Source organism: Eublepharis macularius, chromosome 15, assembly GCF_028583425.1.
Source record: "Eublepharis macularius isolate TG4126 chromosome 15, MPM_Emac_v1.0, whole genome shotgun sequence".
Lineage (NCBI taxonomy): Eukaryota > Metazoa > Chordata > Lepidosauria > Squamata > Eublepharidae > Eublepharis > Eublepharis macularius.
The window spans coordinates 53,044,258-53,155,527 of NC_072804.1; the positions used below are offsets into that span (position 1 = coordinate 53,044,258).

The window sequence follows — 111,270 nt, forward strand, 5'->3', positions numbered from 1 at the left end:
GCATAGGATCACTCACCTTTTCCTTTTCCTCATGCAAGATAAGCCAACACAGTTGTTTTTGTACTGTTGTTAAAGTTGCAGAATCCCTGATCTGCTTGGCAGCTTCCACATTGGTGCTCGTTCACTCATGCGTTTCTCAGGCTGCTTCCACTCAGCAATGATTCTCTGCATGGCTTTCATTGCCACAGTGAAAAGCCCCCAGCCACGGCCATATGGACCCTGCATTGCTTCTGAGAACGTCTCTGAAATATTACAGAGAAACTTCACCATGTGGAAGCAGCCCAGGTTGGGGAATGATTGGAGCCAAGTGGGGAAATCCTAGGTAGAGGACAATTAGCGGTCGACCGTGTGGATACTTTAAAAAAAGAAATTCCGACACAGATGCCAAAAACCAGAGCAGAGCCTCCACATGGAAGCCATCATACTTAATGTAAAACAATGGCATCCTATTTGCACTGTTGCCCATTGGGGGTAGAGTTGCCAGTTTCTGCTTGGGAAATTCCTGGAGATTTGGGTGCAATGTTTGGAATGGGGAATTTGATTCCATAGAGTCTGCCCTCTGCAGCGGCCATTTCCTCCAAGGGAGCTGATCTCTGAAATCTGGAGCTCAGAGCCAAGCTACAAGTGATGAATGACACTTGCCTGGCAAGTGAACAGACTCACGCGTATTCCTCCCTGTTCACTTGCCATTCACTTGATCAAGTGGAGCGCAAGTGAACGGCAAGTGAACAGGGAGGAATACACGTGAGTCTGTTCACTTGCCAGGCGAGTGTCATTCATCACTTGTAGCTTGGCTCTCAGCTACAATTTTGGGAGAACTCCAGACCCCACATGGAAGTCCATAACCTTAGTCGGGGGGAGGGGGGGAAGCGTAGCAAAGTCTGAATGAAGCACATTTTACTTTTATTGCAGACGTGTCCGGCTACCACATACAAAAAAGGGAAGCCCAGGAAAAAACTCCATTTGCCCAGCTTCAGGAAACGGCTCAAACATACTGGGAACAAGTCAGCAGCACAACGCAGGGCTGGTTAGAATCGTTCAAGGCCCTGGATTTTAATGTGAAAGCTCGGTGAGGTGATGTTGGGGCACGCGTGCCGAGGGCAGGGGAGGCGATGGGGGAGGTTTTCTCAAGACTCCTTCATATTTGAATTAATACATTTAAAATTTTACACTCTGTCTTTCTCGCTTGCTCAAGGCAGCTTCGAATGTCTCTTGTTAATCAATGGGTTGGATGGAAGCTGGGGCAAATCCACATTACTCATTCTAAGTCGCATGTTCCCCGCATTCCCCACGCAATCCCGAGTGCCGGTCACGTTACCTCATTAAACAGACGCATTTCATTCACATTTCTCCCGAATACGTGGTCACAGGTTTTCAACGGGAGTTTCACGGTGGCCGTGAACGGGCCAATGCGCAATTTACGCATTTTTTTTCAAAACCACCCCCCTTCCTGTCTCTCCGGCCGTTCCGAGAGTTCCTATTGGCTGATTCAACTTGCAAGTGCTCCGTAGTCTGCAAAAGACTGTTTTTGACTTCATAGCATTGGATTTATTGATTATGCTGTTTCTGAATCAAATCTGGTAGTTTGAAAAATCATTTTGGGGTGAATCCATCCTCAGAACGGACTCGCGAAACTTCCTTTTTAACTGTTTTTTATTTTTTTTATTTTATATTACTGTAATATCAAAATTACAAAATATCGAAATAATGACACTCCAAGGAAGTGAAACTTCAGTAAAATTCAGGCACTGAACTGTCCTGCATAGGAAATGCCCACGAAAGCTTCCCACATGCTTCCAAATTTCCAAAAAAGAAACAGGAGAGAGCCATCAGTGCTGTCATTGGGGGAAAGAGAGGCATCATTATCTTCAATGATGTTTCTTTATAAGGCAAGATCGAAATAATGGAAAAGTGCGCTCAAAAAAATAAAAAAAATGGGCGGGAAAAAAAGGTCCTGCCCAAAAAAGCGGTTTTCGAGCGGCCGTGTGACCGGAGGGATGCGCGAGAAAGACGGATTGGAAGCAGGAATGTGAACAAAGAGGAAAAAATCGCGGATTGGAGGCAAATGGAAGATATCCGATAAACATGCGGGTAATGGGTGAATGTGGATTTGACCCTGGAGCGAATGTTCCCTCTCTTTTTTCTTTTTTCCATTAACTTCTTCTTCACATTGCTTGTTGTTGCTGGTTTTGTAGACTGGTTTGTGCTGTGTAAGCATGTTGAATGCTTTTCTCAATTTGCATGGTATTTATATCATTTAGGTCAGTGTTTCCCAACCTTTTTTCCATAGAGGAAGCCCTAAATTAATTTTTCAAACCCCAAGAATCCCTATGAAAATGTTTACAGGCCAGAAAAAGTTGAAGATGGGGAGCACGATTCAGTTACGGCTAAATTACTGTGAAGAAAACTGATTTATAAAGAACTACTGTATATGGTTGTTGTGGGTTTTCCGGGCTGTATTGCCGTGGTCTTGGCATTGTAGTTCCTGACGTTTCGCCAGCAGCTGCTGGCGAAACGTCAGGAACTACAATGCCAAGACCACGGCAATACAGCCCGGAAAACCCACAACAACCATCGTTCTCTGGCCGTGAAAGCCTTCGACAATACATCGAACTACTGTATATGTTTGTCAGCATACATCATAAGAAAAAGAAAAGCATTTTCCCTGTCTTTTTTGTATTAGCTAATTTTTTTTTGCAAATGTCAAAATACCAAATCAAAATAAAGTATGCATAAACATCCGAATAAAGTCCGAAGACGATTTAAGATTTACTTTCAGTGTGATATTTGGCCTGGTTGATTTTTGCACAAATGTTGAATTCTTGGCCGATTTCTCACGAAACTTCTGACAATATCCCACTGCAGCCCAGGTTTCCATGGAAACCTGGTTGGGAAACACTGATTGAGACATACAGCGAATATACATTTATTTTATTTATTTTATCGTATTTGTATTCCGCCCTCCCCGCAAGCAGGCTCAGGGCGGATAACAGCATTAAAACATTTAATTGACAATGTGGTGCAAGAAAAAAGGATGCTTTGAAATACCAAGAATCTGGGTTCAATTTGCACAAGTGAAATCGAGTTGCGGGGTTTGGGGGTAGGAGTGAAAAATGGGAAACCATCTGTAGTCTTATGAGTTATGTTAGGCGGAGAATGGACATCCTGTGATCTGTGATGGCCTTAAGCAAATGAGATGCAGGACAGCTCTGACTGGCTCTCTCAACATCTTCAGTTTCCCCCCAAAGTAGGGCTTTTTTTGAGTCAAAATGCCCCGGAACGATGTTCCGGCACCTCTTTAAAATACCCACGTGACTGGTGTCACGTGGGTATTTTTAAAATGGCCTGTTTTGGCCATTTTCGGCTCGTTTGGGCCTGGACCATTCTAGGCCGGCTGAGGCCAGATCCGGGCTGTTTCGGGCCCACTTTGGGCCCATTTAGGGACGTGACATCATCATGCAGTCCTGGGAGCGTGTGCGCATGCTGTGCATGTGTGCATGTAGTGAGAGGTGCACCACTTCCTCCCGGGAGTTGCCCCAGGTGAGAGTTCCCCCACCTCTTTCCCCAGAAAAAAAGCCCTGCCCAAAAGCAAGTTCTGCAATATGCAGAAGTCCAGGACTGGGCTGCAAGGGAGGGCTTTAGCTCTTCCCCAGTGCTATTTTGCTGGAGAAATTGGCACACACACACACACACACACACACACCAGCCTCGATAAGGAAAAAAAGAACTGAACTCCTGCATCTGAACTCCTGCATCTTGCCAGCATTAAGTCCTTTTTAAAAGCCGGTACGACTATTACTGCTTTGAAATGGCAATGCCCGCCCCAGGTGAAGTTTACCATGGCTGGAACTTGCCGCTCTGCTCTGCCGGGTTTTACTTGATGAGCCACGAAGTCGTCGCTTTCCTAGTTTTATAGCCTTTCTGTTTGTTTCTCTGCAGTGAAACCAGCGAAAAAGTGGCAGAGGCTTTCAACACTTACGCAAACATAATATACGACCAAGCGTACCATTGGTGGTGGCACGATGACCAGTGATGGGCCTCGGCTTTCTCTCTCCGGGTCAGGGAGGCATAGCAAGCGGGTCCCCCCTCCTTATTTTTTCATACCCTTTGGATATATTGATGCTTTTCTGCTTAGCAGTTAAATAAAGCTTGTTTCCTGCTATGGCTTGCTGAGCCATCTCTCAGCTCTGTTGTGGTGTTGTTTCATTTAGAAAGAAAGTGGAAGAACTGACATGGCTGCTTGGAGCCCCTCTGCACAGGACATCTGATATGTGTTCTTCACATGTCGGGAGATGCAATGTTAGCTGGGAAGCGTAGTTTAAAAAGAGAGAGCCGGTGGAGATCGCTTCGGAAGGGACAGATTCTTTCGCAGCCCTCTGCTGCCTCTGGTGTCTCTGTTTCCGGAGCCTTTGCCCTGCCAGGGCTTGGTTAATTCAAAGTTTTAAGCAGTGAGGAAAGCAGGGTAGAAGCTCCAGAAGGAGAGACAGCCTGGCATGGCAGAGGACTGTGAGAGAATCCATCCCCTCTGGAGCAATCTCCACTGACTCTGTCTTTCAAAACTATGCTTCCCAAGTAATATTGCCTGACACTTGATGGGTACACACCCCAGTGTCTCATGCAGAGAAACGTTTAGACTTGGTGACTGAAGGGAGCCTCTATGTACAGAATAGTAAAGAGTCCAGTAGCACCTTTAAGACTAACGAACTTTATTGTAGCGTAAGCTTTTGAGAACCACAGCTCTCTTCATCAGATGCAACTGACAAAGAGAGCTGTGGCTCTCAAAAGCTTATGCTACAATAAAGTTGGTTAGTCTTAAAGGTGCTACTGGACTCTTTCCTATTTTGCAACTACAGACTAACACGGCTAACTCCTCTGGATCTATATACAGAGGCAACAAAGCTCTGAAGACCACTTCTGGGTGGCAGTATCAGGGTAAGACCTTACACATTACAAATTACCTAGGGTCTCTCAAATGCACCTCATTTCAAATGTTCCCCTCCAACTTCCCATGCCCTCACTTTCACAGTCACACTTCCATTTGCTTCTCGCAAGTACCTGCACTGATAAATAAATCGTTATGTAGGCCCCCAGAAACCTAATTAAGGGATCCCATGTTTGGGCTGTTAGCAGAGTCTGTCATTTGTCATAGGAAGCGTGATTATAGGCGGTTGTGAGCTCGTTCTGCTGGCTGGTGTGTGTGCAAGAGAGAAAATAATAAATCATAAGCTTGCCTTATATTTAGAAAAGAAATGAGAGTTCTTTATTGCAGGAACTCCATACTTGGATAGGAAAGGTGGAGAGACAGCTCCTAACTACCTATCTAGTCTAAGGATGAACCTGGATGGCAGGGCAAGGCCTGCATTCATGCTGCCAAGATGGAGGGAGGAGAAAGAAAAAGATGTTGCTTGGAACAATGCCAGGAAGAGAAGGAGGGAGGGGGAGGGAGTCAGGAGGAGGAAATCCTGAGAATAGCAATCTACATATCAAGGGACAGTCAGAGCAGTAAACAATAACCTCTCTATCCTCTCTATCTTTCTAACTCTTTGGTTTGTCCCGCTCTAAAACCTGTGGAAAGGGACAGCGCTGACTCCTCCTCTTCCAACATGCACAAGCTCAACATCAGTTCCTCCCTATCTGAAAACAGTATCCCAGGCTGCCTTCCATCTTCCTCCATGTGCCAACAGATATTTCATCTCTCAGTTGTCTGCATGATGGTTTTCATCAATGGTCATCACGAGCCGCTTCTCCCTCCCCTCTTCTGTTAAACGCAAAGCATTTCCTGTCGTCATCCCCCCCACACACACACACACTTGCTTAACTTCACTTGTGTGGTGTTTTTTCAGTGGCGCCCAAACCTTTTTCAGCATTACCTAGTTGAATTCCAAATATTAAACACTGCAATTTTTAAACTATTCTAAACAGTTTGATGTACTGATCATAAAGGTTTGCCTAACCAAAGTTCAATGAGTCATGTTTACTTGTTGCTCCTTCTTTGTTGAAATTGTTGTTGTTGTTGTTGTTGTTGAAATTGTTGTTGTTGAAGTTGTTGTTGACGTTGTTGTTGTTGTCGTTGTGAGGAGCCAGTGTTTTCCATTTTCCCTTCCAATAACAATATGGTTTGAAATTGATGCCAACAGTTGCATCACATTTCTATAAAGAAATAGCTCTGGCCAGGGCTTTTTTTCTGGGGAAAGAGGTGGTGGAACTCAGTGGGTTACCAGCACAGGGGGAAACTCTTGGCGGGAGGTGGTGCCCCTGGTACCACATGTGTGTGCATAAAGTGCGTGCACGCTCCCAGGACCACACAAGGACATCACTTTGGGTCAGCTGGAACAAGGGGGGCAGTTTTTTAAAGTTTAAATCGCGCTTGGCGAAAATGGCCACATGTCTGGTGGCCCCGCCCCCTGATCTCCAGACAGAGGGGAGTTTAGATTGCCCTCCGCGCCGCTCTGTCTGGAGATCAGGGGGCGGGGCCACCAGCCATGTGACCATTTTCAAGAGGTTCCACGTTCCAGCTGAAAAAAAAGCCCAGGCTCTGGCCATGCCTTTCTTTGCTACCACTGTAATTAATCTTTGACAAGGTAAATCTCTGTTTACAACTGCCAAATTCTCAGATTTCTCCACCTCCCCCATCCAATCCTTGAATTGCAGTTCTTGATACACCTTAAAGAAATGCAAATTAGCAAATCAGAGGAGTCGACAGTACTTGCTTTAAAACATCCATCCCTCTCGCTGAGAAAAGATGTGGGCTGGATATTCCCCATAAACACTTGTTTCTAAAATTTGCAAATTTTATTTGAGAGGGATAATGCGGAACAGCAGCCGTGGCATTACACAATGTGCTTGTGCCTGCTTCTGCTTGTATGCAAGGAGAAAACAAACACAGCCTCTTTTCTAAGATGAGAAAAACCACAAGAAACGTTCACTTTTTAAAAGAACGGTTTTATTTTTTCGCAGGAGAAAAAAGATGGTGTCATCTTTTTGCAATAACCGCAGAGCAGAAATTGTTTCCCGTTTTCCATTTCCTGATTCGCAGTTCCTAGTTCCGTATTTGTGAATCCAAACAAGAATTCTGAAGAAAATAAAATGCACCCCAAAAACAGGTTTGGAGCAGCGCATGATGCACACCTCCATGACCAGAGTACTTTGCCCTCCAGTAGAACCTATGCTGGGTCCTGTTCCAAGTCACGGTTCTTGTGTTAGGGACATCAAAATAAGGTAGACATAAACTAATGCACTGGCAGAGGCAGGGGAGGAGGGAGCTTCACCCCAAGGTCGAAATTCAAACTCTGCCTTCGAACACATCTGGTTGACCTTGGACCAGCCAGACAATGTCAGCCCAACCTACACTACAGGGTTGTTGTGATGACATGATGCGTTTCCAGGCCCATTCATCAATGTCCTCCTCTCTGCTCATTCTGCCAGATCTGCATTTGTTTGGCTCTCCAGTTTGGTTGCCAGCCTGCAAGTTGGGGCTGGAGATCTGGCCGGCTGCAGCAGCTACGGGCCAGGCACGCCAGCTCTGTGGCGCACCCCTCCGCCCCCAGCAGCCCCTCCGGCACCCCCTCTGGTGCCCCAGCGGCCGCAGCGCACACCTCACCGCCTCAGTGGTGGCTCTGGCCCTGACTAGGGGGTCCAGTGGTCTGACCCTCAAAGGCTCTACATTCTTATGAGCATGTCTTCACTATAGAGTTAAATTCGCTTATTCTCTCCTGTGAGGGAACTCTGGGAACTGTAGTACTGCGTGTTAGGGGTCTGAAGTCTAATAACACTAGCACCAGGTTATAAGCCCCAGATCTTTGAAAGGGGAACCTTGACTTTGTATTGTAGAAAGAGAACCTCTCTCTCTCTCTCTCTCTCACTCTCTCTCTCTCTCTCTCTCTCTCTCACACACACACACACACACACACACAATTTCTGGCACAAGCAGGCCAGAAACGTCTGCTCTAACTATTACACAGTATTGTCTCCCAAGTCTTTGGATCTGAACAGCTATATGATTCTTTTTATAACAAAGATTTTGTTTAGTGTCTGGTGCCACGTGTAGGCTTCAGTGAGAATTACACAACTCAAAAAGGGGAGTGTCACTCTTAGCCATGAATCTTTGGTAGATTTTACAAGAGACTTTAGATGAGAATTGTAGATTTCTTTAAAATATTCAGTTTTTGTACAGATGACAGTTCTATTAAATGGGGGGAGACACTTCTGCATACCTAGAGATCCAGTTTTTATAATGAGTGGGAAGTAATGTTCTCCCTAACAGAAACAAATAGGGCCCAACTTCAACATACTTCTGTACGCGTACATAGTTTGCTGTCCCACTGAAGAGTCCCAGACAAGAAAGCTCTCCTCTTAAATTTCAAAAATATAACAACAATTTACTCAAATGTAAATGTGCAAAGGTGCAATCAATCATATATATACAAAATATTTTTCCAATTACATATATCACAGTCAGTCCTTTCTAGAGTTAACACACAGATATTGTTACTAGTACCACTTTTTCAAAAATACAAGGCAACCAGAATCCACATTCTTAAATAAACAGTTACATAACCAGTAAATCTGGAAATGAATACAAGACCAAATGTCCAAGTACAACAGTCTATAGTGTAGTCGTTACCAAAGTACCAATGAGAGCTAAGCTACAAGTGACGCCTGACACAGGTTGGACACTTGTCAGCTTCCCTCAAGTTTTGATGGGAAATGTAGGCACCCTGGTCTTGCAGCTGTAATGGAGAGCCAAGCTGTAAAACCAGGACGCCTACATTTCCCATCAAAACTTGAGGGAAGCTGACAAGTGTCCAACCTGTGTAAGGCATCACTTGTAGCTTGGCTCTGAGTTTCTTACAGCAGTTCAGAAAAGGGGCTTCTTCTTATCACTAACTTGAAACAGAGTAGTAATAAATCCGCCCATTGGTAAATCCGCCCGACCAAAGGCTAGCTTCAAAGGTTTCACAGTAGCTGCTTCCTTGGGGGCGACTCTGCTTATTTACAAAGGTGAAAATTACACTCCAGAATTAATTCTCAACAAGAAATACATCCCGGTATTATCATAGATCCCATCTACTTACAATCTTCTTGAACCACTTCAAAGTTTCACAAAGCATTCCATTTCCATCTGGTAGCCACAAGAGCAACGCCCATGATTTACAAGTACAACCCACCTCAATTATCCACTACGTTCAGTTAAAGAGATAGTATCTAATGAGCCAATTATATGAGAATAATTTATAAGAAATATTTTATAAGAAACATGACGTGTCCAAGTCTACATTCATGCCTCTAGGGGCCAGAGCTCCCAAAAAATAAATCCAAAAACTCTCATGTTGTAAAAGTCTTTGAACAGGGATTTTGCCTTCTTTATCATGAACAACCAATCACGGTGAATCTCAAGTCTGTTTCCTTCTGTTTTGCTTGTTGCTCTTTAACTTGGTCGGGCGGATTTACTACCACTGGGCGGATTTATTACTACTCCGTTTCAAGTTAGCGATAAGAAGAAGCCCCTTTTCTGAACTGCTGTAAGAAACTCATTGGCACTTTGGTAACGACTACACCGTCGTATAGACTGTTGTACTTGGACATTTGGTCTTGTATTTGTTTCCAGATTCACTGGTTTTGTAACTGTTTATTTATGAGTGTGTATTCTGGTTGCCTTGTATTTTTGAAAAACTGGTACTAGTAACAATATCTGTGTGTTAACTCTAGAAAGGACTGACTGTGATATATGTAATTGGAAAAATATTTTGTATATATATATGACTGATTGCACCTTTGCACATTTACATTTGAGTAAATTGTTGTTATATTTTTTGAAATTTAAGAGGAGAGCTTTCTTGTCTGGGACCTTACGTTTTCTCCTTTAAGCGCCTCTAATTGCTCGCCTGTCCCAATGAAGAGAACAAAGCTGAAACGGCTGTTTAAAGGGGTTATACAAACTCAAAAGGGAATACGTCTATCAATAGGTTTTAGCTATGATAGCCAAACAGAACCTCTATGTACACTAGCAGTATATCTGTCAGCACCAGTTGCTAATGATAGAGTTCTAGAATCATTAAAGACTCTTCCTTTTGCACCTGTTACCTTTTTCTTTTTCTTCGTTGCTTTGGTGTGGGCCCCCTTCTTTCCTAATGATGACAGACCATGGAAGGGCTGTTGACTAAATGCTCTGATTGTGCACTGAGGGCCAAGCTACAAGTGATGAATGACACTTGAATGGCAAGTGGATTGAGTGGAGGGCAAGTGAACAGGGAGAAATACACTTGCCATTCAAGTGTCATTCGTCACTTGTAGCTTGGCCCTCAGACACTGCAGGACATGGACTGCTGGACCAGATGGACATTTGGTTTAAGTCCGCAGTGGCTCTTGCCATATTCTTAAACTCAAGATTCTATCCCACTCGCCTTTGCGTAGCAGCCTGCAAGGTTATGACGCTCTAGCAACAAATGCTCTGGTCTCTCTATTGCACAGAATGCGTTTTATTATCGTTCTACCTTACATCCACCAGCCCTGTCTCGCTGCTAATAATAGGACATCATTTGGTGTATCCAGGGTGTGTAGTTGCACACTTTGGTGTAGACGGTGGGATGGCCCTTCATGGCACACTCGTAACCCCAGGAAACGATCCCCTGCAGTTGTCCATTGCACTCCAAAGGGCCTCCGGAGTCTCCCTGTGAAGTAACACACGGGCATTAGCAGCAGTAGGAACTGGCAAGGACAGGCCCCTGTTGAGGCCCGCAGCTTGGCCGGAGGCCTGTTCCCCACAGGAGGTGCTGGGCCAGTCTCTCATTTCCCAGTGAAAAATGGCAAGCGTAGAAGGAGAGAGCGGCATTCTGCTGCTTTGTCCTGGTGGAACGTACTCCTAGTGGAGATCCGGGCCCCACGGTAGGTTGCCAGGTTCCCTGGAGCCCAAACCGGGGGTTTGCCAGGTCCCTTTACTCCCCCGGCGGGAGATTGGGAGCCTGGTACACGCTTTGCCGCTCATGAAGGTTTCCTTTTCATACACGTGGTCCCCGCTTGCGCAATGATGTCACTTCTGGAAGTGACAGAATCGCACGGGGGTCAAAGGCCGACTGGGAGTACTCCCACACTCACCAAGGGCCAGATGGAGCCCTGCAGGGCACAATTCCCCCCAAAACAGGCCCACTGTGGAGCACATGGCGCAGCTCGGGGGCACCTCCCCGCCAGCCAAGCAAGTGGGTGTAGGGGGAGGAAGGGTGGGAGCAGGGTATCTCTGCCCCCGGTGGGGGAATGGTAACCCTACCCCACGGGACATTTTACAGTTCTGCAGGGCCTGCAAGATGGAGATGTCCCACCAAGCCTTTGAGTAAGAGTCAGCAAATTGTCCCCTTTCCTGACTGCCACGCCCGCCTCTGCAACTGCCCTGGGCCTATGTCATGGCGGCACTCGTGGTTTTATAGCAGTTTCACAGTAACCTGGAATTTAGCTGTTAAAATTGGTTTTATGCTGTTACGATGTTTTAATTGTATATTTATTGTTGTGAGCCGTCCTGAGCCTGTTTGCGGGAAGGGCAGATTATAAGCAGGATAAAATAAAATAAAAATAAATAAAACACTTTCCAGAAGGGATGTAATCACACAAGCACCAACACAAACAAGGCACAAGGTATAGGGACCTGGCTACCCTACTCTATATAGGGTTCCCAGGTGCCCGCGGTGGCGAGCAAACTCCCAGGGATTTACCCCCTCATCCGCCAATCGTCCAGCAATTGGCAGGAGGTGGCAAACTCTCAGAGGCTGACCGCCACTGGCAGGCACTTCTGGAACGCATGCCATGCGCTTGCTCCCCATCAGCACAGCGACCTCACTTCCGGAAGTGAGGTCGTCACAGCAGCTGCGGGAGAATTCTGGTGCTTCGTTTGGGGCTGATTTGGGTGCCGAATGGGCCGAATCGGCCTCATGTGCAGCACAGGAGCACTCTCGTGGCCGGCGTGGTGACATCACTTCCGGAAGATCAACACACTGCTGACACGAAGGTAAGTCGCTGGGTCCTCCCCAACCCTCCGCGTGGGAGGGACCTGGAGACCTTAACTCCGTGAGGATGCCTCAAGGCAACACTTAGAGGCGGAAGCAGTTCGGCCCTGAGGGAGCCTTCCACTCACCTGGCAGGTACTCTCTCCACCCTGCATGAAACCTGCACACACCATGTTGCTGCTGTAGTAAGAGGGATAGGCCTGCTTGCACTGTGCATTGGGGATGATCGGCTCTTTGAGGCACTGCAGCTTCTCTGGGTAAGCAACTGTGAAGAGACATACCACACCATGAGGAGGGCTCCTCTGTCCCTGGGGTGCTTCAGACCTGGAAGCCCTGGCCGGCGACTCACTTGCCTGAGCGAGAGTGAAAAGGTCACCCGCGCTGAACAAGGAGTCAAGCGCATTATACGATGCAGGCAGAGCATGGAGTAGTGGATAAACAGAAGCTGGGATGCATCTGTTGCGTAATGGCACCACTATGGGATCACAGAATTACCCAGTGGGGGGATTGGAGTTGTGTCAGCCACCCTAATTTTGTGACACACACACACATCCCCAGTGCCATGTAATGTCTAAACCATAACGAAATGCTGAGGACTGTGATCTAGTAAAGTAATTCTAATATTAGGAGCGCTGTTCCTTGAGGAATCTGAAAGAGGGGCAAAGTAGCTTTTACACTTCTATGCCCCGGGCACTGTGACCAGCATCCTATGCGCCTTCGGCACACAGAGTGTTTCCTTACCCTCACTGTGCCTATGGGACTCACCTCCGTGGGTCAGGAGATTTCCCCAGCCAGAAACAAGGCACCAGGTCCCAGAAGCCGGGCAGCTAGAAGGCAGCTGGATAGGAGACACATATTGGTTGAATTTCGCTGGCTGAGCCAGTTTGACAAGCATGATATCGTTGTCTTGGGTCTTGTCATTGTAATTGGGGTGGCGAATGACCAGGGCGGCATTTATGTTCTGCTCCGTGCCCTCTGGCTGGATCGTGTCGTGCTCTCCGAGGTGGGCGACCAGAGTGTTGGCCCTGCAGACATCACAAAGGGAAAGGATCCATAGGCCTACAGACTGATATCAATATTTTCTGCCACCCATTTCTGCTTAAGGTGTGACTAGGCCCAAATCTAAGGACTCTTGGGGTACTTTCCCTCTAGCTTGGCTCCAGCCAGGGCTGTATTATTCATAAGGCTGACCAGGCCGGAGCCTAGGGGCCCCACAGGGACTAGGGGCCCATCAATTTTTTTTGCTGAGGCACACCACCACATAAGTTATAATTAATTGATTCTATATAACCTTTATTAATAAGATAATTAACTGCTTCCTTATTGAAATGAAACAAATTGTCTCTTATATTAAAACAATTATCCATAAAGTATTGTCGAAGGCTTTCATGGCCGGAGAACGATGGTTGTTGTGGGTTTTCCGGGCTGTATTGCCGTGGTCTTGGCATTGTAGTTCCTGACGTTTTGCCAGCAGCTGTGGCTGGCATCTTCAGAGGTGTAGCACCAAAAGACAGAGATCTCTCAGTGTCACTCAGGGCCAAGCTACACATGACGAATGACACTTGAACGGCAAGTGGATTGAGTGGAGGGCAAGTGAACAGGGAGAAATACACTTGCTGTTCAAGTGTCATTCGTCATGTGTAGCTTGGCCCTCAGTGTCCTGACACTGAGAGATCTCTGTCTTTTGGTGCTACACCTCTGAAGATGCCAGCCACAGCTGCTGGCGAAACGTCAGGAACTACAATGCCAAGACCACGGCAATACAGCACGGAAAATCCACAACAACCATCAATTATCCATAAATTATATATTTTAATAAATAATAAAAAATTTATTCACTTCAAAATATTAACGATATTGAACAATTATACTCCCAAAATTTGCTTTCCTGGAGAGTTCTACTAGTGCAATAAAAATATTTTTTAAAATGTGAATAGAATTTTTCAGGAGACCCTCAAAATGGATTTAGGACAATGTATTGCGGTCTAGTACCTACTGTACCGGGGTCGGGCTGTTAGCTGTTGTGGAGTGAAAGATTGAAGTGCCAGAAGGGGCCCGAAATACCTGAAAACCTAGGAGCCCCGCAATGGATTAATACAGCCCTGGTTCCAGCTGAGAATTTCTCTCATCTATCAAGTCCTATCTCTGAGGCCACTAGAGGGAGATGAGAGCCTTCAATCATTCCTGGACAGAGACTTCACAAAGATTGTATTTTTACTTGTTATTAGTGCAAGGTTCGGGCCCAGTAGCACCTTAAAGACCAACTAGATGTCCAGACTATGAGCTTTCGAGAGTCAGCGTCTGAATAAGGGGGCTTGAACGCTCACACCCTGGAAATCCAGTTGGTCTTTAAGGTTCTACTGGACCCCAGTCTTGCTCTTCTACAACAGACCAAAACAGATATCCCACCTGAAACTATTGAGACTTGTGTTTGCTTTTAACTGCAGTAACTCAGCGTGACAAGCATTTTGTTGTGAGGTAAAAAAAATGAAGAAACAATTTGTTTAAGTGAAGTCAGCGCCGGATAGCTCCTTTATTTAGCTAGACTTTTTATCAGCTAATTCTATGAGAGAAAGGAAAGAATGCCTCACACAGAGCTGCTAATTTTTTTCTCATTTTGAAATGCCTGGAAGTGTGGCCGTTTCCACACAGCTTACCTTCTTCTGGAAAACAGCGTCTTCACGTGCGAAATCACACGAGAAGACGCTGTTATCGCGCGAAATCACGCAAGAAGACGCTGTCTTCCACAATAACAACGTCTTCTTGCGTGATAACAGTGTCTTCTCGCATGATTTCACGTGTGAAGATGCTGTTTTCCAGAAGAAGGTAAGCCGTGTGGAAATGGCCTGTGCTGGGTTTTTTTTCCCCCTGAATCAATCTCTTTGTTAAACTGTCCTTTGTTTTCTTATCTTGGATTGCTTTATGATCCAGCAAACCGCAAAAGCCTGGAATAATTGCTAGGTTGCATATTAAATAAGAGCTCAAACGAACAAGACCGAGAAGATAATGCATCTCATTCCGTCCATTAAATGCAACTTCCAGTGTGGGAAGTTGCTTCAGTTTACTTCAGGCCAAACAGAGGAGGGAGAGGGGGAAATCCTTTAAACACCTTAAAACTGTACTCAGTTTCACTCGTTTTTCCTTTTGAAATGCTAGCAGCAGAGGAGGAGAGCCAGTTTCAAATAGAGAAACCTAGTGGAGATCAAAGGGTTAAAGCCCCTCTTCCGTTCCCTGCATGATCCTGAGGCAAATCGAGGTTACCTGAACTTGCAATTTGCTTCAAAAGAAAAAGATATGATCAGGGCTTTTTTTCAGCTGGAACGCCGTGGAACGGAGTTCCAGAACATCTTGAAAATGTTCACATGGCTGGTGGCCCTGCCCCCTGATATCCAGATAGAGGGGAGTTTAGATTGCCCTCCGTGCCGCCGAGCGGCACGGAGGGCAATCTAAACTCCCCTCTGTCTGGCGATCAGGGGGCGGGGCCATCAGCCATGTGACCATTTTCTCCGAGGGCAACCCACTGAGTTCCACCACCTCTTTTCCCAGAAAAAAAGCCCTGGATATGATTATGAAAAAGCAATCAAAATTACATAGGAAAAAAATGAACTGGGACATCTACAACTTCTATTATTTAAACATGATGTGAAACCATGTAAAAAAAAGAAGCCATTACCCACCGCCCAGCACTCACACACACTCTAGCATACCCTCCTTTCTAGCTTTCAAAAGGTACTCTGTTATCGTTGCTGCAGATATAAGAAGCTGAAGAAGCACGGGGAATTTTCAAAAAGCCATGGACGCTATTTGGTAGATACCAGAGTGAACTACTCACGGGACATAACAGTGGGCAGCCGACACGATCCACCACTCGTTGATCAGAGACCCTCCGCACCAGCGGCTCCCGCTGGTGGTGAAGTACACCTGCCAAGGTACTGAGTGAGCCGGGCACTCATAACCATTGATAATGTCCTCTAAGGGGAAAGCAGCTAGGAAAGAAAAAAGGTCACATGACAAAGTACCTACCTGGTCGACAGATCTAGAGGAAATTAGCGTGATGTTTAGTCCTATACTTCCAGAAAGCAGGAAAATCTGCCAGATTTGGGGCAGCTGAGCATCACGGTTAAAGGGAAGGAGAAGCTCTGCCCACCCAACTCCCCTGTATCTCTGTGGTGCCCCATCCTAATTCCCTTATCTTTTCCTATTAGGCATTCTACCTTAGCCATCCTGCTGTTGAAATTAGGATTTTAGTACTTCCCGCCTTGAGCCCGTCCCTGGGGAGGGCAGGCTAAAAACTGAATAAGATAAAATAATAATAATAATAATAATAATAATAATAATAATAATAATAATAAACAACGAAGTAGAATGCTTAAGCCTATCAGTTCTTGGCAAATTTCTCTGCTGTGTGTATTAACATTTTCCTCCTTATTTCCATAAAATGTTTGCTCCCAGATCCTTAATCCAATCCTATTTGTCCTTCTCTCTAATAGGGGGGAAATTTAAACAGCCTTCTGTGTAAAACCCATAATATTAAGAACAGATCCGTACCTGCTCCCCATAATGTTAGCACAAGGAGAAGAAGTTTCATCTTCAGCTAAACTTCTAAAGAGACCATGCAATTTCTTCTGGAGTCTTTTGGCCGGGGTTTTAAACCCACACATTATCGGGGAAACACACGTGACTCCAGATAAAACAGCGATATTAGGGAGGTACTGTAGGGATTTGGTTTTTCCGAGGGCATGAGCCGGTATAGGTCAGCAAGGAGACTGGATAACCCAATAACCTCTTTGCCTCGTGGAGGACATCACAAGGAGATTTTTTTGAGTTTGCCTTTTGGTCTGTACTATTGCTTGTCTTTAATCCACTCCTCCAGGAGAAAAATAAACTTATCTGGAAAAAAAGAACAGGCCTCGATTCTAAATCGAACTTTTGGCTACATTGTGGTTACATATGCATGGCTTGATTTCTCAGCAGGTGATGAATCCAGACTTTGTTGATTTGTAGCTGTGGTTGACTTGTGGCTGACTCCGTGGACAAACCTAACAAATGACAAGATTTGCAAGTTCCAGTTGTGACATTAAGTCTGGTCTGTCTATAGCACCCCTTCAGAATGAGAGACTCCATGGAAAAGCTCGGCATCTGAGGCAATCTCCAGAAATTCCATCTTGGTCAAAGGTGGGTAATTTATGGTCCAGACCATAAGAACTTTTCTTATGGCCCTCAAGCTGTTTACAACTGTGTTGGGACCTTCAGTCTGCCATACTGTGACATTGACTGACATTGGCTGAGATGTCTGAAAAAGTTTGAGTGCTGGTCATCTGGGTCTCTCTGGCCACTTGTGAGGGCTCTGAGTTGAACACCGGTTCACCCTGCTTTGGGGCATTCAGGGGACTTCCTTATTTTATTCTCAAAACTCTTTGAGATAGGTAACCCCTACCAGTCTCCATCCATCTCAAGTTCCTGTGGCAACTTGCTTTATTGGAGTTTTTTGTGGCAAGGCCTTTTCTCTTGCTGCTTCCAATGTGTGGAATTCCCTTTCCCAGGAGGATAAACTGCGCCATCTGCTAGTAGAGTTGACATTTTTAGTCCAGAAGGATTTTGAATGCATTTAGTCCAAGTAGCATCCATTATTATTTTTCTGAGGTAATTTGATTGTTGTTTTATGAAGCAATAGTTTTAGGATTTACAGGGTTTTTTATTGCAGAGTATCTTGAGGAGGCAGTATTATGGTGTACAAATTAACCAAATACGTATAATAAATAAATGGCAGAGTTGGCATTTGAATCTAGGACAACCCTAGGCCAGTTTTCTAGCTTCTACTCCACAGCAGCTCTGTGGTATGTTTTAAGGGATATGATTGTACCAAATGCTTTATTATATTTTGAGAGACAACGTGATATAGTGGTTAAAAGTGTCAGTCTAGGATCTGGGAGACCCATGTTAGAACCCCTAATCTGCTATAAAAGCTTGCTGGGTGACTTTGGACCATTCATATATTCTCAGCCTACCTTACCTCACAGGTGGTTTCAGGGGGATAGACATGTTGGTCCGTAGTAGAAGAAATGTTGGGTCTAGTAGCTACTGGACTGAATCTTGCTCTTCTACCTCATAGGACTATTGTGATAAAATTGAGAAGAGGAGAATGACGTAAGCTGATTTGGGAGAAAAGCAGAGTACAGATGATGATGATGATGATGATGATGATGATGATGATGATGATGATGATGATGATGATGAAAAGTATAATCTGCCAGTATCAAAGAATTCATGGGAACATTCAGTGGAAAAGGTGCTAGAAAATGATCAAGTCAAGATCTTGTGGAATTTTAGAATACAAACTGATCGACACCTTGAATACAATACACCAGACATAACAGTTGTGGAAAATCGAAAAGTTTGGATAATAGACATTGCAATTCTGGGGGATGCCAGAGTTGAAGGAAAAGAACAAGAAAAAAATGATTAAATATAGAGATATGGCAACAGAAACCACCTGATTATGGGTGAAGAATACAACAGAAGTCCCCATTGTCATCGGGTCACTGGGAATTATTTTGAAAAATTTTGCAACTTATATGGAAAAACTGCAGCTTTCTGACATAACACCTACAGAACTGCAAAAGACAGCATTACTTGGAACAGCGTACATATTACGCCGATATCTGGTTGATACTTAGGTCTCCGGCAGAAACTTGTATCAGCTCAGCCAGGCCAATCAATGATAACATGCGATCTTTATTTATTATTGATGGTGTTGCGCGTAACTCAAATAATAATAATAATAATAATAATAATAATAATAATAATAATAGCAACTGTGCTTATATCCCACTCTTCTAGACAGATTAGTGCCTCACCTAGAGTGGTGAACAAGTTAGTGTTATTATTATCCCCACAATACAGCTGTGAAGCTGGGGCTGAGAGGAGTGGCTGACCCAAGGCCACCTACAGAGCTCATGGCAGTCGTGGGTTTCAAACCGCCAGAGTGCTGATTCACAGCCAAACCACTTAACCACTTTGCTACAGCATATATCAATAAATTGCATATATATATAGATGACTTTCGCAGTTTTATGCTTTTGCTATTACAGATGACTCTGAGATCGTATATAGTTTTTACTTTCTTTGTTTTCATTTAATTGGTTTTCTTCTTGGTTTCATCCCTCCGGTCATTTGTACGTTTTGTTAGTTGCTGCGTGTCTTCCTGTTTTTGTATACCAATCCACCAAGTCCCAGAGTGTTACAGTGTACCATTTTGACAATAAAGAAATCATTTCAAACATCAACTTTTTCATGCATGGGATAATCTACTTGGGATATCTTCCATGCCGTAGCCAAACAACATTTGTTCTCTCACCCCTAGATTCATTCCTGTCCTCAGCCATTCCTTCCGCCGGATACTTTTGAAGTGCGCTTAGCTTGGCAAGATGCAGAAACTCTGTTTGCCAAGAACAGGCCGACTGTTCAGATTGTAATCTGATGGAAAACAAGCGTGTTCTTGATCTGTCCAAGGGTATCAGCCAACCTCTCTTTCCACTGAATTAACAACCCATTAAACATTATTAATTTATTGACTGGGGCTGACCTTCACCCATCCATTTCTCCAGGAACAGTAAATACAACGCTTACCCTATGCCCCAGGCCTGTGACGGTGATGAACGACCAGGAGGCAGGACTCAGGTAGCAGGTTTTGGGGAGCATTTGAGGGCAGCCAGCTATTCCATTTATAATTCCATTTCTGCCAGTTGGGAGGACAGCACTCAGTGGGCAAATGGTCTCACAAGACACGTTTCTGCACGCACAGGAGTTTAGAAGTTGGAAGTAAGTTCTGCAACTTACACAAGTCTCTGCCCAGTAAAGCCCTTCTTTTCCTTACTCCCATGTAACAGCTGCCAGGAACCTTGAAGAGTATCTCTTGCTAAAGTCTGTTTCTGGCTGTGGCCAGTTGCAGAAACAGAAGCAAAAGGGAGAGGTGGACTGCCTCTGAACTTGGAGGTTCCATTTTGCTGTCATGGCTACCAGCCACTGAGAGACCTAATCTTTGTAACCGAGAGCCAAGCTACAAGTGACGCCTTACACAGGTTGGACACTTGTCAGCTTCCCTCAAGTTTTGATGGGAAATTTAGGCGTCCTGGTTTTACAGCTTGGCTCTCCATTACAGCTGCAAGACCAGGATGCCTACATTTCCCATCAAAACTTGAGGGAAGCTGACAAGTGTCCAACCTGTGTCAGGCCTCACTTGTAGCTTGGCTCTGAGGTGTGTAGTCCAAAACTTCCAACACGCTCTTACTTCCCTCAAAACAGAACAGCGTGTGGCAAACCAGGTTATTTTTAGACTAGTATTTCCAGCAAACACCTTCTTTAGGGAACACGGCAGGTGGAAGCGACACTCATTTCCTTCAAACTTGAGATAGCAAAGTTGTTGTTTTTTCTATTTCGGGCCTGTCAACCACACAGCTGTAGGATAAGAGCGGGGTGATGGGTCTATATAAAGGAACCTGGAGGATCGTAGGGGTCTCTTGGTACAATGGCGATTTTCCTGTATGTGGTTCTCCTAGGTGTTGCAGGTAACCTCCTCTCCCCCTCCCCCAATTATTTCTAGACCAGCTAATTCCACAAACTATGGTGCGGTTATTTTATTATTATTTTACAATGGGGAAATTAGTTTCAGTCATAACAGGGCTTGGTAGACCGCAGCCTGCTTTGTAATGCCATAAATAATACAGAACACATGAGGTCAGACTGCCTCTGCTTATAGAGATAGTATTTTGCCAGAGATGAAAGAGTGTTCATAGCTGCTGACTGGCTTCTAAAACTCAGTTCATATGCCAACTTTTACCTTCCCAGCCTTATGGGAAACAGCCTAAAGGAACATCTTCTCCCATACTAGCTAGTTAAGTAAGATCTTTAGAACAGGTCTATCTCTGTAGACTTCTGCATTAAGATGGATGACTAGTGTAGCCTGGAGGTTCTCCTGGGACCTCCGGGCTACAGATATCAGTTCCCCAGGAGAAAATGGCTGCTTTAGAGGGTGGACTCTATGGCATTCTACCCCACTGAGACCCCTACCCTCCCCAAACCCTTCCCCAGCTCCACCCCCAAATCTCCAGGAATTTCCCAACCTGGAGTTAGCAAGCCACAGGAAGGGACTGTCTCCTTGATGGTGTCCCATTTATGGTACTCTCCGCCTGCAAGAGATCCATCACTCAGTGCTACATAGCCTCCTCACACATTATGGAGAGATTGTGTCGGAGGAGCCAAGCCTGAGTCAGATATAACAAAATAACACGCGAGTTGTGAATTCTAATTCGTGCATGTATGGTACCTGATTAGGATTGGGATCAGGGTGCTTATAGAGAAGGGCTTAAGCCCCCCCCTCTTTCCAACCTGAAATAGTACCGGGAGGGGGGGCAGATTGCTGTTTCAGGAATATACATGGGATATAGCCATCCCAGGGTGTTTCCAGGTTGGAAAATGGTGAAAATGTTTCTTTTTGCTCAGACCTTTGGTTGGGTTTTCACCCTTCTTTATGCTGGATTGTATTTAAAAGCTTACTTCAACATAGTTAATAACTGTGCCCATTATATGGCTTGTTGGATCTTAAGGCAGGTTCTGCGACTTTTTGACATTATCATTGATACGGTATATTATCGCATTGCATTGATTTTTATTACCAATCTTATTTATCCTATATTACTGTTTTTTTTCTCACTGATACTGATACACTCCATAAGTCAGTTGCCAATAAATAATCAAGTATACAGTGTCAGCTTGCAAAGACGCCCATGTTCCGATCCTTTTCTGGAAAAGAGGATAATTTATTTGTCTGGTGCGGTTGTTGGGGTGGAAATAAATGGCACGAAGAGTGTAAAGTGATCTTTGGCCAGCATCTTTGGGCAGGCACAAGATCAGCTGAATTCATTCCCTTTGCTGCAAAAAATTCTATATATCCAGCTGCTGAATTTTCACCTACAGCTGTACAAGTTGGAACTCCCAAAACTTTATGGTCTGTTAGGGGCTTAACCGTTTTGAGCCTCGTCCCTAGCTGATGAAAAAAGTAGAAGATTTCTTGATCCTTTGGTGAGCCACCGTACATTGCAGGTGGGGCTGCGTATGGTGTAAAAATCCGAGAATCCCAACCGGTGTACCTTAAAGGCGCAGGAGCCTTATTCCCCGGTCCCAAAAATTAGGCCCAGGTCCCAACTAAATCTTCTAGCCTGCTTTGTCTACCTGCAGTGGCCACACCTCTAAACGGCTACGGTGGTGGTGATGATGATGATAAGATCATCGGAGGTTACGAGTGCCTGGCTCACTCCCAGCCATGGCAAGTCTTTTTAACCTATGGGGCTGGTTACCGATGGTGTGGAGGCTCCCTAATTAATGACCGCTGGATCATCTCTGCAGCTCATTGCTACAAAAAGTAAGTTGGGTGGTAGACACGCGCACCTGTTCATTCTTACAGAAGCCTCGCTTTCTACTGCATGCTTCTTGGGTCAGGAATGGCTTGGCTGGGTAACCAAATGCAGACGGAAGAAAGGGCTCCTGTGTCTTTGGCTTATAGGGCAGACTATGAGGATTTGGGCAAAAGGAACTTGTCATGCAGAGGAGAGAAAAGCTGGGCCAACTTTTAAACTGTCCCTTTAATATCAGCGTATCTGGAGCAGTTATCAGGTGGTGCAATTTCACTTTTGCCAGGAGAAGCTTCAGCCATCCATTTCCACATACTAAACGGCTGCTAATAGAATCAAGACATTTTTTCCTGTCCAGTTTGCAGTTTTATCCCGGCATCAAAATAAAGACCTCTTCAATTATTTATTGAAGTCCCACTTAGAATAAGAACTCAGTGGGGTACAACAACGATAACAACAACAACAACAACAACATTCAATTTATATACCGCCGTTCAGGACAACTTAATGCCAACTCAGAGTGGTTTATAAAGTTTGTCATTATTATCCCCACAACAAAACACCCTGTGAGGTAGGTGGGGCTGAGAGGGCTCCAGAGAGCTGTGACTAGCCCAAGGTCACCCAGCTGGCTTCAAGTGGAGGAGAGGGGAATCAAACCCAGCTCTCCAGATTAGAGTCCCGTGCTCTTAACCACTACACCAAACTGTGCTTATATAATGCCCTTCTGTACAGATTAGTACGGTGAACAAAGTCAGTGTATTATTATCTCCACAGAACAGCTGGGGAGCTGGACTGAGAGGGGTGGCTTACCCAAGGCCACCTCCGAAACTCATGGCAGTAGTGGGAGTCAAACCAGCAGAGTGCTGATTCATAGCCCAACCACTTAGCCACTATGCTATAGCAGAATGACTCCCAGACAAACAACAATAGATGAACAGGCAAACAACAATAGATGAACAGACAAACAACAGATGAACAGACAATAGACTCCCAGACAAACAACAAAAGATTATGAATAAGATAGCTACCTCCAAATAAATATGGACAGGAAAATCTTGGTCTGGTCAGGTGACAAATCTGTAAAAAATATTTTTTAAAAAAGCCTGGCAGAATAATTAGGCTATTGTATATTTGTTTGAATAGATCTTCTGTTTTCTGGACAATATTGTAATATTGATCTTTTGCAGTCTATAATATAAATTTGCACTATAGGTAATTCTACAAAAAAACACCTGTATGTGATCATTTGTAAAGTGAAAATCAATTTAAATTTTAAAAAAAATTAAATAGCTGTCTACCTCAAATGCTGCAATGTTTTAAAAAATAAACAGATTGTCTAGAGAAGGTTTACAAATATTGCTGTACTTCTTTGGCTTCAAACTCCTCTTCACATAACGTCTCGTAAATCTGAGGCACTCCCATTGCTATAAGATTCAGTTCCTTAGATGACATCAAAGGGGGGCACGGATAAAATAACAGAAAGTGAAGCCCATCATTGGCTACTGTGCCATGCGTCGGCTGAATGGGACCTCCATGTTCAGAGGCAGTTTACCTCTGAATACCAGTTGCTGGTTCATAACTAGAGATGGGCACGAATAGAAAAAAACCAAACATGATGTTCGTTGTTCGTTGCCATCTACGAACAGGGACTCACGAACAACCACGAACATGCCCCTGTTCATGAACATGTTCGTGGTTGGCTGTTCGAGGGGGCCAGCAGGCTCTCCTCCAGCCATCATCCAAGTTTGGTCAAGATCCCTACTGCACCACTCCCAGAAACCTGACCTGAGCAGGCAGCAGGAAAGGTAACAACAGGGCTCATTTCGAGGGGGAACATGCAGGAACACGGTTCCAGCAGTTCCCCAAAGAGGTCACATGTCAGTTGGCCCTTCCACCTGACTCTCGGCCATTTGGGGCCTGTTTCAGCCTGGATTGGGGCCGAAATGGTCCGGATTGGACCTCTGACGGGTGGTGAATCACTCTCCCACTCAGCAGCGGCCCATTCTTGACCATTTTGGGCCCCTTTTCGGCCATTTTCAGCCCCTTTTGCCATTTTGGGCCTAATTTTGGCCCTGGATGGCCAGGATTGGGTCCAAAACATCCAGGATAGGTGATGTCAGGGGGTGTGGCATATGCAAATCAGTTATGCTAATGACACATTTCTGGTGATGTCAAGGGGCGTGGCATATACTAATGAGTTCCAACAGCTCTTTTTCTACAAAATGACCCCTGGGTACCAATAATTATTATTATTAAACAGCCCCAGAGCCTGGCAGCAGCCCTGAAACTTGAAGGGGTAGACCCATATCCCACCACACACAAAGAAAATTCAAGCTCCAATGCACTCTATCAAAGTGCCAACAGCAACTGTCTCTCCCTCTCCACTGTTTGCAAACCCAGAGCTGGGAGCCCCCCTCCCCCCTGATCTTTGCTCCCTTGTTGTAACAAATGTGGAGCTCCACACTTGAAAGGAAGACCAGCCTATCAAGCTAAATTGGGCTAAGATTGGGGTTTCCAGGGCAACAGCAGGAGTTCAGACAGAGTTCAGACAACCCCTGCCTAAGTTGCCAAGAGACGTGATTGCAGGTGCCAGACTGTCCGGCTTGATGAATAGCAACAAACGAGGCTTGCAATGACCACCTGTTCGTTTAGAATGGGGCCTCATGAACAGCTTGTTCGCAAACAGCAGATTAGGCTGTTCGTGGGGTTTTTTTGTTCGTATTGCTGTTCGTGCCCATCTCTATTCATAACCACACAGGCCTTTGTGCCCTGCTTATGGGCCTTCCCGGGGCACCTGGTTGGCCACTGAAGGCAGCAGACTACTGGATCACCTGGATCATTCGTCTGATTTTGTAGGATCTTTGATGATGAATTATTTTTACAGTCCCCGCACTCTTGTTGCGCACCTTGGTGAACATGACACGACTGTCGAGGAAGGTACGGAGCAGCACATCCAGGTGGAAAAAGCCATCCGCTACCCTCAGTACAACGAACGCACCACTGACCACGATTTCATGTTGATCAAACTCTCCCAGCCGGCCCGTTTCAACGCCTTTGTGCAACCCATTGACGTTTCTGAAAGTTGCCCGGTGGCTGGGGACATCTGCCTCGTCTCAGGCTGGGGAAACACTCGGACAACAGGCGGTGAGTAATTGTAGCTGCCTCGCTCAGTCCCATACTGCTGTGAGCTGTATGGAAATGAGCCCTCCCTTTGGTTTCTGCGTGGCTTGGACATGGATGGAGGGAACATACAAGAGAGGAAAGGGACCTGTAATGATCCCATGACAAACCTATTCAGAAGAAAAAGTGGGGTGGAGAATTGATGACAGTGTGCGGCTATCATTGTGGCTGGTCCCCTCCTCCCAAATTTCCTCCCATCCTTTCTAGCCAAATTGCAAAACATGTGTCTGTGAAAACTGACTATAGAATGAGTGTGAGTTCTGTTTGAGAGAAGGTCTAAGAGATGCTTTGGTGAAGAGAATTTAGTACGAGTGGCTAAAGCTTTGAAGAAAGAGGTTCTGAAACGAGTCATTTCAGCCGGCTCCCCGTCGCCACAACAGTGAAGCCGCACAAATTTTTGTTTGAGCATCTGAAGGCTTATCTTGAAGTTACTATGGTGAAGTTGTTTGAGCATCTTCACAGAGACTTTTTTCCCCTTTGAAGGTTCGTCCTGAGCTCAGGACTGCAGTTCTTTTGAATAGGATTGGAGATACATGTACGAGAATGGTTTTTTCCTTGGAACTGGGGACTATGCAATTCACAGAACGTTTCTGAATGGGATTTCTTCCCTTTTTCAGATTTTTTTTTCTGTGAAATTAGTCTTGAGCTGATCTTGAGATGCTCTGGTGCCGACTAAAGGGTTATGCCCTGTGCCTGTGTATAGTGTATTTCCACTGTGTGATGTTTTTAATTTATGGTTTTAAATGGTATCTGATGTAATTTTAACTTTGCGTGCAAATTGTGATCCGCCCTGAGCCTGCTGGCATGGGGAGGGCAGAATACAAATCTAATTATTAAATTAAATTAAATTAAATTAAATTAAATTAAATTAAATTAAATTAAATTAAATCTTTGTATAGTTTGTTTACAATGATACTGTATATTTGCATTTATGGTATTATTAAATATGAATGAATTCTGTACAGTGGAATTTTTTTGAAATCTTTATTTAGTCAGTTTTCACAGACACATTTTGTAATTAAGCTTCATTTCCATGATTCTCTCTTTGACCAGTATCATTTCTAGCCATGCTGGGGCGGTGTGTGTGTGTGTGTGTTGCAATGCCTGCAGACCCTGTTTGGCCAGAGAGAGAGAGTGAAACAGAAGAAACAAGTGTCCACAAAATTGCTTAAAGGCAGCTGATTGAACAATGGAAATACTGGGCTTTATTTATTTGTTTGTTTATTTATTTGTTTAAATTTATATTCCGCCCTCCCCGCAGCGGCAGGCTCAGGGCAGATCACATTAATATACATTAAAATTACTATTCACAATTTAAAACACAATAAATACAGTATGAATATTTAAAAAACAAATACAACCAGCACAAAACAGTTCATTTGATCCATTTCCAACAGTCACTGAAAAATAGTTTAAAAAGGAAGAAAAAAACTTCTTTTTAGAGGTGGATGTTCTGATAGGGAAGGCCCCGTTCTACCCTATTCAGCCGGCAGGGGCCCTACCCAGCATCAACCAAATGCCTGGTGGAACATCTCTGTCTTACAGGCCCAGCGGAACGATAACAAATCCTACCAGGCCCTGGTCTCCTTTAGGCAGAGCGTTCCACCAGGTTGGAGCTAGGACCGAAAAGGCCCTGGCTCTGGTTGACGCTAGGTGGGCCTCCCTGGGGCCAGGGACCATTTGCCGTAAGATTGCCAACTGTTTTTCCAGCTCTTTCTCTTGTACCTTTAACAACAGCTTGACCTTAGAAACGCTTTATCTTCTGGTTTGCTGGCGTTAAAGGCACAAGAGCAGATTCTTGCTCAGCAGGCAACTGTGCCTGAAAATCTGCTATCCACCTCTGCCAAGATGGAGATACGCTTGAATGAATCCGGTGGATTCAATCCCAGTTGCTGGATCGCCAATCGGTAGGTCAGCAGGGTCCTGAGATTAGTTGGAATCGGATTAGCTTTTGTGCCAATGGATTTTTCTCTGTTCCAGTTATCTACCCAGACAACCTACAGTGCCTGAACGTGCCCATTCTGTCTGCATCTACCTGCCAAGCCTCGTATCCTGGCCGTATCACCTCTAATATGTTCTGTGCTGGCTATACAGAGGGAGGCAAAGATTCTTGCCAGGTAAGAAAGAGACTGGGTGCATTGAAATGGGTGGGCCTGGGAGGGATATTTGGATGGAGAGAGACACACACGTACACCCAGAGCCAATCTCTGGCCATATTTCTGAATGCTTGCATGTAGTCTAATAACCTCTGCATCACAAAAGCTAGCAGAGGAGGGTAAATAATTTGCTGTAGCCCTTTCCCTGAGACGCTAAATGAAAAATATGACCTATGCTTCCCAATTTCGGGATGGCACAGTACAGAATCATGCCACTTCATTCTGAATCATCATGATACAATGAACAATGGCCCTAGAGTGCCAATCAAAAATTCTGCACACCTGGGCCAGGTACAAACGGGGGAGGTTTCTACCCACTTAGGTGGAATCTCCGGGTTTGCAGAAAATCACAAAACTAAACATGTGGGTTTAACCCCCTTCCAACTGAGAATGCTGACTGAAAATCTGTCTACTTGAGATATCTGACACATAGAGAACACGTGTTGGGAGATGCAATGTTAGCCGGGAAGGGTAGTTTAAAAATACAGAACCCGCAGCAGGGCAAAGGCTTTGCTATACACTGGAACTGTGTGAAGGGGCTGTGAAATGCCAGAAGGGAAACTTCAGCCTATTATAACCTCTCCAGGTCCAAGCCCAGCTCTGGAAGGCAGCTCCAGCCCATTTCCATTCCTCGCAGCCCTATAGTTGTGATCCCACACAGTTTTAGAAATTGACAGAGCCTTTGAGAAGACGAAGATGAAATTAACAAATGCTCTGAGGAGCGATCTCTGCCAGCTCTGTCTTTTTAAACTATGCTTTCCGGCAAACATTGCATCTCCCTACACTTGACGAACACACGCCGAGGCATCTCGTGTAGAAGGACTCTAAGAGCTTGCAAGATCGTAGCTGGCATTCTGAGGTTGTCTAGTAACCAAGGCAATGTCGCCTTGGCTTAAGCAACACCTGCATGATTGCAGGTTTGGGGGAAAGCAACAGCAGCTGCAGTGGAAGAGAAAGTGAAGAAAGGGCTGGGAAGAAACTGGGGGGCCAGTGGGAGGGATGGGATTTCCCTCGTCTGCAAGTCATACAGGTCCCCGGCTTGCCAGCTGCTGAAGCACAGTGGTTAAGTGGTTGGGTTGCGAATCAGCACTCTACTGGTTCGAATCCCACTGCTGCCATGAGCTCAGCAGGTGGCCTTGGGTCAGCCCCTCCTCTCAGCCCCAACTCCTCAGCTGAATTGTGGGGATAATAATAACACTGACTTGTTCACCGCTCTGGGCGAGGCACTAATCTGTCTAGAAGAACGGTATATAAGCACAGTTGTTGTTATTACTATTATCATCATCATCATCATCATTTGTATTCATTTTTATGCCATATCTATATTCATTTTTATGCCATGCTTTGTCCAAGAAGTACACATTGTTTTGCCCCTCTTCAATTTAATGTATAAATTGGTTCAGACCTGCTGTCTAACGGAAAAGAAAAGCACGCTCTTGATTTTAACTTGATAGGGCAATTAATTTTTTGCCGGCTGTTTTTGCCTGCAGGGAGACTCTGGTGGACCAGTGGTGTGCAACGGGAAGCTGTCTGGTGTGGTATCCTGGGGTATTGGATGCGCCCAGAAGAACTACCCTGGCGTTTATGCAACCGTGTGTAACTACAGGGCCTGGATAGATGAAGTGATGGCAAACAACTGAGAGACCCTTTATATTTATGCCTCAGAAAATGAGCTGCCTTCCTCGAAACGGTCTAACCTTCTGTTGAAAACAAAAGAGGGAGCAGCGAACGCCAAAATGCACGGCGACATCTACAGCAAAAACTGAATTTAATGTCCTTCCCTCTCTTCAGAGAAACCTGGGAGAGAGGGTAAGGATTTTCATCACAAAACTACAAGCCCAGGATTCTTTGGAGGAAGCCATAATGCTTAAACCAGTGTAATGTTGAAATATATAGATATTCCCCAAGGAGCTCAATAAAGAACAGAAATTTATGCCCCATCATATGTAGAAATAAAACTCAATACCATTTTACCTTGTGGTTTATGTATTATTGGTGTGTGAGGGTGCAGTGGTGTGTGCTTGTTTGACTACATAGGAGTTAAGGGGCAGCCAATGCCAGAGAAGTCAACATTTTAATTGTCTCCAACTCTCTGTGTTTTACTTCAAAAGGAACAATCAGAAGGGGGGGTGCACCCCTCTTTGGGGGCAGGGGGGTGCTTAATTTTGTGTGCCAAGCTGCTGTTAAGGGCACAGCAGCAGGGAGAGTTTTTTAAAAGGTGGCAAACTGAAGGGGTACCCCCCACATCTCTTTTTACAATGAGGCTGGCCGCATTCATTCTCTACAGAGGTTCTGTGCCTTTCTACTGGCTGGTAAGCAGAAACTCAACAGGTTGGAGAAGTCGCAACTGGCAAGATGGTGCCTTCTGAATGTCAGGCATTCTTGAATCGGTTAGAAACACAGGAGGCCTGCCGGGGGTGAGGGGAGTGGCAACATGGTTTGGTGAATAAGGGCTGATTCTGTGTCGTCTGGCTACGGTTGCCATTTCTTTTTTTTTCCTCGAGGCTTGCTCCTGCACAGTTGAAATTTTGCATGATTGGAAACATAGACATGAAGCACGTCTAAGCACTGTTTATGGCACAGAAACAACACAGTGCATTTCCTATCGGTAAGATCCTCACACCTTTATGAGTGATGGAGAAAGTGGTTTCTTGTGTTAAAGGATGTGTGTGAAATAGACTTCCTCTAACCATGACGGGAAATATCTGTCAGGTAGTTCCTGTAAATATGACGCGAGTGGTGTTTTCTCACTTTTGTAACTTAACTTCAAAGGTGTTGCAAGGCAGCGCGCTTTTTCTTTTTGGGAAGGTGTCTGTGTTTCCTCTTCCCTCCCTCCCCGGAGAAAGAGTGGGGCAGAAGCACTGCCGTGAGCTAAGGCCACGCTGGGGGCTGATTCCTCCCCCAACCTAACACAGATGGTTCTTCTTACCTTGGGACGCTTTCCATGCATGCCCAGTCATCTTTAAATGTTCTTGCTGCAAGTGCAGGCCAGTTTACAGGTTCATGTAGAACACCAGCAACCAAAGGCCTGGGGGAGTATGCTGCTGCCATGCCCAAGGGAGGAATCAAGCACAGAAATAGCTATCCAAGATGTGGATTCAGAAACAAACACTGTTTTCCCTGGTTGTTGTGGATTTTCCGGGCTGTATAGCCGTGGTCTTGGCATTGTAGTTCCTGACGTTTCGCCAGCAGCTGTGACTGGCATCTTCAGAGGTGTAGCACCAAAAGACAGAGATCTCTTCCTGACAGCTGCCTGAGATGTCATACTGTGACACTGAGAGATCTCTGTCTTTTGGTGCTACACCTCTGAAGATGCCAGTCACAGCTGCTGGTGAAACGTCAGGAACTACAATGCCAAGACCACGGCAATACAGCCCGGAAAACCCACAACAACCTTCATTAGTTTGTTTGGTTGTTTGCTTGCTTGCTTGCTTGTGTGTGTGTGTGTGTGTGTGTTTGGTTGGTTGGTTGGTTGGTTGGTTGGTTGGTTGGTTGGTTGGTTGGTTGGTTGGTTGGTTCTTTCATTTATTTATTTATAGTCCGCCTTTCTCACTGAGATCCAAGGCAGATTACAACAGGGCGAGTAAAAATACAATATAATTGACAGCTAGGACAATAATGAACAACAGTTAGGACATTCAGGAAAATAGATACAAAAGTGAATGTTAGCAGAAAAATTTTAAACAAGCATAAAGCTAAACACAGAGGTGAAAGCTATCTGAAACAAAGCATAACTATTTCATAGTAGTTCTGTCCCTGTATTACCTTGCCAGAGAATGCTGGAATGTTTTAAGGTAAAATGTACATGTCTTGTATTCATGTATCCATAAACTGTACCTATGTTTGCACGTACATGTCATCAAGTCACAACTGACTTATGGCAACCCAACAAGGGGCTTGGGAGGCAAGAGAGAAGCAGAGGTGGCTTGCCATTGCCTTCCTCTGCAGAGTCTTATTTGGTGGTCCCCCATCCAAGTATGACCCTGCTTAGCTTCCAAGATCTGAAGAGATCCGGCTATTCCATGCTACCTTCCCTCCCCTGCAATGGTGTATTAGAGTCCAAATAGAAGGATTAGATAGGCATTGAAACGACACACAATATTTATTGTGACCATTTGCAACTATTTTCTTGCATCCCTTTGCAAAAACATTTACATATTCACGTACTTCCAGTTGCCTTCACTTGCCTCCATTAATGTCATCACAGAGTCAAATCTGACAGCCGCAAAGCATCATGCCCCTGTCTTGTTCGTTATGTGGTCCCTGGTTGACGGGAATAGTCCATGTGCTTATTCCAAGGTGAAGAAAAAAGCCGGGAGAAAGATGGTATCCAAGGAGCTGCAACAGGGCGGAATGGAAAACAAGTTGACTATTTGGGGGGGGGGGCGGGGGTGCTCTGTTCTGCTGAAATGGCTGTTTTTATCCAAAAAATGAAATTGGAGAATGTGGGCATTTCCCCTCGGGATTCCAGTTTATTGGGAAAGACATTGAGTGATCTTCTTAAGACCTGGTTCCCATAGTAAGTCTCACATCATGATGGAATAATCATAGTCTATACCTTGGACCGTGATGTGCTCCGTGGCTTGGCTGTACTCGCAGCTGAAAATGCTTGCCCTGTGTCCCTCACTCGTGTCCTGTCTATGCCACAGCCTAGAAAGCTCCCTTCGGAACTTGACGCCCATAAAAGCATACACCAAAGGGTTGAGACAGCAATGGACCAGGCCTAGACTTTGTGTGAACAACAATCCGTAATCCAGTGCCTTCCCCCAGGCACAGTCTCGCCCAAAGTGGCCTTGACGTCGCAGGCTATCCATGAGGCGGAAGACGTGGAAAGGAGCCCAGGAGACAACGAAAAGGACCAAGATCACCAGCAACAAGCGTAAGGCCGGCAACTTGCCGAACACGCGGGCACGCTGCAGCCTGACGAAAATTCGGCCGTAGCAGAACGACATCACCAGGACCGGCAACAAGAAGCCAAGGAGGAAAGAAGTGAGGCGCAATCCCAGGCGCCAAGACTCAGCCTCCTGGGCCTCGAATCCCAGATGGCAGATAAACCGCTCTGCCTGGGAGATGAAGGACACGGTGTAGAAGTGCAACTCCACCGCAGAGAGGCCACAGCAGATTACCCAGAGAACAGCAGAGGACAAGCAAGTGTGGAAAAGCTTCCAGCGGTGCTGCAGCAGTACGGCGTGGACAATTGCCAGGTAACGTTCCACGCTAATGCAGGCCAGGAGAAAGACGGTGCTGTAGCTGTTCATGGACGAGAGCGCCCCTAAGAATTTGCAGAAGCCCTTTTCAAAGACCCAACCCTGGGTGAACTCTACAGCCCAGAAGGGGAGAGCCAGCACAAGAAGGATATCGGCCAAAGCCAACTGGAAGAGGTAACAGTCAGCCAAGAGCCAAGGGCAACGACGTCTGCCCAGGACGGCCAGCACCAACCCGTTCCCGACCAGGCCCACCACAAAGACCACAGACAACACCACAGGGCTGAAGTAGCGTGTGAAGGTGCCCATCTCACTTTGAGGGCATGGGGCCGTCTTTGGGTCAATTTCATCGTAAGTGTAGGAATACTGGGGAGGAGAGAGAAATGAGTTAGTTGATGGGGAATCTCTGCAAGAAGCCAACCACTGACAAATGTGATGCAACTCCCCCCCCCCCACATGAGAGTCTGATTATTGCAATTTAGTTAGAGTTTCTTACTAGAATTTGGGAACCTAGGGTTCAAATCCCCATAAAGTTTACTGGGTAACCATGAGCCAGTCGCCGTCTTCTTCAACCTAACTGACCTCACAGGGCTGTTGTGAAGATTAAACTGGCAAGAGAGAATGAGGCATGCTGCCTTGAGGCAGGAATGGGTACAAGTGCATGAAATAGGCAGAAAAACTATTATTATTATTATTAATAATAATAATAATAATAAACAATAACAACATTTGATTTATATACCGCCCTTCAGGACGACTTAATGCCCATTCAGAGCAGTTTACAAAGTATGTCATTATTATCTCCACAACAAACAACAAACACCCTGTGAGGTGGGTGGGGCTGAGAGAGCTCCGAGAAGCTGTGGCTGACCCAAGATCACCCAGCTAGCTTCAAGGGGAGGAGTGGGGAATCAATCCCAGTTCTCCAGATTAGAGTCCTGTTGTTCTTAACCACTACATCAAACTGTCTCTACAATAGTTTAGCAATGTTTCAGTTCAAAATTCGTGAATGTAGTACTCTTAGAGTTTTTTTTTTTTAGAGCTCCCTCTATATATAAAAGGCAAGCTGTATTGGCAATGATGCACTTTTTATCCAGGTGCACGTGTGCAGGAGCACGAGGATAAAAAGTGCATTATGGCCAATGTGGCCTCCAGAGTGCGCCACTGTGGCGGGACGGCTAGGCAAGCCCACCTGCTCCTCTGCAGGAAGCTGCGGCAGCAAGAAGCCCAGCATTCCTGGGTTCACTTGTTCATAATAATCTTCACCTTCCTCCTAAGGGGCCCTGATCTGAATAGCCCAGGTGAGCCCAATCTCATCAGATCTCAGAAGCTAAGCAGAATCGGCCTTGATTAGTAATTAGATGGGAGACCTCCAACAAAGACCAGTGTTGCAGAGGCAGGTAATGGCAAACCACCTTTGGTAGTCTCTTGCCATGAAAACCCCGCCAGGGGTCGCCATAAGTCAGCTATGACTTGAGGGCACTCTCCACCCTGCCTCCTAAGGGCAAATAATCTTGCACAGACTTGGCATGTCTTTCTTTAGACCTTAAATTTCAGGTACAAAGAAAGGTTTGCTCTCAGGCGGGGGTTGCCAATGGGTCAAACTGGCTTTGCCCCTGCCAGCAAGTCTGGCACATGTGAATTTAGCAAAGAACACTGCACGGCATTTCCATGATAGGAAAAGCATTGCTTCCTTAATTGCAGGGGCAGATGCCGGTAAAAAGATGCCAGCTCTGGTCGCCAGCTATCAAACCTGAGATTTGGGTTCCCTGCCCCTTCCTTTTGTCGCCCTGCAGGCTGGAATTATGTCCCTGACTCCACACCTCCCAAAACAGAGGTTGCTGGAGGAAGACAATCTCTGCATGATGGCCGCTTTGGATTCAATGGATCGTCTTTCGTTTCTGATCGGCAGTGGATCAGCATGCAGAAACTGAGTGGGAGAAGTCTTTCCGGGTATGAGGGATAAAGAGAGCGAGGGGTGGGTGGGATTCACTAGCTTAGTATTTTCACAGTAGCCTGATCTTTAAAGGCGGGGGGAAAGTGACCACCCTGAAGTCTAGCGGGCAGCGAGATCCTTGTGGCTGGACAAGCACAGAATGACATACCTCAACAGAGATGTCATCTCCGGAATAGTTGAGCATGTTCCCTTCTGCTGCCACGAGCGAGCCACTTCTCCGGACGCAGGCCAAGAGGCGGTTGTCCCAGGCCTTTCCCCCTTCTCCCCACCACCACCACCAAGTAGGGAAGTCAAACCAAGCACTTACTCCAGAACTAAAAAACACATATTTACAGTGATGAAAGAAATGGGGGAAATCCAAACCCACAAGGTTAGGAAACCCTCCAAGATGGGGAAGCAGGGCCTCAGGTCACCAACATGTTCGGTTTACTTTTTAAAATAATGGGTCCTGCTCCCGTATCTTGAACTGCGATGTTGCATTCAGAAATTAAATGAAACCCATAATGCCACAAAGTTTGCAACAGGAGCTGTTGATAGCTCCAAAACAAAGGAGGGGGTGAGGCTTGTGTTTTTAAAACGGATCTAGAAACGCAACTGTGCCCTGCATGAAGAACCTGCACTGTGGAAGGCTTCACCTGTGGAATATCTGCAGTCTGTACAGCTGTTCCAAGGCTCAAGGACCCTGCCAGGACATTTTTAAAAAGGGAGCAGCTTTTAGGAGCATGAAGCACTCTCTAAAACTGGATGGGTTCCACTATGTCCCCTGCAGGGTGTTACGCTCTGCAGACAAGCAACTCCTGGTGGTCCCTAGCCTGAAGGACATCCGTCTGGCCTCAACCAGGGCCAGGGCTTTTTCTGCCCTGGCCTTAGCCTGGTGGAACGCTCTCCCGCTGGAGATCCGGGCCCTGCGGAACCTGTTACAGTTCCACAGGGCCTGTAAAATGGAGATGTTCCGCCGGGCCTTCGGCTGGGTGCCAGCAGGTGTCCCCCTTCTTCCATCTAAGACCACCACTTCTTCTGGGGCTGCCCTCAGCCATCTGCTATGCCCACATACGGACTTCCACATGTTTATTTAAATAGCCTGCTCCTGGACTATCTCAATGACTTTTTACAATGATTGATTTTATGGTTTTGTGCTTAATTCACTGTGTTTTATGAATGTTGTTAGCTGCCCTGAGCCCATTTGTGGGGAGGGCGAGGTATAAATCAAATCAAACAAATAAATAAATAAAATGGTGTAGGTAGCCCAATTTGTTATAGTTTTATCCTCCAAGGAACTCAAGGTGGTTCTCCTTGCCTGCATTATATTCTCACAACATCTCTATGAAGTAGGCTAGACACTGAGAGCTGTGGGCCTAAAGCCCTCTAAACTGAATGGAGTTTTGAACCTGATTCCTCTGTGTTCGAGTCCACTCATTCCAAATGCGATGCCGCAGTTTAACCTCAAGTGGAAGGTTATCATCCTGTTCTAAGCTATGTAATATATTTGTTGATTATATGTATCACCTGCCTTTCTTCCATGGATTCAACCCCCATGGGATTCCCAGGTGTTTCCCCCGTATGAGTACAGACCAGACCCCTCCCCTCTAGTTTCAGCAAGATTCTTGCTTTGTAGTCTTGCCCTGGAGTGACTGCCAGGTGTTCATAGCTGCCTTTTGGCTCTTTCTTGGGGGAGCAGTAGTCATAGCGGCCATTGTCCACGAGATGGCACAAAGACTCCTTTTCTTCCTTTGCAATTCCTGCCTCTGAACTGTCAGAAAATTAAAGCCAGAGGTGGGTGATAAAACGGCCCTGGAGGAAGCTGTGAAGGTGCTCCTCTGCGCGAGACATCTGACGCATGAAGAACACATGTCGGGAGATGCAATGTTAGCCGGGAAGGGTAGTTTAGAAAGACAGAGCTGGCTGCAGGGCAAAGGCTTTGCTATACATTGAAGCTGTGTGAAGGGGCTGTGAGAAGCCAAAAGGGAAACTTCAGTCTATTAGAACGTCTCCAGGTCCAAGCCTGGCTTTGGAAGGCAGCGCCAGCCCATTTCCTTTCCTCACTGCCTTCTGGTTGCAAATCCCACAGAGTTTCAGACTGGACAGGTGAAATTGACAGAGCCTTCCAGGAGACAAAGATGAAATTGACAAACATTGTTGACGGCCCTCCCCTCGCCGCCCTGCCCTTTCCAAGCTCCACCCCCCCCCCCAAATCACCAGGAATTTCCCAACTGGCAAGCCTAACAATGGCTGAAGGGTTGTCCATCACTTCCCTCCCATGTCACTGCCCACTGGGTCTGAGCTGAGAACTAGGGCCTCTACACTCAGTGCCAGGCTACAAGTGACGAATTACACTTGTCTGGCAAGTGGATTGAGTGGAGGGCAAGTGAACAGGGAGGAATACACTTGCCATTCAAATGTCATTCGTCACTTGTAGTTTGGCCGTCACGTGTGTTCCTCCCTGTTCACTTGCCATTCACTTGCTCTCCACTTGATCAAGTGGAGAGCAAGTGAATAGCAAGTGAACAGGGAGGAATATACGTGAGTCTGTTCACTTGCCAGGCAAGTGTAACTCGTCACTTGTCGCTTGGCTTTCAGAAGAGGTGAAAGGTGACTCTTGGTTTCGGTTCTTCCTAGCCAGCAGTGGCCCTCCACTTTGCCAGTACATTAAATGGCCAATCTTCCCTGTAAAAGAGCCACCTGGCACACCTGCCTAGTAAAAACCTGCCATATCCAGCTAAACAAAAAATATTCCTTCCCTACCCTGAAATATAAGCATACTTTATTGCAAGCACAGGCAGGTGTCTGCCTGGGGGTTTTGTGAAGTGAAATCCAGACTGAAAGAAACAAAGGTATAATCCAGTTTTATTAGTTAGAGACTTTTTGTCTAAAATAAAAAAGAGGTACCAATACTCATTTTTTATTATTATTTAATACAAGAAATGATAAAACCGTACAGTACAAACAAGAAAGGGATTAAAACTAAGCCATAAAAGACATTATCAAAACCACTCTTGGCAAATTGTTAAAAACCCAAGAATTACAATAAACGAGCATTTAAGCTTTGTTGCATTGGGGGAATTACTTCTTGGGCATTTAAGACATCTAAAATTGGTTTCCGTATTTCATCGTATTCAAATAAAGGGACTGCCATATGCAAGTTCCCAAAAAACGGATTATGCATAATCCTACCCATCAAATATTGCTCCCAGATTTTCTGATACCATTTTTTTAGCAATGGGCCTTTGAGGGATTTCCAATACTCATGATGTTGTCCCCACTCAACCCAAGTCCTCCTGAATGCCCAAGAGGCGTCAGTACTCTGTAAAGAGGTGTCACCTCTATTCTCCCTGGGAAAAAAGCCCTGGTTACAGAAGTATAACAAAATGATAGATAGTTATCAGCGAAGTGCGTGAGTACAAAGAATAAGATGGTTTGCCTTTCTCCTCTTCAGGAAGAAGCGAGACCTAGACCTTTTCTTGGCAAAGTTTTCCAGGTAGATGCTGGGAAGCTTGTAGACACAGTTCGGTTGCATCCGCATGGAGGTTTTTCTCCATCTTGCCTGTAGCAGGGTTTGGATTGCTGGAAGAGGTGTTTGAGCAGTTACACAATGGCCATTTTCACACGTCTTACCGGCTCTGGTATGTCACGCAAAGATCCTGCAAGGACAGTGTCTTCTTGGTGCAATTTCGTGCGAGAACCGGGAAATCGAGCCTGGAAGATGTTGTCCTTGCGGGAGCTTTGCGCGACGTACCGAAGCCGGTAAGATGTGTGAAAACGGCCAACATCATCCTCTGATTGTCCACTTTCTAGGCTTTCCCCAACGTCAGTATGTTCTTTTCCCAACCTGGCTTTGCCTCTGCTCAGTTCTGTAGCCAAACCTTCCATAGAAGCACTCTAGTTGAATGTTCAGGCTTTCAACTTGCAAACGTATTACAAAGATTTTTGCACACGTTTTGGCGTTAGGATATCAGACATGCACAAGAATATACAAATGTTCTCCCAAGGCAGCAAGCAAGAGAGTGCTCGATTAAAATGCTATTTGCTGTAGCCAAAATGGCAGTATCAGGTTTAAAGAGAACTGAAGTACACTTTATGACTTTTGCTTGACGTGTGGTTAAAAAACGGCTCTTTTCATTCGTTCATGTGAGTTAATCGTTATTTTTCACGTTAGGAGTGGGCTTTGCATTGTTCAAAGAACTAAGGCATCTAGAGAATCAAACAGGTTAGGATGCGAGAAGACCCCAGCTAAATTCGACTGTGGTCTATGAAGTCTGACACTGGTCATTTCCACACACGTTGAATAATGCACTTTCAATGCACTTTCATTATCCTTTAGAAGTGGATTTTTTGTTCCACACATGGAAAAGCAGTTATAAATGTTCACTAAAGCGTATTGAAAGTGGATTATCCAATGTGTGCGGAAGCAGCCACTATGTCGCTAAGTTAGGTGGGTAGCCATGTTGGTCTGCAGTAGAACAGCAGGATTTTTGTCCAACAAGATTTTTAGAAATAGTGATCTTATGAGGCTCAGGGATCTCCATTCCTATTTGTGTCTGAAGAAGGGAGCTCTGACGCTTGAAAGCTTACACTCTGAAAATCATGTTGGTGTCTAAGGTGTCCCAGATGAAAATCCCGTTATGTTGCTAAGTGTGGTCCGCCAATATCCACAAGAAGCCCATAAACCGGGCAATTTATCTGAATCTATCTTGGCTCCACTTTGTTTATGGCATGGAAATGAATTCTCAGGTATGAAATTCCCAAATACTTGCACTTCAGATGTCTTTGTACAAATTTTAAAACTCAACTTCCGTACTTGAGAGTTAAGGATGAAGAAACTGCAACCCAAACACATGCAACAAATTAGGATTTGAAAGGACAACATTTAGCAAACAATCTTTTCCCAAACCGGAATGTTAACAAGTGAAATTTCAGAATTCAGAGCTATGGTGACTTCTGAAATTCAAGTGTAGGTGATCTTCAGTATCCCGGACGGGTGTTTTAAAAAGACCTCAGTTTTAAAAAGACCTCAGACTAAATGAAGCCATGTGTGGCTTCATTTAGTATTGTCCAGAGTGCAGAAAACAAATTAAAGTTTTTTCAGTATTAACGTCCCACATGTGGACTATTCAACACACAAACATATTTACTAAGAAAATATTGAAATTTTGGGGGTAATAATAATAACATTTGATTTATATACCACCCTTCAGGACAACTTAATGCCCTCTCAGAGTGGTTTACAAAGTGTGTTATTATTACTCTCACAATAACCCTGTGAGGCGGGTGGGGTTGAGAGAGCGCCGAGAAGCTGAGATTGACCCAAGGCCACCCAGCTGGCTTCAAGCAGAGGAGAGGGGAATCAAACCTGATTCTCCAGATTAGAGTCCTGCCGCTCTTAACCACTACACCAAACTGTTTTTCAATTATTTGTATCGTTCTGCAATGCTTGGCTGACCAGTGTGGGACACAATGAACACACAGGTCACTTTCAGACCCACAGCAAAATGCTCGAACCGTAGAGTCTCGTACAATGCAGGCAGCTTATTAGAGACCTGTGTAGGAAGCCTCCGTGCTCTCTGACCACGTTGAATCTTTCCGGCGGCTCGACAAGTGGGTGTGTTTCTTCAGGAACCTGTGGTTCACGCAGCCAAGCTTCTCAAGCAGTTCAAGGAATCTGTTCCGGAACTTGATACCGACAAAGGCGTAGAGTAACGGGTTGAGGCAACAATGGAAAAACCCCAAGCTGGTCGTGACGGTCTCTGCAATGTCCACCTTTGACTCCCACTCACAATTTCGCTCCAGAATTTCGAAGTAAATCAGGGTGTCAATAAGCATAACCAAGTGGTAGGGGGTCCAGCAGAGAAAGAAAACAGCCACCACGGCGAGGATGACCCGAAGGGCTTTCTGCTTCTGGAAACCTTTGGAGCGCCGCAGCGTGCAGATGATGTGGGTGTAGCAATACGCCATGGCTAACAGCGGGAGGAAGAAAGCGACCACTTGGTTGAAAATGCGTAGATTGTTCTTCCAACTGGAGGCAAGGTTAAGGGAGCAGGAGCTGGTGTTCTGGCGGGAATCGTACTCCTTTTTCAGGTAGACGAAATCTGGCACGGTGAGAAGAACGCAGAGGACCCAAATGGCCAAGGAGATGCAGAGGATCCAACAAGAGTTGGACCTGTTGTACATGCGGATGACGTAAACGATGGAGAGGTACCGATCAAAGCTGATGCAAACCAGGAAGAAGATGCTGGAGTAGAAATTGATCTTGAAAATACCACCTATCACCTTACACAGGAAATCTCCAAAGACCCAGCTGTGCACAGCTTGGACTGCCCAGAAAGGGAGCGTCGCCACCAGTAGAGAATCTGCAAAGGCCAGGTTGAAGATGAACACGTCCGTCCCAGGCAAGGTCTCCTTGGCACGCAGCAAGACTGCAATCACCATGCCGTTCCCACACAACCCCACAACGAAAATCAGGGCATAGAAAAAAGGAAGGAAGGTCTTCTCAAAGGCTTGGATGGTATAGAACTTGCAGGGGGGGACAGGGCAACACATTTCACTCTCATTGTAGTCGTTGAGATCGCTGTAGTTGAAGTAACCGGAGGAGATGTTTCCAAAGAAGTCGGAAATTTCTTTTGAGTCCAGATTCTGTTTGTAGTAGTCATGGTCCTGAAAAAAAAGAGAGTATTTATTATTAGTGTTTAGAAAATGTGTATAGCCTGCACTGTGCTGTTAGCTGCAGCTTTGAAAGCTTTGTATTAGCTCTATCAGAAATACGTGCTGCCGCTTTAAGAATTAGGGTTACCAGGCCCCCTCAGTCTTCCAATGGGGGATTGGGGGCCTGGCTCTTACCTGTGCGCCGAGGGGGGTGCGCACACGCTCCCGCAAAGCGCAATGACGTCACTTCCAGGAAACAGGAGCGCTCCTGCGTGCCACAGCGCCCCAAAATGGGGCCGATCCGCGGGAGCGCACAGCTCCACAGGGGAGCACGCACAGAGGGTGCACGCCCCCCTGCTGGCCAGGTAAGTGGGGGGCGGGGTGTGGGGGGCAAGGGCGGGGGATCCCCTGCCCCCACTGAGGGTCTGGCACCCCTATTAAGAATATGCCTTCATGGGAATTGTAATTTCACCAAAGGAGAGAGGGACATTTGAGATCTTTCCCACTTATCTTCCTGTTTTTAGTGTGATTTTACAATTTTTTCCCCTGCCTTTGTACCGGGCATCTCCCACGAGGATGGGGAAAGTGACTTGTTTTTTATCGCCTCTCTAAATAAACTTCTGCTATGGATACACAGGAAGCATTCGTCTCTTTGGCTCTCTGTGGTTTTTACATGGTGGGAGCAACAATCTGATTCGTTTTGTCCTCTGGGCCAGTTATTTGTAAAGGGGAAAAAAATGTTGCGCTAGAATTTTGTGAATAAAGTTGCACCTTTTTTGTTTTCTAGTGTAGGGCAGCAACGTAATTGCCCCTTCCTGCGCATGCTTGTATGGGCAGGCCACGCATCATACGCTAAGGAGCAGAGCTCAGCTCCAGAGCGCCATAAGAAAGGCTGCAGCATGGAACTGGTGCACTGAGGTACAGTGGTACAGCACATATTTAAGGCTGCCAGCCAGGTGTCTGGTATTCACCCAGACAGTCCGGTATTAGAGGGGACTGTCACAGGAAAATGGTCCCCAAATACCGGACCCACACACCCCTACTCCACTGCACAGGTGAGGGCCTCATGTGGCATCGGCAGGAGAGGCCAGCCCAGGTGCCCTCTGTGGCACTCCTGCCATCCTCCTGTGGCTGTGCAGCCCCAGCAGGAGCAACCAGCCGGCCTGGGTGCCGGCTCAAGCGATGACGTCACTTGCCTCGGTCTAGCTGTCTCCTTCGGCCTAGTCTATCTCACAAGATTGTAGCAAGAATACAATGGATGCAGATAGGCACAAATACCCTTGGAAGAAGGGAAGGAGATAAAAATGCACTAACTCAACAATAAATAAAGCACAGAACACCTTTTATGCTTCCTCTACTCCCCTGGTCCTGGCAACCATGCATAATGGCTATGCTGGCAGTTGGTAGGGTTGCCAGATCCAGGCTGGGAAATTCCTGGAGATTTGGGTGGGTGGAGCATGGAGAAGGTGGGGTTTGGGGAAGGGAAGGACCTCAGTGGGGTATAATGCCCTATATTTCACCCTCTAAACCAGCCATTGTCTCCTGGGAAACTAATTTCTATTGCCTAGAGATCAGTTGTAATTCCTTCCTGTTTCGTGTTAAATGGAATTTAATATTATTTTGCATTATTATTGCTCAACGAGAAAACCGCTTTAAGAACCCTCTCGACAAAGGGCACGAAACAGGAGGGTGCTGGTGTCCTGTCGAGGGTTCCTGGACGGCTGTATTCTCCTTCGCCTTGGAGACTGGGAGCTGTGGCGGATCCCCTGCCCGGGAGGCGGCATCCATGTGAGCTACTTCTGTGTAAAAGTTGGAAGTCGCGACAAAAAGACTGAATGCTCCCAGCCTCTGACAACAAAAGAAAAGGACGTTGTGTGTCAAGTATTCTTACTGAGACTTTACCTGTCATCGGACTTCGAGTGAGATTGTACACAATTTTGGAATGGTTGGCACATGAATTGTTCAATTCGAGTATTGTTTTGCTAATTGCACTGTGCACTTTAAGGAAAGGTGTTGAAGGTGAGCCTACGGCTGTTTAATTAAAGCAGGATATTTTTGTATAGACAATCAGCACCTGGGGACTGGCAACCCTAGCAGTTGGAGGGGGTGACAGAACGTGCAGTAACTGAGCCGCCAAAATCTGGAGGGAGGCACCCACTCTGGACTCTACTAGGTCCTGCTCTTCTCTGGCTCCACTTCACCTTCTTCTCCCCAGCCCACAAATCAAAAGCTGACAAGCCTCTCTCCCTACCCCACCCTGCCAAGAGAGTCTACGAGAGAGGTGTCGGTTCCTGTGGTGTTCACCCTCATTTCTCTTCTCGCCACTCCCATCTTTGGTCAAGGTGGTTTGGCAGTTTCCACAGTGACTAAACGGAGGCCAGAGACAAACTCACAACCAGAGGCTGACATCAACAACTCCCCACCCAATTCTGGTGTGCAAAAGTACATTACTCCTGGAGTTGGACGCTCCTGTGAGCTATCCTAGCAAATGGCCATTGATAGAATTCACTCCTTTCATCTCTTTTGTTTAAGCTTTATTTAATCTAAGTTGCACTTCGATTAGAGATCAGTGAGGAAGTCCACTAACCACCTCTGTTCATCTCTTGCCTTGAAAACCTTACAGGGTTGCTATAAGTCGCCTGCTACTTGATGGCACTTTACAGACACAATTGTATTGCAGATTCCATATATCAACAAGCAGTCAACAATTTGGGTTTGTTGATTCCAGAGGTCCCTAATGTGGCATCTGTGGGTGGCACCCACCAGAACCTTTCCTGGCGCCTGCCTGCCGACAGTAGGCACCCTGGTTTTACAGCTTGGCTCTCCATTACAGCTGCAAGACCAGGATGCCTACACTTCCCATCAAAACTTGAGGGAAGCCGACTAGTGTCCAACCTGTGTAAGACGTCACTTGTAGTTTGGCTCCAAACTATAAAGATCGGGTTCCCCTGGGGGAAAAAACAGCTGATTTGGGGGGACCCTATAGTATTATACCCCAACGAGGTCCCTCCCCTCTCTAAACTCTGCATTCCCAGGCTCCACCCTCAAACGTCCAGGAATTTTCCAACCTGGAGTTGACAACCCCTTCTGCAAGCAATTATCAGGTGATGTTATTTAGCTCCATGCCCTTGCCCATTTCCACTAATTAAACTTCTGTTAAACAGATGAGACATCCCCCTCCCCTCCCTACCCCACCCCCTTATGCACACTTGTAGATTGGGAGTGAGGCCAGAATCTGTTTTCAGCCGTCTCACACTTGTGCCCATCATTTTGCAATTTTCTACGGTTTCACAACCTCTGTCTAGCAGGGAGTACTAGTTTATACCTTTTAGCATCAGCCACAAGTTCTGTGTTCATTAGACCCTTCCCACGTGGGCTTCCAAGTGCTTCTCATTTACTATCCTGTGCAGAAACCCAAGCAAGGTAGGAACGGGGCTTTTGAAAAGCGTGATAATCGGTTACAAACCAAATATTGTTACTCCTTGTTTTCGAGCATGTCTATATCTCAGTCCCAAGCAAGCGTGTTTATTTCTTTATTTGATTTTATCCTGGCCTTCCTCCAAAGAGCTGGGGGTGGTGTTCCATTGAAATCTTTGGGACACACTTAATTATAAGTCAATTAGTAATAACAATAATAATAATAATAGTAACAGTGGGCTTATATAGACCAAGATGGGTAGCTATATTTGTCTGTGTCAGTGGAAAAAAACAAGAGTCCAGTAGCACATTTAAGACTATGAACACCTATAAGTGAGCTTATGTACAGCTTTGAGCCTCACTGACTTCAGCCAGAGTATATATTCTGGAGTAGATCCCACTGAGCAAAAAGGAATTTTCTCCCCAGTAAATGTGATGGGGAACTTTCTCTCTAGTATCCAGTAGCAGCCTTAACACCCCCAAACTTTTCGTGGCAACCTTATTGGCGCTCTTTATTTCATTGGTTTGGAAGGAAATCTCTCTTTCAGCAGAACATTTTACACGTGTATTTTAAAAGATACATGTTAAACTACAGCAGCAAAATCCAGGTAATAATACATGGGGAATGGTGGCTCAATAACAGAAAAATAACCAGAAAAGGTATCTATTCTAACAACTAATTTCTAATATTAAATTTCAAAATAAACCTTCGTCTATTCCATAAACATAAGCAACCCCTGTGATTTAAGACAACCCCTGCCTGACATAAATAATTCACTCCATCAGCATTTTATTTTACTCATTTTATTCCCTGCTTTTCTCCCCAAAGGGGATCCATAGCAGCTTACGTTGTTCTCTTCTCCTCTCCTCCTGCCTGTCTCCGGAGTCCATAGGATTGACCTTCTTCCAAACAAAACATCACAGCGCTTTCACGAAAAAAGCCTTAATTTACTTCTGTTGACACTAAGAAATGACCAGCCTTAGACACTCCGGTCTGATGCATTTTCGCCTGGGAGTAAGCTCCGTTCAGTTCAATGAGTCTTGCTCCCAAGGAAATGCACAGGCGTGCCGGCTGCAAAGAATTTTAACCCACCAGATGGATCAACTCTGGCTAGCCAAAAAGGATCTCTTCTTCTAAAATGCTTGCTCTTGCCGTTGGTTAGAATCCACTTTTCAACCTAGCAAGAATGACTCCAGTTCAAAGCACCTTTCCAATGCCACCAGTGTCTGCAAAGGAAAGGAAGACCTATCCGGGCTTCAGTCCCCTTGGGGCAAAGAAATGCACTGATATCAGTCCAGACATCTGTTTTTTCTTTTCCTCGCTTTCTTCCCACACTCTTCCCCATTAAGCCAGATTCTCAGCCCTTTGGTCTTAAAATGTGTGTTTTGCCACAACTGACCCAGCCCCATTGACACTTCTACGCCTTCCCCAGCCCAGCAAACTGGGCGGAATGGGATTTCTCACCGTTGCTTGCTTTTCTCCTCATCCCCAATCCAGGCCCAGTTTTACCAACAGTGATCAATATGACCCATCTAGATGGAACTTACCATGTTATTCCCCATGGCTCCTGTGCAGCGCAGAAGAGAAGCTGTGAAGAGGTTCTGGGGAAACCGAAGCCTTTGAATTGGGGTAAACCAGGGGAGTGATCTTCATCGAGCAGTATGCAGGAAGTGTAATGAAATTTTTTACGCACACGGGTACACAGAAAAGACCTGAATTACTACACCCTGCAGGTGCGATACTAGAGCATCCCCTTCAGCCAAAATCATCAAAGCCAGTGCTAGAACATGCGGAGAAGTAAGACTCTGAGCATATGCAGAGTGTCCAGCCCCCCTTTTCCATGGCAGTAGCTACAGCTCCCAGCTCATGCATCTCTGAGACAGTGAGTTTAGGCCTGCATGCTTTTTAGGGAGGCTGGAGGACTAGCTCCATATGGAAAATGAAACCTACCTTCCACAACTGGAACTAACTATTCATATGTAGAAAAAGAGGGGTGGGGGGAAACCTGTCTGACAACGCTCATTTTGCATACACGAGACCAGGAGCTGGCAGTTTTAGCAGAATGACAGTCCTTAACTTTAGGGTTGCCAACTGTCGGTGCTGACCTTGCTCCACTGCCTTGAATGCACATAGCTGCCAGCATTTCAGAGTCTTTCTACACGAGATGCCTCGGCATATGTTTGTCAAGTGTTGGGGGAGGCAATGTTCACTGGGAGGTTTTAAAAGACAGAGCCGGTGGAGATCGCTCCTCAAAGGATTTGTTAATTTCATCTTCGCATCCCCAAAGGCTCTGTTAATTTCACCTCTCCAGTCTAAAACTGTGGGTTCGCAACCAGAGGGCAGTGAGTAATGAAATGGGCTGGAGCTGCCTTCCAGAGCTGGGCTTGGACCTGGAGAGGTTATAATGGGCTGAAGTTTCCCTTCTGGCATTTCACAGCCCTTTCACACAGCTCCAGTGTATAGCAAAGCATTCGCCCTGCCATTGGCTCTCTTTTTAAACTATCCTTCCCAGCTAATTTTGCATCTACTGACATGTGTTCTTCATGTGTCAAACGTCTTGTGTAGAGAGACTCAGAGTCATAAGGGGGCACTTGCAATACATCAAAGATTGCTGCCCATGACCTAGCACGGACAGGTCATGCACTCTACTACATTTTGCTAAGGTCATCTCTACAAACAGGTTGTTTGTCTTCGGCTTCCAAAACAGAGTGTCTCACTTCCGGTTATGAGATGGTGGCAGAATGGAAGTAATGAGGCAGGGGGTTTTGCCCTGGAGTCAAGATGCTTTCACAACACTTGCCCTCTGCAGATTTAACTCGGAGCCAAGCTACAAATTACACTTGCCTGGCAAGTGAACAGACTCGCTGTATTCCTCCCTGTTCACTTGCCATTCACTTGCTCTCCACTTGATCAAGTGGAGCGCAAGTGAATGGCAAGTGAACAGGGAGGAATACACATGATGTGAGTCTGTTCACTCGCCAGGCAAGTGTCATTCCTCACTTGTAGCTTGGCTCACAGAGTGCCCTGCGGAGGAGCTGTGTGTTAATTAAAAATGTCTTTTTTTTAAAAAAAAAAGGCATCTCCAAAAGGCAAAATAGGGACAAAAGAAGAGATTTTGCCCATAACAAAAAAGCAAAAAGGACAGTTGGAGGATATGTTTCGAGAGGGTAGTCATGTTGTTCTGTAGTAGAAGAGCAAGATTTGGGTCCAGCGGTGCCTTAAGGACTAACTACATTTTCAGGGTATGAGCTTTTGAGAGTCAGAACTCCCTCTGTCAGTTATGAGAAGTGGAAAAAGGAAGGGGTCCTCATAATCCAGGCAGAGGGTGGGAGGATATTGCAAATTAGAGTATCAGGGAGCTGGCTATATACATGTTGTAGTTAGCTTGGCAGAGCCTGGGTGCAAAGTGCAGAAACTTGTACTGTGAGAAAAATCCTGTGTCCCAATTCAATCCTGGGGGATCCGTTGTTCCAAATTTGCAAATAAACTCAAATTTCAACCATCTTGCATTGCAATTTTCCTTTGAAGTTTCTCGGCTTAAGAATGGCTACTCTTAGCTCAGCAATGGATACGAATATTGGCGAGATCAGTTGCGGAGAAGCTGTAAAAGTTGCACAGAAGAGGGAATTCGTGTGGATGCCGCTTTTCTCAAAAAAGAATGTCAGGTCCAAGAAAAAGCAAAACCAAAGTGAAAAGAGAGCGTGCAACTCTTTATTCTTTGTTCAATTTCTGCTTACCTTCGTAGTTCAAAATTTCAGGAATTTTCCAATCCAGAATTGGCAACCCTAGGAAGTGATGTAGTCACACCCTGCCAGGAGAGCACCCACCGAGTGCTTGCCCGTGTTGCCGGGTGATGGCCAGGCGGTTTGTCACCTCCTGCCTATCAACAGTGATGGGCGGGCAACGGAGTAAACTGCTGGGAGATTGTCTGCCACCGGTGGGCAACTGGGAACCCTGCACAGCCTTTATGTTCAGTTCAGAACGTACAATTTAGCAACGGTTGTAGAGAGAGACATTACTGTCCTCAGCTGCAAGTCAAGCCACTTAAAAAGTGCTGCAGCAGGCACCAGCTGGCCATCCTGTTCCACACGTGTGTGAATGACTGCCTTGAACTAGAACGGTCCCAGAATATCTTAGAGCCAAGCTAGAAGTGGCGAATGACACACAGAGCCAAGCTACAAGTGGCGAATTTCACTTGCCTGGCAAGTGAACAGACTCACGTGTATTCCTCCCTGTTCACTTGCCATTCACTTGCTCTCCACGAGAGCAAGTGAACAGGGAGGAATACACGTGAGTCTGTTCACTTGCCAGGCAAGTGTAATTCGCCACTTGTAGCTGAACCTCAAACCAGACAGAAGTGTGACATTTAAGGTTTGAGGCCTCTTGTGTTTTCTGCCTGGTTAATGCGGCTTTTAATTAACTGTTGATGTCTCTCCAACAGGGTTGCCAGCTCGGGGTTGGGAAATTCCTGGAAATTTGGGGATGGGGCCAACTGAGCATATGGTTTGGGGTAAGAGGAACCTCGGCAAGGCATAATACCATAGAGTCCAACCTTCCAAAGCAGCTACTTTCTCCAAGGGAACTGATCTCTAATCTGGAGATCCATTGTCATGCCAACAGATCTCCAGGCCTTACCTGGAGGCTGGCAAATCTATCCTCCAGATGTCATTATAGGCTCCAGACCTTGCAAGATTTCTGGCTACAGGCCTGTTTCCTTCCCTATTAGGAAGCACTTAAGAGCGGCTGGACAGAGTTGAAAGCAAGCTGCTGACCGCTGATTGATACTAGAAACAAGGCAGCTCAGACTAAAGAGAAACGAAACCACTGTTTTCAAGAAGTGCAAGTTTCTTCTCCTCAAGTCAAATGATGGAGACAGGTAACGGGTGACTCATTTGGCACGTAAATGATCTGAGAGCTCAGTGTGAATTTGGCCCCTGGGGCTTTTGCAGAACACGAATGAAAGCAAAAGAAACCATTAATGCATAGAGGTGCCAAAGACATTGAACTGGAGCCATCCGTAGATCCAAAACAATTCTCAATGTGTGCAAAAGTCCCACCTGCTGGCCAGCTTTGATCTGTTCTGAGATTTGTCCCGCTTTTCCCTCTACTCCCCATCTTGTCTGAAGTGCTGATTCACAGGTGCATACATATACATGACTCCATGATTTGTGTTGACCCAAACAGCCTCCATGAAAGCAGTTGTGCGGGGGGGGGGGGGGCGCACGTGCACGAGATGCCTCATGTCCCATAAAAACCTTTCCTTTTAAACTGCTAATTAGAGGGCATGTGGGTGGGCTGTGTCCGGGGTCTGCATCCCAGCCCCCAGACTTGCCAGGAGGGAGCAGTGGGAGGCAACCGGGAGGCAGTGGCCCTACCACCCCAGCCAGCAACCAGGTCCAGAACCTGCCCACTCCAGGGGGAAGGGGCGAAAGGCCAAAGCCTCAGAGGGCTGGAGAGAGCAGGGGGAGACCAGCCAGTCCCACCCTCCAGGGGGAAGAGAGGGGGCTAAGCAGGACAGAGGAAAAGGGCCAAGGCAGGGGGAATAGGGGCCCAGCAGCAGCCCAAACAGAGCCCTTACCAGCCAAGGAGGAGAAGCAGCCACTACAGCCCAGAGCCACACCCCGGCTAGAGGACAGCAGCCTGGCTCAGGAGTTGCTAGGAGCCAAGCCCCTCCAGGTGGAGCTGCCACAGGCATTCTGGGGGAGGAGATGGGCAGCCCCGCCCAGCATCAATGAGCAGGCAGCCCAGAAGCTGGCCAGGGAAGCTCCTCGTGAGCAAGGCCAGGCATGCTCAGCAGCACAGAAGCCAGCTGGGGCAGCTCCTCGTGAGCAAGACCAGGCAAGCTCAGCAGTTCAAAGGCCTACTGGGGCAGCTCCTCATGAGCAAGGCCAAGGAGACCTCAGCTGGGGATGGCTCACATTCAACCCCTCCCTGCCAGCAAGGCAAGGAAGCCAAGAAGGGATTAGTGGTAGGAGGGAAACACCTGAGGGAAGGCACAGCTGGGCCAAGTCAGGAGAGGGAACAAGCCTAGAAGGAGGGCGGGGCGGGGAAAGGAAGCCCTATATAAGGTGGCTGGGAAGAGCTCTGAGGTGGTGGGTGTGAGTAAGGAGTGATGGTGTGGAGTGGGAGTGGAGCAGTGCGAGAGCAAAGGCTAGGAGGAGAGTGGATGAAGGAGGTGGAGATGGAGATGGCAGAGGACAAAGAGGGCGAGTGGCACAGGTTGAGCGGGCCAGCGAGTGGAGTGAGAGGGAGTCTGGGTGATGTATACTGCCCCTCCTTCCACAGAGCAGGGTCCTGCAGAATCCCTGGCCCCCCTTTGACGTCAGGAGCAGACCGCCCAGTGCCCTGCCCAGTGGTGGCCGCTGCCAGCCCTGACAGGCTGACTTGGTTTAGCAAAACCAAGCAGGGCTTGAAGGGTTAAATCCCCTCTTGCATTTCTACATGGCAGCCGTGTGCGTAATTTTAGCTTCAGCCAATGGCTGGAGACCCGAGATCTTTATCCTGTCGGGTTTGGCTTTTGGTGAGGTTTGGAACTCTGGTCTCGGTCACCCAACCCTTTAACCACCGAATCACGTTGGCACTTTTGACCTGTTCAGTATCACTGCTGTGAAACTTTTGCTGCTGGCTGTTGCGTTGGTGATCTGTCTCTTCAGACCTCCTCAACTAATCAGGGTCAGAGACTCGCTATACTACACATGAACACATAAGCAAGGGATCCGTCCCTTCCGTCTGCTGAGGACAGTCTTGTCTGCTTAGACTGGCAGTAGCTTTCCAAGTCTCAAGTCAAGGTCTTTTACATCACCGACTCCTTGATCCTTTAGCTGAAGATGCTGAGGATCGAACCCAGGGCCAGGACCTTTAGCATGCTGAGCAGATTCTGTCCCGCTGAAGCACAGTCCCCTTCCTTAAATTGCATCTCATTGAAGAAATAGTAGAGTCCAGTAGCACCTTTAAGATTAACCTCTTAAAGACTAAGTCTTAAGACTAAGCTCTAAGAAGGGCTCTTCATCAGATGCCTCTGACGAAGAGAGCTGTGGTTCTTGAAAGCTTATCTTCTATCTATATAATTGAGAAAGCGTATTCTAGACGAAGCACTTTTATCCTGGTACGTCTACATGGGAGCACTAGGATAAAATGTGCATCAGGGCCAATGAGGCCTCCGGAAGGTGCTGCTGCCACCACAAAATGGCCGGGCAAGCCCGCCTGCCGCCCCTCCGGAGGGAGCCGTGGTGGCAGGGAGGCCAGGCGAGCCCACCCTTTGGAGGGAGCTAGGGCAGCAGGATGGCTGCTACGGCTCCCTCTGAAGGGGCGGGTGAGTTCACCTGAACAGGGCTTCACTGGGCACATGGGCAGGAGCAACAGCACCCAGTTGCCTCCTCCCCTTCTCCCGCCGGGCAAAATGCGCCTCCAGCCTGCCCAAACGGGGCCGCACCGGGCGAGTTGGCAGGCACAGCAGTGCCCAGCTGTCCCCTCCCCTCCCCCGCTGCGCAACACATGCCCCCAGCCCCCCTTGTACGGCCCCAAACGAGGCTGCACCAGGCGAGTTGGCAGGCGCAGCAACACCCGGCAGCTGTCTCCTCCCTCCCCCCGCCCCCTGCCAGGCAAAACATGTCTCCATCCCGCCTGGGGCGGCACCAATGGGGCTGCACCTGGCGAGTTGGCAGGCTCAGCAGCACCCGGAGCCGCCACACCTCCCCAGCGACGCTTCCTGCCTGCAGCGGCCTGATCTAGTGCCAATGGGGTTGGAATGGGCTGCTGCTGGTTGCAGGAGCCCGCCATGGTGCCTGCCACCCCCATTGCAGCCCTGGGGAGGGGGCAATGCCAGGGCAAGGTGGCTTGCCCTCCCCCCCCCCCGACCAAATCAGGGTGCAACAGAGGCAGCAACGCCTGGCCCGCCTGCCCTGCCCTTTCTAGAGCCCGTTGTATTTCCACCCCCCCACAATGGGCTTTGTTACTAGTGCTACAATAAAGTTGGTTAGTCTTAAAGGTGCTACTGGACTCTTTATTATTTTGCAACTACAAACTCCGCTAACTCCTCTGGATCATTGAAGAAATACAGTGCAAGTCACAGATGTGTTTGCCCCATGAACTCTGGATGCTCCGCTGTCTCCCTCATCTTTATCTTCCTCCTCATCTTCACACCTGTGGAGACCCCTCCTGCCGGGGCTCTGCCTGGCAGGGCTTCAGCGCTCGACAGGAAGGCAGAAGAAGCGCCACATGGAGGTTTCATTTTCACACCTTCTCCACCACTGAGAAGACTGACAGCTTTGGCTTGTCTTGTTTATTTCCCCTCCTCCTTGCGGCTTCACACTTTGCTTACTTAGCAAACAGGTGAAAACGCATCGGAACCGATTTGGAAGAAAAAAAGAAAAATGAGGCCAGGCAGGCAAGCATGGCATTTGTTCAGAGTTCCTCTTCCTATTACCAGAAACGTGGACCTTGGTAAAAGCAAGTGCGTGCAGCTGGTGAAAGAAGCATCAGCAATCACAGACTGCAAAATGTCCACTTCCCCAGCGCCTGGATTTGGGTGCTTTACCCTGTGCCCTCTCTGCCGCTAAACACTCTGCCGTTAGTATCGAAGTAAAACAGAAATCAAGCAGCGACTTCAAGTCATAAGCGTAAGATTTTGTGAGTCACAGCTCACTTCTTCAGATGCTGACGAAGTCGGGTCTGACTCGTGAAAGCTTATGTTGAATTAAACGTGGTTACCTTTAAAAGTTCCACTTGATTTCTGCTTTCCTTTGCTATAACAGACTAACAAGGCTACTCCTTGGAAAGTATAGAGTCAGCCCAGTGGCACCTGGCGTGGGCTTCTGGGGACCACAGCTCTCTTTGTCAGATGCATCTGACAGGGAGAACTGTGGTTATCAAAGGCTTATACTACATTGGAATTGGATGGTCTGGTTGTTTTGCTGCTACAAAGCAACACGGGAAACTCCTTTGAAGCCTCACACAAGCCAATTAATCTCCACACCAAAAGGAGATGTTTACATTTACTATCAAAGGAATGTTTTGGTTCCATCCCTCCCTCTCCCCCCCTAATTGCCTCTACTCTCTCCTCCCCTCCTCCCCTTCTATATTTGACCAGTTTCTGTACCATGCATCTGACGAAGAGAACTTGATTCTCGAAAACTTATGCTACAATAAAATTGGTTAGTCTTAAAGGTGCTACTGGACTCTTTTTGATTTTGCTACCACAGACTAACACGGCTAACTCCTCTGCATCTATAGAATCATAGAATCACAGGGTTGGAAGGGACCTCTAGGGTTATCGAATTCAACTCCCTGTGCAATGCAGGACATTCACAACTACCTCCCCTCCCCACACCCCCAGTGACCCCTGCTCCAGGTCCAGAAGATGGCAAAACACTGTCAGGATCCCTAGCCAAACCTGGGGGAAATTGCTACTTACCCCAAGGTGGAGATCAGCATTACCTTGGGCATGTAAGAAGGGGCCACGAGAACTAAGCGCTGATGCAACCCTTCCTGCCCTCCCTTTCACGATCTGCCCAGGTTCACAGAATCAGCATTGCTGTCAGGTGGCCATCTAGCCTCTGCTTAAAAACTCCCAAAGAAGGAGAGCCTACCACCTCCCGAGGAAGCTTGTTCCACTAAGAGACCGCTCTGTCGGGAAGTTCTTCCTAATGTTTAGCCAAAAATTCTTTTGATTTAATTTCAACCAGGGTCGAATCCACATTCATCCATTACCCGCATGTTTATCGGATATCTTCCGTTTCCCTCCAATCCGCAATTTTTTCCTCTTCGTTCACATTCCTGCTTCCAATCCGTCTTTCTCACGCATCCCTCCGGTCACACGGCCGCTCGAAAACCGCTTTTTTGGGCGGGACCATTTTTCCCGCCCATTTTTTTTTTGAGCACACTTTTCCGTTATTTCGATCTTGCCTTATAAAGAAACATCATTGAAGATAATGATGCCTCTCTTTCCCCCACTGACAGCACTGATGGCTCTCTCCCGTTTCTTTTTTGGAAATTTGGAAGCATTTGAGAAGCTTTTGTGGGCATTTCCTATGCAGGACAGTTCAGTGCCTGAATTTTACTGAAGTTTCACTTCCCTGGAGTGTCATTATTTTGATTATAATTTCGATATTACAGTAATATAAAATAAAAAAATAAAAAACAGTTAAAAAGGAAGTTTCGTGAGTCCGTTCTGAGGATGGATTCACCCCAAAATGATTTTTCAAACTACCAGATTTGATTCAGAAACAGCATAATCAATAAATCCAATGCTATGAAGTCAAAAATAGTCTTTTGCAGACTACGGAGCACTTGCAAGTTGAATCAGCCAATAGGAACTCTCGGAACGGCCGGAGAGACAGGAAGGGGGGTGGTTTTTAAAAAAACCGCGTAAATTGTGCATTGGCCTGTTAACAGCCACCGTGAAACTCCCGTTGAAAACCTGTGACCACCTATTCGGGAGAAATGCGAATGAAATGCGTCTGTTTAATGAGGTAATTTGACCAGCACTTGGGATTGCGTGGGGAATGCGGGGAACATGCGACTTAGAATGAGTAATGTGGATTCGACCCAGGTGGTTCTGGTCCAACCTTCTGGGGCAACGGAAAACAACTCCGTGCCATCCTCTATGCTCAGTATCCGAAGAGCTAAAGGGGGTGGTTGTGGAGTAAAGATGGCAGTTCTTTGGGTTAGGGAAAACCGGCTATGTTGAGTGGGTGGAATTTAGAGAACTATCTGTTTTCATTTCCAAGCTTGCCCTGGAGCTCCGTCCCTATCTTTTAGGCTGCTAAGTCAGTTGGTAACAGAACAAGATCCCCCTTAGCTAGGTGCACCCACATTAGCATATTCACATTAGTATTTCCCTTTAAGGCACTGTGCCAGCATTCTGCCAGGGAGAGAACTATACCCACATCAGTATTTCCCACACACAGATGAGATGGTGCCAATAATGTAACTTGGACTGTTTGGAACGTCACCTCCTCTCTTTTGGAAACCTCCCATCTCTCTCCAACTGGGAAATGTTCCCAGGAAACCCCAGTCACCGGAAGCATTACCACTGAGATACCAGTTCACCAGTTCAGTGAGGATTAGACCAGACAGGGCACAGAAGAGGCATAATCAAGATGTCACGCTTGAAAAAAAAAACTGAGTTAGGAGCATAAGGTTGCTTTGATGCCAAAAGCCACAATTCAAAATTTTGTTTTTGAAAATTGAACAGCGAAAAACTGGGCATTTTCGACACACTCTAAATGTTCGACATTGGATTAGGCTCTTCGACATACACATTTCCTCAAAGCACGCAGAATTTCAAGTAATGGTTGTCGGGGGGAGAAATCTGTGCAGCCTACAAAAAAAATGCCTTTCTTATCATTATTTATACCACACCTACCAAACAAAAATTAAAAACACATGGTCCTGCCCACAGACTTACAATCAGGGCTTTTTTTCAGCAGGAACGCAGCGGAACGGAGTTCCGGAACCTCTTGAAAATAGTCACATGGCTGGTGGCCCTGCCCCCTGATCTCCAGACAGAGGGGAGTTTAGATTGCCCTCCGCGCCACTCCAGTGGCTTGGAGGGCAATCTAAACTCCCCTCTGTCTGGAGATCAGGGGGCGGGGCCACCGGCCATGTGACCATTTTCTCCAAGTACAACCCACTGAGTTCCACCACCTCTTTTCCCAGAAAAAAAGCCATGCTTACAATCTAATAGAACACATTACACCAGGAAAGGGATAACGTAACAAAGAGCACGCCAAGTACTTTCCTTTCTTCATCAGCAGGAATCAGTCTACAGGAAGAATCAAACCTCTGCTCTTGCCTTCAGATAAAACTCCTGATGTGAAAAGCAGTCTGGGGGAGAACGAAAGGGCCTCTTGGACTGCAGACACCCCAAGCACACTGCTTGAAATGGAGGCCCACGGGGGAATACTTGCATATCATGTGCTCCGAGATCAGGTTGTTAGAAAGTTGTCCAACCAACCTCTGCGTTTCCAGCCACCTTGAGCTTCACCTTCGCCTCTGGAAATTCCAAGAACACCAGCTATTTGTACATCAGCTGTTTCCAAAAGAATGTGACAAACGTCGTTCCTGGCGATGATAAATGCAACCAGTCTGGGAAAAACTCCTTTACAAAGAAGTACTGAAACAGGGGAGAGAGAGAGAAATCTTTTATAAAGGTAAAAGTGAGATCTAGAATCATATCTACGTCACAGAGATAATCTGGTTTCATAATCACTGTACCCCTAAAACTTGCATTTCCCGTAATTTGGGTGGAGGCATGATAATCCACGCAACGGTCACCTCCAGAATAGACTACTGTAACTCACTCAACCCAGGGCTTCCCTTGAGCTTGACCCAGAAACGACAGCGGGTCCGAAACACTGATGGGTTCACTATACAGGGCACATATTACTCCCATCCTGCAGCAGCTGCACAGGCTCCCCGTCGAATTCCAGATTAGGTTCAAGGTTTTGGTCTTAACCTTTAACGCCCTAAATGGACTGGGACCAGCATACCTGCGGGACGGTCCCTCCCCGTATATACCCTGGAGAGCATTAAGATCGGCAAATAGGAACTTACTGCTGGTCCCCGGCCCCAGGGAGGCCCGGCTGGCCTCGACCAGGGATTTTTCAGTCTGGGCCCCAACCAGGGCCGTTTCCACACGGCTTACCTCTCTTCGTAATGTCCCGGTAGATCGCGAAAAAAACGCGGAAGATCGCGTTTCCTCGTGCGAGATTTGCACGACGTCACGTGACATCGTGCAAATCTCGCGCGAGGAAACGCGATCTTCTGCGTTTTTTGCGCGATCTACCGGGACATTACGAAGAGAGATAAGCCGTGTGGAAACGGCCCTGGTCAAACTCTCTGTCGGAGGACACCCGGGCCCGCCAAGACCTTGTATCTTTTCTGCGGGCCTGTGAGACGGAGCTGTTCCACCAGGCATACGGTTGAGGCCAGTCTTTGATCCTCTTAGGAGCCTCCTTACCGGTCTCCCACGGGGGGGGGGCAACGAAATAATTGGCCGCTCCTATGAACCCACCCCCTTGTGTTTACATTATGATTGGGGAAATTGGAGGGGGCTGTCCTTTTGAGATTCTGTTCTATGTTCTATGTATTCATGTCTTTGGATTTTTAAATGTATTTATATGTTTTTAAATACTACTGAGCATTTTATTTTACCCCGCCCTGAGCCTGTCTGCAGGGAGAGCAGCTAAAAAGCGAATCAATCAATCAATCAATCAATAATAACTAAAGGTAAACTGAACTACTTTTAAAACAAATGTAGATGGGCTTGCTAATAAGCTCTTTAGTTTCATGGTTCTGCAAACTTTCTCCACACCTTGGCAGTGGAAGTCCCCCCCACCCCCATCTTAAGAACTTGACACCTACATGAAAAGAGAATAAATTTTTACTTCAGTTTCTAGAGAGTTAAAAAGAGAGAGAGGATGCTTTAGCTTGAACTGAGTAAAAGGCAACCCATTGGCCTACACTGGGTACCTTGTTGAATATACACAATAGGGGAACTGTTTCAGGTGGGTAGCCGTGTTGGTCTGTAGTAGAACAGCAAGATTTGGGTCCAGTAGCACCTTAAAGACAAACTGGTCTTTAGAGTGCTACATTGAACCTGGAACAGGAGAACGGTTTCTTTACCCTGTCCAGTAGCCTATTAAATTCCTGAAAGGGCTATGTGAGGTTGCAGATAGATTTATGAACACGCGGCAGAAATCAAGCAAGCTTTTCCTCATGTTGTATTAGATATTATGCAGTAATGTATCTGACAGCCCTACTTAGCAAAACTAGTCTAATAACCTGGAGTTTTTTCCTCCTTTGCTCTAACCTAAAGGGGGTTGGATTAGATAACTCTAGAGGTCCCTTCCAACCCTATGATTCTACTTTCCAAGGAGTAGCCTTGTTAGTCTGTTATAGCAAAGGAAAGCAGAAATCAAGTGGAACCTTTAAAGGTAACTACGTTTAATTCAACATAAGCTTTCATGAGTCAGACCCGACTTCGTCAGCGTCTGAAGAAGTGAGCTGTGACTCACAAAATCTTACACTTATGACTTTAAAATGTTGCTTGATTTCTGTTTTACTTCGATACTAACGGCAGAGTGTTTAGCGGCAGAGAGGGCACAGGGTAAAGTACCCAAATCCAGGCGCTGGGGAAGTGGACATTTTGCAGTCTGTGATTGTTGAGACTTCTTTCAACAGCTGCACACACTTGCTTTTACCATGTTTTTGGTGATAGGAAGAGGAACTCTGAGCAAATGCTGTGCTTGCCTGCCCGGCCTCGATCTGAGGAGGGGGGCAGAGCTCTGGTCTGGTTTTCTCCCCGGCCCCCAGCCATTTCAACCGGGTTTGTTATTGTTGTTGTTTTAGGCTCACAGCAAAGTCTTGGAGTCTCTTTAGCTGTAAAAGAGGGAAGGTCGCCTGCCCACCAAGGGGAGGCACGTGATTGTCATCGCCAGGGCTTTTTTTTTGTGGAAAAAGAGGTGGTGGAACTCAGTGGGTTGCCCTCAGCGAAAATGGTCACATGGCTGGTGGCCCCGCCCCCTGATCTCCAGACAGAGGGGTGTTTAGATTGCCCTCCATCTAAACTCCCCTCTGTCTGGAGATCAGGGGGCGGGGCCACCGGCCATGTGACCATTTTCAAGAGGTTCCGGAACTCCGTTCCACCGCGTTCCAGCTCAAAAAAAGCCCTGGTCATCACAAAGGGAAAGGGAGTGTGTGGATGGTATGGCCCAGCGATCAAAGCCGTACAGTGAGCAAAGCACAGATATGCTGAGGAAATGCACCCCCCACCCACTTACTACTGCTTGGGGGTGGGGCGTGCCATTTTGCACCTCCACGTGGAATGCCCCATAGGTGTACCAGGATATAAGCACAATAAAATCTCTCTGCTACGGATGCCCGGTTAGTTGAATGGAGGAAGACTATAACAGCGCTTTGCATTTGGTAACGATACTTAAAAAAAAATGCAGCTCTTTCCACTGGATTTACCTGGAAACTGTGGCTGAGACAACCTGAGGTTCTGCGGGCGATACCCACAGTGTTCAGGGCCTTGCGCACAAAGGTCTCTGCGGCTGCCATGTACCATTTGCTGCACTGGCTGGTCATATTGGTATCAACAAAGAAGGGCAGGACACTCTGTGCAGGGGGTGGGGAGGGAGAGGGAGGGAGGGAGAGAATGTGTCATGGCTGCCAACTTCCAGGTGGTGCTAACAAACACCAAACCGGGGCTACAATATACAACAATAGCTGTATGTTAGTATATAAACTATTTATATAGTGCAAAGTGCAATGTGCAATACAACAATTAATAAATACAATTCATGAATAAATACAATCAGTGTATGGTAGTAATTCCAAAGTCTTTCTGTCTGTTTTCCATGCGTTAAGAGCTACAATGAGCCAATCAATAACCAAGGAGCTGAGTACTGGAGGTGCGTATATAGGCGGGTGGTCAATAGTCCAAGATGGAAATAAAGAGGCCTAGGGGCATGTAGCCGACGGGCTTGTGCTTGCAAATTTCCAGTTCCCGTTTCGTGATAATACTGCTTCCTGGGCAAATTTATGAGGGACCTAACACTCCTCCACAGAATGCTTCCGCTGGGGCAGAGGAGAGGACACTCGGTGCAGGAGGTGGGGAGGGAGAGGGAGGGAGGGAGGGAGGGAGAGAATGTGTCATGGTTGCCAACTTCCAGGTGGTGCCTGGAGATCCCCTGCAATTGCAATTGATTTTCAGCCTCTTGAGATCCCTCCACCCAGCTGCCGTCCACCAGGTTCCTTGGCTCAAGCACCCCAATTCTTGACAGGCAGAAAGACATCCTTGTCTCATAGGCAATCCCAGGTGGGCAGGAGCATTGTTTGCCAAGTTCTGCAGAGTACCAACCACAAATCATATCGCCTCTGCACCCCCTCAAGGGCAGATTAAAGCATGATACCTGCACAATGATGCCTTGGGAGCGGTATTCCATGTCCAAACCTTGTGCAAAGAAATCATCGAAGGCCTGAAAGAGAGGACAGGAAAGATAGGTCAGGGATCGTACCCAAGCGACAAAGTGGCTTTGCTTCATCTAAACGGACCGCTGGGCAACTGTTTTGCATGTTTCAGGTGGGTAGCCCTGCTGGCCTGCAGTAGAACAGCAGGATTTTAGTCCAGTGGCACCTTAGACCAACAAGATTTTTTCAGAGTGTAAGCTTTCAAGAGTCACAACTCCCTTCTTCAGACATGTTTGCATGCAAAGTTGGTTTAGGTCTCACAGCCATGCTACAAAAAGCATCCAGGCTCTACCTATTCAAACTTTCACAGCTTCTAACTCACTGGCCAAAAACCTGGATGAGATTGAAACACAATGACAGAGGTTGTATACATCTGACGAAGAGAGCTGTGGTTCCCGAAAGCTTATGCTACAATAAAGTCAGTTAGTCTTAAAGGTGCTACTGGACTCTTTACTATTTTGCAACTACAGACTAACACGGCTAACTCCTCTGGATCTATGACCTATCCCCAAGGATCACATTTTGTAACCATCAGTGGGCTGTGGTGGGGAGGGGGAGGCAGGAAAGCTATGGTTCTGCTGATGGAAAATTTATTGTGGATCCAACCTGGTAGGTGTGCCATATAGCTCGACTCTTCTGCATGAGACCAGCCAGACATCAAGTTTCTCCTATTTCTCAATGACATTCCAACCCTAATGTTCTCTGGTGTTTTGTAGCCCAAACGGATGCTTTCAGATGAAGTTCACAGAGCTGAGCATATCCCTCACCTTGGTGGCACTGTACACAGTTAGCATTGGAAAGGGGCGCCGGCCTGCTACAGATGACATGTTTATGATTATTCCTTTCTTCCTACAGGAAAAGTCACGACAGCAAGTTAGGACAATGTCAGTCATTCACTCTCAAATACAATCAAAGTGGAGTTCTCCAAAATATGCGGCGGGAACAAACAAGGGGGTTGTGCGAGAGTGTCTGTGGAATCATAGCCTCGGATGTGCATGCATCAGGGAGGTTAATCTCAGATTCTGGTTCTTCTCGTACTGGTGGAAGCCTGACATAAGCTAAATAAATGAAATCAACTGACGTAGTACAGACATGGAAGGCTGGCGACCAGAGAGGGACCAGTCTGGCTAATGCCCACATTTTGGAAGGGCTGAAATCTTTGAAAACACACTTTGGACAATTTAATATAAACCTTCCCTCCTCCTCCCTACTGACTCAGACATGTATGAACGCACATATGAACACTTGAAGATGCCTCATAGAGAATTAGATCACTGGTCTATCTGTCAGCATTGTCTACTCAGACTAGCAGCGGCTCTCCAACATCTCAGGCAGAGGCCTTTCACATAATCTGTTATCTAATCTTTTTCACTGGAGATAATAATAACAACAACAACAACAACAACAACAACAACAACATTTGATTTATATACTGCCCTTCTGGACAACTTAATGCCCACTCAGAGCAGTTTACAAAGTATGCCATTATTATCCCCACAGCAAAACACCCTGTGAGGTGGGTGGGGCTGAGAGAGCTCTGAGAGAGCTGTGACTAGCCCAAGGTCACCCAGCTGGCTTCAAGCGGAGGAGTGGGGAATCAAACCCGGCTGTCCAGATTAGAGTCCCGCGCTCTTAACCACTACACCAAACTGGCTCTCTGGTCCCTCGCTGGTCGCCAGATGCCGGGGATTGAACATGGGACCTTCTGCATGCCAAGCAGATGCCCCATCACTGAGCCGCAGCCCCTCCCCATGTTTTTTTTTGCACATGAGGCAATGCATGTCTGATCAAAATCCTCATGGGTAAGGATGCCAGGTCCAGGTTGGAAAATTCCTGGAGATTTGGGGGGGTGGAGCCTGGAGAGGGCAGGGTTTGGGGAGGAGAGGGGCCTCGGTGGGCTATAATGCCACAGAGTTCACCCTTCAGAGCAGCCCTTTTCTCTACGGGAACTGGTCTATGTCGCCTGGAGATCATTTGTAATTCTGGGAGATCTCCAGCCACCACCTGGAGGCTCACAACTGGACATTGTACATGAGGTTATTCTTGCAAAATTGCGTAGCGCTTTGCACTTTAAGAACCATTTCTCAATACACTTTTTGTAAGATATTTGTAGAGTTTCTTAATTGCAGGTTCCCTCTGTTCTTTTGCTTTTGGGTTTTGACCGCCTGGAGGCTGGCAACCCTACTCATGGGGGACCAGAGGAGAACATGAGAAAACTGTCATATTGTTTGGCCCCAAAACACAAAAATGCGGGGAGCTGATTGCAGCAATTGGCAGAAAGCAAGAATCTTGCTAGGGTTTTGTGCATATCTGTGTGTGCATGCACGCACATGTATCCAGCTGATGACCTTAGTTATAACGTGAAAAGATACTTGAGGCAGGAAAACCCATCACAGCTTTAGAGGAGCTCTGCAGACAAGCCCTCAGAGAAGCAGGGGCCCTTCTTGTCTTCTACCTGGCAACCATCTGAGGAAGGAGGATCTGTGTCATCTATGGAGAGAAGAACAAGTCTATCAGGAATAGGCCCCGATCCCATCCCTCTTCTTGGCCTGCGCTGCTGCCACCACCAGGCCAGCTCTTTGCCAAATCCAGAGGGCCAAGAAGAAAGATAAGCACACCCTGACCCCACAAAACCAGCCATGTAGGAAAGACCCAGAAGGGCATCCAGAGGTTACGGGGCACCTGTGTCTTGCCTCTCCTCCTTGAGCATTTCTATCACACTACCATAGACAGGGTTGCCGGATGTCTGGTTTTCCCAGACAATCTTTTTATGGGACTGTTGGAGGAAATGCTGTAAAAATAACAGACAGAGAAATATCTGGTATTTTTGAGCATGCGGAATGTCTGGTATTTGTCTGGTATTTTTGAGCATCCTCCCTCAAAGGTCTAAAAAAAAATGGCTGATTGTACTCTCACACCTGCATCTCCCAGTCTCGACAAGAGATGGACAGTTCTGATACCCAGTAGGGATTGAAGACTTCATTTCACTCACCTTTACAGTTGAAAGCATGTTGCAATGCACCATGTCGCATACATTCTAAAGAGAGGGTAAGAGAATATGGCGTTAGCAGTTGGGCTGCCTGGAGGGGCTTCCAGATGGTGATAATTCCCTGTAGTGGAGTCACTGCTGCTGCGAATGCAGCAGCATCTACAGCGACAACTGATCATCCATACGGGAGGATTCTACATACTTTCCTCGTTGGGTTGACATCTCTGGGTTTGTGAAGTTCCTGATGATTTGAGGGTGGAGTCTGAAGAGGCCGGGGTATAATGCCACAGAATCCACCCTCCAAAGCAGCCATTTTCTTCAGGGGAACTGATCTTTGTAGTATGGAGATCAGTTATAATTCCGGGAGATCTCCAGGCCCCACTAGGTGGTTGGCAACCTTATCTGAATCTTAGATTATAGTGCTTCAAAAAGTCATGAAGGATCCACTTTTCCTCAAAAGATCTTTGTTTACCAGTGTTGTGTAGTTTCACATCGAGATGAGAGAGACAAGATGAGAGAGATGAGACGAGAGGGACGAGACCAGACAAGAAGAGACGAGAACTCCACAATGTGTTACAGCGTAAGAATGTGCACTCACCGTGTCTACTGAAAGAAAATTCTTGGGATGATCAAAGCCTATACCGACATTGTTCACTGCAAAAAGACCAAAGGGCACCATTATTACTTAGAGGCAAAGGGCTCTGGCAACCCATCCTCCAGGTGAGGGGGAATTTTTTTTTTAAATCTGTTTTATCTAGAAAGAATGTCACGCATTTACCATTTACTATTATGAAAACAAGCAAGGCATTTGTACGTCGTAACTTCAAGTTGCAGAATATGATCTGCTAGCATAAAGCAGTGCAGGGTTCAAAACCTGGGACCGTTTGGTGCAAGGGACAGTGCCTTCTCAATGACAAAGCAAATGCTAAGGATTTACCCAGAATGCCAATCTCCAGACCCTGCAAAGAGGCTCGGATTGGCTCATAGAATTCTGAGCTGTGAGTGAAATCTGCTTGGATCACCTTGGTTCTTCGGCCATGCTGCTCTTCTAGGAAGCAAAAGCAGAGAGAGAATTGCAAGTTACATTACGGAGCCAAGTAGAGAGAGGAGAGACAGGACCCTGCACCTAATCAGACTTTAAAACCGGTGTAAAATCAATTACGTTACTAAAACACAGCATTTGGGCTTGCATGACGAATTTCACTGTTTTGAAAATCTTATTTCCAAACCAAAGGGGAAAGGAGGCAGCGCCCGTTCGTTTCAGACAGTAAAATGAACATGGAAAGGAGAGCTGTGCCTGGCACGTCCAAACAGCAGACAGAATTGCCCATCGTTCTCTGTGTCAAGTCACAACCAAAAATTAATTTTCTTCTCCAGCGCCTGCTGCGTTGTGTTCCCCTTCCCAACCTGTGTCCAGCTGCACCTGTTGTCCTACAACCTGGTCAAAAAGATAGAGAAGGGTGGTTCAGCCTGGGGAGAAAATCCAGGTGTATGTTGGTTCTCACAAAACGGGGACTGAAGCACAAACAGGAAGGACCAGGGGCAGCTTCTGTGAGCAACACCAGAGTAGAAATTCCGTTGGCAGCACGGGAGGTTCACAGCACAAGGACAGTTCCGGCTTGCTTCTGCAGGAAGATTCTTATCCACAGCAAGCCACTCCAGGAAAAAAAGGCCAGCTGAACTGGTTTACCGGCATCTCCTTGAGAAACATCTAGTTGTCATTCCGGGCCCATTTTGACACCTCTATTTAAGTTCTTTCCTGAGAGACAGCAAGATATTCAGGGTCCTTATTCTTTATGCCTTTATTCCGGGTTGCTCATTGACTGTGTGCCTGTGATGTTCTTGATTTGCATCACAAAACTCATCTTTGGGACCACATGGTCCTTTTTCCAACCGTCTCCGGCTCTCTTCCTAGTCCTCAGCCACCTTACAGGAATACAAGCTCAGACCGGTGCCGCAGGGGGAGGAAAAGCTTCTGCCCTTCCCCCAGTGCTGTCTTCTTGCAGGAATATTGCATGCAGGGGGAATTATTTCATTGATTTTGCTGCTTCACATGGAGAATCTATGTGCAGATCCTCCATGTAGAGCAGCAAAGTTAGCAACATCACTCTCCCTGACATGTGCTGTTTTTTGCACAGGAAAAAGGCTTGGGGGAAGGCAGGAATGCTTCCCCCCACTTGGGGTGCCGTTCTGAGCTCATCTGAGCTCTCTTTTTTTTTAAAGGAAGCAGTTCCCTTCAGCTGACATTTGTCTGCAGGGCTCAAGTTAAAACCAGTGCATGCCTGTGCAGGGATCGTGTTGCAAGACCCTCAAAGCCAAGCTACAAGTGACGAATGACACTTGCCTGGCAAGCGAACAGACTCACATGTATTCCTCCCTGTTCACTTGCTCTCCACTTGATCGAGAGCCAAGCTACAAGTGACGCCTCACACAGGTTGGACACTTGTCAGCTTCCCTCAAGTTTTGATGGGAAATGTAGGCATCCTGGTTTTACAGCTTGGCTCTCCATTACAGCTGCAAGACCAGGATGCCTACATTTCCCATCAAAACTTGAGGGAAGCTGACAAGTGTCCAACCTGTGTCAGCCGTCACTTGTAGCTTCAGCCAAAGTGGAGCGCAAGTGAATGGCAAGTGAACAGGGAGGAATACATGTCTGTTCACTTGCCAGGCAAGTGTCATTCGTCACTAGTAGCTTGGCTCTTAATGGTAGATCTTGGCCTGCAGAAAGCCCCAGGTTCAATGTGAATGCTCACCTTGATGCCTTCACACTCACTGGAAATATTTACAGCCTCACAGAGAACAAGCCTCACTTAGCCTATTCTCAGATCATTATTAAGGGCTTCTTGGTAATTAATTGAGTTACATTATAGCCTCTATACATGAGACATCTTACACGAGGAGGCTCAAGCGTAGGGAGACGCAATGTTAGCCGGGAAGCGTAGTTTAAAAACACAGAGCAGAAAGCTCTGTCAATTTCACCTCTCTACACAGAGCCTGCAGAGATCTCGCCTCAGAGGGTCTGTTAATTTCATCTTGACTGAGCCTTCCTAGGCAAAGATGAAATTAACAAGCTCTCTGAGGAGGAATCTCCCTCGGCTATGTCTTTTTAAACTACGCGTCTTGGCTAACATTGTGTCTCCCTACACTTGAGTGTCCTTGTGTAAGATGTCTTGTGTAGAGAGACTCTTAAGACACAGGGGATCTGACGGCATTGTCTTATTGACAAAGGCCTAGGCTCACATTAGTATCCTCAGTTAATAAGCTCTCCAATCACATTGACCCAACACTGGCCAGTTACAATTTTCCTCCAAAATTTCACATTGATAACTAAGATTCCCCTTATATGGGGGTTAAACCTCCCACGATTTTTTTTTAAATATTTCAGACTTTTCTGCAAACCCAGGACTTCTTGCAGGTTTGTAGAAAAGTATCCCCCCAGTCCATCCCTGGCCCCACTGAGTACATGTTTTGATCCACGCTCTACAGCCCAGTTCAGAATTAGATACACCGATATATGAATCAGACCTAAGAAGTCGGGGCCGCCTTCTGTTCCCCTTATTTGGAAATGTTCCCAGAACTGGGGAACTTCCTCCTTTGTGCAGTCAATTGAGGAGCATTCTTGTTTTAATGTAATATTAAACATAACTATTATCACCAGGATGCACCCATGAGGGGGAGGAGTCTTGTTTTCATTCAAACCCCACACCATAGAACCAGAGGCCACAATCAGTCTCCACGCTGTATTCCACGTGCTGAGCTTCTGCCTGGCATCTTGCCACCTTCCCCAAAATGGGGTGTTTAACTATGTTCCATCCTGCTTCATTTTCACTCCGCTCACAAGAATTTTTTTACCTGCCTAAGGCCCAAAGTGACCTGGAGAGCCCAGGTGAGCCTGATCTCATCAGATCTCAGAAGCTAAGCAGGGTCGGCCTTGGTTAGTAATTGGATGGGAGACCTCCAACAAAGACCAGGGTTGCAGAGGCCGGTAACGGAAAGCCACCTCTGTTAGTCTCTTGCCATGAAAACCCCACCGGGGGTCGCCGTAAGTCAACTATGACTTGATGGCATTCTCCACCAAGGCCCGAAATAAACTTGAGTTGGACATCACATCCAGTTTAGACCTATGACTACCAAAAGACTACTTTTGTCTTGAAAGCAAAATCACTCCCAATCCTGGGAGATGCTGGCCGTTTCCACACGACTTACAGGCCTCCGGAACGTTGTGCAAAACAAGCGGAAGATAGCGTCCTCTTGCGTGAAATCGCGCCAGGAAGACGCTATCATCCAGGAGTTTTGCCCGACATTGCATCTTCCTGGCACGATTTCACACAAGAAGACGCTATCTTCCGCATGTTTTGTACAACGTTCCGGTGGCTGGTAAGTCGCGTGGAAACGGCCACTATTTGGCTCTGCCTCTTTGCCGCCCTTCCCCTTGGATTTGTTGTTGGAATTATCAGCTGTCCAGCTGCTTGGAACTCCTGCCCAAAGAGCTAGATTGCTGCCTGCAATCTGCTTCCCTTCACCCTCTGAGGCTTCCTGCCTCCCACCCTCTTGAGTGACACACATTGCACAATGGAATATTTGCATCTAACGTGGGTATTCCAGGACTAGATGTTCCTGATATGTCCCTGATATTATCACGACTGCCTGAGCATACCAATTATCCCTTTTTATAAACTACCTCTGATTTCGTCATATTCGTCATTTTATTCGTTGTTCTTCCCAACTTGTTCTAGAACATCACTTTCTCAGATGAACCCCCGGTTGTCGCTTGCACCTGTCACTACCCAGATTGGAAACACAACTGGGAGAAGAGCTCGAGCCAGCAGCTATTTGAAGCAAAAGGCAACAGAAGGAAGGCTTTCTTCCTTACTTGCATGCTGCTGCAGTGTGAGAACATAACATAATCTCTTGGGCCTCTGATGAATGGTGGTTCTGAGCACATGCGGTAAGCTAAACTCCGTAGCATTCTTCCAACAACTTCCTTTTCCATAACGTATCAAGATTTCACAGCTCTAATACCTTATTTTGACAGAAGGGCACATCAGAGCCCAGTCACGTAAATGCACCTTTGTATTTACCAATTTCAGCGGCCACCTGCTTCAGTTTTTCCAGGGAGCGGCTAATGAGAACTATATTAAGGCCCCTCCTAGCAAGCTGGAAGATAAAGAAGGTCAGGGATACGAAACATTAAACACAACCAAGAACTAAATGTGAAATATTTTACACACGATTGTAACAACACATTATGGTTTCTCAATGCAACCATTAGTGGAAGTAGCCTATAGATGAATGAAGAAATTGCTAAAGATGGCGTAGATTTCCAAGCCACTTTTCATTTCTCCATAAAGACAAAATAATAATAATAACAACATTTGATTTATATACCGCCCTTCAGGACAACTTAATGCCCACTCAGAGCGGTTTACAAGTATGTCATTATTATCCCCACAACAAAACACCCTGTGAGGTGGGAGGGGCTGAGAGAGCTTCAGAGAGCCGTGACTAGCCCAAGGTCACCCAGCTGGCTTCAAGTGGAGGAGTGGGGAATCAAACCTGGCTGTCCAGATTAGAGTCCTGCCACTCTTAACCCCTACACCAAACTGGCACAAAACTGATCACTTTACACCTTCCAACAATCTAAAAATTACCATGCTGAAACTCACAAATAGGGCAACAGTAAACCGGGCAAGGGAGAAGGGTCAGTCTTTCCCCCACTAAGGATGGGAATTCCCTGAAGATTTGGGTGGGGCCTGGAGAGGAGAGTCTGGGGGGCCTCAGCAGGTTATAACAGCTTAGACTCCACCCTCCAAAGCAGCCATTTTCTCCAGGAGAACTGATTTCTGTTGTCTGGACATCAGTTGTAATTCTGGGCGATCTCCAGGCCCCACTTGGAGGTTGGCCAGCGTACTCCCCCATTGTTTTTCCTCACTTCAGACAGTCTCCTGGAACATATACGTATGCTGCTTGTGTCCTCCAAAGGCACAAATATTATGTCTGTGGAGCCTTCTGAGCTCAGGAGAATAGCAAAGAAGAAATCCCTCTCCCCTACGGTCATGCCATCCTAGTCACAGTACTTCCTCCTCCCCAGCGATTATTTTCGGATATTAAAAGTCGTGAAGGTATCTCCCGGAGTCAATCATACGTGAACGAGTTATCATGATGCATCTTCTAGCGCTAGCGAAGGAGTCCGAATTGGCATACCATCCTGTTTTTTCCAACCCAAGGCAAAGAAGGGCCCGTTCCCAACTCGGTCCCCACCCCCCGCCCCCGCCGCCAGTATTCAGTTTACTTACTTCGTGAGCATAGGCTTTTCCTATTCCGGCCGTGGCTCCGGTTACCACTGCGAAGAAAATAAAGCTGAGGGTAATGAAAAAAAGGGATTCTTCACAGTTGGATGTTATTACTCAAAAACATGGGCTACATTCTGTCAGAAATCCTCAGAAGGTGGGGAAAGGCATCATAGAGTTAACAGTCGCAGAGCAGGGGATCCCCCACCCTCTGCCCCCCGCCACCACTCACCTGGCTGGCAGGGGGGAAAGGCGCAGGAATGGGACTCCCGGGTGAGGTTCCAGGCAGCATGACATCACTTCCCAAGAGTGACATCATTACACCGCCCCGAGAGCGCTCCTGGGCTTTGCAGCAGACTGATTTGGGGCATAAATGGGCCGAATTGGGCCCATTTGGGGCCCAAATTGGTCCACTGCAAAGCACATACGCACTCCTGCGCCTGAATGATGACGTCGCCCAGAAGTGCCATCACCGGAAGTGACATCATCATGCAGGCAAGCAACATCGAGAAGGTGAGTGCTGGGTACCCGCCCTCCCACTGGGGGAGGGTAAGAGGACCTGGTGACCCTATGGCATCACATGAGGATTCTTCAGGCATGAAGATAACTAAGTTTCCCAACTCTGTGTTGAGAAATTCCTGGGGGATTTGAGGGTGGAGGCCTCTGATTTACACTTCCCTAAAATCCCGCATTGGCACATCTCCATCCTCATTTATGCGGATTATGCAGTCAACGGCTGAATCCACACGCCCTTGGAGTGTCCCGGCGTTGCGCTAAATGTTCGCTAAACACCCGGATGTATAGCGTCTTTCTAGCGTGATTCAGAAATCGTGCTAGAAAGATGCTATACTTCCAGGTGTTTAGCGAACATTTAGCACAACACCGGGACACTCCGAGGGCGTGTGGATTCAGCCTTATTAGCCGGAACTGTGATAAGCCTCAGGGGAGCTCTCTCAAAGTTCGCAGAATTTTGTAACACGAACCAGCTAGAGATAAACTATCCCAAGTCCAAGGTCGTGGCTTTTGGGAAACACCAGAAGAAGAGATCCTGTGGTCACTCTCTTGAGCAGGTAGCTAGCTTGAGATACCTGGGCATGGTTCTACAAGCCTCTGGGGCAAGGAATGCCCATAAGAAATTCGTGGCGGCACAAGGAAAAAGAACTGCAAACGCTATATTTAAGTTCTTATGTACAAAAGGGGCTCACTTTGTCCCGGCAGCTCAAAAATTGTTCCAGGCGAAAGTAATACTGCAAATGCGACATGGCGCCTTCCTGCCCCCCATCAGGTTTTTCCCGATCGGAGAGGGTTCTACATTTTTAAGAGCTGCCCTCTGAGTTCCGGGGGGGGGGGGTCCCCGAATGCTCTGATTTGCTTAGAAACTGGCTCAATAACGATCGAAGCCAGAATCGCCTTTGCCTCACTCAGATATTGGCTCAGTATTAATTTCAACGTTCAAGGTCTTTCAGGAATTTTGGAGAGTGGTTCACAAAGAGATATTCAACATGATGGGTCTTTCGTTGCCACACTCCCCAGAATTTCTTCTATTGGATTTTTGGCCCAACTCTGTGTTAGATAGGAATACCAGAACTCTTGTCTCAATATTAGTTGCCTCTGCTCGTCTGGTCATTGCTGGGAATTGGAAATCCCTCAGAGGCCCATTGCTAAAAAAATGGTATCAGAAAATTTGGGAGCAATATCTGATGGGTAGGATTATGCATAATCCGTTTTTTTGGGAACTTGCATATGGCAGTCCCTTTATTTGAATACGATGAGATCTGGAAACCAATTTTAGATGTTTTAAATGCCAAAGAAGTAATTCCCCCCACGCAACAAAGTTAAAATGTTCATTTATTGTAATTCTTGGGTTTTTAAAAATTTGCCAAGAGTGGTTTTGATAATGTCTTTTATGGCTTAGTTTTAATCCCTTTCTTGTTTGTACAGTATCATTTCTTGTATTAAATTTGGATAAATTAAAAAAAAAAGCGCTCAAGGTCTGATCTACTTGATTCTACTGGACAGTTTGCAATCCAAACGGCTGAGAGCACTCCATAACAAATTACACCTTCTTGGTTTCTCCCCCCAAGCTATTTTGGCTATGAACTGGGACCAGGCCAAGTCTGTCCTGAAACTGAGAGCCAAACTACAAGTGACATCTTACACAGGTTGGACACTAGTCGGCTTCCCTCAAGTTTTGATGGGAAATGTAGGCATCCTGGTTTTACAGCTTGGCTCTCCATTACAGCTGCAAGACCAGGATGCCTACATTTCCCATCAAAACTTGAGGGAAGCCGACTAGTGTCCAACCTGTGTAAGACGTCACTTTTAGTTTGGCTCTAAGACTATTCGATAGAGAGAGAGCGGCTGATCTGGCTAGATACCGGGCCTTGGTAGCTCCTGAGCAAACTAGATTTTGCCTGCCCCCCCTTGCTTATTTAACCCATATTTGAGGACCATAAGCTCAGGAAAGCTTTCACACTAGCTAGGCGCTCAGCACTTCCCTCAGCAGTGCTAGAGGGTCAGTATAAGGGGATCCCATTGGCACGGAGGACGTGCCAGCGTGACGCAGGGGAAGTCGAAACCATAGAGCACATGTTTTTTAGGTGCCCCTGGCACCAGTTTGCTCGTCTCAAATATAATTCACCGCTAACAAAGGCGCCACTAACTATCGGACAATTGCGTTAATTTCCCATGCAAGCAAAGTGATGCTCAAAATTATACAGCAAAGACTTTTACCATATATGGAACGAGAAATGTCAAATGTTCAAGCTGGATTCAGAAAAGGAAGAGGCACCAGAGATCACATTGCAAATTTACGATGGCTAATGGAACATACCAGGGAATTTCAAAAGAAAATCAGCCTGTGTTTTATAGATTACAGCAAAGTTTTTGACTGTGTAGATCATGAAAAGCTATGGAGAGTCTTAAAAGAAATGGGGGTGCCACAACATCTGATTGTTTTGATGCACAACCTGTACTCTGGACAAGAGGCTACTGTCAGGACAGAATATGGGGAAACAGAATGGTTTCCAATTGGCAAGGGTGTCAGACAAGGATGCATATTATCTCCCTGTCTGTTCAACCTCTATGCAGAGTATATCATAAGGAAAGCTGGATTAGATCTAGAAGAAGGTGGAGTGAAAATTGGTGGGAGGAACATTAACAATTTGAGATATGCAGATAACACCACATTACTAGTAGAAAATAGTGAAGACTTGAAACGACTACTGATGAAGGTTAAAGGGGAAAGCGCCAAAGCAGGATTACAACTGAACATCAAGAAGACAAAATGACTACCTACACAATTTTGAAGTTGGCAATGAGGAAATTGAAGTTGTTCAAGATTTTCTATTCCTTGGCTCAATCATCAACCAACAGGGAGACTGCAATGAAGAAATCAGAAGAAGATTGAGACTTGGAAGAGCAGCTGTGAGGGAGCTAGAGAAGATCCTTAGAGATAAAGATGTCTCTCTGGGGACCAAGATCAAGATAACCCAAACTATGGTATTCCCCATTGCCCTGTATGGATGTGAAAGTTGGATGGTGAAGAAAGCTGACTAGAAAAAAATTGATTCATTTGAAATGTGGTGCTGGAGGAGAGTTTTGCAGATACCATGGACAGCCAAAAAGACAAATAAGTGGGTACTAGATCAAATCAAGCCGAAATTCTCCTTAGAAGCTAAAATGACAATCAAATTTTTCCAGAGTATGTAACAGCCTTATTCCACCATTGTCTGACTACCAAGCATATCAAGCACCAATCCATATGCAAAAGAACCTCCTCAGGATACAGTGAAGCCTCCTTCCATTAGCATTCCACACCCTGGGAAACTCTTACAGGATGACTCAGCCCAACCCCACCGTCCTGAGTAGATATAAATTACCTGCCAGCATCTTTTCCACACTGTGACACTGAGAGATCTCTGTCTTTTGGTGCTACATCTCTGAAGATGCCAGTCACAGCTGCTGGAGAAATATCAGGAACTACAATGCCAAGCCCACGGCTATACAGCCCGGAAAATCCACAACAACCATTGTTCTCTGGCCATGAAAGCCTTCGACAACCCTCTTCCCACCTGTGTGTTTTTGTGTGTTTACATTTTGGGGTGTTTATATTATGTTTTACTTAATCCTTTTAAATATTCTACATACATACATACTTGCATACATACGCATGTGGATGCACACGCAGAAAGTGCAGTCAAGTTGCAGTCAACTTATGGTGACCCCTGCTGGGCTTTTCAAGGCAAGAGACATTCAGAGGTGACTGACCATTGCCTGCCTCTACCAAGCAAACCTCGTCTTCCTTGGAAGTCTTTCATCCAAGTACTAATCAACTGCGAGACATCTTATACAAGGATGTTCGGATGAAGACAGACCCAATGTTAGCCAGGAAAGGTAGGTGACAGAGCAGAAGGCTTCATCACCTTCACCTCTCTACAAAAAGCCAGGAGATTGCTCCACGGAGGGCTTGTTAATTTCCCCTTCCCTCTTTTCCTCCCTGAAGGCTATGTTAATTTTGCCTCCAGGTTGGGGAGGCAAAGAGGGCTAAAGAGGGCAAAGAGGGAGGGATATCAGAGGGCTATAATGCCATAGAATTCAACTTCCAAAGCAACCATTTTCCTCAGGGGAATTGATCGTTGTAACCTGGAGATCAGTTGTAATTCCAGATCTCCAGGTCCCACCTGAGGAAGTCAGGAGAGCCCCCCCTCTCCTGGCTTTCTGTAAACGATGCAAAACTGAACTATTCAAAAAGGCTTTTTACTCAAATGGGAGGGCTGCACTGTAGGGATGGGGTCTCAAGTGCTTCACTGGCAGGTTGGGGATCATAGACTTCACCATTATTTTTGCCTCATATATTATCTGCTCCTTTAAATATGTACTCCCATGTACAACCAGCGCTCCATGTTGTCTAATGTTAGTCCTAGAACATTATGTTTTGCTCCAGTATTTTTTCTACTCTGTCTTGGATCCTTGCTAACGCTATGACTTTTAAACTTGTATCTGTTTACCTTATGGTATTGTATTGAAAAGTACTTAATACTGATTGTATTAACCTCATACTCTGTAATCCGTCTTGCATCTCAGTGAGAAAGGTGGACTATAAATGATGTAAATAAATAAACCCTGGCTGTATGTTTGGATTATGAACATGATCCAGAAATACTCATTAAATCATACCACAAAAAATCACTGCTATTTCTCAAGGGTCATCAAAATATGATACAAATTATGTGTTTCCAGAAAATCTTCAGTATTTAAGAGGAAGATAATCTAATACCAGGGTTTCAAAATTTTGTTTCTGCCTGGTACTCGAGCACTGTCACTCCGGTTGAAACATTTACACAAAGAAGAAGTGAAACTCCACAACAAAAAGGCACGTGACCTGAAACTAAGATTGTTTTCTATTAACCTAAATACATTTCTGTGAGAGAAGTGCTTTGAGCGTTTGTCAGAAAAGCAGTGTACAAATATTTTAAATAAATAATCAAACAACACAATGGATGTGGAAAGAGAGCCGCTACACAGAACTCACCTGCCCAAGGTCCATAGGAGGCCAGATGTACCCCTCTCCACACCTCAGATAGCAGGTACGTCCTTACCTTCCATCCAAAATTTAAAGCAGCCTTGAGAAGGAACCAGAGAAGACTCAGAACTCCCACAAACGCCAGTAACTGATCCAGGGAGAAAAGGCTGTTGGAAGCCATTCCTTCTCCAGCTAATTACAGAACAAAGCGAAGTCAACTCCAGTGATAAATTTTCTCTCTCAAATGTCACACATTGACGTAAAACTTATTAAGTACAAGGATACACCCAAAGTCTTTAATTGCACAGTACATGTGTACGCTTAGTTGATAAGCCGCCAGAAATGTTCCTATCTCTCATTGCATGAATAAAAATTAATCAGCTAATCTGAGTTTCATAAACTGCTCTGTTTTCATAAGATGCCAGACTTACACACACAAATAACATTTATTGTTTTAACATGTCTTATGCTGAGACACTGCAAAATACTGTCATTTATAGATAAAATTCTTTGGAGGATAAGATTGCTGTTCCCACAAATATTTATAGGATTTTCTCCCCATTATCATAATAAATCAAGATGGCTAGCTGTCTGTCTGTAGCAGTAGAAAAGAGTAAGAGTCCAGTAGCACCTATAAGAGTAACAAAATTTGTGGCAGGGTATGGGTTTTTGTGAGTCACCGCTCACTTCTTGAGATACCTGAAGTGAACTGTGATTTCAGATACCTGAAGAAGTGAGTTGTGACTCATGAAAGCTCATATCCTACCACCAATTTTGTTAGTCTTACAGGTGCTACTGTTGCTCTTTTCCACATAATAAGCCAGACATTGTTTAACTAAACTTCAATTTGAGGTAAGGTTTCCAGCGTCCAGTTTCGTGCTATCATTACTTTTGCTGTTTGCAAGTAGACCTTTTTTACGTTGATTTCCGTTTAGCATTTCCTTTGACGAAACTACTGACCGGAGTTATCCTGGGTTCACAGTTGTCACAAGCAGCTGGACACACCTGGATTCTTTAATGGTACAGGGCACAAGTGTATGCTCAGAAGCCAGCCTGCCACTCATGGCTTCCATCTTGAACCACCATGACCCCAGGTTAGCCAACAGGACCCCTGGAAGAGGCATACAGAGAGAAGCCAACACTTCAAGGTGACCATCTTTGCTAACACCAGCACAGCCCAATTAGTTGCTGAGAGGATGATGGGGAGACTGTTTCCCCCATTGGGTAGGAAAAAGTGGGAGATAAACAAAGCAAACAAATGGGAGATTCTTTACCCAGAGAAGAGGAATGCACACCACACAGCAACATGGAAGCTTCAAACTTTGATCCCACTCCTGCCATGAGCTTAGTAGGTGGCCTTGGGTAAGCCCCTCCTCTCAGCCCCAACTCCTCAGCTGAATTGTGGGGATAATAATAACACTAACTTGTTCACCGCTTTAGGTGAGGCACTAATCTGTCTAGAAGAGTGGTATACAAGCACAGTTATTATTATTTATTTATTTACTTCCTTTGCAGCCTGACTTTTTTTCTGATACTCGAAGCAGGCTACAGAATATAAAACAACAAAGACAACAGAGAATTCCAATTAACAGCGTAGTACAGGTAAGGTTGCCAACTCCAGGTTGGAAAATTTCTGGAGATTTGGGGGTAGAGCCTGGAGAGGGGAGAAACTTCAGCAAGGTAGACTCCACCTTCCAAAGCAACAACTTTCTTCAGGGGAGCTGCTCTCTGTCCTCTGGAGATCAGCTTTTCATTCCAGGTGCCACCTGGAGGTTGGTAAACTGAAGTACAGGGGTGTGGCGGATCAAAATTCAAAAGCAGTTGAGCCAGCTCCTGACCTGAGGCCCTCAAAAGTGACAGCCAAGGGAAGATTATCATGGAGGAGAGAGAAAACCCTTGTCCCCTCCTAAATGAAACTGGAAAGCGTGCCAGGTGCATATATTACATCCAAGTTTATAACCATATATACAATAGTCTATAATCCACAAATCCAAAGATGCATACATTCCATCGACTCTGTTTACAAATGTTTATATCGCTGAGAATGATGTGCATATGTGTATACTTGTATATCTTCTTTGTATTTAGTGAATTATTTTGTCCCTGAAGAAGCACAGGGTGAGAGTACAACGTGTGAAACGGAAGCGGCCGATTGTCCGTAGGGCAGAGACGTCCCGAGACAGACGTCGACTGGAGGATTGAATACCGTAACGGACAAGAGCTTGCCTTTTGCACAGCACTATTTGCACTTTATTTCCCATGTGTTTACAGTTCATCAGTTTGCTTTAAGGAGCAGTCAGTTTCAGCGATATAAACATTTGTAAACAGAATTGATGGAATGTATGCATCTTTGAATTTGTGGATTATAAACTATTGTATATATGGTTATAAACTTGTATGTAATGTATGCACCTAATGCACTTTGAATTTAAAAAATAATTTTTGGAGTTGATTGATGGTCTACTGTATTTAGGGGGCTCTCGCTTTTTCTCAGTTGTGTATAGCCCCTAGCTTTTGGCCTTCTTCAGTTAAGGAAGATTCAAATCTGTCAAGGGTTCTCTCTGCAGTTCCCAGACAGGGAAGATGTAAGGTTGCCAATTCTGGGTTGGGAAATTCCTGGAGATTTGAGGATGGAGCCTGGGGAAGGAACTCAGCGGGTTATAACATCACAGAGTCCCCACTCCAAAGCCCCTATTTTCTCCAGGGGAGCTAATCTGTCACCTGGAAACCAACTGTGATTACCCCCAAAATATCTCCAGGCCCTGCCTGGAGATTGGCAACCAGGGGGATACACTCTGCACACACCCCAGGAGCATTCTTCTTTCTTGTCATCGTTGAAATTCTTTTTCGCAGAGCAGAGCAAAGCCCCAACACGTCAAAGCCATGCATGGCTGGGCCAGGGGGAGCAACAATACGACTCCCCCCCCCCCCACACACACACACTGCAACCCTGAGGAGCCAGAATACGACCGTCTTGCTCAGCCAACAGTGCGCATGCGCCCCCTACCGTCCTTTCTCACGCTAAAACGCCAGGGACCGTCCTACGGCCACGTGACCGGCAGGCCTCACATAACGGGCCCTAACAGAGGCGAGGTTGCTTCCTTTACGCGCATGCGCCTCCTTGACAGTCTTTTCTCGCGCTCACCCCAGTTTGGAGCGCCTGCCGCCAAGACGGCGGCGCGTCGTGATTTGCGCATGCGCTCCCGCTACGCCTTCCTCGCGCTCATCCCGGGTGTCCTGCGGCCACGTGACCGTTGGGCGTCATGTGAGCGTCCAAGATGGCGGCGCTGTTGCTCTGCTTGGTGGCTGCGGCGTGAGAACAGGCGGGTGATTTGGTAGGCCCGAGGGGAGAGAGGGAGAGCGCAGAACGGGAGGGTGGCGGATGCAGGGGCGGTTTGCAATCCTGTGCCCGTTGGACTGAGAGCGGACAGGCCTATTAGAATCAGCAGGGCTGACTTCCCAGCGGGCATGCACAGGCTGTGAGGAGAAGGGAAAGGGAAGGGGGTTGCTTTCCTCAGGGAGTAGTAGGAGAGTGTTTTGTATACGGAGGAGCAAGGGCAGGCGGGGAAACAGGCAGTGGGGTAGGAGGCCTGGCCTGCGCCCCCTTTAAAATCTCTGTCCTCCCGCAGAGAGTACTCAGCAACTGAAAAACATGAGATCTGCCTTCCTGGTACTGAGTGAAAAAATACTTTGGGACAAGGGCTTTTTTCCCAGCAGCAGAACGGAGTTCTGGAACCTTTCTATGGACTTGCGCTAAGGGGGGAGGACATGAGTACTGGAACCTTTTTTAAGAGGGGGGAAAGGCTCTGCTTTGGGGGAAATCGTGGGAGGCTGATGGAGAGAACCGCCCTCCCCCGTGCACACTGTACCCTTGTTATCTGGTGTCCAGACCTATGCTGTCTCTATGGAGGTTTTGAGGAGCTGCTGGGGCACTTCTCTTGGATTCTGTAAAACCTTTCATCTTGGCTGGGATTCTTCTATTTCTTAACATTAAAAAGTTGTTGACAGAAAGTTTGTTGATCTAAAGGATACTGCCCTTGGAGATTGTTCACAGGGTCAAAAACTCTCCTGCACAAATGCAGCCCCACACCAGTCTGTATATTGGTCCACCACACTTGTGCATGTGTGGTGGTATCTTTTAAAGCTGCTATGCTCATGACAGTAGTTACAGGAAAATTGTAGCTACAGCCAAGACACATTCTGGGAGATTCATTATGCCATCCATGCAGTTGTTTCTTTAGGGTCTGTTATATGAAAATGCTTCAGTCTGTGTGATCCAGACAGTGTCAACTGACACCAAGCAAACAAAGAAAATGATTTGCATGTCAAATACGAAAGCAAAATGTCATCTGCTAAAACAGACAGACAAGAAGTTAAAGAGCAGCTAAATGGAGAATTCCATTTCATAATGCACAGGGAACCAATGGAACTCATGCAGCAATTGAGTTAAGTGCATAAAGGAATGCAGATGATAGAACTACAACCTTCTCCAACAGACAGTGGTGACTATTTTCCCCTGCTTTGTGAGTTTTCTTGAGGATATGTGCCCACTGGGGGTGCACACTGAGTAAAATGATGTGGCCCCACTGTTGGGACATACTTTTTCCACCCCCAAAGCATTATCCCCATGTCTTCTCAAATATACTCTAAAATATAAGGATTTCTCATTTGACAGAATCCTGACATCTCCTCCTCACACCCATGTTTTCAGGTTCAATCTTTCTTTTCCTCTGTAGGTGATGTAAGGATGGCTGCCCCACGGTGCAATGCTGTGGTTGAGGGAGAAGCATCAGAGACTGATTCAGAGGAAGAGGTTTATTTGTCCTCTGTGCCTCCAGCCTCGCTTCCCAACCTTTCTGGTGTGAAAGTCCTGGGGGAGGCCTCTGAATCGGATGAGGAAGACAATGCACCTGGTGGACCAAAAACGGAGCCTCAGTTAATCAGTTCAGACTTGCCTCCCCTGATCGTCTACAGAAACGAAGAGCCAGGGTCTCCCCTGGCAGTAGAAGAGAAGCCTGCCCTCCATATCAGACACCGTGGCCGCTACAGCACATTACTGCAGCAGAAGCTGATTGAGAGTAATACCCGCTTGTACTACGATGTCAGCAGTACCGTCAAGAATGTGTACCAGACTGCCATCAAAGAGATTGGAGCCATCACGGGGCAACTCAGCGACTCCCAAAATGGTATCATCAATGCCTCGCACAGCATCCGGCTTGTCCTGGATGATTTACAAGGTGTTGCAGACAAGATAGATATCATCACTAGCTGCAACCTGCTGCCTGATATCCAAATAGCACTGCCTCCCTCGCCCCCCTAAGCAGGCCCAGAATGACAGAAAATTGGTTTATTTCTTCTGAAAATCAATCATTCAAGCAGCAGGACTGCTTAGACTTTGGCCAGAGGGTGCGATGAGAACATGAAAGAGAACTGGCTGTTGCCTCAGAGGTAGTCTTAAGTGGGCAGCCGTGTTGTGTTTGTCACGATTTATTTTTGCTTGATATTTCAGTGACTGCACCTCGTATAATAACTTGGCCTGTTTTGTTCCAGTAAGACAGAATCAAACAATACAAAACTGCTTTTGCCATATTTCTTGTCTTGTTTCAAATGTTATCAAGGTGGGGAAACTGCCAGAGCCTGTGGCAGGGCATGTCTGCTGACCTTGCATGCCCTTCCCTCACTTGCTTGCAACCGCTCTGCCACCCATTCTCCTGGATGCATGGGCTGTCCGGTGCTACCAGAGGTGGTGCAGATGCATGGTGGCAGCGGTGCTCCTGGAGATTATGAAAGCAACACTGCCACCTGCAGGCTCGACTGTCGGTGAAAGGGTGTGTCGCAGCTGTGAGTGTGATGAGAAAAAAGGTGCATAGGGAGGTTGTGGGGGGCAGCGGATAATGCAGGTGGGTGGGAAGTGAGGCCTGAGTGGGGAGCCCTCCAAAACCAAGTGATGGCATCGTGTTAGCCATCCCCAGTGGATAATCTGCCTGTGCATTCACTCCTCTACAGGCTCATATTTCTTTACATCGTTTACAGTCTTTCGGCCCACTGGTGACCCAAAACGGCATACGTTCTCCTTGCCTCTATTTTAGCTACACAACCACCTTGTGACTGGCCAAAGGTCACCCAGCAAGCTTCCATGACAGACTGGGGATTTGAACCTGGCTCTCCCAGATCCTGGTTTGGTTCTGTAACCACTACACTACACTGCTTTATGGTAGAATGTATATAATAGATTGCAAGGAAAAGCAGGTACAAAGGAAGAAGCAATTATATGCAATGTGCTTTTCGTTCTCGGTCAGCAAAATAAGGAAAAAACTGTATCTTACAGAACAGTCCTAAGAAGTGTAACTTCAGTCTATGCCCATTGATTTCAATGGGCTTAGACTGGAGTAACTCTCTTTAGGATTGTGCAGTTAATGTCTTAAATGTTGCTCTGAAAAGTAGCTTAGGAGAGAATTAGAACTCTCGGCCCAATTGCATCCCAGTCCTAGCTACATAAGATTTGAAAACAAATCTTGTTCATTTAAAAATTAGTTATTCTCCAAACATTTAGAATCAGCTTTTAGCCCCTGGTCTCTATGCGTCAGCCCTCTTCTGTGCTTCAGTCATTCTGGTTCCCTTTCAGGTTGAGCTATCTCTTTGGAATCTCAGGTTTGCAAACTTCCACATAAACAGGAAAATGGCAGTTCCAAAAGATGAAAAGAACAATCAGTCTGGCATCAGTATGTTGGTAACATTGAACTGAAATGAAAACAAAGACCAAAAACAAACACCACCTAAACTATATCCTAGGGTATTAGCTTTTGTATATGTGTAAACCTTTACTCGCACCCACTGGACTTACCTGGATACTATGGACGAGATAGCCAGAGGTTCTGTTGGAGATGCCCACAGTGTTCAAGGCCTTCTGTACAAAGGTCTCTGCTGGTGTCTTGTAGCACTTTTTGACCCCTACTCTTTTGTTGTTTTTCACAAACATGGGCAAGATGCTTTGCATAGGGAGACCACGTCAGGATGGGACTAGGGTAAACTAACTGAAATCGGGGCCTGCAGCACTAGGTTAAAGGAGTACAACAGACCAGAGCAGTGCCTCAGTGGAACCGTCTTCCTCACGAGGTGGTAGGCTCTCCTTTTGAGGTTTTTTTAAGCTGAGGCTAGATGTTGAGTTCAGTTAAGGATGGCTGGGCCAGTCAGACATCCTTTCTTTATTAACAGAGTGCTCATCCAGAGCTTCAGCGCAGCAGCGTGGCCTAAAGTAATATTTACCACACTATCTTGCAGATTCTACACAGACAGCCTCCTTTGAGTTAAAGAACCACCAATACTCTATTTACAGAAGTACATTAACTGAAGTATACTGGAGAGAGAGTGACTAACTAGGTAACTAGGATAGCTTCAGCTTGATAACAGGCCATCTGCTTCATTTGTCCCAGGAGGAGATACCATGCAGCTCCTCCTGGTGTATGCAGGAAAAGGGATGAAGTAAGAAAAAGGAAGGCCGTTCCCTAGGACTACATTCTATCAATCGGAGAAAGTGAGTGATAGTAGAGTAGGCAGGAAGGAGACTGTTACTAGCCTATTTGTCTAACTCTGTGGTTCTTGTCCCTCTTTTTTTGCTTGTAATCTTGAAGGTCTGAGGCAGAGACATTGCCAGTCCCTTTTTCTAACAGATGTCCATCTGTCAGCAATGTTGATTCTATGAACTTAGGCAGATCATGACCGGGAAGGCTGGAAGGGAGGAGCCAGGGCTTGGCTTTCGTGGCCGGCCCTTAAGTGCCCAGGGTAATGCTGATCGCCACTTTGGAATCAGGAGGGAATTGTCCTGCAGGCCAGAGATCCTGGAGGTTTTTTGCACTCCTGTGGGCATTGGGAAGGGGTCACTGGGGGGGGGGTAGCTCCGATGACAGACTGAGGGTTTGAACCTGGGTCTCCCAGATCCAGGTCTGATTCCATAATCACTACACCACACTGGTTTATGATGAAATGTATATAATAGAATGCAAAGAAAAGCAGGTACAAGGAGAGAAGGAATAATATGCAATGTACTTTCCGCAAAATCAGTCATAAGGAAAAAACAGTGTATCTTGTCTTAAATATTGCTCTGAAAAGCGGCTTGTAAGAGAATGAGAACTCTTGGCCCAATTGCATCCCAGTCCCAGCTACATAAAGTTTGAAAGCGAGTCTCGGTCATTAAAGTGTTAGTTATTTTCCAAACATTTAGAATCAGCTTTTAGCCTCTGGTCTCTATGTGTCAGTCCTCCTCTGTGCTTCAGTCTTTCTGGTTTCCTTTCCTTTCTGGTCGAGCCGTCTCTCTGGAATCTTGAGTTTGCGACGTTAACTTGCACATAAACAGGAAAATGGCAGTTCCAAAAGATGAATAGGCTAACCAGTCTGGGAACAGTATGTTGGTAAGACTGAACTGAAATGAAAGCGAAAACCAAAAACAAACACACAAAACCTTTTAAAATATATCCTTGTGTATTAGCTTTTCTCCTACTCACAGGTAGCATTCCCAATGGTCTCCTTTCCAAACCTTTATGCAAAACCCTGCTCTTTTAACTTAAAAGGCAGATCACTTTCTTGCGCCCCCCCCCCTTTGTCTCCCCCTCCCCACAGGTGGCTTGAACCTGATTTTTTTTCTAAGTATTTGATTCCATTTTTGAGCTAGAGATCTGACTTCATTTTCTTCCCATTTGCCACTCAAACAATAGCAGACTTCTTTTTTTATATAAGCATGTTGTCCCCCAATTGCCCGGTTTTCAGCTTTTCCCCCGCTCTGTTCTGATTTTTCAGAACCTGGTTTGGTACCGTCTTTTGGGAGAGATCATAGTAAAAACAGAAGTCCACATCATGTGGACAGGACGGAGCGCATGTTTGAAGGGTCTGTGCCTACTGGTGCCATTTCCTTGCCTCAGATCCTGGGACTGCCATTTCTACCGTCTACCACCAGATGTTTTTTTAGGGTTAAAAAAAATCAACAGTTACTGCTCTTGTGCTATAGTTCAAAAATAGGAAAGTGTGTATGAAACTCCCATGAAGTTTCTCCTTTGCCAGTACGAATGCCCCTGCGTTCCCAGTGGCAGTGACGGCGAAACAATCTTTGGTGCTCCATGAGCTATGTAAAGAACTTGGGGACAGTAGGATTTGGGGGCTGCGTGGACTACCATTTCCCCCTTCTGATAGAGATTTAAGAAGTCACTGGTCATGAATGTTCAATATCATTTTTTGCAACACTAGAATGTTTCCCAAAGCTGACTTTGGGTCTTTTTACTGCTTTTCATGATCTGAGCAGGGGCCAGTGCCATCACAATCAGATATAATAAATAGGCAGGCCGTGAAGATTCATGATAGGGGAGGCAATACACAATTAAGAAACCGCTCTCATCCTCCAACTCTTGTCCCAGTCTTAATGAAATTATTGGGGGCTCTTATTTGTTCTGACATAATACCTCCCCACCATTCTACCTCCCCCCAAATATATTCAGTCCGTATTAGTTTTATTAGTCCTTTTGTTTTCCTTTTCGTTTCTTATTTATTTATTTTATGTCATTTGTAGCCCACCTTTCTCAAGTCTCACTGAGAGTTGAGCTACAAGTGACGAATGACACTTGCCTGGCAAGTGAACAGACTCACGTGTATTCCTCCCTGTTCACTTGCCCTCCACTTGCGCTCCACTTGATCAAGTGGCGAGCAAGTGAATGGCAAGTGAACAGGGAGGAATACACGTGAGTCTGTTCACTTGCCAGGCAAGTGTCATTCGTCACTTGACTCAAGGCGGATTACACAGTATGAGATGAGTACAATCAGTATCAAGTACATTTCAATACAGTGTCAAGGACATTTCCATAAACAATGCCATAGGGTAAAAAGATACAAGTTTAAAAGACATAGTATTAGCAAGAATCCAATACAGAGCAGAAAAAATACTGAAGCAGAACATAATCAATTCTAGGACTAACATTAGACAACATGGAGCACTGGTGGTACATAGGAGTACATATTTAAAGCAGCAGATAATATGTAAGGCAATATAGTGATGAAGTCAATGGTCTTAATGTCTTAAGACATTTGTGGGTCATTTTAGAAGAAATGGCCATCTCTTCAGATAGGCTTTGCTAAAAAAAAAAATGATACTGTTAAATGTTTATTTGGAGAAGTGATCCATATTCTGGAGAAGTTGGAAAGTCATAAGACCATGAATTTTAGTGTCTGCCTTTCCATGCTCTGGTCACAGGCAATATACTTTCCTATGACAGCTATGTGAACAGCACATTCATGTGCCAGGGTGAGCCACAAGGCCCTTCCACATATATAAGCCTTCTCACTAAGTGGACTTACCTGGATAGCATGGTTGAGATAGCCAGAGGTCCTGTTGGAGATCCCCACAGTGTTCAAGGCCTTCCGTACAAAGGTCTCTGCTGATACCTTGTAGCACTTTTTGTCCCCTGTTGTTTTGTTGTTTTCCACAAACATAGGCAAGATGCTCTGCATAGGGAGACCACGTCAGGGTCAGGATGGAACCAGAGTGGACTAACTGAAATCTGGGCCTGCAGCACTAGGTTAAAGGAATGCAACAGGCAAGAGCAGTGCCTCAGTGGGCTTCCTCAGGAGGTGGTAGGCTCTCCTTTTCTGGAGGATTTTTAAGCTGAGGCTAGATGTACATCTGTCAGCAATGTTGATTTTGTGACACACTATGAACTTAGGCACATCATGAGAGGCTGGAAGGGAGGAGCAAGCGCTCGGCTTTCATGGCCCTTTCTTAAGTGCCCAGGGTAATGCGGATCGCCACTTTGGAATCAGGAAGGAATTTTCCTGCAGGCCGAATCGGCCAGAGATCCTGGAGTTTTTTTGCACTCCCGTGGGCATTGGGAAGCGGTCACTGGGGGAGTAGGGGGGATAGCTGTGAATATCCTGCATTGTGTCGGGGGTAGGACCCTTGGGATCCCTTCCAGTTCTATCTTTCTATGATTTCTAAGAGGCACCTTTCTGTTGACCGGGCAAGGACCGGTTCCTAATATTTATATCAGGCCCATCCAGTACTGCCTTCCACTTGTTGGGGGTTAATGTTTCACATCCCAATTCCCTTCACTGCTAAAGAGGACTCTGATATTTGAACCCACAGTTCCTGGAATATTGCTAGAACAGACCACAGGGTCAAAAGGATGAGATCCTCCAGTTGAGCCCCATCGCTAACCTGTGTGTAATTCTAAACTGACAGGGAGAATTTCTTCAAATCCTGTGGAGTATCAGCCACAAACAGTACTGCCTTCAGGGGTCTTTGGGTAGAAAAAACCTGCAGGAACTCATTAGTATAACTCATTAGCACAAATCATTTGCATATGCCACGGCCCTTGACATCACCAGAAGTGTGTCATTAGCATAGATGATTTGCATATGCCCACCCCCTGACATCACCTATCCTGGCTGTTTTGGACCCAATCCTGGCCATTCAGGGCCAAAATTGGGCCCAAAATGGCAAAAAGGGGCTGAAAATGGTCAGGATTGGGTCGCTGCTGAGCGGAAGAGTGATCCACCACCTGTCAGAGGCCCGATCCTGGCCATTTCAGGACCAATCCCGGCTGCTTTGGGCCTCATCCTGGCCATTTTGGGCCTGAATTGGGCCATTTTGGCCCCGATCCAGGCCGAAATGGGCCCCAAATGGCCAAAAATCAGGTGGGCGGGGCCATCTGACATGTCACCTTTTTGGAGAACTACCAGAACTGCGTTCCTGCACATTCCGTCTCAAAATGAGCCCTGGCTGCCTTTATCAGATTTCTGCGTGCTTATGGTTTTTATCCCTTGGAAGAGGATATTAATGCACAATACCTGCACTATTATGCCTTTGGATCTGTATTCTATGTCCAGACCTTGAGAGAAGAAATCCTGAGATGCCTGAAATGAAGGCAAGAAAGGGGTCAGGTCCATAAGTGCCAGGAATTAGGAAGAGAATAAGCAAGGAAGACTGAAAAGGGTAATTGGAGCCATGCAGCAAAAGAGAAAAGCTGACTAGCGGCTGTTTTTCCCTTGTCGGAATGGCTTCAAACCCCTCCACTTTTCTTCGCCTGTAGGGTTGGTCCCTTGAAAGTTCAGAACAAGAACAGCTGGTTGTTGTGGATTTTCCAGGCTGTATACCCGTGGTCTTGGCGCTGTAGTTCCTGACGTTTCGCCAGCAGCTGTGACTGGCATCTTCAGAGGTGTAGCACCAAAAGACAGAGATCTCTCAGTGTCACAGTGTGGAAAAGAAGTTGGCAGGTAATTTACATCTACTCAGGAAGGTGGGTTTGGGCTGAGTCACCCTGTAAGAGTTTCCCAGGGTGTGGAATGCTAATGGAGGGAACTACAATGTCAAGACCATGGCTATACAGCCCGGAAAATCCACAACAACCATCATTCTCCGGCCGTGAAAGCCTTCGAGAATACAAAGAACAGCTGGGTTGCTTTTCCTGTTTTCACAACTTAAAAAAAACCTCTCTGGGTTCTTAATTTACTTAGATGCAAGTTTTCCTTACTTTGGTAGCGCTGTACAGAAACGTGAACGGAGTGGGTCTGTTGCCAAGAGAAGAAGACACGTTTATGATAATTCCTTTCTTCCTAAAGAGAAAGTTATCATGGTAAGTTAGGACTGTGGTGAAATGACCCCTCTTCCCACAGGTAACGTGTTAAATCAAAAAATTTAGAAGATAAATGTTTAATTTGCAGCCTGTTAATGCTCAGACGAATTTCTCTGGTTACTTTCAAACCTGTTTGGCCAGAAGAATGGTAGCTGATGCGTAAAAGAGCAAGTTATGTTCTCTGCAGAGGTGGAAGGGGAATTTCTGGCACCCTTTTTTCTTCCCTTTTTTCATCTGTAGAAGATGGGCAGGTGGACTGGCTGAATAAAAAGCCTGCCACAAAATATATATTGCAGTACCACTGCGTAATCTGTACTACAATAATTCCATTCAATTCAATGTATCTATAGTGAATACAGTTCAATACATATACAATAATTCCAAGGTGCATGCAATGAGAGAGAATAAAGTCCCAGTATGGTAGAAAACTCGCAGACTTGGTTCACGACGTCAAAATGCAACGGTGCCAGTAGAAGTCAGAGATTAACTGGTGAATGGCATCCAAAAATGCAGATTAAGGGGTGGCAACGAGCTGTACCGGTCTAATTCCTTTTGGCTCGTTTCAGAAGCGGTCCTTCATCAGGCCACCAGTATCCAGAAAAACACCACCATGAGACTCTTTGGTGGGAAGGTCAGCACCTCAATAGGTACAGCCGCTTCTGAAACGAGCCAAAAGGAATTAGACCGGTACAGCTCGTTGCCACCCCTTAATCTGCATTTTTGGATGCCATTCACCAGTTAATCTCTGACTTGAGACATTGAATTGAATGGAATTATTGTAGTACAGATTACGCAGTGGTACTGCAATATATATTTTGTGGCATACTTCCTTTCTCCTGTTGTATATCTTGTCTTGAGGAAGTATATTTTCTCCCCCTCCCCCTGAGTCTGAATAAAAAGCCTGGCTTAATGAGGTGATCTGGCTGCCTCTAAGCGGTGACCATTCTCGTTTCTTTCTGACTGTGAGTTTTAGACCTGGACTTTGACTGTAGAAAAGAAAGAAATCAACAGTGTCCATATAGGAATTTTCTTTTTCCTTTTTTGCCACAGCCCCCCATGGCTGCCATTCCCTGCACCATGAAGTGCTTTGGGGGGATTTTTTTAAAAAATCAGCAGTTAACATACTGCTATAACATACAACAATCTCCTCTGAATTCCTAGCTTTCACTTAAAAAAAATGTTGCAGAAATATAAGGGAAAGGCATTTGTGCACAGGTCATTTGCCCTAGGTTCAATGCGGTTGGAAAGTGCGGGTTTCCTCCATGCTTTCTCCCAGCAGTGTGGTATATTTCTGCATTTCCCAGGGTATCTCCAGTTTTTCTCTAATCTTTCCTAAACTTGGTTTGCTGCAGTTTTTGGAAACATTACTGTAGAGTCTGGCAATGAACTCTGAGAATTCAGAGAAACTGTTACACATATTGTTACAACAGTGTATTGCTATAACCAGGGCTTTTTTTCTGGGAAAAGAGGTGGTGGAACTCAGTGGGTTGCCCTCAGAGAAAATGGTCACATGGCTGGTGGTCCCGCCCCCTGATCTCCAGACAGAGGGGAGTTTAGATTGCCCTCGCAGAGGGCAATCTCAACTCCCCTCTGTCTGGAGATCAGGGGGCGGGGCCACCAGCCATGTGACCATTTTCAAGAGGTTCCGGAACTCCATTCCCCCACGTTCCCCCTGAAAAAAAGCCCTGGCTATAACAATACTTTAGTGCCAATTTTTAAAAATAAATAAATAAAACCTCCTGGTGGTGATGCGAGGAAATGGCAGCCATCCAGTCTTTACTGTAATCTTTCCCAAAATTTCAGAGCAAATAATAACATAACAAGATTCGATTTATAAAACTCCCTTTAGGACAACCTAACACCCACGTAGAGTAGTTTACAAAGTGTGTTATTATTATCCCCACAACAATCACCCTGTGAGGTGAGTGGGGCTGAGAGAGCTCTGAGAAAGTTGTAACTGACTCAACATCACCCAGCAGGCTTCAAGCGGAGGAATGAGGAATCAAACCCGGCTCTCCAGATTGGAGTCCTGCCGCTCTTAACCACTACACCAAACTGGTTCTCTAATTCAAAGCAGGTTTGAGAAAAATCAGAGAAAAGCTGGGAGGTGCATGGATGTATCTTAATGTTGTGGTGAAGCAGGGGGAGGGGGAAACACTTTCCTACAGCATTGACTCCAAAGCAGATAATGTACAAATGGTCCCAGAGAGGAAGGCAGGTGGCCTCGGTAGAATTTGGCTGAGAATTTGGCTTGGTACTTCCATACGTTGGCTAGAAGTGGGCTCTGATCTCGGAGGACCATCTTGGAAAAATACCCCTGCCCGCCCAGAGTTGATAAACATGTATGTAGCACCAGACATTCAGGGTCCTCCCTATGTTTTACCTGGCAACCATCTGAGGAAGGACGATCTGCGTCATCTGTGAAGACAAGAGCAGATTAAACTATCAGGAAACTAGACGCCAAACCCTTCCCACTCCACACAATTCCACTGCCACTGCCATCCAAATTATCTATATGTCAGACCCCAAAGATGCTAAACATGCAGCTAATATATTTACAGTCTGAACTTCTCTATGTAGCGGTGATCTTGTGTGTAGCATTTTTAACAGTCATTTCTCCACCTCCCACAAAGGTCTGGAAAAAACGGCTGGTTGTGCGCACTCACACACACTTCCCAAGACCTGACTCTTTGGACAAGAGATACCCAGCAGGGATAGGGGACTCCATTTCACTCACCTTTATGGTTGAAAGCATGTTGCAATGCACAATGTTGCATATATTCTAAAGAGAGGGAAAGAAAACATGCTATCGTGATGGTGTAACCCTTGCCCACTAGAGGGAGATAGACAGTTGGGGGTATTCCTTATAAGGAAAAAAGGCGCAATTTTCCCTGAGAGACTGGAGGGCCTGAAACTGCAGGGAGAAGCACTCTCTCCTCAGAAACACTCCTTTCTATTAATGTTATAGGTATGAGAATTTCTTATACTTATTATTGGAAGGGAGCAGGGCTTTTTTTCAGCTGGAACGTGGTGGAACGGAGTTCCAGAACCTCTTGAAAATGGTCACATGGCTGGTGGCCCCGCCCCCTGATCTCCAGACAAATGGGAGTTTAGATTGCCCTCCGCACCGCTGAGCGGCACAGAGGGCAATCTAAACTCCCCTCTGTCTGGAGATCAGGGGGTGAGGCCACCAGCCATGTGACCATTTTCTCTGAGGGCAACCCAACCATGAAGGCCTTTCTCCGAGGGCAACCCACTGAACTCCCCTCTGTCTGGAGATCAGGGGGTGAGGCCACCAGCCGTGTGACCATTTTCTCCGAGGGCAACCCACTGAGTTCCACCACCTCTTTTCCCTCAAAAAAAGCCCTGGAAGGGAGGATTGTGTTTATATTAATTGACTGTTAGTTTGTAATTTGATTATTGTTGGGACTATTTGAAATGGATATTATATGTATAATTTTCCCTGAGAGCCTGGAGGGCCTGAAACTGCAGGGAGAAGCACTCTCTCCTCAGAAACACTCCTTTCTATGAACTCTCTATTAATGTTATAGGACTCCTGTGAAGAACAGAAGGCATCTCAACATACAGCACAGCTACCTTGCTGCAATTCAACGGACTGACCACCATACAGAAGTCAGAAGTCACCTGGGTCTGGTTAAGTAAAACAGGCCTGTTTTGTTGTTATATATGCTTTATTATTGTATTGTTCCAAATAAGATGTTTTTTTCCACAAGTTTGTTCATTATAATCTTTTATAAATGCAAGTGTCATAGGGTGGGATCGCACTGTCATAGACACGAACTCTCCCAGTTCTCAAATTAGATAAATTTATTTATTTGATATTGCCCTTGAACAAAACAGGTTACACTTGGTTGCCTTGATGAGCATGAGTGAGTGCATGGTAAAATATGCAAAACTTGAGAGCCTTTTCCTTAGAAGGGGTGGAAAACTCTCTTCAGTTTTTGGCAGGCCCGACCCAAGGGTTTTTGGCACCCTCAGAAAACTTTGACCCCGGCAGTCCCCAACCTGCCCCCCACCCTTCAATAGAGAGAAATGTGAGAATTCTACAATTAATGTTTTACTTACTGGACATTCCAAATAGACAATGTGAAAATAAAAATAGATCATAAGCTCTTCTAAAGCCCTCTCTTTTCCATCATGGCAGCCACAGATGACCAGAGTCAACACAGATATGGAAATTCTGCAAGCCCGTTAAGGTCACACTTCCCTTCAAGCCTGTAGAGGAAATACCTCAAAATCTGGCACCCTAGTCAATCACCTAGGATTGCCTAGTGGTTGGGGCAGTGCTGGCTTTTGGAGTGTCTCAACCAGTTTCTGCTACTGGGAGGATCTTCCCCTATTGAATGTGGAAAAAGCTGCTTTGGATGCCTGCTTTAGACGTGTAATGTTTTAAAGGAGACATCTTAATGTGAGTGGATGACACATCTGTGGATAACCTTTGGGACCACCTCTCCCCGTACATTCCCCGGAGGTCGCTTCGGTCAGCCAATAAGCACTTGCTGCTGGTCCCTGGCCCCAGGGAGGTCCACCTGGCCTCTACCAGAGCCTTTTTTGGTCCTGGCTCCGACCTGGTGGAATTCTCAGTCTGAGGAAACTAGGGCCCAGCAGGACTGGTTATCTTGCCTCTGGGCCTGCAAGACGGAGATCTTCCACCGGGCATTTGGTGGGGGCTAGGCTGTCCTCTCACTGGCCATACCACTGAAGACCGTCCACCACCCATGCAGGAGCTCATAAGTGTGACGCAGGGCATGATGCAAGAGCCAAGCCCTGCACCTAAAATGCTGTATTTTAATATTTATATCCGCCAATTGAGAATTTTTTATTGTATATGGAATAGTGTTTTAATGTTTTTTATAATGTTTTTATTGTTTTTAAACTTTATGTAAAAATTGGATGTTTTTACACTGCCCTGAGCCTGTCTGATGGGGAGGGCGGTCCAGAAATGTAATTAAATAAATAAATAATAAAAAGACACAAAGCCAGCCAGTGTTAGGGCTGATGCAAAACTCACCTCGTCAATGTTGTCGACCTCCAGAAAAGACACTGGAACGTCTTTTGACTGAGCAACGTTATTCACTGTTAAAAGACAAACACCACAGGGAGGGCTGTGACTCAGCGGCATAGCATCTGCTTGACATTCAAAAGATCCCAGGTTCCGTTCCCAGCATGTTCAGTTTAAAAAGGCCAGGCCGTACGTGATGTGAAAGACCTCAACCTGAGAGCCAAACTACAAGTGACGCCTTACACAGGTTGGACACTAGTCGGCTTCCCTCAAGTTTTGATGGGAAATGTAGGCGTCCTGGTTTTACAGCTTGGCTCTCCATTACAGCTGCAAGACCAGGATGCCTCCATTTCCCATCAAAACTTGAGGGAAGCTGACAAGTGTCCAACTGGTGTCAGGCGTCACTTTTAGTTTGGCTCTGAGACGTGGAGAGGGTCAGCCAGTCTTTGTAGGCAATACTGACTTGATGGAGCAAGTAGCTGCAGGTGCGACACAGGACGCTCAAAGGAGAATAGGAGTGTGGGAAGTACATTCCTCGTTTGATCCTTTCAGGAAGAGGTGCTGGACAGCAAACCACTTTTGAGGTTTTTAAAACAGATATTGTTGATATTCAGAGATCTTTTTTTCTGAGAAAAGGTGGTGGAACTCACTGGTGGAACTCAGGACTGCACAATGAGGTCACTTTGGGTCAGCTGGAACAAGGGAGGAGTTTTTTAAAGTTTAAATCGCCCTCGGCGAAAATGGTCACATGGCCGGTGGCCCCGCCCCCTGATCTCCAGACAGAGGGGAGTTCAGATTGCCCTCCGTGCCAGCAGCGCCGAGGGCAATCTCAACTCCCCTCTGTCTGGAGATCAGGGGGCGGGGCCACCAGCCATGTGACCATTTTCAAGAGGTGCCGGAACTCTGTTCCACCACGTTCCAGCTGGAAAAAAGCCCTGGAGACGAGAATGCTATAAAACCCTTTGCATTGCCATTGGGGAGAATGGTGGGGCCTAAATGAAGTTAAGAAATAAAATGGAAGGAAGGAAAATGGGTGACAAAGACAGTTCTTTCCCCCTAGGTCTAAAATGTCTCCTTCAGATGTTAATGGAGGGCTGGCGCGAAGGGCAATCTCAACTCCCCTCTGTCTGGAGATCAGGGGGCGGGGCCACCGGCCATGTGACCATTTTCACCAAGGGCGATTTAAACTTTTAAAAACTCCCCCCCCTTGTTCCAGCTGACCCAAAGTGTGTTCCACCACTTCTTTTCCCAGAAAAAAAGCCGTGCTGCTACCCACAATTCTGAGTCCAGAGAACAGCAATGCCAGCTGCCAGGTGATCCTAGACTGCTGCCCGCCTAATAGTTCTCTCTACACAAAACTGAACACCCCAAATTCTTACACCTAACCCTTGAGAAGAGAGCGAGAGATGACAATTTTCTTGCCGGTGATCAGCCTTACCTTTTTGTTTGCTTCCTGGGCTGATGAATTCATTTTCTAGATCTCTGACCAGCAGGCGTTTAATCCAGTTGAAAAGACTCTCTGGGGTGGTGGGAGAGGCTTTTCGCCTTCCCGCATTCTTGACTCCCTCTGACATTTTGCACTTCAGTGCTGTGGCTGATTAATGCTATTGCCCTAAAGTGGCCACTTAAAATATTTAATGTGAAGAATTTCATAGCCAGGTGGGTATGAAATTTGCACGCGGCGGCATTCATTTGTAGTATGTGGTAATTGTCCTATGAACACATTTTTTTGAGCGCAAGTTTCAAAATTCTGTTTATTGGAGAACTAGAGATTGTGTGTAGAGCTCAGACACCCATGGGCCTGGCTGGGCGAGCCAGAGGGCAGCAAGCCCAGGGTGATCTTAGAGCGGAACTACAAGTGACAAAAGGCACACGTTGGACACTTGGCAGCTTCCCTCAAGTTTTGATGGGAAATGTAGGCGTCCTGGTCTTGCAGCTTGGCTCTCCGACTGCTAGTCTTGCAGCTTGGCTCTCCAACTGCTGTCCAATGGACTTTTCAACTGTCACTTGTCCAACATTCTGCCAAGCTGCCTACATTTCCCATCAAAACTTGAGAGAAGCTGACAAGTGTCCAATCTGTGCTTTTTGTCACTTGTAGTTCCACTCTTAGCCACAGGGCATCCAGGGCAGCTGTCTTGGGGCCCAGGCTAAATGGGATCCCTGACTTCCCATGACCCCCCACCCCTCCCCTAGTGGAGGGGGAAAGAAGAGGATGGGCTGGCAGACTTTGGTAGCCATACATGCCCCCCCTCCACTCAGGCAGCAGCTGGCCTGACAACTACCAAGTCCCTCTGCCCGCCTTGCGCATGGCAAAGGCCTTTCTTGAGCCTGGGGGGAGGTGATCCTGGGGCCCCATCCTGGACTTTGGCCCATGGCTTCAGAATCACTAAGACCATCGCTGGAAAAGCCGCCTGCTTGGAGCCTTCACAAAGGAGCCTGTATCAAGGTGCGCAATCCCAGGTGCATGCCTCTACTGCCAGGGTGGCCGGGGGCGGGGGGGCTGTAGCTTGGCTGACTGCCCCAACAACGGCCAACATAGAAAGAGTGCCTGGAACATGGTGCTGCCCTCCACACTGCAGTGGGGGCAAGCCAGGATCTTACATTGTGGCCCATAAAGTCCTTCCCAATGGTAGGACCATATCCAGGCTTACCCAGAATGCCAATCTCCAGACCCTGCAAGGCGGCTCGAATTGGCTCATAGATTTCCGAGCCTCCAGTGAAATCTGTTTGGATCACCCTGGTGCTTCGGCTGTGCTGCTCCTCTAGGAAACAAAGGCAGAGAGGGCTTCAGAATGACTTACGGGATCTTCCTTCAACTGAAGTTTGACAGTTTGTGTTAAAACACTAAAAGATGTCTACTTAGACCTTTCCAGTTGTGAGTTGTCTTGCATGCCAGGGTCGCACTACAAGTGACGAAAGACACTTGCCTGGCAAGTGAACAGACTCACGTGTATTTCTCCCTGTTCACTTGCCATTCACTTGTGCTCCACTTGATCAAGTGGAGTGCAAGTGAATGGCAAGTGAACAGGGAGGAATACATGTGAGTCTGTTCATTTGCCGTTCAAGTGTCATTCGTCACTTGTAGCTTGGTCCTCAGTCTGTTTCATCTGGGCAGCTTGAGGCCAGCCGCACCACTTATCTGCCTTCCCCTCTGGATAGCACCAGTGGCAACGGTGGGCCCTACCACCAGTGTGCCCTAGAATGAGTGCTCTTCTGCCACTCAATCAGATCCACCTGGCGAAACAAGCAAGCAGCAGTGCAAAGCTTCCCCCTCCTTTGGGCACCCGTCTTTCTTCTTAGGGACACCAGAGTGAGAAGGGAGGGGCAGGCAAGCAGCTTGGCTGCTTCTACTTAACATCACCACCACTCAGTCCTACTGTTGCATGTGGCAGAGGTGCCCAGGAATGGCTGACACTGCATGCTAACCTGCACACCCTTTTGCTTATCACTGCTCAGGTGCTCATTAACTGTGTATGGGTGGTGAAGGAGAGAAGGGGTGGACAAGAGGTGCCATGCTATCTGGTAGTATCTTGCCTGGCCAGGAGGTGCAACGTGATAGTATCTTGCCTGGCAAGCAAGGATAGTATCATTGCTGACTCCTGATGAGAAGAAATTAGAAAGAACTGTATTCGCCAGAAATGTAAGAGAGAGACACAGTGTACCTTGCAGAATACTGGGCAAGCCTTTTTTTCGAGTTTCTCTAACATTTTATTTTTAATGAATTATGTTTGGAGCTGTTGAGTCCTTCCCCGTAATTTTATTACGTATGCAATTCTCACGAGTTCTGACTGATTTCTTTTTTTAAAAAAAATTATTAAAATGCTTACATGAAAACTTAAGTAATAAGCAAGGGGGAGGGTGCTATACAAAATGTTCGTATCAGGTTATCCACAGCATTGTATTTCATCAACTAAGATGCCTAATAGTCTCCCCGTAACTTCTTTCTCCATTCTAGGGGAGACGAGAAATTCTAGTTTTGATTGTTATAGTGTTTTTTAATGTTTTTATGTAAAATCGTATAAAATCATGTTTTATTGTATTTTAAATGTTGTGAGCCCGCCTGGTGGGGAGGGCAGAATAGAAGTCAAATAAATAAATAAATAAATAAATACTTTACAACATGATTTCTCTGCTCTAGAGAGAATCTGGTTTTGAACTCGGAACCACATTCCCCCAAGCACACCTTCTCACTTACCAATTTCAGCAGCCACCTTTTTCAATTTTTCCAAGGAGCGGCTAATGAGAACCACGTTGAGTCCCCTTCTAGCAAGCTGGAAGACGGTGAAGAAAACTGAGGTCATCAAGTCATCCAAAGAAAGCAGCCAAGCCACCATAATGGTAAAGTATTTACATGTAATTTTAACCAAAGCTTAAGGTTCTTTGGTTGCTGTGGGTTTTCCGGGCTGTATTGCCGTGGTCTTGGCATTGTAGTTCCTGACATTTCGCCAGCAGCTGTGGCTGGCATCTTCAGAGGTGTAGCACCAAAAGACAGAGATCGCTCAGTGTCACAGTGTGGAAAAGATGTAGGTCATTTGTATCTACTCAGGAGGGGTGGGGTTGAGCAGAGTCATCCTGTAAGAGTTTCCCAGGGTGTGGAATGCTAATGGCGGGAGGCTTCACTGTATCCTGAGGAGGTTCCTTTGCATATGGATTGGTACTTGATGTGCTAATCTTCTCTGCAGGGCTATTGTCGGGAATAGAATGTTTTGTTAGCCTGGTGTTTTTCAGAACTGGAAACCATGCTCTGTTCATTCTTAAGGTTTCTTCTTTCCTGTTGAAGTTTTGCTTATGCTTGTGAATTTCAATGGCTTCCCTGTGCAGTCTGACAAAGTAGTTGGAAGTGTTGTCCAGTATTTTGGTGTCCTGGAATAGGATACTGTGCCCTGTTTGCGTTAGGCTATGTTCAGCCACTGCTGATTTTTCAGGTTGTCCAAGTCTGCAGTGTCTTTCATGTTCTTTTATTCTTGTCTGGATGCTACGCTTTGTGGTCCCGATGTAAACTTGTCCACAGCTGCAGGGTATACGGTATACTCCTGCAGAGGTGAGGGGGTCTCTACTGTCTTTTGCTGATCGTAGCATCTGTTGTATTTTTCGGGTGGGTCTGAATACTGCTTGAAGGTTATGCTTTTTCATAAGCTTTCCCATCTGATCAGTAATTCCTTTGATATATGGCAAAAACTTTTCCTGTAGGAGACTGTTTTTCCTTGGTTGTTTGATTCATCCTGGGTTTGATTGCTCTTCGGATTTCATTTCTGGAGTAGCCATTTGCCTGAAGTGCGTAGTGAAGTGCGTAGCAAACTTTCAGTTAGGTCACAAGGTCTACAGGAAACCAACTCACACTGATCGGTACTTACACAAAAACTCCAATCACCACCCCCGACAGAAAAGAGGCATAATGAAAACATTAGTGGATCGTGCAAGACGGATATGTGAGCCGCACTTTCTCAATGAGGAAATTAATCATCTAAACTACGCACTTCAGGCAAATGGCTACTCCAGAAATGAAATCCGAAGAGCAATCAAACCCAGGATGAATCAAACAACCAAGGAAAAACAGTCTCCTACAGGAAAAGTGTTTTTGCCATATATCAAAGGAATTACTGATCAGATGGGAAAGCTTATGAAAAAGCATAACCTTCAAGCAGTATTCAGACCCACCCGAAAAATACAACAGATGCTACGATCAGCAAAAGACAGTAGAGACCCCCTCACCTCTGCAGGAGTATACCGTATACCCTGCAGCTGTGGACAAGTTTACATCGGGACCACAAAGCGTAGCATCCAGACAAGAATAAAAGAACATGAAAGACACTGCAGACTTGGACAACCTGAAAAATCAGCAGTGGCTGAACATAGCCTAACGCAAACAGGGCACAGTATCCTATTCCAGGACACCAAAATACTGGACAACACTTCCAACTACTTTGTCAGACTGCACAGGGAAGCCATTGAAATTCACAAGCATAAGCAAAACTTCAACAGGAAAGAAGAAACCTTAAGAATGAACAGAGCATGGTTTCCAGTTCTGAAAAACACCAGGCTAACAAAACATTCTATCCCCGACAATAGCCCTGCAGAGAAGATTAGCACATCAAGTACCAATCCATATGCAAAGGAACCTCCTCAGGATACAGTGAAGCCTCCCGCCATTAGCATTCCACACCCTGGGAAACTCTTACAGGATGACTCAGCTCAACCCCACCCCTCCTGAGTAGATACAAATGACCTACATCTTTTCCACACTGTGACACTGAGAGATCTCTGTCTTTTGGTGCTACACCTCTGAAGATGCCAGCCACAGCTGCTGGCGAAACGTCAGGAACTACAATGCCAAGACCACGGCAATACAGCCCGGAAAACCCACAGCAACCATCGTTCTCCGGCCGTGAAAGCCTTCGACAATACATCTTAAGGTTCTTTTTTTTTTTAACCAAAGTTATACTTGAAATTCAGAGTTCAAATCAAACCTGACCTTTTTCACAGCTCTGCCTATAGTGGCTCCCCCATACGTCTGTCAAAGCTGAACAATTCTTATATTAACACATCCATAATGTTGGTCATAAAAGCCAAGTGATTTGGGCAAGCAGAATGAAATAATGCAGTGACACGCTTGTGTTGTATCCTACCAGCTTTTGCACTGGATTGTGCCCAACTCCCCTCCTCTTTACAGCACATGCCCCATGGGACTTTTGTCCACATAGGTCCCATGATCGCTGAAAACCTTTTAGGTGGAAAAAGGGGCTTCTCACCAGCAGTGACTGGCCAAGTGATGTTAGAAGTCAACTGGTGGTGGGCTTCTTCAGCTACGGCCAACACGACTACTTATAAATAGAGATGGGCACGAACCGAAATACGAACCAAAATTAAGCATGAACCAGGCCAGTTCGTGGTTCGTGAACCGCGGTTCGTCGGATCCCATTTCTGATGAACCACCACGAACTTTCGGCTGGTTCGTTTGTTTTGTTTTTTTGTTCGTGACAGCAGACAGCTTGGTGCCAATCAATCAGTTTCCTAGGCAACAGGGGATGGACTTCCTGCAGACCTTCTGCTGACCCAGAAGTGATGATTTTCTGACCCGAATGTGACATTTTCACAAACCAAAAAAACGGTTCGCGAACCAGGGGCAGGTCCATGAAAGTTCATGGTTCGTGAAATTTGACGAACCACGAACCACATGTTTTGGGGGTTTTCCGGTTCATGCCCATCTCTACTTATAAATCTATCTTCTTTATAGTATGTCCTTTGAATTTCATTAGAGTTGCCAGCTTATGGCTGGCACCCAGTAGGAGACAGGGATGGCAGGGGCATGGGAGGGAACCACAGAGTTTCTCGTGATTTCCCCCAGCCGACAGAGCAGTGGCAGGAAATGAGAGTTGCCTGTGGGAAAAACAGCAACCCTAACAGTGCACTCCTAAGGAGGGTCACTTAAACTGGAGTAACTCTCCTTAATATTGTGCTGTAGCAGTGAAATCCTAAGCAGAGTTACTCCAGTCAAAGCCTATGGAAATCAATGGACTTAGACTGGAGTAACTCTAGTTAAGATTGTGCTGTAGGTCTCATGGATCCGCTATGTGACGACAGCAATTCTTGAGGTGGTTAGCGGGTTCAACCACTTTAGAAAATTTACTGGAATAATTTACCTTGGGTCAACATACAAGCTCTGTTAATAGTTTCAATAAATATATTGTAGTATTTTTACAGTGTTTTGATATTAGCATTTTAGCAGCTATCAATAGATATTTAAATATCTACAATATTTCTGTTTGTACATAACCTCCAACGAAACCCAACAGAATGTCTTTGGGTATCGGAGACAATTTGTATATTGTCATACGCTCTATTCCTTTATTTTTATCCAGAAATTCTTAAGAACGGAACAATACCATCACAATTTTCAACCATATCAACAATAATAGCTTTAACAGATCCAGCTGTGAAATCGTTTGCCATTCCCATTCAGGGATGTCGCATTTAAATATTTTTTCCCTTTTTAAAAAAATGAATACTGGTTTCTTCGTTGATGTATTTTGTAACAGACATTGATGGAATTAAGAGAATAAATCTTTTCTTGCATGCCTTTTGTATATTGTGTTTTCAAACTGTTAAACTGAGACACATTTTATACTTCGCTTTTTTAACGCTTATATAATGTCTTCCCATTGACAGCAGGGGAGTGAGCAGCAATAGTTCTGGAGTCCCATTTTGAACTTTTTGACCAGGCCTGTAAAATCACCAAGACAACCTCTGCACACTTGAGGGAATTGCAGTGCAATCCTAAACAGAGTTATTCCAGTCTAAGCCCACTGGGTTTAGGATTTCACTATTAGAACTCTCAGTACAGCGAAGATGCAAGAATTCCATTTTAAAACAGAGGATGGAAATAGAAGACATGAACGGAAGATTCTCCCCGCCCCCTCCACTGTCTATATAGAATTGGGTCTCAGAGCCAAACTACAAGTGATGCCTTACACAGGTTGGACACTTGTCAGCTTCCCTCAAGTTTTCATGGGAAATGTAGGCATCCTGGTTTTACAGCTTGGCTCTCCATTACAGCTGCAAGACCAGGACGCCTACATTTCCCATCAAAACTTGAGGGAAGCTGACAAGTGTCCAACCTGTGTCAGGCGTCACTTGTAGCTTGGCTCTCAGTTGATAGATTTTGAATCTGTACTGCTTGCAGACATTTAAATTACATAAATAAATTGTTGTAATGCTTTCCTTCTCTTAAGCCTCAGTGACCTTGTGAATGCAGATAGAATCCAGTTGAGCCACCCACCTTATTCCTCTTATCTCAGACTCCCCCCGCCCCTTACTAACACCTCAGTTGACTCACCTCATGGCTATAGGCTTCTCCAATTCCATTCGTTGCTCCAGTCACCACTGCAAAGAAAATCAAATGTCATCCAATAGGGTTGCCAGCTCCAAGTTGGGACATTCCTGGAGATCTGGGGGGTGAAACCTGGAGAAACCTGAAGAAAGTGGGGTTTGGGAGGGGAAAGGAACCTTGGCATGGCATAATTCCATAGAGTCCACCCCCAAAAGTAGCCATTTTCTCCAGGTGAACTGATCTCTGTGGCTTGGAGACCAGTTGTAATTCCGGGAGATCTCCAGCCACTACCTGGAGGCTGAGACAAGGCAATGAATAGGACCACATGAAGCAATGCAGTGATAAATAAGGTTTTAATGTTCTCTTCAAAACTCAAATATAAGGCACGGCAGTAAAACAAGATCAACCAGAGAGTTGTAAGAATTTCCAAACTCCCGGCAGGAGGTGGCAACGGGTTTGCCAGCGTGAAAATTAAATCCCGTTTCGCACAATGTGCTTCCTCACAAGCCACGTGTAAATCTAGAATAAATATAAATGCATCATTTGAAATAGCCGATGTGCCAAACAGTAATATATAATTGCAAAATGTTGTCTCACCAAAACAAAAAATTCCCATAACATCATTTACAAGTTACCTTTAAGCAGCCTACATAGTTACAAAGTACAGTATTACTGTCCATCACATCATTTACGTGTTACATTTAGGCTGTCTTCACCAGTAAATGCAACCATTGCAAGAAACCTTTACAAAGAGCAAAACGTTTACAAAGAGGAAAAGAAACTCTTAGAAGGAGAAAAAACTCACCAATTGTGATCTGCTATCACTACTTTTCTCTTTGAAACTTTTAATCCCGAATAGTTCATTTCCTGGGAAACGGGATTTAATTTTCACGCTGGCAAACCCGTTGCCACCTCCTGCCGGGAGTTTGGAAATCCTTACAACTCTCTGGTTGATCTTGTTTTACTGTCGTGCCTTATATTTGAGTTTTGAAGAAGAGAACATTAAAACCTTATTTATCACTGCATTGCTTCACGTGGTCCTATTCATCGCCTAGTCTCATTCTGCTTAGGACCACCCCCTCTTGGATTTGTTTGACTACCTGGAGGCTGGCAACCCTATCATCCAACGAAAAAAAGGCATCTGGAGAGGGGCACTTCCTGGCTTCATTGCTGCAAACTCTGCCTGCTACGTGTTGTCTAGTTCTTTCTCAAAATGAGGTTATAATAACCAGCGGAAGCAGAAACACAGCATTCGCATGGAACTCACCTGCCCAAGGCCCATAGGAAGCCAGATCGACCCCTTTCCACACCTCAGACAGCACGTAGGTCCTCACCGCACATGCAAAGCCCCACACAGCTGTCAGGAAGATCCAGAGAACGCTCAGCACCCCGACAACGTGTAGCGTCTGCTCTAGAGAGAAAATGCTGAGGGAAGCCATTTCTTTCCTTGCATTCCCTACAATGAATATAAACCTCTGTGATTGATTTCCTCTGCCAAGCAAGTCAGTGAGTTTAGCGCAAGCCCTCACCCATTGACCCAATAGATCATAGATACTCTTTTCTGCAAGGTGTGTATAGATACACAAAAACAACAAAAGTTTCTCTAACAGTCAGGGGAGCAATAACAAGAACAAACAAACAGGACTTAAGTCCAGTGGCACCTTAGAAACAAGCAAGATTTTTCTGGCCGCTTTGGAGTGTCGCAGCTCCCTTCTTCAGATACAGGGAGGAGTGGAGTTCCCCGAGTCTTTATATCCCAGGCAGGAGGGGTGAAGCACAGCAGGGAGTCAGGATGTAAAGGTATGATGATTAAGCAGAAATCAGCACCTTAGATATTAAAAATCATCATCATCACACTCAAAAACCAGTAGGAGAACACAGTAATGTTTCAGGATGTTCCATGGCTGACCTGAAAGCAGCTGTCACCAAACAAAGACACTTCAAGGGCAGATTAGAACCTGAGATTGCTGAATTTGCCTTCATTTAACACGTTAGGAACAGTGGAAACACCACTACCCCACGCCCTGAACAGAGACTTCGGATAGTTATCTCATGGTGCTAATTTCTGCTTTGTACTTTGACTCTTTGCTACACCCCACCCAACACCTGGCTGGGATATAAAGGTTTGGGGATCACCTCGTGTCTGGCAACACGTCCTCCTTTCCACCTATGGTTTGCAGTCCCCTGCTGGTAGCAGGGGATCCCACGCTTTCACTCTACACCTGCTGCCACCACTCACCTGGTTGGTGGGGGGAAAGGCACAGGAACAGGCCTCCTGGCCGTGCTTCCTGGGCGGCACAACGATGTCACTTCCCAGAAGGACATCTTCATGCCGTCCCCAGAGCATTCCCGTGCTTTGCAACGGGCCAATTTGGGCCCCAAACCGGGGCTCATTTTATTTTTATTTTTATTATTATTATTATTATTATTATTATTATTATTATTATTATTATTATTATTATTATTATTATTATTAAATTTATAGACCGCTCTTCCTGCAAACGGGCTCAGGGCAGATTACAACATACAGGTAAAAACACATTAATAAAACAGTACATCGAATAATAGTAAAAGCCAGATTTAGCAGCATAAAAACAAACTCTGCAACATGTTCCTAATATCCCAGGATGGGATTCACTCCACCTTTCCCTGCCAACCATAAGGGGAAGAGAGGGGTGAAGACGTGAGTTGGGGCAGATGACTCATTGTAGGCCTGGAGTTGGCATGCCACACAGTCTGCATTAGCTGACTCTTACATTTCTACATTCCTGATTCCTGGTCAGTTGGCACACCACATGGGAATCGGGAGTAGTGTCAATATGTTTCATCTGAGCACAATAAATCATCCTTCTCAGAGCACAATATTCCCATACACTCTAAGTAATATTCTTACATGTCTTAAGGTTCACTGTGTTCCTCTCACTATGCTTTGTAGGTAAGACAAAGGCCTGATCACAGCATATCTGCTTAGCTAGCTGTGACTGGTTTAGAATGTGTAACTGTTGCTATAGACATATTTGGTCATTGCTCTTTTCCGGGACTTCCCGAAAAGCTTTCCAATAAAGCCCTCGCCTCCGGAAGGAGGGACAGACTTTGCATCTGGATCTGGGTCTCGTGTCATTACTACAACTCATATAGATTTGTGGCACAAATTGGCCTGTAGTGAAGCACATGTGCGCTCCTGCACCTGTGCAGTGACATTGCCCAGAAGTGACATCACCAGAAGTAGGGATCCCAGACCCCCCGGTGGGGGGTGGGGGATCTCCCGCCCCCGGTCCCCACACCCCGCCCCCACTTACCTGAGCAGTGGGGGGTGCACACTTTCTTTGTGTGCTCCCCCGTGGTGCAGCATGCTGTGCGCCGCAGCCTGTGCGCCGCAGCTGCTGTGCGCCGCTGTGCGCCGCAGCCGCTGGGATCAGGCCCATCCTGGCCCGGATCGGGCCCGTTTTTGAGGTGCTGCAGAGCGCAGGAACGTTTTGAGGCAGGAGCCTCAAAAACGGGCCCAATCTGCAGCAGAACGGCCCATTTCAGGCGCGTTCTGCAGCGCCCAGGGCTGTGCGATGACGTCACCCCTAAAGTGACATCATAGCGCCTATTGGGCCACGCACGTGTGCTCTCCCTGCTCATGCACCCCCCTCTCCCCAGAGATCAGTGCCAGGCCCCTGTCCCCCACCGTGAGATTGAGGGGCCTGGCAACCCTAACCAGAAGTGATGTCATCGTCTCTGTATCCCAATGATTTTTGAGTGTGGTAAATTTTAACATCTAAGGTGCTAATTTCTGCTTAATCAAGCTCTGTTGCACCTTTACATCCTAACTTTCTGTTCAGCATCACTCCTCCTGCCTCTGCCTGGGATATAAAGACTCCGGGAACTCCCCTCCTTAGGGACATCATTGTCCAGGCATGGGAGCTGGCATGCACTTGGCACGCGAACAAGATACATGGAGAAGGTGAGTGCCGAGTACCTGATCAACCTATTTCCACTACCAGCACTGCAACAGCATGCATCTGTCCCGAGCCCTGGCCAGACCCTCAGCACCATGAACTACCACAGAGGCCCAGGCTGCCTTCCATGGTGGAAAAGCAGCAGCCAACGCCCATGCCCAACCCTGGGCAGGAACCTTCCGACTCACCAGCCTCCTGCAGAATCGCAGGCAGCCCAGCCAAGACCGCAGGAATGATTTGGCTACCTGGGCAGGGCAAGCTGAGGGATCCGCTGAGGAATCTTCAGCAGCAGGGATGAGCCAGGCAGAGGACCGAGCAAATGCCTCGCCCTAGGCGAGGGAAAAGCGGGGCCAAGGAACTGCTGAGGCTATGCCGCCCTCCCCCTGGAAAGACGGGGGGCTAATGAAAGAGCCTGGGTGGGGACTGGGAGGAAAGCGTGAAGAGGATGGTCGAATCACAGGGTTGGAAGGGACCTCTAGGGTCATCTAGTCCAACCCCAAGGAATCTCTTAAAAGCAGTTTCCTTTAACGGCCAAGGAAGAAGGAAGCAAAGGAAGAGCCATTTGGAGGGTGCTGCTGCCCCTAGGGCAGATTGGATTGCCCTCCCACTGGGTGGGTAGAGTCCCTGGCACTTACTTTGTGCTCAGCACGAGGTTCTTCGCATGTGCGCCCTCCAGGACTGACATGGTGACGTCACTTCGGAAGTGACATGACCGCACCAGCCGTGTGAGCGCTCCTGTGCCCTGCACGGGGCCTGTTCGGTCCGTTGGGGACCCAAATCAGCCCAAAATGAAGCACAGGAACACTCCCGCGGCCAGCGCAAGGGCATCACTTCCAGAAGTGACGTCACCACATCTGTTGGGAACATGCAGGTGGCGGGCAGCCTCCGGGAGCTTGCCACCTCCCACCGATCACTGGGCAATCGTCAGATGAGGGGGACATCCCCAGGAGTTTGTCCACCACTGGTGGGCACCTGGGAACTCTAAGGGCAAATGAAGGAACAAGGGCCATTCCCGCACTGCTTACCTTCATCCGGAACGCCACGGAATGTTGCAAAAAAACCGCGGAAGATAGTGTCTTCTCGTGTGAGTTTTGCACCAAGTCTCACAAAACTCGTGCAAGAAAACGCTATCTTCCGTGTTTCTTTTGCAGCGTTCCGGATGAAGGTAAGCAGTGCGGGAACGGCCAAGGTGGTGCAACCCCCTTCCCTGCCCATCTGAGGCCTGAGGGCACCTGCTTTTGGCTAGCTGGTAGCTAGACAGGGAGCATTAGTGAGGGAAGAGCCTCACACCTCCCTCTATATTATTTTTATTTATTTATTGTCTGCCTTCCTCACTGACACTCAAGGAGGATTTATACTGTGTGAGTCAGTACTGTTAGAAATAACAATGTCTGGTGTACTGCAGCAGCAAGAAGTAAGAAGAGCCTACCATGCAGGGGGCAGCAAGGATCACTTAGTTAGGACAGTGAGAGTAGCACCTCTCTCGTTTCCTGGGGGTCATTTCCTTGTCTTGTCTCCTATTGGGCTAAACAGGGCAATATCCTGCTTCTTCTCTCTCCTGCCACACTTCTTCTCTCTCTCTGCAAGATGTAGTCAGATAGCTAGGATCTCTCTCCCTTTTCCCCCCCCTCAAGTATGTAACTTCCTCAAATAAAGCTTTTGCCTCTCTAACCAGCTCGGCGTTTAATTCCGCAGCATTGTTTTACACTCGCTCTAACAAGTACAGTCAAAGACATTTCAATAAACCATGTAATAGGGGATATCAATGTAATTTGCAAAGCTTTAAAACTAGCAGTTGTCTGATACAGAGTTGAAGAAATGTTAAAACAATTGTAAGACTCGTATTAAACAGCATATAAACTATCCAGTAGGATCATACTTACAGTAATAGACAGTGCACAGAAGTAAAGTCTATAGTCCCTATCCCTTTGGTGAACCAGTTTGGTGTAGTGGTTAAGAGTGGTAGGACTCTAATTTGGAGAGCCAGGTTTGATTCCCCTCTCTTCTGCTTGGAGCCAGCTTGGTGACCTTGGGTCAGACAAAGCTCTCCGGAGCTCTCTCAGCCCCACCCACCTCACAGGGTGTTTTGTTGTGGGGATAATAATAACATACTTTGTAAACCGCTCTGAGTGGGCGTTAAGTTGTCCTGAAGGGTGGTACATAAATCAAATGTTGTTGTTATTCTGCATCTCTTTGGGACTACCTCCCTGCAATGCAGCCCTCCTATCTGAGAATTCATGAATAATTAAGTTTTGCATCACTTGCGGAAAGCCAGGAGACTGGGGGCTCTCCTGACCTCTTCAGGTAGGCTGTTCCATAGGGTGGGATGCCTATGAATGGGCAGCTGTTTATTTTGCCCACATGCAAGGTGGCTCCTGGAGAAGGCCCTGTTCAAAGTTGTTTAAACCTGGGAAAATAGCACTGGAAGAGGCCTAAGCTCCTCCTTTCTCCATGCCAAGGTCCCAGACTGAATCAGGCCTTCCACAACAGAACTGAAAGTCATTCCTTAAGTTGGCAGCAAGAGGAATGGAGGAAAATTTATAAAGCTGTATCGTTAAGAAACAGAATAGCGTGTTGGCCACACTGATCCCTCCCCTCCCCAGTTCCCCCCCCCAAAAAAAACTCCAGGAATTTCTCAAGCTACAGTTGGCAACCCTAGTTGGTGAAAGTGAAATGTAGCCATTCCACAGTCCGTGTCCACTGCCGCCCCCCCCCCCCAATCCTTTCTCTATTGATGGCAAAGGATACAGACAGGGATTCTGAGATAGCAGCCAAGTTTCTTAATGGTTTCTCCCTGTAGTACTTGTCTCTCTTGTTAGCAGTCCAGGGCTGGATTGATGGGAGGGCAGAGGGGTAGTCTGCCCCTGGCACTGCCAAAGAGGAGGCGCCGGGCGCTGCTGCCAGCTCCTGGCAGTATGCTGGTGGCAGAGCAGGCATCGCCTGTGCCATTCGCCTGCCCCGCAGGACAGGGAGTGCACAGCAAGCTGGCCACCCCCTCAGTGGGGCAAGCAAATGACACGGGTGGCCTCCCAGCTGCCCGTGCTGCCGCCGCCAGCTCTGTGACACACTGTGCGCCAGGGCAGCCAGCTTGCCACGCTGGCAGCACGTCCCGCCCCTGCATGATTATGTCACAGAAATGACATCATCACGCAGCGCTGGGAGCGCGCGTGCACTGTGCACACGCAAGTGTGTGGCCAGACTTGGGTTGCCCTGGGCGCGGGCAACCCCAGATCCGGCCCTGTAGCAGACAGACCTGCTCTCACGTTATTAAGAAGGCTTATATGGCAATATTATAAGTCTCTCTGTAGTGGAAACTGCACAAGAATATTGTTATCAAGGAGATAGTTGGTGTATCACAGGTTCTGCCATCTTGCCCTGTTCATGCCTAGGGTTCCCAGGTGCCCGCCAGTGGCAGGCAAACTCGCAGGGATTTGCCCCCTCATCCTCTGATCACTGGGTGATTGGCAGGAGGGGGCAAGCTCCCGGAGCTTGCCCACCACCGGCAGGCACCTCAAGAGCACACACCATGCACACCCTCCCTACCGGCACGGAGACATCACTTCCATAAGTGACATCATTGCGCCACCCGCAGAAGCTTTTCCACGCTTCGTTGGGGGCCAATTTGAACCTCAAACTGGCAGGATCAGCTCTGTGCAAAGCATGGAAGTGCTCACATGGCCAACGACGTCACTCACGGAAGTAATGTTGCCGCGCAGCTGGTGTGGTGACGTCACTTCCAGAAGTGATGTCATCATGTAACCGCCCAGAGCACGCATGGGGGTTTGAAATGGCCCCAGAGAAGGTAAGAGCTGGGTCCCAAACCTCCCAGAGGAAGGAAAGAGGGACCTGGCCACCCTCTTCATGCCAGGGCCTGAATATGATTTCTTTCTTGAATATGCCTTGCTAAGCTATACTGTTCTCCGCTTATGTAAGCTCTGGCCTTGCTGGTGGTTTGGGTACAAGGATTCCAAAAGAGGTCAAGTAAACTGGCCAAGGATACTAAATTAATACACCTGACAGAAAGGGAGGAAGGAAATAATTTATTGAACTGACGCCAACACTTCCTTTATCGGTGGTGGCCTGAGTGAGAGCAAGTTTTGGTCTTGATGAACCTTCCCTTTGTGACAATCAATCAACTTCTCTTTAATCATCCCTCTTTTGAGGAGGATTAATGTATAGGGGGGCATATGTAAGTTTAACTTATATAAGTCTTAGTACATTCCGTCTCAAACTGGACTTCAGCCCAAGTGGACCGGTAATGTGTTGGGCACAAATCGGCCATAGGAGTCTGCCGTTGTCTTTTGGGATCCCATACCACTGAAGCTGGCAGTGTAAATCATCAGGTGGTATATATATCCGTCCTCTGTTCTGCTGTGTTTGAGCCAGTTTGGTGTAGTGGTTAAGAGCGCAGGACTCTAATCTGGAGAACCGGGTTTGATTCCCCACTCCCCCACTTGAAGCCAGCTGGGTGACCTTGGGTCAGTCACAGCTCTCTCAGAGCTCTCTCAGCCCCACCCACGTCACAGGGTGTTTTGTTGGGAGGATAATAGTAACATACTTTGTAAACCGCTCTGAGTGGGTGTCAAGTCATCCTGAAGGGTGGTATATAAATTGAATGTTGTTGTAGTTATTCGAATTATCTGAAACACAATTAACAATAAGCAGCGGTCACATGTTATTATTGATTGGCCTTGCTGAGCTGATACAAGTTTCCACCAGAGACCTAAGTATCAACCAGATATCGGCGTAATATGTACGCTGTTCCAAGTAGCGCCGTCTTTTGCAGTTCTGTAGGTGTTATGTCAGAAAGCTGCAGTTTTGATGATGATGATGATGTTATTGTGCTGATGTGTTCCCTGTTATTTCTTTGTATGTATGATGCATTTATGTCTCTCTTGTATTCTGCTTGCTTTGTTTAATAAATTGCTCTTTGGCAAGACACCCTCTCAGCACATGTCTTAAACCACAGAAATGCTGCCTAGCAAGGCAGGAAATGGAAGCCAGATCCCAGCTGGGAGCTGGAAAATTACTAGCGTGTACATCACCAGGCAAGATCAGTTTTCAACTCCCATGTCCCTGAGATGTGCAAAGACAATAGGGTCCTTCCAGGAGTTCCTGAATTAATCTCATTAAC

At 46.4% G+C, this 111,270-nt stretch overlaps 6 protein-coding genes across 7 annotated transcripts; 2 read left to right on the top strand and 4 right to left on the bottom strand.

The window, feature by feature from the left end:
* Positions 1-10,520: 10,520 nt before the first annotated feature.
* LOC129342987 (trypsin-like) lies at positions 10,521-16,171 on the bottom strand. Its single transcript, XM_054998946.1, has 5 exons — positions 16,141-16,171; positions 15,826-15,979; positions 12,759-13,018; positions 12,122-12,258; positions 10,521-10,670 (listed from the first exon to the last, which is right to left on the bottom strand). Exons 1-5 carry the CDS (start codon positions 16,169-16,171, stop codon positions 10,521-10,523), a joined length of 732 nt encoding a protein of 243 aa, XP_054854921.1.
* A 4,321-nt stretch (positions 16,172-20,492) lies between these two features.
* Positions 20,493-29,711, top strand: LOC129343120 (trypsin-3-like). Its single transcript, XM_054999136.1, has 5 exons — positions 20,493-20,560; positions 22,230-22,413; positions 25,287-25,546; positions 27,563-27,699; positions 29,229-29,711. Exons 1-5 carry the CDS (start codon positions 20,521-20,523, stop codon positions 29,376-29,378), a joined length of 771 nt encoding a protein of 256 aa, XP_054855111.1. The 5' UTR covers positions 20,493-20,520; the 3' UTR covers positions 29,379-29,711.
* A 2,553-nt stretch (positions 29,712-32,264) lies between these two features.
* On the bottom strand, positions 32,265-38,669 carry LOC129342988 (C-X-C chemokine receptor type 3-2-like). Its single transcript, XM_054998947.1, has 4 exons — positions 38,512-38,669; positions 36,521-36,649; positions 35,048-35,213; positions 32,265-33,308 (listed from the first exon to the last, which is right to left on the bottom strand). Exons 1-4 carry the CDS (start codon positions 38,667-38,669, stop codon positions 32,265-32,267), a joined length of 1,497 nt encoding a protein of 498 aa, XP_054854922.1.
* On the bottom strand, positions 37,836-46,575 carry CXCR3 (C-X-C motif chemokine receptor 3). Its single transcript, XM_054999522.1, has 2 exons — positions 46,501-46,575; positions 37,836-41,547 (listed from the first exon to the last, which is right to left on the bottom strand). Exons 1-2 carry the CDS (start codon positions 46,513-46,515, stop codon positions 40,426-40,428), a joined length of 1,137 nt encoding a protein of 378 aa, XP_054855497.1. The 5' UTR covers positions 46,516-46,575; the 3' UTR covers positions 37,836-40,425.
* A 10,016-nt stretch (positions 46,576-56,591) lies between these two features.
* Positions 56,592-75,912, bottom strand: LOC129342989 (very-long-chain 3-oxoacyl-CoA reductase-like). The gene is made up of 11 exons (XM_054998948.1): positions 75,741-75,912; positions 70,214-70,260; positions 68,999-69,074; positions 64,855-64,965; positions 64,516-64,571; positions 63,921-63,965; positions 63,384-63,418; positions 61,696-61,777; positions 60,871-60,936; positions 59,927-60,073; positions 56,592-57,068 (listed from the first exon to the last, which is right to left on the bottom strand). Exons 1-11 carry the CDS (start codon positions 75,910-75,912, stop codon positions 56,970-56,972), a joined length of 936 nt encoding a protein of 311 aa, XP_054854923.1. The 3' UTR covers positions 56,592-56,969.
* Positions 75,913-78,890: 2,978 nt separating this feature from the next.
* On the top strand, positions 78,891-81,320 carry BLOC1S3 (biogenesis of lysosomal organelles complex 1 subunit 3). Of its 2 annotated transcripts, none has more exons than XM_054999501.1 (2): positions 78,891-79,066; positions 80,468-81,320. In XM_054999501.1, exon 2 carries the CDS (start codon positions 80,479-80,481, stop codon positions 81,049-81,051), a length of 573 nt encoding a protein of 190 aa, XP_054855476.1. In that variant the 5' UTR covers positions 78,891-79,066; positions 80,468-80,478; the 3' UTR covers positions 81,052-81,320. The 2 variants fall into 2 exon arrangements, with proteins under 2 accessions (XP_054855476.1, XP_054855477.1); XM_054999502.1 differs by having other exon boundaries at positions 78,891-79,054.
* The last annotated feature ends 29,950 nt before the right edge of the window (positions 81,321-111,270 follow it).

Excerpts from the sequence above, each read along its gene's own strand:
- LOC129342987 (XM_054998946.1), bottom strand. The coding sequence starts at position 16,171 with ATGGGGCACCACAGAGATACAGGGGAGTTGG. Across the intron at positions 13,019-15,825 it reads GCTGCCCACTGTTATGTCCC|GGCCAACACTCTGGTCGCCC; the intron begins GTGAGTAGTTCA and ends TGATGTCTGCAG. Across the intron at positions 12,259-12,758 it reads AAATCTCCTGACCCACGGAG|TTGCTTACCCAGAGAAGCTG; the intron begins GTGAGTCCCATA and ends GTCTCTTCACAG.
- LOC129343120 (XM_054999136.1), top strand. The coding sequence starts at position 20,521 with ATGGCGATTTTCCTGTATGTGGTTCTCCTAGGTGTTGCAG. Across the intron at positions 20,561-22,229 it reads GGTTCTCCTAGGTGTTGCAG|TGGCCACACCTCTAAACGGC; the intron begins GTAACCTCCTCT and ends GTCTACCTGCAG. Across the intron at positions 22,414-25,286 it reads GCAGCTCATTGCTACAAAAA|TCCCCGCACTCTTGTTGCGC; the intron begins GTAAGTTGGGTG and ends TTATTTTTACAG.
- LOC129342988 (XM_054998947.1), bottom strand. The coding sequence starts at position 38,669 with ATGATGTTGGCCGTTTTCACACATCTTACCGGCTTCGGTACGTCGCGC. Across the intron at positions 36,650-38,511 it reads TGCGTGACATACCAGAGCCG|TTCAGAGGCAGGAATTGCAA; the intron begins GTAAGACGTGTG and ends ATTTTCTGACAG. Across the intron at positions 35,214-36,520 it reads CACCTGGCAGTCACTCCAGG|TTCTGGAGTAAGTGCTTGGT; the intron begins GCAAGACTACAA and ends TGTGTTTTTTAG.
- LOC129342989 (XM_054998948.1), bottom strand. The coding sequence starts at position 75,912 with ATGGCTTCCAACAGCCTTTTCTCCCTGGATCAGTTACTGGCGTTTGTG. Across the intron at positions 69,075-70,213 it reads GAAAAGCCTATGCTCACGAA|CTTGCTAGGAGGGGCCTTAA; the intron begins GTAAGTAAACTG and ends TTTATCTTCCAG. Across the intron at positions 63,966-64,515 it reads ATTTTCTTTCAGTAGACACG|AATGTATGCGACATGGTGCA; the intron begins GTGAGTGCACAT and ends CCCTCTCTTTAG.
- BLOC1S3 (XM_054999501.1), top strand. The coding sequence starts at position 80,479 with ATGGCTGCCCCACGGTGCAATGCTGTGGTTGAGGGAGAAGCATCAGAG.